The sequence below is a fragment of the Embiotoca jacksoni genome, unplaced genomic scaffold, assembly GCF_022577435.1.
Source record: "Embiotoca jacksoni isolate LCO1_2020_lvr unplaced genomic scaffold, fEmbJac1.0.p SCAF_17, whole genome shotgun sequence".
Lineage (NCBI taxonomy): Eukaryota > Metazoa > Chordata > Actinopteri > Embiotocidae > Embiotoca > Embiotoca jacksoni.
Window position 1 is genome coordinate 12,217,172 of NW_027185307.1, and position 144,179 is coordinate 12,361,350.

General features: G+C 42.3%; 3 protein-coding genes across 8 annotated transcripts in view; all 3 read left to right on the forward strand.

The window, feature by feature from the left end:
• The window catches only part of trpa1b (transient receptor potential cation channel, subfamily A, member 1b), a 16,887-nt gene extending 4,693 nt beyond the window's left edge, over positions 1-12,194 (forward strand). The window contains exons 8-27 of the mRNA XM_069151178.1: positions 791-839; positions 2,371-2,470; positions 2,576-2,676; positions 2,986-3,161; positions 4,189-4,353; positions 4,560-4,674; positions 4,898-5,064; positions 5,764-5,854; positions 6,003-6,062; positions 6,164-6,256; positions 8,015-8,085; positions 8,200-8,356; positions 8,542-8,631; positions 8,990-9,159; positions 9,251-9,380; positions 10,336-10,518; positions 10,719-10,787; positions 11,193-11,294; positions 11,401-11,519; positions 11,889-12,194. Of these exons, the coding sequence (XP_069007279.1) occupies positions 791-839; positions 2,371-2,470; positions 2,576-2,676; positions 2,986-3,161; positions 4,189-4,353; positions 4,560-4,674; positions 4,898-5,064; positions 5,764-5,854; positions 6,003-6,062; positions 6,164-6,256; positions 8,015-8,085; positions 8,200-8,356; positions 8,542-8,631; positions 8,990-9,159; positions 9,251-9,380; positions 10,336-10,518; positions 10,719-10,787; positions 11,193-11,294; positions 11,401-11,519; positions 11,889-12,102 (2,422 nt within the window). The 3' untranslated portion in view covers positions 12,103-12,194. The remainder of the gene's footprint in view (positions 1-790; positions 840-2,370; positions 2,471-2,575; positions 2,677-2,985; positions 3,162-4,188; positions 4,354-4,559; positions 4,675-4,897; positions 5,065-5,763; positions 5,855-6,002; positions 6,063-6,163; positions 6,257-8,014; positions 8,086-8,199; positions 8,357-8,541; positions 8,632-8,989; positions 9,160-9,250; positions 9,381-10,335; positions 10,519-10,718; positions 10,788-11,192; positions 11,295-11,400; positions 11,520-11,888) is intronic.
• Positions 12,195-15,760: 3,566 nt separating this feature from the next.
• LOC138199246 (musculin) lies at positions 15,761-16,189 on the forward strand. Its single transcript, XM_069151179.1, has one exon. The coding sequence runs from the start codon at positions 15,761-15,763 to the stop codon at positions 16,187-16,189; it is 429 nt and encodes a 142-aa protein (XP_069007280.1).
• A 27,043-nt stretch (positions 16,190-43,232) lies between these two features.
• eya1 (EYA transcriptional coactivator and phosphatase 1) lies at positions 43,233-107,804 on the forward strand. 6 transcript variants are annotated; one of them, XM_069151657.1, is made up of 19 exons: positions 43,233-43,448; positions 48,078-48,139; positions 74,404-74,531; positions 75,125-75,190; positions 76,670-76,747; positions 78,851-78,917; positions 79,299-79,444; positions 80,357-80,479; positions 85,029-85,111; positions 85,686-85,878; positions 86,551-86,693; positions 87,424-87,507; positions 91,048-91,137; positions 100,659-100,717; positions 100,833-100,993; positions 101,195-101,309; positions 101,646-101,767; positions 102,627-102,727; positions 105,232-107,804. In XM_069151657.1, the coding sequence occupies exons 3-19, from the start codon at positions 74,408-74,410 to the stop codon at positions 105,310-105,312; spliced, it is 1,836 nt and encodes a 611-aa protein (XP_069007758.1). In that variant the 5' UTR covers positions 43,233-43,448; positions 48,078-48,139; positions 74,404-74,407; the 3' UTR covers positions 105,313-107,804. The 6 variants fall into 6 exon arrangements, with proteins under 6 accessions (XP_069007758.1, XP_069007757.1, XP_069007759.1 ...); XM_069151656.1 differs by having other exon boundaries at positions 43,233-43,443; XM_069151658.1 differs by lacking the exons at positions 43,233-43,448; positions 48,078-48,139 and adding exons at positions 66,163-66,461; positions 68,119-68,386.
• The last annotated feature ends 36,375 nt before the right edge of the window (positions 107,805-144,179 follow it).

The following is a 144,179-nucleotide window of genomic DNA, read 5'->3' on the forward strand; positions in this document are numbered from 1 at the left end:
GAGACTTTGTATAGTTAACATTTCCCAACTATCATTTTATTCATAAATAGTATTTCAATTAAACTACATGACATAGTTTAAAATGTACCCCCACAGCATTTGTGTTTAGGTGTAATATCTGAAATTATCATCTGAATTGCTTGCTCAGACTGTGTAAACATCAATTTAACTGCATCATATCCACACTATAATGCTGTGGAAAACAAGAGGAAAGGATGTAACCTCCTTAGACATGGCTGGCAGAACAATGAGCTTCAATTGGGTACAATAATAACAATATAATTACATGATGAAGAGGCTTCCCACATAGATTCAATCTCAAAACTATTTGTATTGGCACAGACAGCAGCAGAGTAAAGGACAAAAGTCCTTACTCACATTTTCATTCTTATTCCGATATCGTACAAACAATTTGCTGTATAATACCCAGACTAATTTGAGTAATATCTGATATGACGTCTAACCCATGACTACCAAAACAACAGCTTTGTTCCCCTCTCACCCCAGACTTGGGGTTTGCACATTGCTGGATTATCAAGTATTTTCAGATCAGTCAGTTGCGGATATCATCCAGTCTAGTCTCTCACTTGATGCTGAATTTCATCAGAATACCAGGAATTAGTTATTCAACGTTATCAAAGAGAACCACTTAAATCCTGGAGAAAAAACATGTCGCCACGAAGGAAAGTCTGTCTGTTATATAATTCCCCGACAAATAAGAATGAGATTATCCTTATTGAACGTCATGTGTGGTGAGGCTGGTTTACAACAATTGTGTTTACATTTCCAGGGCTACAATATTTGACCACGCGGAGCTGGCAGAGTACCTCATTTCTTTGGTAAATAACACACACACACACACACACACACGCACACACACGCATACACACATACACACACGAACATGCCAGATAGCTGTTGAGCACAGGACATCCCTGGCTTGAATAGCAGGGATTGTGTTATTAATCTCCTGCTTTAAGAGCAGAGAAACTGCATTTTTTTTTTCCTGTATTAAATACGGATTATCAAAAATGAAATGACAACTTTTGCTGAGGCTTGCCTTTACTGCTCGTTTGATTTCATTCAGTAAAATCCACCACTTTAATATATGTGTTCCCCTTGCCACTATTAAACAATATCTACAATTTGAAATACGCTGCTCAGCATAATATTTGCCACCTATTGCTTATTGACCATCTGTCGCCATCTGTTGCACTTCGTAGATTGTTTTAACAGAAGTGTTGCTAGGAAAGAGGCGCAGGTCCAAAGCTGTCACACTGAAACAGGAAATAAACTTGAATGTGTTTATCATTACCAGCAGTTGATAAGATCAGGAATCAGCTCGACGACAGAGATTTGGGATCAGTGAATGACTTATTAATTTCACCATACAGGATGTATTCTGTATTAATGTGCATTTTTAAGTACAAGTTACTGAGCATTGGTCAAGGCCCATCCCCTTAGTTACAGTTGTTATGCCTGTCAAAACTTCTGCATGGCACATGCACAATTTCAGGACCTTTATAAAAGCAGCTTCTCACTTCTAGTCTGAGCAGGGTTTTTTTTTTAACCTTAATACCGGTCATTGCTGTCAGGTTTAATTAGGGTTTTTTCAGTTTTTAAGCTATAGTGTAACTCCATACTTAGGTTAAAGACCCTGTTTATGACTTGACTTTCTAATGTGCCCAGCGGACCCTTTTAAAAATGTCAATCCTGTGAGAGCGGCCTTAAATGTGCACTTAATGGCTACACACATAACAATGTGAAACAAGACTGAGGCTAATGGTGCATGTTGCGGGTAAAAAGTCGACATCCCCAGAGCTCATGATTCATGAAGAGGACATATAGAAGCAGCTAGTTAGTCCCATAGCAATCTATAACCCAACAAACTAATGTAGATAATTAATGATATGCTTCTTTGCCTTCGAGGTCCACTCAGTTACTACTGTAGGTCGTAGGGAGCACAGTTCGCTTTGGAGCATAAATACACTTTTGATGCTCTGTTTTTGGAAATCTCTGCAACTGTTGCTTCGTACATGCTTTCCATTTCAATTTGAATTCTGGGTAAAATGATCCTTTCCACTCATCCCATGCATGCTGCTTCAGCACGTGGAGAATTGCAAGGCTGAACAGATTGGCTACAACCAGTTAAATTGAGAAGCTACAACTGGACAATTGCTAGTAGGGGGGGAGAATTAGGGAACAGGAGTAAAACTGAAAATCTTAGAATTCAAGATATAAATGTATCTACTGGCCATTTAAAGTCCTTATCAGTACACTGCACATCTGACATAGAGACACTGTTAATTTCCCCCCACAATGCCGTCATCTGTCAGCCGTAATTTCAGCGCTGTGTAAATCTCTTCTCAGGGTGCAGACCTGAACAGCATTGATTGTAAGGGAAACTCTCCCTTGCTGCTGGCTACGAGCTGTGGAGCATGGAAAACTGTGGCTCTGATGCTGTCTAAAGGTGAGCTGCAGTACTGTACTCCACCACCAGCAGAGCTAATGTAGCGCGTAAGATGCCTGATAATGCAGACTGTGAACACACGTGCGCATGTTTATGTCTTTACAGGGGCAAATGTAAATATGACAGACGGATGCGGCTGTAACTTCCTTCACCTGGCCATTCTGCAGCCCAAGGGTCTGAAAAATCTCTCCGAGGAAGTGCTGCAGGTATCCTCAACGATCAGTGTAGTCTGTGGCTTGTCAAATGTATGCTGTCAGCAAGTGATTGGAATTTAATTACTATACTGTCCCTGATCAGTTTGCCTTGGGCCTTCAGTCGTTGCATTCAAGGCCACGATGAAGTTCATTACACTGCCACCAAGCTGACAAGTTCTTTACACACTGTATGCCTCACTTAAACCTACAGCAATGACCCGGCTTTCAAAATAAGCCATTAAGGATATGTTTATAGACAGCGTGTGAATGGGATCATTATTATGCATCAATACAATGTGTTTATCATTTGTCTGCCTTTAGCAAAACAGTGTGAAGGCATTACTGAGCTGCGAGGATAATGAGGGCTGCACGCCCCTCCACTACGCTTGCAGACTGGGCATCCATGACTCAGTGAAGAACATGCTGGGCCTGTCGGGGCAGCTCGGCCTCGCATGCAAGTCCAAGGACAAGAAGTCTGCCCTGCACTTTGCCGCTCAGTGAGTTCGATTTGTCCCTGAGGGCAGAACTTTCCATAATATTGATCTGAACAATACTGATTTGAGCTGATTTTCGCTCCAAGTTGCTTCAATTTTGCAAATTTGTTTAGAGAAGTTCTGGCAATGTCAGGGCTGATGACATTGCAATAATTTGAGTTTGAAGATAGCTTTATTATTAGGACTCCCTGTTGTGTAAATGCAGTCTCCACAGACAGCAGAAGATCGCCGACATTTTTATTCTAGTCTTCAGCAATTTTAACACATATTATAGAAAACAGTATTGATCCATGATAAAAACAAGAGTAAGATTAATAATAAAAAAAATGTCTCCTCAGAATACTTTTGATCTACCAATGTAAAGTCAATACTTCTTCTGTACCTCTGTAATTGAACAACAGTGAACAGATGAAAAATGAACAATCTCACTGTGTTTAAAAAAGTTACCTCCCTGTCCAGCTGTATTAAATTCTGAGAGAAATTTCTGCACACAAAAGCCTTTTGAAGATTAATTGCAGAGACATACCTATTACAGTGACCCAGAGGGGCAGTCACAAGAATAGACTTCATTTAGCGAGGCACACGTGAAGAAATGTTACTAATAGTGAGAAATGACTGAACATTCAACATTATTGGTATTAATTTTTCTGTCATGTACACCCATTTCATTAGAGCCAGAGGGTAAATGAAGGCCATGCTATGATATCACCTCTTGTAGAAACATCAGTCCTTTTCCCCACCCGGACCACTGCACAGACACAAAGTGCTGCTGACCTTCTGCTTACGTCATCTTCCAGCTGCCAGCTCTATGACTCATTGTTGGTACCCAACACGCTTCCCTTACACTATACTCTTGTACCTCTAGGTTCAAGCCCTGTAACAGCAGCCTTAAGCGTTTAAGAGTAAGAAAGTAGGAACTGGGCTCTGTGACTTCCACAAAAGGCTCTTCATTTCAGAGATCAGCAGGTCATAACAGTGAAACTAATTCTTCCAAAACCCAATGTTTCTCCCCACCCCTCTCTTCTTTAAGGTACGGGCGCGTCAATACATGTCATCGATTATTAGAGACCATCACAGACTCTCGTCTGCTAAATGAAGGGGATGAACGGGGCCTGACACCACTTCATTTGGCCTCAAGAGAGGGGCACACTAAGGTGGTGCAGGTGCTGCTGCGCAAAGGAGCTCTCTTTCACAGGTAAACCCAAACACGTATCAAAAGCACACGTACACACAAAAGCTCAGGATAGAAATCTTTTTTTTTTTTTTTTTTTACCGTATATACTCGTTAGTCAATAGCTATATTTATAAACCAGCAGTGAGTGCAATTTACAGTGTACATATCTCTGCACAATTTTTACCGCTTTCACCGATTACTATTTGTTGGGCTTGTGTTGTTTACAGCGATTACAAGGGCTGGACTTGTCTGCACCACGCTGCATCCCAAGGATACACACAAACGATGGACATCCTACTGTCAGCCAATCTCAAGTTACTGGATAAATCAGATGAGGATGGGGTATAAAAGGACGATTGTTTTCAAATTTTTCAATGTTAATCGATTCATAATTTGTGGTGACAGATGTTAGACAAAGCTATTCATGGATGGATAAAACGAGCTAAAGCATATGCCCTTTGCAAACATCTGCACGGTAATAACTACCATCACCATGGAATGAAAAAAAGCATCAGTGTACTATAATAAATGCATTACTGTCTACTGTTATACACTTATTTGCCAGAACACGGCATTACACATCGCAGCAAGAGAGGGACATGTGGCTGCGGTCCGGCTCATGCTGAGCAGGGGGGCAGAGATCACCTTAAACAAGAACGACACTTCCTTCCTCCATGAAGCTTTGCAAAATGGGAAAAAAGATGTGGTCAATGCCGTCGTTGACAGTGACAGGTATGTTTTAAAAATAACTTTAAAGTTTTTGTATTTTTCTTTTATTTATCCATATTTCATCTTTTCTCTCTGGACATTGCCGCTTTAAATGAAAAGGTTATTATTATTATTATTACTTTTTTTTTTTTTTCCTTTATGAAGTTTAGTTAAATCAAATCAATACGATTTTTATTTTATTTTTTTTCTTCTTAATCGAATACGAAGCGTCAGCGTATGTTCACTTATGAGGCTCCCGGCCGTGTTTTGCATCTTTGCTCGCTGAAAGTCCATGTCAAGTTCCGGTCCGCCGTAGCCTTGTCGACAACAAAATAGCAAAACACCACACCTCCCGTCTTGAATAACTTAAACATCCACTTTTATGTAGTAAACGACTTGTATCTTCTCACAGTAACTAGCTGTTACACCAGAATCTACTTGTCTTCATTTTACCGGTTTCTCTCCCTCCTTTTTCTTCACGTTGACCTCGTGTTGACTCTTTCTGCAGACGCGTAGCGCCTCCTAGAGGGTGTCTTGAAAACTGCAATATTAACCCCACAATTATTTGTTAAGAGTTATGGGAGTTAAATGAGCATCCCATTCAATTTCGGGATTAGTAGGGTCGATCACTGTCTGTCGCCGTTTATTTTTGTAAACCCTCTTTGGGAAGCACTGAAGTCTTTTCTTTAATGTGATGCATATTTGTGGTTTTTCTTCTTCCAGCTGTTCTAAGGCTCTGAAAACGTTCATTCCCGGCTCTAGCCAGCGATGTCCCATACTAGACATGATTGAGGTTCTGCCTGAGACTTACAAGGTTTGCTACATGGCAGAAAAAAAAAACATCCATGTCATAAATCTGTGTACACAGTCAGCATGACTCATCTCTTTGTGCAATTTTCTGTAATGAAACATTTTCTAACTGCACACTGAAAAAACATATAAAGCTGTGTCTCTAATTATAGCATCTCCTGGACCGAAGTGTGAGGGAGTCAGATGACGACCCCAACAGTCCTGAATACCATGTAATTTATCTAGTATCTTGTATAATCTAAACAACACAATACTCCTTATTGTATAAAGCAAGTGCCGAAGAAAAAACTAAACTATTCCCTATGTGGTTTAGATTGAGTATAATTTCAAATGGCTCCAGCCTCCCGTAGCAGTGAAGAAGTTAACTGACGAGGCCATGAAGTTTCAACCACTGATTGCACTCAATGTAAGTAATTTTTTATTTTTTTTTAGTCAAATATAATCTTGGTGCAGTAAAATGCAAATATTCTACTCCCTCGTGATTTATAAGTAGTAAGGTTCTATTTCTCTCACCTATTACCCTCTTTTAAGGCTACGTAGACTTAAGCATTCACCTTCAGGCTTATCCGATCACGATTTGCAGATTCATCTGAAGGGACACGGTGATAACACTTTTCTATATCCACACTCAGTGAGTGTTACCACAACATAGCTACAGTTTGTGATGCAATGCTTCGCTAAAGCAAAGTTCTGACATCTGTGCGTCCTTGGATCTTCGTTCCTCTGGCTGCCTTGAAAAGTTACAAAAAAGAAAAAAAAATTGTATTCCTGCTGTCATACTAGTGGCCTTCCATCTTTGCTGCCAGGGAGAGACTCATAGGAGCAGCAGTAATCTCTGAATGGAGTGGAGCCGCTAAAGTTAGTAACCAACCCTGTTGCTTTCTGTAGTTGGGTGGCAAACAGATAAACAGAGCTTGGACGCTTTGACTCAAACTTGAGGAGCTGTAGTCCTACTGCTTGGTGCAGACTGTGGATCAGTCCTCCCAATTGGCTTCCTTAACAACGATGAAGGGCTACATGGTAAAAGCCATGAGGTCAGACTTCTGCTCTCTTCCTGTTGAGTATACAGGTTTTCTCATTTCACCGTTACACACAGAAAGAGTTTGATCAGGAGAGACTTCAATCTCAACGAATGAAGATGGGATTTTATTGCCATGTGAACAAAACAAGAGGAGAAATGTGGGGAAGTCTTTGGTTATAAGACCCCATCGTAATGTCATCATGTTTAAAGGGTGTAAAGTAGTGCGAATGTGAGGACTGAGAGAGCTCTGAAGATCTGGATGTGATGATTTGATCCTGATGAGCTAAACCCGGGCACTGCATAAAGAGTGTTGGTGAATGGGGTGGAAGTGGGGAGAGGACGACAGATTTCAAGTTTGACAGCAACGGCATGATTGGCTGATTGAGAACATGGCGAATTTGGATTGGTTTACTGAAAACGCTTATAGTCAGGTGATTAGAAGAGGAGGAAGAGTGACAGCGAACGGAGAATAAATATGCATAAAGATAGTCTTCCTGACTGAACTTCCACTAAGCTTCATATGTTTCGGTTATGTAGCCTGGCCTCATTGATATGAATGTGGTGGATAAAATAATAGAAACACCTATCAGTATGTTGCAAAACAATTCAACAACATGATCCCCTACAGCTCCTAAAATGACTAGTTGAATTGCCATTGTAACCTTCATGGGTGTAGCATGTATTGCAAGACCGTTGTATTAGAGTGCATTATTTTCAGCTGGTTGTATTGAATAAATTGGCAAATGAGTGGAGTTCAGAATGGGTTTCATCTGCAAGCAAACATTCACAAATCTGGTGAGTGGCCCAGTCTATAATGGCTTACTAAAAGATTCTGCGAAATCATTGAACTACAGGTACATTGTGTAATCTTCGTTATGTAGTCACAGCAACCACATTTTAATTAAACATGGGCATTTTCCAAGTACTATTTGATATGTTGCAAAAACCCAATAACCTCTTTCAAATTAGAAACACTTCATGGCATATTTCTGCCTGCTGATGTCATCTGACATTATTCCAGTTGAGATCAATAATAATGCTCGCATATTAATATCTTTTAGAGTTTCAGCTGTCAGGCTGTTTTTACCTGCTTGTGGAAAATGTACTATTGACTGGACTGTTTATCTGCTGCACTTTCTGCAGGCGATGGTGCGGTACAACCGCATGGAGCTCCTCAACCATCCTGTTTGCAAAAAGTATCTGGCCATGAAGTGGTGTGTATTCAGGGTGACTCAGGGTGACCTTTCTGCTGATCTGATGATAAGACTTGTTCAGTATTTTCCAAAATGCCAAAGAATGATTTACTCTGTCTTTTCTTTTGTCCACAGGGTTGCTTATGGGAGCACAGCTCACATGCTCAACATGTTTTTGTACATGCTGGGGCTGCTGCCCTTAACTCACCTGATAGTGACTCTAAGACCATCTATGAACATGACTGAAACGGGCGAGCACAATATCACCATGGTACCCATATCTTTCATGGAGGTAGGAATGCCAGTAGTGAACAGTATTAAAGATATTGAAGCTGTGCAAACATATGTGGAATTAAAATCAAATTATTTAAGTGGCTACATTATATTGCACTGCTACAAACTTACCATAACAGCTGTGTGATTAAGATACTATCTCCCTTGATGGAATTAATTCCAACCTTGTTCTTGATTTCACAGCAAAGTCTCTTCTTGTCCATCTGCATCGTGATGGTTTTGACCATCAACATCTACTCAATAGGAAAGGAATTGGTGCAGATATCACAGCAGGTACTGTGCTGCTGCACAAAGTGTCATTACCTCATACAAAACATGTGGCCATAAATCTGTTCAGCACCGGGTCCGTGTGGACACACTAGCAACGAGGTGTGATGGATGAGTGGCCTCTGATTTAGATTTTCAGGGTCAGTGAATGGCCAGAGTCAGAATGTCACCTCTACACTTTAGACTCAGTCATTTGCTAATAAGAAATACTCCCACATCACCTCACAAGGCTCAGTAATATACAGTTAAAATGTTGATGTGCATGACTGTTTTTAAGTGAAATACCTTTCTGGCAAGAAACATTTTGAAAAACATCTGGAAGGTGGTTTGTTTGTCTAATGATTCTTTTCTTGTCACCTCTCAGCGCTGGATGTACTTCACGGATTTTTCCAACCAGTTTGACTGGGTCTCAGCCATCTGCTCTCTACTGTTCATCATCCCCATCATGCTCAATGCAGAGGGCTCTTTACACTGGCAAGCTGGGGCACTGGCAGTTATAAACTCCTGGTTTGGATTTCTCCTTTATCTCCAGAGGTACTATACAAAACTCAATTTCTGCATTTCAACGTAGTGTCTCATTCATGGCGCTGAGGTCAATAACTGATACGATTACCTGTTTCCTCAGGTTTGAGGGTGTGGGCATCTATGTTGTGATGTTTGGGGAGATCATGAAGACACTGTTTCGGGTTATAATGCTGTTCGTATACATGATGTTGGCTTTCAGTTTGGCGTTCCATGCCCTGATGCTCAACCAGGTAGGAGAATTTTTTTTTAATAAATATTTAAAGTCTCTTTGGTCATCCTTTGCGAGTGTGAAAGACCTTATCCTGTTTGGAGTGCAAATAGACTCATTTAATTTCATTCACTTTAAAAAAAAATAATCTCAGGAATATTTAAACCTGGTGTTAGAAGAAAAGTCACAGTCAAAAGTCATCCTATGGGCGTCGTCAATACCCAACTTGAACATCAAAATATAGCACAGTGCTCTGGATCAAATAAAGCCCACCCTAATGGCAGACATGTTTTGTCCCCGCTGCAAGCAAACTACTTTGCAATTTGCATTTACACTGCAAAAATGCCTGATCACATATCAGTGAAAGCATTTTGAATATGAGCCTTCTTTTGCAGGAAACAAGCTAATTCAGTATTTGTTGACCCCTGGCTTGGAGCTGACCTTTTTGGTTCTAAGTGAAATGTTTTGACAACTTTGAGATGAACTTGGTACACATACTCACAGTCCCCAGAGGGTGAATATCAGTGACTTGGAAGAGGTGACCCTAAGACTTCCTCCTCTGCTGCCACCTACAGGTCAAAGGTTTCACGTATCCACAGAAGTTCCTCAAAATCTACTGCACTGAAATGTATAAGATTCAGTTTCATAGCCCCCACAGGATGTAATCCAGTGACTGTAGTGATCCCCTGATTCCCCCCCCTAACATGAGGCTAGAATATCAGTACTTTAGTTTATATTTAAGTACTTGTAAAAGGTAATGACATTTACATCAGCCGTTGATGTGTTTAATATCAATGAACAGATGTTTCAATGTGAAGCAATCGTGACGTATATATTGACATCACGGACACTGAAAATGCTGATTAAGGACAGGACATGCTACAAAAATATCTTTAGGTTTTAATATTATGCCTGTGTATGCAATATTATAATTGATTGTTTTATACCTGTTTGGCGTTGTTTCTTTTTATCATTAGAAAGAGTTTGACACCGTGCCGCTCTCAGTGGTACAAACCTTTGTGATGATGGTTGGGGAACTGAACTACCAGAACAACTTCCTGGAGGCTTATCTGAAGAATGAGCTCCCTTTCAGTGCCCTGACATACTTCATCTTTGTGCAGTTTGTTCTTCTTATGCCAATCCTGCTGGTGAACCTGATGGTAAGCATCCTGACATTTAAAATAAGTTTATGTAGCTATACATTTTGTTTTTGTATTTATTATATATTTGGGAATTCTGTTGTACTACTTTGACATCATTTTCATTGGCTCCTCAGCATCTACTTGTTGTATAAAAACTATTATTTGGCATTATACAGTGCCAACCAAATGACATCGAAGGTTTTTATTCTGTGTTGTAGATTGGTTTGGCAGTTGGAGATATTGCTGAAGTTCAAAGAAATGCTGCCCTAAAACGGATAGCCATGCAGGTACGTATGAAACCAGATGGTCTGCGGCTACAACAATTTTTTGAAATGCTTGTCAACTTTTATCCTGCTTCCTCTGAGTCTGCTTTGTCTGCCATGGCTATATATGGGCCAAGCAACCACACAACAAAGACAATACTGTAGATAATGCTATCGTGTTTTGTTTTTGAGGCTCTTTTACCAATACAAGAAACATGGACATGTCAATATATCATAGGCATGTTATTTACTGGGGACATTAATTCAGGATACATTACCAAATTTATATAATGGGTCTATACAAATTGAGCAATAAGGCTCAATAAGATGTACTGAAGAATTTGATTTCAGATTTTGCAGAGCTTGTCATTGGAAGATTTGTTCCCCAAAGTTGCACCTCTGACTGAACATCTGACTATCTGACCCCAGATTGACCTCCACACCGCTCTGGAAGACAAGCTCCCCTACTGGTTTATGAAACGAGTCGACAAACCCTCCATCACCGTCTACCCCAATCGCAAGTGCTCGCAGGTTTGCTGAATTCTTGCTAAGAAACATACATTGTACACGATCCTGATTTATTTCTATGTCACTTAAGTGTTTCCCCTTTATTTATCCTGTGCACTTTTGTTTGCAGTTCCTCCTAAGGACATTAATAGTAGGTGAGGAGGAAACAAATGAAATGCGGAGTCATCTGCAGGCCAGATCACAGAGCTCCTCTTGGATAGAGAATGAGCTGAAAAAGCAGAAGTACAGGTAAAGCATGCAGGGCTAGATAGAATAATTACACAACTCAGTTTTCTATTTCTCTGAATCATCAAAGTGTGCAAAGTATTACTAAGATAATGGAAAGTAAACAATTTAAAATTCTTATCCCAAATACAATTAACTAAGATGAGCTATGCAATAACTAGCGGTTGTGATCTCATGTAGTAGAAAGTGCTTTCAGGCATTTTGTGATATTGTTTTTGATGCATGAGTGGCCCCTAGTGGTGACTCATTGTACCCCCTCCTATTATGAGCACAGTCAGCCACTCAGGAGCATGACCTTCCAAAAGTCTGACTATAAATCTACCAAAGATTGAATGAAGTCTGTCACTGAGCCACTGATGTTTTCTTCTGCAGAATGAAGGAGATGTCAAGCATGCTGGAGAAGCAGCACGGTCTCTTGAAGCTCATCATCCAGAAGATGGAGATCACCTCTGAGGCCGACGAGTACGACGGCCCTGTGAATGTCAGAGGCAGCGTGTGGCCCAACCTGAGTCAGACTAAACCAAGAGGACACAGTAGGTCCCGATGGGTCCCGCTGATGAAGGCCATCGAGTCCAAGAAAAAATGAAGAGGACGAAACAAACATAGCAACAATATATATGCACTGGGAATTGTCACGACATCATAACACTCACTATATATACTATATTATAAAGAAGGTAGAAAATAGGCATAAATATAATTCAACATATTAAGATGTCAAACTTGAATCCACTGTTTAAACAATGTACATTGTAACAGTTCATTTAAATAAGTGTTTGCTGACTAACCTGTTTAATTTATTCTTTTTAAATAAGGAATTAAACCTTAATATAATATGATTGCATATTGAGTTTAAAACTATAGGATTAGTGATAACATATACTTTTTTATTTTATTGTAGTCTGAAACTAACATTTCTTGTCCGGTACTGTTAAGTTACACCAGTCACCCGCTGATAAAAAAAAAAAAGTGCCTTTTGGTGTGTATGCAGTGTTGCCATACTTCTATTACTCAGTTGCTGCTACGTGCTCTTCATCTTACAGAAGATGTTTCACCTCCTCAGTTTTCTCAACCCATCATTAAACATGACATTAAACCTTAAACTAAAAGATGATTGGATGTGTAATTTGAGATGATTAAATCTGAGCTTTCATTAAATTTAAGTTTGTTGGTTATTGCTGCAATAAGAGCTGAGGGTAAATCTCCCATGTGTGCATGTCAATTCCAATTTGTATAAAAAACTAATAGCAATTTGGAGTTTTCCATAGTATTGCAATTCCTTCATCACCTACCTTAACAACACTTCTGCTGGATCAAACTCAGAATCCAGATTGATTCTGATCATGTTTAAAACCTTTTTACTGTCAGATGCCTTCTTACTTTCAAGATCTATAGTTTACTAAAGTTTAGTTTTTCGTATCTTATTGTATTTTATACTATTTTTCAGCATATTTATTGTCTGCATTTCATGTATATTGTCCTGTCTTTTATTTACTTTTTTGTCTTTATGTTGAAACACTTTGTAACTTATGCATTTTGCAGTTGACACGAATGTGTAAAAAAAAAAAAAATCTATCTGATAATGTGAGACAAATGAAATGTTGGGCATGGTTTAATGCATGACACGATAAAAACAACAGCAAGAAAAACAAAACTTCAACATGTTTGACGGATTCTTGCCTCTTATTTGCGTACCGGTTTTCATGCTTGTGTAACCCAGCAGCTTAATGTGCTGCAGTGGTAATCATGGGAATCACAAGAGGTTGAGTGGGACTCCATTTCCCACTCAAGGCCTCTGACATCACGAGCCTGCACCTGTCCCTCTGCTTCTCCAGCATAAGGCCCCGATTGAGGTCAAGCCCCTGAAAGACCCGCTGATAGACAAATGCTTGCTCTCCCTTCAAGTCAAGTTTCAAGTGATATTTATTACTGTTGGCCCTGCATTTAATTATTCCCAGGGCAAAGACAATAACCATATAGCCATCAATTACACTGATGTTTTGGACAACATTTGCTTCTTTTACTTGAGGAAGTACATGTCCAGAATGACTAATGAGTGCAGTGTTTTATCTCAACCTGTTTCTTGTTGGCAGTGGATGTAGCAGCAGGTTGAAATATGTGTCATATAGCTAACGCCCTCTAGAGTCGGGTAAAAAAAAAAAAAAAAAAAAGAGACAGTTTATCAGATGAGGAGTAAATCCAACAGCAGAATCCCTGAGCTAGCACCTTCAAATGTGTCAGTCAGGCTGTTCACCTCTTTGACGGATGTGGTGACAGAGGATGAGTTGGCAGCCGGCCTGAAGCTCTGACAGTCTCACCTGCACAAGTGGAACCCAATATATCAACATCGTGTCACATACAGAGATACGCTAAGAGCAGAGATCCCTCCAAGGTCCTCCAAAATCTCGGGTCTTGTGAAACCTGCATGGAAAAGCAAGATTATGGGAAGCATAGGAATGTGTCCTTGGATTAGGGAGCATTCTTGGCCTATGAAAGAGGGAAATCTGAGCAGCAGAATACCACAGAAGACTTCAAAATTGCTGTGACTTGCTTTTTGACACTGAAAAATTTTGTTGGAACATCAGTATAAACATTCGTAAACAATTATAACAAGCTTTGAGAAACTAAATAGTTTAGTGGTTTAAGAAGGTGAGATTTGAGCCAGCATGCTGTAATAAATTACACGCCATCCTGGGAACTGTAGTACAGTACAGCATTGAGCCCAGTGCAGTACAGTAAATTACCCTTTTTCTCTCTGTATAGTGACCTTGGCATGCCCATCTACCAAAATCAAGCATGCATCTCAGCTGCAGTTAGGTAATCCTTGGCAGAGTCTTGCTATTGTCATAAAAAAAAAAAAATATAAAAAAAAAAAAAAAAAAATCTAAATTTCACACATATTACGTGGTGTAATAGTAATAATAGCCTGGGATTGTCTGGGAATATATTGAGAAAGCATGAAAGTAGTAGGCTCCAATAACTTTCCACTTATCCAGAGAAATTGTGCTCCCACACCTCCAAGTTGTCTCCAAAACCTGACATGCATTTTTGGACTGTGTGCAGTATGCTTACAGTGTTTCGACAACAGCTATATTCTGTCTGAGTCAGGAATAAAAATACATCTTTCTCTGGAACCTTCCAGGCAGAATGGTAGCTCAGAAAAAGAAAAAAAAAAAAAAATTAAATTGCATTCTTCAAAGCCCTGAGGCCATCCAACTCTCTTCCTCTCTTCCCCCCTGGCTTTTGATTTCTGTCCACAGTGGGGTAACCTGTTTCATCTCTGTAGGTGTACGCTCTTTGAAAAGTTTGAAGGGATGCAAAAAAAAAATGCAAAAGTGGCCAAAATACACAGTAAAAAAAATAAATGTGTGATACTATGAGAATGAAGATGGTGCCTCCTCGCCTCTGCCACACCCTTGTCATGCCAACGCTCCAGATGTCATGGGAACCGATAACAGCTGGGGCTGGTACGCGCAGGCTGCGTGTGAAAGGCTGCTCCATCTGCAGAAACCCAATCCCTCTGTGAAACCAGCGAAGGATTAGACACTTTTGATAAGGTCCTCGAGACATTTCTATTACCAAAACACATCTGTGGGACCAACAAAACAGAAAAATGTTTACTGTATAAGTGCATTTCTAAATGTTCCAATCGGTGCACCATTATCAGGAAAAGTACGCCTTCCTATAATACAGCATATTAGGAAGATTATCTGTTTTTGATATAATCAACCCTCAAAGTAATTCAGCAACTTCATTACACTTTACACAGCATTACCAGTGAAAAGCCATTCATTTACAGGGCTTTACTTGATTACCAAGTTGAAGACGAGCAATTTAAGTAAAAAAAAAAAAAAAATTCACAGATTAATAGAGTTGTGGTCTCACTGAGGTCATGGTTTCTTGAGGAAAAAAGGGGGAGGAGAAATACTCCGAAAAAAAACCCTGTACAGATGCCAAGCCCAAGACACTTAAATTTGAGGGGTAGCAAAGCAAGGAAGGCATGTTTCACTTTTAGAGAGAGCTGACTTTACCTCATGCAGATGGTGTTGTAGTCCTGTGAAGTCGGTGACCTCATAGGCTTCTGTGTGAAAGACCTGCCAGGGTTACCAAATGGGAATTTAAAAGGGCCGATAGTCTGCTGATTTTGCAATCTTGTCGTTTACTAAAATCGTGTCAATCGGAGATTTGAAGTCGCTACTGTACCCGAAGTGTCCACCTCCAATTAAGGCACAGGTGGAACAGCCATGTCCACTGGCTCGGCTGCAAGTGACGCTGAGGACGATGAGACATGTCACAGAACAACTACCAACCCTCTGGAGAGCACTGGCCGGAAGACTACCTGCTATAATCCCGACCGGTACTCGGATGAGGAGTTTGAAGATAACGGTGTGGAAGGGAGGAACAAGCAGGAGCGCAGACTCTCCAAGGCGCACCAAAGGGAAGCGCGGCAGTCGCAGAGGAATGCGGCCAACGCCAGGGAGAGGGCGAGGATGAGGGTGCTGAGCAAAGCTTTCTCCAGACTAAAAACCAGCCTGCCCTGGGTCCCAGCGGACACCAAACTGTCCAAACTGGACACGCTTCGTCTTGCCTCTAGCTACATTACCCACCTTAGACAGCTCCTGCAGGATGACCGATTCGAGAGCAGCTTTGCGCACCCAGTCAATCTGGTATGAATGTCAAACTTTGCCAAAAAGCATGCTCAGAAAAGAAAACAACTTTTAAAGCAACACATTTCGCTGTATACTTAGACAACAAATGTAAAACCACTTTAAGTGTCCTTTTTTATTGACTTCATGTTGTCATTTTTGTCATTGACATAAGCACAGAATATAGTATTTTTCTTTTCATGGACCCAATTGTAATTCTGAAAATTTGTGTTGGATGTGTGTTTTTTATTTTTTGACTGATAAACCTGTTGTACAACTTGTATTTTGCTTTAACAGACCTGGCCCTTTATGATGACAGGACGGTCTGAGGAAGACATCTCATCAACTGTAAGACTTTGTGGAGCAACAGCATAGACAACCTCTCATCATGAACCAGCTCCAGAGCCTGAAGACACTATGACAAAAAAAAAAAACTGATACAAAAAAAATCCTCCTATCCAATCATCTTTGAAAAACTCAGTGTGAACCCTCTTACCCCCTTATGTCTTCAACAATGAAATTGGACTGTAAACTGTGTTGTTTTGTTGTGTGCATATATGCTGATGTGTCACATTTACACTGAGTGTCACTTCTTATCTTCATTTATATTTGATTTTAAAAGACTAGATTTGGGTTTTGCAAACTTTGATACTTGTCAACCTTGTAATGTGTGCACAGTCATTAAGCATTATGGCGATTGTTTTGATGCATAAAACTGTTGGGAGCTCAGCCTGTGTATTAAATTGAGTAGTTGTCTGATTAGTATGCTGGTCTTGGAGTGGATTCTACAAAACCACTTCATCATATCTGTTTTGCCACTATTGACAATATTACAATACCCAAGATAAGAATTCTTCTATTTTGTGGATGTATTTATTTTGTTTGTGCTTTAAAAAAAATTTCATGTCAGATAAACAAATGAACTAACAATGTCTTCTTCTCTCCTTGTGTCCAATCAAACCAACATTCATGATTCATTCTAAGTTATTTAGCAGTGTGTCATTGTGTATTAAGTTCTTCTGTTGAAACTAAAGCATAGATGGTATCTTATAATGCAGGGTGAACAGCTCCATCAATCTTGGTGGTTGACATGGGATGTCTGCTGCAGATGAACCTGCAGCTGCACCTTTCATTCGCTCTGAAAAGCAGATTACAAATGTGGGGATATTTGTGACAAGTGCCAGCCATTTAGGCAGGAGAACTGATGTTTGTATGGTTATCTTTGTGAGGACATTCCTTGACATAATGCATTGCATGGCCCTTTGCTTTCCTCCAAACATCACAACTAAGTCCCTAACCCCAAACTTACGCTAATTCTAACAGTAACCCTAAAACCAAGTTTTAATTCGCAAACAGCCCTTTGAAGGAGAGTGAGAAAGTGATCATCGAGGAGGTCCTCACATTGCCAAAATGTCACCATTTGGATGGTCTAAAACTGGCAATGGCCTTAACAATTATGGTTGTACAAGTAGGCTACACACACACACACACACACACACACACACACACACACACACACACACACACACACACACACACACACACACACACACACAGAAACATTTGCCTAAACGTCCTCACAAAGTATTTGTCCTCATGAATGTTTTTTTTTATGAAAATCCACACAACTATAGAAACACATGTAGACACACACACACACACACACACACACACACACACAATAATAATCTTTCAATGTAAGAAAAATCTGTCATAAAAGGTATAAATTAGTTGTTACCCAAAATATATAAAAATGTTGGTCTAGTTTCTGAGGTTGAATGAATTTATATGCTATTATAACTAAACCATTTTTCAAATCAGCTGCATCTACTTTGGGTTGTACCACATGACAACTCATATCTGCCAGCAGGAGTCTGGGGATATTGAGCCTCCAGAAAAAAAATGAAATTTTTCATATTTCAGTCAAAACAAAAAAAACCAAAAAAAAAAAACAACCTCTCATAAGATACTGGTCAAAAGTTCAGGGAAAAACTGAAGGTCACCGTCAAATGAACAAATGCAAACTTTCACATCCTACTTGCACAAATGCACACTCATAGACATCCACACTTAGTCGACAGAAAGGATAAGAGTGATCTCTTGATCCACAACTCCTTTTATCCCGTTAAACCCCCAAATGATGTGAGTACAGATGGATTGAGATTCAGGCCCAGGCAGTCTGGAGGGACACTGACAAAACTGTTCAAGTAGAGAAAAAGACAAAGAGAGGAGAGGACGAGTTTTCATCAGGTTCATCTAGACTTGCAGCTGTTGCTGTGTTGGTGAGTTTCCCAGAAGCCTGAACTGCTCTCCTGGGAGAAAACTGTCCACTCTGCAGGACCCGCACAGCTAATGAGCTGCCTTCTCACACTCCCTCTGCCGCTGTTCTCGTACCATCCACTTCAAACGCGGCACCGAGGGAAAGCAACTTGTAAATGTCCAATGTGCAACTTGACTGCACTGAAAATGAGGTGCCACTAATTAGAACAGGGCATGTCAACTAAATGATGTTATTTGGGACTGTCAGTGAGCTGGTCTCAGTTTTTTTGGGGACTGAAACTTTAGTTTTTCACAAATAATGACAATTTGGGGGGAAAAAAAACTGTGAGTGGTGGAATTAAAGACATGTTTACACCTTAAGGTGAAATTGTGTTGCTGTAGCAAGTTGTATTTAAGGTCATGCAGTTTCATATATTACATGAGTGGCATCTAGTGGTGAGGATTATGAACACAAACCAAACCTATGACAGACTACATACCGGGGTGAGCAGAACAAAAACCTAAGAGGAAATGTGTGTAAAATGTTTAGAAGAGAATTAATATTTCTGTTTTCTAATGTTGAAATATTCACTTTGTGTAAATTCTGATTTGGAGTACGTAAGAAACTTGTACAAAAATATTAAAGAATTCCACAATTTCTCAGTAAAACCAAAGTATCTTTGTTGTTAAATGTTGTTCCACAGCAGTAAACATCCATCACTGTTAAAAACACGACAGAGAGTTTAGCCAATAAAACACAAAAGATAAGTCCTTCAAACTTGGCTTACCAAACCTCCACTAAACTTTTTCTTTTAAAACACCAATGATTCAGAACAAGATTACATTGTTTCCAACACAAATTGCTGATTGTTGATATGAGTGCAGAAACCCAGTTGTTCTGACGTGTTTGAAGATAGATTGACAATCATTGCTAATTATTGAAAATATATAGCAACATTTATACTTTTTAAAAGAAAAGTAAGTGTTCACGTTTGAATGCAAGACACTGTGACAGGTATAGTATGAGATAATAAATAAATAATAAAGAAAATGGTGGTTCGATTTAGATACTTCAGTTTCAGGGGTTCTTGCTGTCACACTGTCACACTGTCAGGCCTCTCTGGGATACTTCAATATAACAAAGTCATTGTTATTGACATCTATTCTATAAGTCATTATGTCTGCTGTGAAATTAACAGATTTTTATATATCTTGTTTTGAAATTGCTCTGTGTAGAAAATAAAAGTGGCAAGACTAGCAGAAGACAGCGGAGAGATTTTTGTTTCTAAGATTTGTAAATTAAAGCCAAGTGTGTAGAAGGGACTGAAAGCCTGCCTGATTTCCAGCTGTCTTAAAGTAATAAAGCTTCTCTCGTCGTAATCTTAACCAGGTTTTAATATGTTCAAAGGTATAAATGTTATTATGTCTGCTGGACATGGAATTACAATTTATGGCCTCTAACATACAGACTGACATCTTGAATTTCAACAACAATGACTCTCTACGTCCAGCAGAGGTCAGCACATCTTCACAATGGTCACAGTTGGACACAATCTGAAAAATCTTGCTGCCCTATTTGATAGCAAGAGTCGAAAAGCCTCAAGATTATATTTCTACTCATCACAGTTTTCAGTTTTTAAATGAGTATGTAGCAAGTTTTCTTTAACACAAGAGTTTAAATGAGAATACAACACTACATCTGCCCTTTTGCTCCCTGTGTGGATTCCACGCTGAAACAATTTTTTTTTTCAGTATCATTATCATCCTTTTTTTAAACCTGAGTTTTAAATGAATTCAGGCTGAACACATTGTTCTGATATAAAATTGCATCGTCAGCCATCAAAGCTCAGCACAATCCAACTTTTTTTGTTGTTTTTTTGGTACAACTGAAAATTGTTTCATTTAAAGAAGAATTTCCATGAACAGGAAGGAACTATAGGTCCAAAGCCAACATCGGGGTTCAGTGAGGATGCCTTTGTAGCTGCCCCAAAAACACTAATTTTAGGCCGTACAGCCTGCAGGATTCCAACCTGGATGCTTTGAGCTTCCCAAACCCATTTTCAGCATGTTTGTTATTCAATATCCAGTCACTCAATATCACTAATGAGAAAAGGGATATGTAAATCCCAAACTATTTCAATCACGTTTGCCTAATGTATACACCCCTCCACAGGGAGATCAGTTCCTCTCCTGTGTCCAGGCTTTGTTTAGAAAATACATTCTTTCCAGGTATGAAAATGTTGACCCCTGAACCTACAACTGTCATCCGACAACGCAAATTTAAGGTAACAGTTGCTTTTCTACAAATTGCTGTAATCATGATTATTGCGGTGTGATTGCAGTGCAGCATGATTGTGTTTTTGTTTTTTTTAATAAATTCTTCCCACAATCACTTTGTGAACTGAGAGTTTGCATGCACTGAACATCTCCATGAATGTGCCCATGAACCCAACAGCCACAAGTTTAAGGACACTTGCAACAGATCCAAGAGTTGGGCTTAGATTGGAGCAAGCAGTCGAAGGAAGTGTTCATCTTTCTGATGGTCACGTTGAATGATGCTGACATATTTGTACGTGTACAAGTGGATGTTTGTGTGTCTTTTATACCAATTTTTCTTTTCACTCTTTTGAGTAGATACACAGAGTCTATGTGTACAACTGAACACTGTAGGCTGTAGGACATGTCATTTAAACAGGACTATGAAGTACATTTGTTTTGGGACTATTTTATGGTGTGGATTTGGTGTAGCAGTGAATTTTTCCAGCAGCACGATGATGTACCTGGGACTGACTACATTAATAAATAACGGTCTGGTTCTTCATCATTAAGGAACCTCGGGCAAGAGTGTGGCTCATTCATGTGTTTTAACAGATTATTTTCATCAGATATAATAAGCTGCTTTGTTTGCTGTTTTGGGTATTTTCACTTGTTTGGCTGTAAGAAAGAAAACTATACAATATCACCAGATGAAAATGCTCATTTCTAAGTTGACTATATAAAAAAAAAGAGACCAAAATAAAAATCGTACGCACGGTTGTCAATGTTGTGGGAGATTTGAGGGCATACATACGTACATACAGCAAATATACTCATGTCCTCTGGTGTGTAACTGTAAATGAAAGCGAGACAGACACAGAAAGAAGGAGATCTGTCTTGTGCACAAGACTTCCTGTTTCTCTGTGGAGATGACACACTCTTCTGTTAGATAGATGATTGGGTTACAGCACGGGACTGGTAGCCTCCTCTCAGGAGAGAATTGAGGCTCTTTGTGGCAGGATGAGCTGGACAATCTGAAAGAAAAGGTCGAGCCAGATGGAGAAAAAAAAGGAGTAGGAGAAGACAAGAGGGAAGATGGATAAAGGAGGAGGGGTGAGGAGTGCGCAAGGTGGGGAGGGTTGACGAAGCAACACCCACAGAAGCCTCACGGCCGTTTCTCGGCCTCAGCTACCATTGTTTCCCTAAACCGAGTGACAACACACAAAGCGAATATCAGTGCTGCTGTACTGCCTGCTGACTGAGACAGTTGCTGAGCTGCTTGGGTGGTGTCCTGGTTCCAGCGCTGTTGCCAATAGAAGCCAAGAAGAAACAGATATTTGTGTTTGCTCTCAGGGCATGTGGAGCAATCCAGGCCCTGTTTACAAGGACTGGGCGGTGCCCCCTGGCTTATTATCTTGTCCTCACCTTTCTGTCTCTCTCACAAAGAGATTTACAACACCAGCTTCTTTCACTGGGCTTATTTTACATACACACGGGCTGCATATTTTTCCCATTGTCTCTGAGTTTCTGGACATTCAAGGTGTGCTTACCAGGCATGCACATTTACAATAAAAACAAAGGTAAACATTTTTTCTCCCATAGATAGAAAAATTTAAATTCACAAAATGTTGGTTTTGCAACGAGGGAAATTTTAGCCCACAAAGTTTTTTGTGAATGTATCTTTTTTTCAGTCATTTCATAAAGTTTATGACAAAATAGAAAAAAGAAGGCAAATTAATTATTAATATTAGCTTTAAAATAGTGGATATTAGTACAAATCTAAATGGAAAACAGACAGATAAATAAAAATATGACCACAAACACAAGAACCAATTCATCGGTGTCACTGACTTTTATGTGTAATCTTAATGAGGCCAGGAGAATTTGTTTTGAGACAAGGTTTCACACTAAAACCTCTTCACCTGCCTAAATAGCTTTCACACAGTCTGAGCTGGTTCCACTGCTACTCCATTTCCCCTCCGGTAGCATATTCTCCCCGAGTTCATCTTCTGATATTACAAAGACGGCCACAACCTGACAATGGAGATGATATTTTCCTTTACAATGGCTCCCAGTCTCTGCTCTGGGCGAAGGCTCAGTAAGCAGCCCGGGTTTTCCCATCCCTGTCAGACAGCGGCCCAGCCCAGTGGAGAAATGAGTCCCCAGGTTGCTTAAAGGCCCAACCTGTCAGCGGTCCAGAGGGATTAGCCATTCACAGCCTCCATATTGTTCTCCAGGCCACAATGGGCTGCATGGGGCCCGACCCTTTGTCATCAACTCTGTTGTGAACTTCTGCTGGGGCAACAAAAGTGTAACACACCTGCAACCATGGATTAGAACTTTTTTTTCACATTCTCCTTCTCTTGTTCTCTCTTGTCTTTTGCCTTTTCTTCCCTGGCACGTTGCCCGTGGCTGTGTTGTCCACATCAAAAAGGCATCTTTCAGACTAAAACTAAACAGAAAGAGAAAAAAAAAATACTGAGACCGACAGTGGACAAGATGCTGAGCAGGTTGTTTTTTTTTTAAACCTATTTTTGTGACTCTACCTGTGGTTTAAAAAAGAAAATTTATTTTTGCTACATATCTGTTGAAATGTTGAAATCATTTCTAATGTTATACGGAGATCCTGCACTGTAATCAAACAAATTGCGTGTACTGAATTTTTGTAGAAGTCCAAATAAATATCAGGAAGTATATCTTTTCCAGGCATCAGTCTTATTTTGACATCCGCGCGTCACCTTTAACCTCGTTGAGAAAATGTTCTGTGAAGGGTCTTTGACTGCCACATCCCAGCAACTAAACCCCAAATCCAACCTTCTTTTTTCTAAGAGGCCTGAACTTTTCCTGACCACATCAGAAATCAAAGTGATTTCATGGTCATCACATAGAACGTGATGTCCTAAAAAATCTGAGTGGAAGGGAGAAATTTATTGGGATCTTTTCTTGTTTATTGCCTCTGAAGACAGCTTTGTTTGCACAGGTGCAACAGAAAATTTGGGGAAAAGAGAGACACATAACTGAATTTTGTGTAACTGATATTTGTATTTGTTGCTTTACAAAGTTTAGTGGAGGTCAATAAACTGTTACTCCTCTTTATGATTCATTTAAAATTTGTTGAATGTTTGTCTATAATTAAGGTAAAGTTTTATAGCACAGGTGAATCCTGCATTATCAGACACGTCTCATAAACAGCAGTCATATTCCACAATAAAAATCCCTGGTGAATACATTTGGAGGATGTTTATACAAAATATTTCTTAATTTAGATTTTTACTCCTTTTCATTTTTCTGATGTCTTTTTGAAAACTTTTTGATAAAGTTCTGTCTGAGGATGATATCGGTCTAACTTGGCCTCATAAAAGTTTTGAGTACAATTACAGCATTCTGTAATTTAATCGAACAAAGAAATTAGATAATCCCAAACTGCTTACTTAGAAGTAGTAGTTCCAAAAAAGGATGTAATTGTTTGTACTTTTTCATGTTGGTGAAAAGTTTTTAAAGAAAAAAATAATAATGAAAACTTATCAAACTATTCAAATTGTGTAATTGTTGGCCTTCGATCAGACTTCATATATTTAGGATTAGTTATGGTACATGTGCATCCAAATTGCTGGAGTGGGGATTGTCATTACAGCACATGATGGGATAACCTCAGGGTCACCATCATACATAAGACGCAGCTGACAGCGACACTTGGCCAGTTAACACTGTGTGATGGATTACCTGTGCATGTAAGCTTGAAAGTGTGCGTGCAGGCTTGCGTGTGTGTGTGTGTGTGTGTGCGTGTGTGTGTGTGTGTGTGTGTGTGTGTGTGTGTATGTGTGTGTGTGTGTATGTGTGAGATGTTGACTGTGTCTATGTGAACGCGTATGTGTCTCCCCCCCTAGAGAGCCTCTATGGCTGGATGGTGTATCAGATGGCACGATAATTACTCAGCCTTCAAAAGGGGGCTGTCCTGGGCAGAAGTGAGTAGAGGACTGATGGCTGTGTGGTGGTCAGAGAGGCTGCCCGTAGGGGGATAAGGCGTGGAGATGAGGGGGCACATGTGGATATACCTGCTCATCACACAGATATGAAAACCACTTATGCAGGTGAGCTGTCAGGTTAACATAAAATTTAAAAAAAAAAGGAGAGAGAAGCAGAAATTTCCTGGCTCTCCCCGTTTGTAACTGTTCTGTATTATTTCTTTTAAAATGGGACATATTAATGGCAATGTCAGCCATTAATAAACAATTTAAGTTCAGTTCAGCTCATTCCTAAACCCATCACTTAACCACATAAAGAAATGTTGCTAATATAACCCTGAGCAGATGGTAGAACAAGCTTTGGAAATTTTGGCAGTGGAAATATCACCATTAACTTTGAAGTTGATATGGGGAGTGCATTATAATACAGTTGGCGGTTTTCATATCCAGCAGATATGTAGCAACATTACTGTTTATTTTGAGTGATATTTATGGCCACCAGACAAGTGTAGGCCCAATAATCATCCTCCTTTCAGCTCTGTTTTGGTCTCCACACCCACTCCTCAGGCATACATTTAGGTCTTTAACTGCTCCTCCACTATAATAGCTCTGTCTTTGGTGGTGTGCAGGTAGCTTACAGCAGACAACTGCCTCTGCGGGAAGAACTGATGATAACAGAGTGGTCAAACATAGTGAAGGGCTGGAAAGCCAAAACAATAAGTTAAAATATGCTAAAAAATAAAATAAAAAGCACTGAAGACCTACAGGAAAGAGCAATCAGGTGACAATTGTCTTTGGGGTTTTTGCCACGAGTGACACCTTTTATTTTACATATTGTCATTTGATAATTTCTCAGGATATTGTAGATATTGATTTTATCAGCTTTAAACTCTCAGTTTTGTTTTATATATATTTGTATGAGTTTGTGTTTGTGTGTGTGCGGGAGCAGTTCTGTCGCCAACAACCAGGAGGATAGTCGAGATGGACACCGACCTTTGACCCCGCCTGATCCCAACCATCCCCCTGGCTTTCAGTCTGCTACCCCTTCACACACATACACAGAGCTTAGCGTTCCCAAAGCCCTCTCAGACCCCCTTCTTCTGTCGGTCAGATCAAAGCTCGCCGGGGGTTGAGAGGGACCTGACCCGTGGGAGAGGTGGAGGATCCTGCTGTTTGGCTAGTCGGCGGTGTGGAAAGAGACAAACAGGCAGCTTCAAGGACAGCCAGAGAGTCCCCCCCCCCCCCCAACCCTCCCTCCCTCCCTCCCAACCCCCAGGCTGATGGAGCCCTAAATCCACAGAGGGTTCCCAAGGCCATGCATGACAGAGGAGGTCGTTCGGTCTGTCGTCATAGAGAAACATGCTCACACACACACACACACACACACACACACACACACACACACACACACACACACACACACACACACACACACACACACACACACACACTTGAACAGACACACACACACACACACACACTTGAACAGACACACAAACTGCGCTTCTCTCACCGTCTCCTCCGTCCTCACTGCATCAGGAAGACTCACACACTCTCTCCTCCTCAACCACCACATCACAGATGCTCACACACACTCCCAGATTTTTCTCTTCCTCTTCCTGCGTCACGCAGACGTTTTTCATCCATCATTTCTCCCACTGTCTGGGCCTGTGACACTGATTCATTTGTGCTGAGTAATGGAGACACAACTAATATCAGGGAAAGTGTTTAGCAGTTGTGTACAGATTGTGATGCGGTGGAAGAACATTACAAGATGTGAACTTTTGTTATCTTCTAATTCTCTGATCGGTACAAACTCAAAAGATCTTGATGGAGTCCAGCAATATAAATGTGCACTTCCACTAACGTCTGTACATGTGGAAAACAGCAGTGTCCTGCAGTTTTTCTGACTAAACATTTTGTTAGGACATGCGCGTTCTTGTTTTTGACCCCATTATGGATCTTTCCTGCTCTGTGAATATTGCTGCCGCCTGCTACCTCAGCCTGTGGCGTTGATTAATCTGCGTGATAATGAAGACATGCCACAAACCCTGGTGGGTGTGTAATCACCATAATCATTTAATAATTATGTTGTATTCATAAGGAGCGGCTGTTTAATGAACTGTTTACTCACTTTAACTTCGCTTGATTAGATCTAATCACACCTCAGTGATATACAGTGTTGTTGTTTTTTTTTTATTTGTTTTTTTTTATAATAATTGCTTGTAGCTCCAGTGAATTTCTAATTAACCATTTCCTCTATACTGAAACTGTGATTGCTAATTTGCATCTATATTGCAAAAAAAAACCCAAACCTAAATAATATCTAATGTCAACAATCACAGGCTTCAATTTCACAGTCTCTCTTAGCTGAGTTAAAATACAGTTTTGCAGCATGAAATTTCCTTTGAAATCCCAGAGACACCTGATGCTTGTTTAAGCTACTTCATGCGTCTCATACTAGCCTCCTCCACATTTTTATTAAGCACCCCTGCAATTCCAGACCCTGTGTTCCCCTCTTTGCTCTCTCTGCCTCTGGTGCGCAACAAAAAGACACACTGCCGTACCACTCATTGACTCCCTCGCACGCCTCTGTCTCTCCTCTTTCGTTTACAAGGTGACAAAGCTCGCCGCAGTGTCTCAGTACAGCTGGCATCTCCAGTAAACGGGGGGCTCCCATGTGATCTATCTGCATGGCGCTCATGTTATCTCCGGTGAGGGCATTTAAAGCTCTATGTCTTTTCCACATGGCCCAGACTAGTTTAATTACCCAGCTCTGCCTCAGCTGTAGCTGTTGCACGCCCACCACTCGGTCTCACTATGTGGGAACAAGGACGGAGGAGGACAGGGTCTACAGCAAAACTGCATAACAGATTGGAATTAGTACATGTAATATGTCGATGTTGAGAGGGCTGCAAATTTAAGAGAAATAGCACGTTCATTTCCTCTTCTAATTGAATATACATTCACAGACACATACTGTATACACAAATATCAGCCTGGTGACACACCAAAGCATATAATATACTTGTTGGTAGGGGATGCTGTGTCAGGGTCACTTTTTCCCCACCTGAAAAGTAAGGTTCTTTAGGTTGAGGGAGCAAAAACTACGTGGTTTGGTTTAGGAAAAGGTCATGGTTGGGGTTAAAATAAGTAATTTTACATAAGTAACAATGCGTACATCACATAAGTTGTTTAGTATACGTTACATAAGTTAAACACAATAAGTTATGTAAACATGTTGCCACTAATGTGATTCTGATGGGAGGAATTCAAACCATCCTGGGTCTCCTGTAGAAATCTGTAAAAGAAATCCACGACTGTGCCAAACTGAATAATCATATCATGAATTCTTCCCAAATCTGTTTTTCCACAATTATGGTAGTCTGGATTTGGTCTGAAAGACCACAGTCCACTGTAATTAGGGAGTCACTGATGTATACAGTCTAGAAATCAAAATTATAACTGGAAAAGTTAGAAGGATTCTGCAGACTTACGTCCTTCTTCATATCTTGGACATTCCAACAACGTGTTATAGTTATTGTGTTCTTTGTTGTTTCTTCTGATTTCTTTATTCTATGTGTCCATTTTATGGCATCATTAATCTTCAATGAGATGCAGTGATATAAACAATAATATAAGGTTTCAAACCTTTTTGGCATGTGACGATTTAAAAACAATACGTCAGCTCATGACTCCAGGTCAAAGGTCACATAGTTCCAGGAGCTCTTCAAGCAAACAAAGCCTGATTTGACTGAGTTGAATTTGAATAACCTTGAGAGACCCAAATATGTTAAGTTATCCAGTACTCAGGACACAGTGAGACGAAAAACACAACAACAAACTTAAACAATGTCAGCCTAATACTGGAGTTTACTGCTTTATTTGCCATAAAATGTAATTTCGGTATGAGCCTGGAATGCACACCCAATGCTCATGTACCTGCAAAAGCAATACTAACATTTCAGGGGGAAAAAAAGTTGTTTGGCCTAACAAGAACCACCCAGTGTTGTGTTCATCTGATACTGCAGGCCTGTGTCAGGTCTTCCCTGGCTCTGAGCAGTGAGAGAAGGTGAGACTCTCTGATAGGATCAGTTCGAATGACCTTTTCACTCCTCTCTTCTCTTTCCTCTACTGCCCTCTCCTCACCTCCAGCCATCCCCTCCACCCCCTCCATTCCCTCTTGGCACTGTTGGCGCTGGGTGGCACCCAAGAGCCGCTTGGCCCGGGGGGTAGGGTTACAACAAACCAGGGCCTTGGCTCACATGTTTTAACAATTTCCTCTGTCCTCTGGTGAAATTATGCAAATATTTTAGTCCAGTTTCCTTGAGTCTGGAACACCAATTAAGAGTGTCTGTTTGGTTTTCATGACAGCTGTTGAGGAGACTTGCAGGCAGGCCTTGCGCTGGAAGTGAAGGGCTCCCACCAAGCTGGCCTGGACCCAGATGTAAGACATGCAGATACACAGGAGGCTGCACACAGGGAAGTGCTACTATTGAGACGAGACTGGGGCATAAAAAAGGAGAAAGTATCGGAATAAGGAGGTTGAAGTCTGTGAGGTGGGAGGGTAGAAAGGAGAACAAAGACAAAAACAGAGGAACATAAATAAAGGTGGAGTGGAAGAGGAATCATTATTTTCCCAAGCTAATTTAGATTATAGAAGACTTGTAAACATTTGACTGTGTTTATTACGAGAAAATCTCCGGTGTGTGGCTTTCAACACATCAACCAAATTAAAGCTTATCACTCTGCGGCGATGATGTTCCAACAGTCTCCTTCCGGCAGCAGGTAAGGTCATACCTGCGACTGCCAACATTTAAAAGCACCGACAATAGCAGGAGGTCAAACATTTAAAGTGGCCCGCTGCTGGGAGTTCACGCTTCTTCTATGTGTATAATCAGCCCTGGTCCAGAACTCCATCTGAATTATTTTTATGCTCTCTTTTCCTTTCGCCTTTCTCCATCTCTGTAAAGACTACCCATCATGCCCAGCATGTGAAAACTTGATCTAAGGTCTGAAAAGTCTATGAAGTCCACTCTACCTCTCTACAAGTCCATCTTTGCTTTAAAGTTCTGGTGGCTCCAGAATTTCTCCATCACGCTGAACAATTTGATCCAGGGGATTGTGCTGTCTGGATAAAAGTTCACTGCGCTCTCCGAAGGGAATGGATTGAGGTCATGGCACTAAAGAATCTCCCTCAGTTCAAAGGTGCGCATGAACGTGAGTCCTGAAGAGAGATTCATCTTGGTTAGCAGAAAACCTCTTGAAAGGAGGGCGTGTAATTGCAGTATGGGCCGTGACGGACCATATCGTTATTAAACGGTATTGTTAAGAGAAATAGGAGAAAGGGGTCAAATTTGATATAAGCCGCCTGATTGTGACATTTGAGATGAGTCCTTCACTGATGCTGGTGATAGATAGAGGATCGGCTTTGATGAGTTTATCCATCATTATAAGTAATAGCTTAGAGGCACATGACGAGTGGGGAAAATGGCAATTTTATATTGGCTATTTCTAATGGCTTTACTATCTAAAATTTTCCTTCATAAAATGGTCAAATAAACTCTAACAGCGGCACCTGAGTTACACACGTCTTTGTGAGCTTCTGGTCCAGCTCGTCTGAGATTTCATCATGCACCTGAAACCTAAGCAGAAAGCGCACATCAAAGTTTGTGTCAAATTTTAAGAGAAAAGAAGTTGTAGGTAGTCAAATTCGATGAATAGGGAGGGTGTGGAGCAAAGATCGTGTTTTAATGCGCTGTGAGCGGACGTATTGTCATGTCGGAGAACCCAAATGCCATCACGCCACAGTTTAGGTCATTTGCACCAAATGTTGACCCTCAAACGGCTCGGAGCAGTTCAGTGGAACTCGGTTGAGTCTGACCCTGCTGAATTTACATCGCACGACCCCCACGAATGTCAAAGAAAATCCACCTGGTTGAGCTCCTGACCTGATTCAGCGCCTTTATTAGATTTGGTCATGCCGTTCTGCCCCTCTTGAAACACAAATGTCACTCAAAACGCATTGCCTGGCTCATTGCTTCATCGCTGTAGACTTTGTGAAGAATTTCAAGGGTCTCCATTGTTGTTTTCCTGAGTTGGACACAAAATTTGATGTGTGACCTCTGCTGCTCATGTCCATTGCAAAACCAGCAATCACAAAAATGTGTGTAACTCAGGTGCTGATGATGATCGAACAATAAAACCTGGAATACATATTCACAAAGGTTATAGCTTCCTCCTGCTTTGTGCAGTTCAGGGTGCTGTGCAGGAAAAATCTCTACTTTTTAATAGCCCCTCGTATTGACTTTGTAAACATTGGCCCATCATTTAAAAAAAAAAAAATTGAACTCATAATGAGAAAGCAAAGAGTATTCATCAAAACAAATTATCCTTTCTTTCTAAAAAAAAAAAAAAGTGTTAGTTGCTAACTAAGAAAAGATAAATGTTGGATGCAACTAACTTTGTAGCACCCAATAATTCTTTCTAGTCCTTTTGCCTCATTCAGAAGCTTCCTTTGTTTGTCTGTTTCTTCGTCCTTCCTTCATCTTCTGTCCACCCCCTTCAGCCCCTTCATAATTTTCTCCCTCTTTTACCCCCACTTCCACACTCTCCTCTCTGCGCTGTCTCCCAGAGTTCTTAGTGGTGCTGGGCTTTTCTGCTCCAGGTGGTCTGCAGCCAGCCACCTGTGTTGTCTTTGTGGCGCTGTCATCTGTCTCCGGGCAGGCTTTGTGGGGTTGCCAGTGTGAGGACAGGCCTGGTGAGCATTGATGATGGAGATAGTGCTTTCTGCTGCTGCTTCTCCCAGACTCTCACAGGACTCCAGTGTTGCTGGACACAAGCAGCAATGTTTACAGTCCCAGAGAAAACTCCTGGGAAAATGTTTTACTCGTCTTCCTGCCTGATTGTTTGTACTGAAACAAGTTCAAAGTATGATGTTCTCTTCAAGCACAGATTCAAAAGTTTGTACTTTTAAAAATTAGATAAGAGTCCAGGAGGCTGCATAAAACAGTATATACATATAAACAAATACATAATGCCAATATGGTAAAAGGTACTTGTAATAATAGAAGATATGTCTTCATGGGAGAAATTACACTTGAAATCAGAGTCTGTATTGTATCATAAAATGCATTTCTGCCGTGCCTGTTTTTTTTTTTTTTATGTGCATGTGGGTTAGGATGAATGTTTAAAAAACAACAACAACCTAACGTTCCTCTCCTGGTTCTGAGCAGTACCATGTTGCTGACAGGTACTGCACAGCGATAGACCAGCCAGCAGAGATGCTCGTCCACTGACCTGTTCTGAGATGCAAGAATTTCAATTTGTCATGCTGGCACGCTGCCATACATACTGTCCATGTTTTTGTGTCATCATATCATGCATCATACACCTTAAAATACAGAATTTGAAATTTCAAGGATTACGTTCACATGCTCGTCTGACTTCTGCCAGAGTTAGTTCTCTGCAATGAAAATGAGAAAGAAAACATAAAATCTGACTCATAGTCCAAAGCTTTCTAAGTGATTTCCTGTCCAAACCTACCTGTACAGTTAGATAACTGTGGAATGAAGTAACACAGCATCAGAGACACATACTGGACTGTACTTTACCAGACTAATGCATTTTTCTTAATCTCCACTTGAGGGAAACATTATTCAGCTATGGCACCCGTTTATTTCACTACATCACATCATGGAATAAAAACCCATCTGATGAGAAACAGCTACAGTGAAGGTTTTACAAAGTTACCATATTTTCAGGACATACCTGGTTTATTTGCTGATCATTTTCTCAAATAGTTAATTATCTGAGTGACAAAATGCCAGAAAACTATAAAATATCTTCTTTTTTTTACAGTAGGCTGATACATAATTAAATAATTTGTGCCCAAAATAACCCAAAAGATATAAATTGTAAAAAAATATATAAAAAAAAGAATTCATGGTTTCATTGTCAATTATTTTTTTTATAAAATAATCATTTCAACTCTATTCCCTCATGAGTGTCATGAAGCTGGTTTAAAGAATGCTTTAGGAGCGTAATACTACCCGAGATGAAGAAAGGCATCCCAGAAAGTGATTAGTAGACTGTTAATTAATCCCTTTAATCAAAAATGATCACAGAATAAACATTTTGAAGTTCTATTTCTACTCTTTAAATGTATCAAAAACCACGTAAATTTACTGTACAGTCAACATGAAAGTAAGTTAGGAGCATGTGATTTAGAGAAAATGTTCAAATAAATAAACAAAATAAATTGACGACTGCTCGGAGGTCAGAGTTTAGGCACTTCTTTATTTACCATTACACCACTGGATATGCTCAACATCCCTGGATACACCCCCTCCCTTCCCCGTTACATATTCAGAGTTTTATTTACTCCTCATCCGGAGGGGAGAGTGTTGATAAATGACGGCGCTGCGCCCTGGGACTCCCCTGTTTAAGGAGCGCCGAGGCGATTTATGAGCGCGCTCTTGCAGGCTTCACTGTGATTAATCGACGCCGTCCACTGCGGCCACAGGCGGGGCAGGGGCAGCCGGCCCTCCACTGTTTGGATAGAGAGATAACATCAAAGCAGCCTGCTGCTTGTGTTAAGAAAATACTGCATTCTGGGTCAGCGCAAATGAATCCAGGAGGAGCTGGAAACTGTTTTTAATGGCATCCCCATCGATATATTATCACTGCGCAGAATTTGAGTCCAGAGGTCGTCAAATGATATTTGCAAATGTCTTTGTTCCTTCAACGTCAGAGCTTCCTCGAGGCTATGGTTGACTTTGATGATTCAGCTGTTTATGTTCGGCTATATTTATCAATGAAGGGGGAACGTGTTGTCAGTGAGAGTAAACATTAATAACTGCTGCAGCGCTAAAAACAGTGATTACCTTTAAAAAAGGTATTTATCCTAAACTGCACTCTATTGTTATAAAATTGGACGTCAGCCTCTGGTTTAAAGTTAAGTTTCTAGTAATCCCATCTGTTAAAACCCACATAGATGTGTTGAGTATTGTCAAAGGTGTTAGCCTCCTAGATATTTACCTGCCCTGCCGCTCTCCTCCACACCTGCACTATTGATCACAGGTCACACTGATGAGCTGGATGCTCCAGGGCCGACACTGCTGCTCTTTTGATCTCTCTTCACAATGACCTGCTCACCTCAAGGCCCAAAATCCCTTTTTTTCTTATGGCGGACTAAAAGAAAAAAAAGTTTGTCCTCAGGAAATGACCCCCCGTGTTAAAATGTTTATTTTTGTTCACCAAAATGTGCCCACACACATATCCTGTACAATTCATCAAGTGCAAATTCAAACATTAAAGAATGTTTGATTCCATTTTTTTCTTTTTTTTAATGCACTGGATACATTAGTTAGCCGGGTCTGCTCTATATGCAACAAAGTCGAGCAGTCCTGGCCAAATCCCCCTTTTTTTTCTTATCTCATTTACACATCAAAATCCTCTCTCTCCTTTCCCATTGTGAGAAAACCATACTCCTCAAGTCAACTGGGAATCGTTGGGCAAATTTCCGCTCTTTATTTTCTACTTCCAACTGCTTCCCGGAGTTCCTAAAAGGATGCCAATTTAGCTGAATTCAGGCTGAGTTGAAAGGCGCACTGTTACCTGTCCGCTGGGGTAGAACCTCTGCGGTGGCTGCCCTTTCCCATGCTTCCACTGCGGGACCTCGACCACAAGCAGACAGAGGGGACACCTGTTCCTTCAGAGAGGTTGGCCAGCATCTGAAATCTTAGCGTCGGCCCTGCCTATTGAGAGCGGGCAGCGCGATAAGGCCCCTGCACTGTGATGGGGTGGAGGAAACCTGAGGAGAGAGCAGGAAAGGGGATGACTATAGCCAGATGAATCTGGTGCAATTTGCCAAAACACAGTGGCTGCTTCCACAAGACGATTACCCACACTTGCAATAGAAAAGCTATTGTCTGGTAAGAGTCTCCACTTATCTATTCTTTATCGTAATGCAGAGATATAATAGCCTGCCTGTGTTGCAGTGAAAGGACAAAGTTTAGTGCAGAAGGGAGGGGGTGAAATTAAATGTTTCTGTTAACTGTGTAAATCAGCACGGTTATAGTCTAGTAGGAAAAAACATTGGCCTCTTCTGGAAATACTTTTGACTTAAAATCATAAATTGCTGGCACAAGAAGCCCATCAAACTTTACAGCCTTTGAAGTATTTGTGTTTTTGGCCCCTGCTCTGCCACCATTCAGCTCCTGCAGAAACAAAGGAGCAGAGAAGTTGATTTGAGACCCGAGAACTCGCGCACGCCCCATTGAGCATGATAACTTTTTAAACATGTGGTTAAAAGAGTGGAAGGCGGAGAGATGAACGTGGTCCTTGTCTAATATTTTTTATCCCTCATGGTTCCAGTATAAACAAAGCGCACTGCCATTTCCTGACCTTGTTCCGACAGCAGCTTCTGAGCATCTTTTGTGAAGAAAAAGCAACAATATTTCTCCTGTCTGGGTCGAACGCTGTCAGAAACACGGGTCACAAGGGCCAACGCGGTGCAGTGAGAGTTTGTCCAAGACGTTTCCGCAATGAGCCTCAAACTGCCTCTCTCCTCACACCATATATCAGCCTTCCCCACTGAGGGCGAGTCAACTTCCCCATTCCACCTTTGATGTCCCGAAGGTCCAGGAGTACATTTTGTGATCGCCGGGGCCAAACTGTAGCGCGGCTTCATGCGGGCCCCAGCTGACAGTGCTCCGTCTTAGTCCTTTCAACTTTTTATGGTTTTTTCTTCACCACTGTAATTGTAACATCTTACAAGTGCACCCTCGCTGATGCTCAACTTACATAAGTTATGGAATAAAAATGTCATGCGCCTCAGCGTTCAAATATGCCATAGATGTACACTGGAAAGCAGGATGGCCACCGAGGGGCTGTTGGAGGCCTAGAGGTCAATGTATTTCTGCTGCCCTCAGAAGCCACGAGAAAGTCAGTGAGCTCCGGTGGAAGGAGCGAACAGTCTGAGGAGCACAGATGCACATTCCTGGAATCATCACAGATTCCTTCATCTGCTCATCACTTTCAAACACGTGTAACAAGAAGGCTGTAAGCGAGGAAGGCAGCGAGATTTACTCAACGACAGCGCTACGTTTTAAACAACAGGTTGTTGTTTTCTTGAATATGTCTTTTAATATATCCCAGTGGTGATTTTAAAAGAGGTTTGTTGTCTCCCGTGGTGCAGTCTCACTGGCTGCTGTTGTTGATGTGACCACAGAACAATATACAAAAGGGCAACGACATGTTAAACTTAAACATGTTAACACGTTATTTTGTCCAAAAATGAAAAATGCCATTACTTTGAAAACCAAGAAAAAAAACAAAAAAAAAAACAACAGTGCTTCCATTAGTTTTAGACTTCATGCTCATGTTTATGGATTCAAGCAGGACTAGTTGCTCCATCCTCCCGCTGAAAAGCACAGTCACATGTGAAAAGCCAGTATGTGTTCAAAGTCCTGGGTGACAGCTTAATGTGGCTTCCTAATTTATCTCCCCACCCATCCATTGACTGCAGGACCGAAGGCAAAAGAAAATCTCTTTTGTAGAAGCAACAGAGGAGGGCATGTTATTGGGGACAGTCCGTTAAGCTGTCCTCACCTCTCCGCCTGACCTGAGCTTGCTTGAGATGTTTTCGAGCTGAGGCATCCTTCCTGCCGGAGGGGTGATTTATGGACCAACGTGCTGAGAGGGAAATGTAAGGGCACCGAGAAGTATTGATCCTGGGAATCAAGAGTGAGGAAGAAGCGGTGGAAGGAAAGAGACAGCCAGTCAGACAGGAGACAGATACAGAAAGGGAATAGAGGGCAGCGCTGTGTGCAGCAGAGGCCATTAGCCTCTTCCCCTTTGCTGAAGAGACCAGGCAATGATGGGCGCTCTCCTGTAAAGGGAGGGGGAGTGGAGCGCAGGAGGGGCTCTAATAGGATAACTCCCCCATTAGCCCAGGGGAGCTGCCTTTCAGAGATGCTATCACTCCATGCACACGTCTCCATCATGCCTGCCACACTGTCGCCACGCAACAGAAGAAAGGCAGCATCCGTTTATCATCCAATCTGACAATACGTAGTGTAAATCCAATCTGCTATAGAGAGAAAATTATGGAATCGAATTAGCTTTCATGTAAATCTTCAATATTGTAAATGAAAGAGCAAAGCAGAAGAGGTGGTAATTGGCTGCAGACCGCTGCTTCCTTTCTGGGTTGACGTCATTCTAATATTCACTATATGTTTACAGTACAAACATCTGCGCGGAGCTGCTGAGCACTTAAAGAGTTGTGCCTCTAACAGGCGAAACGTGCACTTGTTTTCTTAAAGTAAACATCATCTCCATGGTGAGTGTATTATTTAAAAGGTAACTGACAGTGTTCATAAAGCTTCATGCGATGCCATTGTAGCCCCCCCGATTCAAAATATGATGTCATCACTGTCTAATTTAGTGTGTTTACTCTTCGCTCGCTTACGGCACAGCTCCTTTTTTTTTTTTTTGCCAGACATACCAAACTGCTTTAATTGCACTCAGAGAGAAAATGAGGGACAGACTGAAATTGTTAAATCCAATTTACCATATCAGTATATCATGCGAAATGCACCCTCTTTACATGCCAGATTGTGAGCAAAATAATACTGCAATAACAATGCACTGTGTGTTTTAAAAGTTCGACCAAGCCAGACAGGTTCTTTGCTTCTTCAATGCAGCACCCGCTTTGATTGAATAAGCCCGGCACTTCATGTATGAAGAACGAGTGTCTCCGGACACCTTGAGTGGATAACCATATGCTGTCACAGTAGACCAGACGCGCCTCATATTGAGAGCTCTGTTGACCTGGGAATTGTGTGGGAGGTGGAGAGCGGGGGTGGAGGGGCACGGGGGACTTGTGAGAGTTTTGAGAGGTACAAATCAAGGATTTAACTACTCCAGCTCTCTCTCCTACTCACAACGTATATAGGCCAGTGTTCTGCTGGGTTTGTGGCTGTGGGTGCTGTTGGCGGACATTTACAGCACAGAAAAACGATCAGGTAATCGCAAAGTGCTGGATCATGCGGTGCAGATGATGCTCTTTTGAATCCTGTGTGAAAGAAAGAGTGAGAAAAAAAAAAAAAAAAGAGCAAGAGAGGGACAGATCTAGCAGATCAAGGCAGATTTTGCACCAGTGCCATGGGTCTTTATTGGGCCACACATAAAATCAAAGGCAGATGTTCATTCCCTTCGACCAAACCACATCAGCTGTCGCTCCCCTTTTTTCCTCCAGCCTCCCCAATTATTTCTCCAAAAGGGACAAACCAAAACCAACTATCAGTAAACATGCAGACTGCTCAAATTCCAGAAATGTCAAGCTGCACAGACAACAAGTCAGCCGGCCTCTGTTTGAGTAACTGGGAAACCCCATTTGGGTTCCGACACAGGGCTACGGCTAGCACGCTAGTTTGGGGGGGGTGGGGGGGGTGGGAGGGGTGGTGGTGGTGGTGTTATTATGGTTTAACATGCCAGAAGTTCTCCCTCATCATGAAACAACCCACCAGCCTGTCAAACAACTGCTGCCCTCTTATAGGGAAGCACATTATCATTTGCTCTGTTGAAGTCCTACTTGTGGTCAAATGTTGGTATTGTGGAGAAGAATCAGTTTGTGAATAAGAAATGCAACTGAACCAAATACAAACGTTCCTTTGTAATTTAAAGTGAGCCGAGAAGAGGCAGCAGTGATGGTCTGGGAGATTTTACATAATGTGCTCATGCCGTGGTCAAACATTTGCAACATGTCACTATAAACTACAGCCGATATGCACAGATAACGCTCACATGTAGTTGACAGCAGACTGAAGCTTAGATTAGAGGTGGACCTTAAAATTATACAGCAAAAACCTTCACAAATCCATCTCTACTTTAATTTTCATGGGAGATAGAATGTGTTCCCTTCCATTACTTTGACTGTGACTCAGTATGAAAACGTAACATTTTGGAGTGCTGCATATTCAGCTCTTGCTTGCCCTAATGGTGCCCAATCAGTTCCACCAGGTCTGTTCCAATGGGGTAGGAGGCCTCTACCCTGATTACACTGAATTGTGGGTATTTCCTGCCTCTAAGCCTCGCATATGGATTGAGTAAGGCAGTGGCTGTGGGACTACCGTTTCTCTCCACTACATCTTCCTTTCTTTCTCTCTCGCTTCTTTTTTTTTTTTTTTTCACGGAAAAGCAAAACACTTTTGTTTTTTCTGGCTCTGCTGTCAAAATACTGAGCTCGGCTTTGGCTCAGAGTCTGCTTGCGTGTAGCCAAGGAAAATCCCACGAGACAAGTGTGGCTAAATGCAGTTTAATGCGCATGATCACTATCCGTCTGCGGGACTCAACCACACCTATTGCTGACCTATTGCTATGAGGCACATGTATATTAAATATGTTTCCCCGCTTTAGGATGAAGATGTTTTTCAGCACATTCAAAACTTGGTAAAGGCATACGTGTTCTGCTTTAGTTCCACTATATGGGCTGTGGCCTGTTTTTATCTTCTTAAAGCAGGAGGGCTACATAAATGCTTTTACACCTAACATACCAGGACTTTTTTATTTTATTTTTTTAATCAACACTAACACTCTTCCTGTAATCTACCAGTTATTGTATTAAAACCACACATATGTAAGGCAAACCTGGAAGAAAGTGATGCTGGTATAAAAGAAAGGAGTGAGTGGTTGCGAATGGCACATCAGTGGAATCGCATTATATCCAAGAAAAGCCAATAAGGTAACCCCTCCCTGGTATTGCTTATGACATTTTTAACCTTCAGAAACATTACTTCTTCCAGAAGCTGCTTCTGCCAGAAGCCAAAAACAGACTTCGGTAAGACGATCATTTAAAAAGGCAACACTTCTCACTGAAGTGGTGAGAAAGCCCTATACGAGAGACGACTGCCAACTTTGGTCAAGTTTAGAAGATCCCTGTTTGATTCAAAAAGGATGTCCCGCAAACAATCACGAGTTAGTAAAAGGGGAAAACGAGCTCTTGCATTCAATGAGTTTTTCTTCATGTCATATTAAAAAAAAACTCCACACATTCAAGATAATTGTACCGAGCAGTTTTGAAGGACTTCTCCCGACTACAAATTTCCCATACTTTATGTTATCCCACTGGACCGGAGGCTTTGTGAGCACTTTTTGTGGAAGATTTTGGCATTTGATGTCAGCGTTTGTATGTTTGTATTAAACATTTTTTGGAATAGACAGCTCATTATTTAGCACTCCACTTTCAAACACTGGCTGAACTTCTTCTCAAATACCGCTGATAGAGGACAGATTGAACTGCATTTTTCAGCATTCTGCGTACCTGCAGGGGTATTTGATTTGGCAAATGGACAGCCTGTTCCTCGAGGCCGTATCACAGACCAGAGCAATGAATCAAAGTGTTTTGCTTGTTACTTTTATTTTTATATTTGGATGTCTAGCAAGTCAAACACATAAATGACCACCAATGGCAATTAATTACTATTTTTGGAATAGTTTTATGGGCCTGGCTGAAAGGCCTCTTCTTTAAACGCACAATTTGTGAGCACAAGCTAAAAAAGAAAACTTAATTTACAATCAATTACTTTTTGGATATTCAAGTGTAATAGTGACTGCCATGTGCAAAAACGTACAGCGCTCTGTTCTGTATATAAACAATGCATACAATTTCTGTTTAGTTTTAATGCATCAAATATTGTTACTACATTCTATATGAATTCAGAGATTTATACAAACTGCTTATAAAATGCTTCATGATCTGATTTTAGGAGGCATCCATACGCCTTTTTTTGTGTCTTTAAAAGTATTTTGTTGTCTCACTTCCCTTTTGTGACTCACTGCTGTCCTGCTGATAACAAAAGAGATAGTGTGACAGCTACTAAATAACTGGTGCACAGAACCGTGATTGATTGACTTGTTGTTGGCCTGCCATGACCACTGGAATGCACCTTGTGCAAAAGGTGCCTCCAACAAACACACCGGTGCATACCTCCTCGGGTTACCTGGGTGCCACGCCAGGTATTGTAAATTTCACTGTGCTTAAAAAAAAAAAAAAAGGGGCAAAGAAGACAAAAAAAAAAAAAAATGAATCATTGAGTGTCTCAATGTATCAAGAAAGTATGTGCTTTTACTTCAGGTGTAGGCTGTTTCACTTTGCTTGTAATGTGATAGGAGACTAATACAAAACACCTGAACTCAAAACGAAACGCAGCATATAATGCAATAAAGTGCATTGTCTGATTGGTTATGGTAATTCTTCATTTAGCCACAATAACCTTCAGCTCAGCCGCCTCAGATCCAGTAAAATCACTTAAAACAGATGTGGATGAGGTGAGGTCCAACGAAAAATGTGTCTCAGAAGAGGTACCACCAAAAACCCGGTCCTCAAACTTATAGGAGAATATTCCCGTGAAGACAAAGCATCGGTGCATTGTTATATTTTACTGTGTGGCATAAATCAAGAATTATAGAGGTGCTGAGAATAAAAGGCATCTGACATTTTTAGCGTGACAGTTCCGCCATTCCTGTGTTTAAGTGGCGGTGGGAGCTTTGTGGCGCGAGGCCGAGATCTCCTCCTGTTAAGCACACATCCTGCAGGCTTTGTCCCATGGCAGTGACCTGATCCAGCAGGAGGAAGCAACCAATCAAGAAAATATTAGATCAGCTCTGGGAAAAATTAATAAAAATTCTCTCAAGTCGGCCTCACCTACTGTACCGAGCCATGAGATTCATACGCAAGAGCAAAGGCGTGCACTTTATGTGCTTTCATCAGTGCGACTCCATTAAACTCCCCTCTTTCCAGGTTCAAATGATCTATGGGCTTCATGATACGCTTGTGGAAGGTGTTGTGTTCCTCACTGCTGATGTCCAGACAAGGGTGGTCTGTGCAACCGGATCCTTTGACATCACGGAGAACATGAAAACATGAAACATAGTTATTGATCACCGAGTCCACGCTAATCAAATAGCACCCTGGTTTGTTTGAAGTTAAAAATGGTTACAGTGGGTGTTTACCGTTGCACTTCAGGACCCTGCAGCCGCACCCCTCTTAAACATACACAGACAGAAGTGTTATTTGTATTGTTAAATTTACATTAAGTCCATTTTAATTGCATCAAGCCACTAAACAGATCTTACAATAATGGGCCTGACAGAGAAAATTGCAATCATCTGTGAAGAGCCTGTGGCGGTATAATGGACAAACCTGATTAATTTAATCTTGTTGCACTCCATTATGGCTGCACTTTATCATTTCAACAGATGGAGCACCAAGAAATTAAAAAATGCTCTCAAGGATATGTGGTACTGTCCATCCACTTGCATCTCTTTATCTGAAGGTGTGTTGGCTGCTGTGCTGAAATGAAGGCTCGGACTGGAACCTTTGGATGAGTGCATTTCCAAACACAAATGAGATTACGTGAACAGTCAATTGATGCAACAAATCATCAGAACTGTCTTGTGATGTATCGCTGAAGGCTGTTAAAGGCTGTCCATCCAATCATTCAAGTCCAATTAGTTGATATAATCAAAGGAGTAGAATGACAACTGATTTACTATATGGGGGGCTATTTAAGTATGTTGCATTCATTCAACTACACAGGGCTGTTTTCCCACAGAAACCATTTTCATAGTGCTGGAAGTACATTTTTACCGACATCTGTGTGCTTCAATTTACTGTTATTTTATAACCATTAATCGAAGGACAAAATTCCAGCAACACATGTCAACTAAAGAACAACTGTATTGTTATTAATTTATATTGCAAGCAAAGTTCAAATTTGCAACGATTTGGACTTTTTGGAAGTTGTGCCAGCAATCCCTACTTGCAACAGTCAATTTATATAATAACATATTTAACCTGTGACCCCTTAATATGAAGCAACATCTTGTGATGCCTAATCATACCGTGTACATTGTGGGAAGTTCAGTAGAAGATCAAATTCCCCCCTTATTGTTTAGTTTGAATAATTTTAGAGGCCCGAGAAGGAAAACCAAAATGTTGCCAGATAAACAAATATAATTTTGTGCAACAGAATTTTTTTCTTATTTCTCTTTTGTGAAATTATTTCATGTCAAGTAGAGAAACCACTAATTAAGGGCTTAAAATATCAGATAATTTGATAATTTATTGCAGGACTGAATATAAAAAAAAATAATTGAAAAATCATTCAACAATATTGATGGCAATATGGAACCCTAGGTGGCGCTCTAATTCATATCCAAAAAGAGGGGAAGACATGTAGTTTAGAAAAGCAGCACATCGTGAATCACCACCGCAAATGTAATTTATAATATTAGGCATCCCTCCATCATGCTCTAAATCAGCAGATTTTTTTTTTTTTTTTTTGTAACTAAATTATCACAACAGATGGTAGTTTAATGTATTAATTGAGTTAAAAAAAAAATCAAATAATATAACACTGACAAGTAAGTAACAACCTGTCGTTGACGACAAAAGCGAACTGTAACAGCCTATTTCTGCGTTAAGCTGTCCTCGTGCCTGCTCAAAGCCCACTTGGTACCAGTGGGCTGCGCGCGCGCGCGCACAGTCGCATACGGATCTATCTCGTCAATTGTCTGTAACCTTCCGACTCAGGTGCTATGAAAACTTTTAGCTTTCGTGACGGACAATGATCAGTTTTTTTTTCTCGCGGCTCTCCGCCTTTTTTCTCGTCCGTTTGTCCCGCACGCGTTCTCCAGCCAGCGGGGAGGAAAGCAGTCGCTGACGGCTCAAAAGAGCTGAAATGTTTGTGGACAGGGAGACTTGTTGCATGTGGTGACAGCGGTGAAATACTCACGGTAAGGTAGGCACCTCCGAAGAAGCCACTCGTTTTGCATTTTTTTTTTTTGTGTGTGTGTCTGTTTTCTGTGTTTCTTCACAGTTTGTTCGGTATATTTGTTTTGACTTCTGGGGCGAAGTGACAGCGTGTTATTGAGCCGTTTCCAATATGGGCGGGGACGGCTACAGCACTCCGTATTATATAGTTCCAATAGGCTGCGGAAGGATATGTGCGCAGTGATCAATTAAAGCTCGATAAACTTTTCACTCACTTAATTTGTAATTGAATTTATGTTAGTTTTATGTTTCATACAGGCTATTTTAATGGTCAATTAGTTTGTAAAGTTTTCTTTTTAATTTATTATTTTTTTTACTTTAACGTGCTTATCCTCTTCATTTAGGTGTTTTATTTTGTTGCATTCTGTGTGTTACTTTGCAATGATTGACTTTATCTGGAGCACTGTTTTTAAAAACTGCATATTTCAATGGCCTCCGTTTAGCATACATACTGCATGCCCACCCTCTCATTGTGCAGTATTTTATTACGCGTGTTGACTCACCTCAGTAGTACCCTATATTGTATAAATAATGTGTTTTCACCCCCAGAAAGAAGGTGCCACAGGTATGTTGCACAAGGCGCATTTGTCAAAATATCATTTACCTTAAGTTAACAGCAGTTGTATCTAGGTTTTGCTCTCATTCATTCTGCCCCAGACTGCAGTCATTTTTCTGTTTAATTATTTCCTTTTTCACTGTGCACCACTTTTGACAGTGATGGATAGCAGGTTAAAAATGGACATTTCCTCCTCAGTTAGTGCATGTTGTGTTGACTCAAACATGCATGGAGTTCTTCCCTCAGACCAACAGACCTTGGAAAGATTGTGTTCCCCTCTGCTTTTTCCATTCCAACGTGATACAGTTTGTCTTCATTTTCTTCTGACTTTGAGTTATTTTCATGATGTATAGCTGAAGCACATCGTCAAGACAGAAGTGTAGGTTATGTCAAAGTTATGCCATCGTGATTACAGTCTTCGCAGAGGCAGGCCCTCTGCTGTTCCCGCAGCACTGAATAAGCCTCTCAGCTGGATCAAGTGTGTAAAGATGGTGGTTCCCTGATTCAGTGTTTTTATAAAGCTGTCAAATATCAGTCGTGCTTCAGTGTCTAATGTCAAGTCAAGAAGCTGCCATATTTATACACCTGGTTAAATGTTATGATGAGGTTACTGCTGAGTATTGGCTCACTTCTGACCAGAGGTCATGCCAGAAGTACATGGGTCCGTGGTTACACTGCAATTACAATGAGAAAAGTGGAACAGGGCGCACAGATCATGTCGGTTTGGTCTGTCTCCATCGTTCTTTTTAAGAAGAAGAAGAAGAAGGAGAATCTTTTTTTTTTGCCAGTATGTTACACACACAGGAATTTATTTAACCCATTGCTGCACAGTGAAACAGTCAGAGCAGTGAGCGCGCGCACACACACACACACACACACACAAACACACATCCAGAGCAGTGAGCAGCCGTAGCTGCGGCACCTAGGGAGCAGTTGAGGTGCCTGGCTCAAAGGCACTTTGGCCGTGGATGTTAATATTACTCAACGCAAGCCGTTACTCCGCCTTGTTTTCTCCACGAGGTAAATCTAGCATGTCACGCTTCTCATCAGACTTGTCAAAGGCGAGGAGTTTGGAGTGTTTGTTGAGCCCAAGTTCAATGCATGAGTGAGTCTCTCCCTCTCTTTGTGTGCCTGCACACTATAAAATGTCTGGAAATAGTGAAAAATGCCCATCAAAATTCATTAAGGCTTTTAAAATGATTGTTTTAAGCAACAAAAAGTCAAACACTTAAACACATTCAATTAACAATCACACAAGACAAGGAAAAAGCAGCAACTCTTCACATTTGAAAGGAGCAGACGTGCTTTTGCTTTAAAATTACTTGAAACCATCAACTGATTATCAAAATAGTTGCAAATCATGTCCTGTTACATCCCTACTGTAATACTCCTCTCTTATTACGATTAAATCATCATTTGATCAGACCGTTGATCCCTTCCGTGCATCGCCTCACATAAAATCTCTATTTTATGAAAGTTCAGGAAGACGGTCACAATCCAAAACATTATAAATGACATATTTTTTTGTGACTTATGGTCGTTACATTTTCTAGCATTTTATCTTTCATTGGGTGATCTCACGTCCTCCGAATGCCGTATTTTATGGACATATTTACTGACATTGTGGAATATTTTGTTTCGCTTGGGCCCATTCATGAGTGACTGACCTGCGATGGAGCAGCTGTAACCCGAAGATCCGAGTTCAGGATTCAGTCCGTTTTTAAAAGTGTGGTTGCACAGCAGCAATACTGCAATGTATCATGTCTGCAGCAATGAATAGAACAATTTTCATTCACACATGTACCGGATTCCCTACTGTACTGTACATGTGCTTCACGTTTTCTTCAAGACTTGACTTCAGAGGAAAGTTCTCCAGTCTGTTCTCTTTACTTTTGAAGTTACATGCTCCTCCAATTACTGGGGCCATGCAGTCTCCCCTATGGTGTCCTTGGACAGCTCTCTGAGTGCCTGAAAATGTTGCGGACCATTAATTCTGGATTGTCTTCATCTGTTTGCATAATTTTCCCTCCGTAACCATTTCCTCCCCCATCTTCACAGCTTGTGTTCTCAGGTTTATATTTTTTTTCTCTTTTTTGCAAATGCTTGAATCTTCAGGAGATTTCAGTTTTATATCATTTTTTTCAATACCACTGACAGTTGTTAAACTTTTACATCAGCCTGTTTTATGGTATACAGCCTGTCCGCTGCACAGTGTACACAGACTGTTTTACAGCCTGTGTGCTGATGTTGCCTATTGAAACTCTTCACCTGCCAACAGATAGGTTTACAGGTGTATTCGGCGATATTTTTTCGTCTTTTATTAGAAATATATAAACTCATAAACACAGCAGAGCAGTCTGTAAACAGAAAACACTATTGTGGAGAAAAAAAAAGTGGGTGTTTTCTTTAACCTTATATATTTTCCAGTTTTTTTCAGTTAGAGTAATTTGCTGTCAGGCAGGAGGTTGTTTTTGCAACTCAGGCAGACTCCAGAAATTAATTTATCCAAATAACCAAGTCCTCCTGGGCCATGGAGGTTGGGACACTGAAATGGCCCTGGTAGGCAAAGCCGTCTTTTGAAGTCTGGAATGTTTTGGCTGACTTAGAGCAGGCGACTGGAGTGGAGGGATCATTTTCACTGACCCTTGGGATTTTTAACCATTTTCATATACGGAGAACAAAACAAAGTGAGGAAAAATGCCTGAGCTGATTTGCATCGACTCTGCTATCAAAAACCAAGAGAAAAAAAAATGAACTCAGACGGATTTCCTTTATTTTTTTGCTGATTTGTGGAATATATAGGTGATTGAATATAATAATGAAGTGCTTCCAAAGTTTGACATTGGGAGCTTTTTTTTAAAGACGAGGACATAAAGTGTTACCTGTTGTCGTGTCTCCATTCATGCAAAAAAAAAAATTCTCTACAAATTGTCGTTATTAAATCATTCTTTGGTTTATTTAAGAAAATAATCATGGTGTAAAATAAAAATCCCTCACATTAATGTACTCTGGGGGCTGTTAATTAGGTGATTTGGACTGCGGGCAAAACAAACACAGGACCCATCCTAATAATCCAAACACTTTAATTGTAGACTTTCATTGTGTTATTGCTCTCATTAGAAGCATGCACTGTTGGTCATTTGTTACAACCACAAAAATCACCACTGTATTTACATTAATAAATTGAATTTCTATTTATATCTAGGATCCTCTTAAAGACTTTAATTACAAGAACTAAATGGCGTGCTTTTATTAAACAAGCCCAAGGAAAGGGAAGTGCAGGAAACCAGGCGGTCTTGAGTAACGGGGCACTTGAGTTTCCAGCGTAATAAATAATTCACAGGTCCTGTGTGATGAGCTGCTGAGGACAGAAATCCCTAATGACAGCTTTTTATAACCTATGACTCAGCTGCCCATTATGCTTCTGACATCCCTACACAGACCACATCCCCTCTGCATGCTCAGTGCTCACTCTTCTCTCACCCTCCACTGCTTCGCCTGCTGCATTGACGAAAAGGAGTTCGATTACAAAGTGCCACATACAGTCACTTAATGAAAGAAACTGCAATGGAAAATAGGTTCAAAAAAATAAATGTTCAAAACAAAAACAAAAATATTACAGATTTCATTTCTTCTTTTTATACAGCACATCGCCGTTGTGAAATTGCTCACATTTAATCTTGTAAAAGTTGTTTTTATTTTAATTTGAATGTTTCTTTTTTCTTTTCTCTTTTTATCTCACTTTGTAAATTCTTCAAACTTCACGTAATAACAGAGTCGACTTACAAATGGCCCAAAAATATCTGCAGGCATGTTACACTGATCTATTTGACTTTTTTGCCTTTAACAGAATTCATTCATCAGTGTCCCTCTGTTTATATTTTGAAGTACTTTGTCAACTTAGATGTACTTAAAATGTGAAGACTGGAGTGAATTTTGGTTTGGAAGCATGTGAACGTTTCTCTCTCCAAACGTGTGTGCGCGCCCAATCGTAAGTTTATTTGTGGTTATTAATTTCTCTCTCGTCATTTCCTGCTTCAGGTGCTCACAGGAGGGACCGAGCTAACCCCAACGCCTGCTGCTGGCTGCTTTGTATGTGTGAGGTAAGAGCCTGAATAATTGAGTTTCTCCAGTCTGCTTTAGGCCTAAGTGTTACTGTGTTTGATTGGCATAATGGCACCATACCCCCCCAGGTAAGGTCATTCAGAGCAACATCTGGATCTATTGTGCATTATGTAACTCCCAGTATGAAAGGCAAGGCCTCATATGGTTTTGGTTGATATCATTATTGTTATCATTTCCCAACCCCACTAAGAATAGGTGGTTAATTTTAGATGCAAAAAAAAGCTCCAATTACTCCGGGCTGCTTGTGGTTGTCCCCAGAGTTAGTGCTTGGAAATAAATCTGGTGGCCCTGATTAAGTACCTGACAATAGAGTTAGCACAGCACTAGTAGTTTATAGTAACATGGCGGACATGGGCAATTAGGCCCACCAAGTAATTTACAGTGCTGCTTGCAGGTGGTGACCTGGTATGAGCTGGGGACCACCTCGGTAACAAATTAGACTGTATGGGCGAGGAGAGTAGCTGCTCTGTAGGACTTCCAAATAAAGCAAGGCAATCAAAGATTATAAAAAGCTTGACACGTATTTCAGATTTGTTATGATTTTGTTTTTGTGAAAGGAATAACATACGGCACAGGGTTTTTTGTCCGCAATTTTCCGGAGAATGAATGATCACTTTTATACGTTGTTGATCTTTTTACGTCAGCGCGGCCTGTTCTGCTCGCCCTGCTACCTATTAATTATGAAATACTGTAGGTCTTGCCCATTTGGTTTTATAGCTTCTTCCTGCTGAACTCGGTGTGAAAGGCTGCTGTTCTTAAATAGGTGTATAAAAGTAAGAGCGCAGAAAGTTCCCCAAGCACCAACTCTCTGCAGAATTATGTCATCAGAGTCAAAAAGGCACGGCCGGGAAAAAAAAAAAAAAAAAAAAAGGCTTGTTTCGCACATAATAGACACCTTAACACATGGAGCAGATGGAACGGGTTTGTTGCTACTTCTCTTTAGTGTTCCGGGATGGACAGTGGCTGCCTTGATAAGAAAAGCATACAGTTGGTGCTTTGTAACCCTTGAATGGATCAAATTTAACATCGCACAAAGAATAGATTTCTCTCTTATCCTAAAATGTTTCAACTGATAACTGGAGGATCCAAACGGTCCACAGTGTTCTCTCTTCATTTGGTAAGTTTTCGGGAACTTATGAGAAAATGTACAAGACCTTTATCGTTGCGCTGTACTCTGTAACAGTGATGAAAAACAGTGCCCTCTTCTGCGGCCCGCCTGTCTCCGTCTCCGTCTCCGTCTCCGTCTGTCGCCCACAGCCTGAAACATGACTTCAGGTTTTGCTGTAGTTTACAGTGTTGAGACTGGCGGTCCGTGTGCTGCTCTGTCTGTGGGTCATCAACCTTTTGTACAGGTCAACTACTGGGCTGTAGAGTGGCAGGACCCCTGGAATAACTCTGACTGCCTTGATCCCCACTGTCAGCACATTGACCTTAGTGTGGGGTGATTTCATCAAGGCCACCACAGTACGCTGGTTTCACCGCTCCCCGTGATGGGCCACTGCTGGGCCGGTTTCCTCAGCAAGCCCGTTTCATTTACCGGGAACATGTCCCGTGCTGCTTGATGCAGTTTCTTCTTGCCGCCCCGGACGGGTGTTCGATTCTGTCTCGCAGTCGTGTCTAAGTCAGACGCAGAATTTCTTTCAGGATGATGACAAATGTAAATCTTTCTCATCTCAAATTAGTCACAAAGCATTTATTGCCAGTTGGAGAGAGCGCGGTTCTGCATGGCTCTGGAGGATGGTCCATCTATTTTCATTCGTGACAAACACCCTGCAAATAGTCAGAGCGGCTAATTGGCATAAACTCCAATGATGTGAGCAGAACCACACCGCTAACAGCTGTGTGTGGTCCACGAATGCTTGCACAGCTATTTTAGAACCCTGGTCCAAGAGAAATATACACTGTGTTTATGCTGCACCTGCAATACCACTTGGCCTTGAAGACGGACAGCGTTAGCAGCAGAACATTTAGCTCTTTCTCCTTACGGAGAAAAGATTCGTTTTGTTGAGGTCAGCTATTATTTCTGTGAAGTTCTTTCAAGATTAAGACATGAGCCTGTATTAATATAAGAAGCCTGTCTTTCCTGAGAGGATTTCACTCTATTTTTTGATAGATCATGTAAGTGACCATCCGATTCCGGATTTTTTTTTAAATAAATTTGCTTTGTATAAGACAGAAAATTGTTGAATAAGCCTCTTATTATCATTATTATTATTGCTATTTCCATAGAAACAAGTGTGTACCTCCTGCTGGACTACTGAACAATATTTAGCATTTCTGCTGCTGATGTTTAATCTCTCATTAGCCTTTAGGTGACATGAAACAGCATCCGCCTCGTTCTTGCGTTTGCCAATCAGGGACAGGTTGAGTGACGGCCACAGAACAGCACATCTCTTATGTAAACCTTTGCTCCACCGCCACGAAATTAGAGTGCCTGTTGCTACACACTGCCGCCTCCTGCTTCTGCACAAATGAGAAAGTAAGCGCTCTGGTTCAGAAGTTCACATTTTGGATGCATGCCGGAACTACTTAAAGCCAGTGACGTTTTTCAGGGAACAGGTGGTCAGAGTGACATAATCCTGGCTCACTGTTATGATCCTCAGAAATTAGGCCCTGTTACTCTGCCAGAAGGGTTATTACTCTGTCAATATGTGTAAGTGCCAGTGTATCTGACTTGTTATTGATGTAAATAGATCAAAAATGGAAAGACCAAATTAAGATATTTCCACAAACACTTCCTCATAGCTGCTTAAGCATGTTAAATATGTCCACAAACAAACCAATTACACATGTTTACACCCATCTTTGACATGACTCAAAGCTTGGCTGAGAAAGCTATTTATTCTCATCCACTGTTAACTACTGGCATATATGTGTTAGAGAGGAATGCCATTCAGAATGCAGAAAATATATTTAGTTCTCGCCAACAGACAGCAAAAGGCACCAGTGGGTCTAGCCCCTGTGTGAGAACAGTTATTTCTGTCGCAGTATGGACTTTCAATTACTGTAATCTGCTGCTTCACTCCTTCAAGAACATCAGAGCTGATTAACTACTTAGATGCATCAAATATGACACCTACAGTGCATATCATAAATCGACGTCGCTTTATTTTCACTTTCTAGATATTTTTTGTCAAACAAGGGTGTTAGTTTGGGTTATACTATGGGTGTTAAAAATTAAGAATTTTCTCCTGCCTAATTTTCCGCCTTGTCCCCTTCAGCTACAATATCAGTTGTTGATACTTTTCACTGTGGAGGTTTGGAGGATATAGGATATGCTTGCTTTTGGTTTGATGTGAAATTAGTGCATTAAAGAGTCAATAACTGTTTGACAGATCTTGGTTATTATTTTTGAGTTTCTGTTAGTCCATTAGGAAGTAGGTGCTTATGGACAGTGGAAATACCCCACAGCTGCAGTCTGGCTGGTGCTCCATGTGTGACCCTCAAAAAAATACTCAAACTTAACACAGACCTGGTCTCACTTGCAGCTTTACAGATATGTGTCCAACAAACACACTAGGTGCATAATAAAGTGACAGACTCTCTGTTTATAATCAACATTAGATTAATATAAAACATCTTTGACAGACCCTTCGTGATTACAACACAGTTGTGATGCATGGTGTGGACAACGCATATCTTATTAAACTACTCAATTAGTATTTTTGACATTTAATGTCACATGTAACTTCCTGGTACCACTAATGATTCTGCCTGGTTTTATTTCAGGAAACCCTGTGAGGTCTGTGCTTATATTTGGAAAGGTTTTTTTTTTTTTTTTTTTTTTATCTAAAACTGGGGCAAATCTATCAACAAAGCCATGTGATTCAACAGGGATGAACTGAGAACAATGCCCAGATAAGTGAATTACCTACATGGTAGGAACACACGAGGCTTATGTCCTGAAGCTAGGCAACTGGCAGAACCTCTGTTTGTATTAGGAAACAGTTGAGCAGCTCCTGCAAACACCACTTATCTTGTTTAATTGCTGCATAGTTGCTGAGAAGTTGTCATACATGTCTGTTTTTCTTGCCTTGTACAAACAGCAAAGGGCAGTGTGAATGGTTACTGAGTAGTTAAGTGGCAGCTTCTCTGGAAGGGCAAATACTTAGTGGCAGGAACTGTGTAAACATTTCAGATCATTTGGTTAACAAAGTTGTATTGGAGCAATCGGAATGACAGAACGGTGTTTCCTTTAGGATTTTGTTTTTCAGCTGTGGTGCTGTCGTGCATGCAGCACCGGATGTTGTAGCTACTCGAAAATGGTTGGTAATGTGAGTCGGAGGGATGGACTTCTTTCAAATAGATCTAATTTATTCAGACCGGTCACAAAAACAACGACAAAACACACAACACTCCTCCCTCCTCCATTTTCTTAGAGAGTCAAGAAAAAAAAGCCAAAGACAGACCAACCAGTGCTGTCTGTGGCCAATCAGGGAGGGTCTCTGGAATTAGAGCCACTTTGACCCAGGTGGAATCAATCTCTTCTCATTTAGAGCTACATGGTACTCCGTTGTTCTGAAACAGAAATATTCATCAAGAGGCATAATCAAAAGACTGTTGGTGACATTTCTAAACAATTCAACATTCCCTTTTTTGGAACTGATTTACATTATAGCAGAAAAAAGAAGAAAAAAAAAATAAAAAGAAGAAAAACCTGCACAAAGATACTTAAACTGGAAAGTGTATTCCTTCTTAAAGGATCAGGCAGGTCAGGGAGATAAAGTCCTCCTACAGAACACCTGTGTGAGCAGAAAGTACCAGTGATCAAGCATTTCCAAAACATAATTCTTGGCTCATATAAATGTTGATCAAATGAGCAAGAGGAATGTGGATCTCCCTCTTAGCATGCATACCAGCACTGACTCAAGACAGTGTAGGCTCCATTATGCTGAACCTGTATTTACGTGTCAGTGGAGGAATAGCCTAAAACAACATAAATAGAAATGAATAATATAAACATATTTGACTGGACATAACATCCGTTATCAGCACCTACCGCACTTTACTGACCTCAGCTCCTCCATGGTCACCATCACTGATCCATCAGAGCACTCGACACTTATCCAAAACATCAAGAGGCATAATGCTGTAATTTACCACGTTAAGTGTACAGGGCGGTTGCACTGACAGGGGAAACATTTTGATTTGTTTACACATTGTTTGTTCATTGTTCGTGCGGGCAAAATAAAAGATGTGCACTCGCACAGTTTTTGAGAAATGAAACGACATTTTTAAACTCATTACCCCGTTCATGTCCAAATGACTCCAAAGTGGCGACTCATTGATTTGCTCATTCGTGCGAACAAAAGGAAAAATTGTGACTCTATTAATTCCTACTTTATGAACATTACACATGTCAGATTGATAAGTTGTGATAACTTGAAAAATAATGACGTACAAATGTGCACAAATGATGTAGAAACAAATGAGAGCACTTTGGAATCCTTTGGATGTTAATGAGGAACTACTTTCATGCTGCAAGTCACACAACTGACCTGTGCTGCACTGACACTTCATCAGCTGTCAATTTGTATCAGTTTTATGAGAACATAATTTATTTTGCTGACTGATATCCCATTAAACTAAGATTAGCTGATTTGTCATTAAGCATGTTATGATTAGATTATGCATTAGGTTCATTATGATTAAGGAAATAATCTTTCAAACCATCAAATGCAAATTATTTCACAGAAAAAAAAGTTAAAAGCTTAAAATAAAACTGAACTTAATGGTTAAAGTGACCGCCATAATGTATCAGACTTTCATTCATTTAATTAACTGTATTGAATAACACTGTATTGGTGTCTGTGGCTCTGCATTAATGAAGTGATTCACTGAAGATATTAGTGAGCATGCTGTTCGTGGATTTCAAATTAAATACAAATATGGATCATAGCAATGATATTTTACAAATACACCGTATTTGTTTCTCATACCAGCAGCAGCTATCTCTGCCCTTAGCGTTGGAACAAAATCCATTAGGCTTGACTGGAATAATGAAAAATAAATTCGGTAGTCTTGCCTCTGATTTGCTGCCTTTTGAGTGAACAATAGCTTCTCTCAGCGCTCAAACTTTTTAAATGTCCAGGAGGAGTTCTTGTTTGAGTCCCAAACCTACCGAGATCTCTAATGAAGGCTTTACCTTCCAGGCAGGCATATTTCTCCAAATGACAGTAATTTACATATGATGTATTTAGAGAAGAAGAGGGCAGGCTAATTCTATTTGGAGATTTTCCTTTGTTTTAGGAGTCATTAGCAGCTAGCTCAAATCTAATTTTTACAATTTCATCAGGCCATCTTGGAAAGCCTCTGTGAGCTCATCAGAGAGGAGCATTTATTGCTAAGTGTTCTCTATTGCATTAGCACGCAATAAAGCGGCCAGGGACTGCTACAGACGTTTATGTGGAATCCAGTTAACACTCTGCCAATTCGTTTTTTATTGGGACACAATCAATTTTTATTCATTTTAAAGCCAGAATGCTTTCTTTCATTGTGTGCCTACCCCAGCTTATTATGCCCTAAACTAATTACTCAGTTGTTTTCACAAAATGCTAATGTTTATGTTAAAGATTTCCTCTTTGAAATGCAGGCCTCATGTGCATATATACACACTTCCCTCTATGCTTTAAGCATCAAAATTGCATTCATTTGATTTGTATGAATCTGGCAATGATGACGAGCTCTGAGTAATAACACTGGTTTTGAAGAATTTGAATATTAGTCAATAATAATAAATCATTTTACCTCCGTTTTGAAATTTGAATTTTACCCTCATTGCGTGCTGTGGAAAGAGAATGAAAAAGTCCAATTAAGTGGCGAAGTAATTCTTTGGAAAGTCGAGCCTCGTGTGTTTTACTCAAGGTTATTGTAAAAAAGTGGCCAAACCAAAGTGTACACATGAAAATACGCATGCAAGTGCATCTACGTTTTATATATTTTATCGTACTCAGAGTGTAAAGTCACCATTTGTTGTGCTGCTTGTCTGAATATAGCTGGAAACTCTAAGCACGTGTGCTGGTGAAGCAGCTCAAGTCGTCTCGGTGTGAGCTAGATGAGTGCATCCTCACTGCGAGGTAATAATTAGAGTGCTTAAGTGCTCCTGGAGACAAGACAAACCTAGAGGAAGAGGGCATCTCTTCCTCCTCAGCCCCTCCTCTCGTTCACCAAGAAAGTCTTTAATGGCTCCCATTTGACTCTGATATCCTTTATTGTTTGGTATCAGATGTACACCTTGTACCCTTCACCGTTTGCACTGAAGCGCATTGGACCTGGACTGTAATGTAGGCAACAGACATCAGACGTCTTCCTCTTTTCCCTTCATCCTCCAACCTCCAGCCCTCCACTGCCTTCCCATCAGTGAAATGCACAGGCATCTTCTGTTTGGTATCGCATTTCAACATGCACAAACAAAGAATATTCATAGCTGCATCCTCCAGTGACAGCAAGTGACATTGCTTGGCATACAATGAATGTGTATGGGCTTGCAAGCGTGCGTGATTTCCACACGTGTGCGCAGATGTTTTTCTTTTCCAGTTTTGGGATTTGCGCTGCAGTCGGCTCTGGAATGCTTTCAGCGCATTGATGGGATGACAAGTTATCATTGATCTGTCCTTACTCAGTGGGATCCATTAAATAATGTATGGGCTCCTGTGCATTACCAGTGCACTCTCCTGTCCTCGACCCATTAAGAGGAGCAGGGCATGAGGCCCTAGTGGCTCGGGGCCCTCAGAGGTCCTTGGGCTTTCATTTAATTAAATTATCTTATAATGAAAACTCCCATAATGAGATTAATTTTTAATTATTTATCAGCGACCGATTTGAGGGAGAGTCTGCATTAATAATGCATGAAAGGGCTAAACATTTTTCAATTCATCACCTTTTCCTTTTGTTGAAGGTGCAATTTATTAAGTGCTCTGCAGCTGCTGGAGGGACTTGTGGTGGAGATGTGGACGGCCGGGCTCAGAGGTCAGTCAGAGGGGCTGTGAAGTCCTTGACTGTCATTTGATAATGTATTTTATATTGCTAAATTAATATCCCCATAATTCTTGTGTGGTATTATGCGTTCCCTTTGTGTGCTTGTATTCATGTTTTTTATCCACACTGTGAAAAACAAATTGTCATCATTTTTGTTTCCTCAGATATACAATAATGTTCTCTTCAGTTTCTTAAAGTTTGATGGATTTTATATTAATACCTAAGGCAGAGAAGTAATCAACATTATGCCAGCAATTCTCTGTTGATGTTTGTATACCGCCATCAGATTGTCATGTTGATTCCCCTTGTGTGAGCACATTAGAAGACTTTGGTGTCTGGCCAACAGAATAGGGGAAGATTGTCGACTGTCACACTGTGTGAAACTGTAATTAGCTGGCTTGGTAATGCGCTTATTCGAGTTCCCGGGCAGCAGAGATGGCAGCGCTGTTGAGATCTGTAAGATGATACACTGTTGAAAACAATTGCCTTTTGTGATTTAAATGAGCACATTTCACTTCATAAGTTTTGTATCAACTGACAGAAACGTGTAGCGGCAGACAGCGCGGCAGAAGTGACTCAGGGCAGGAGACAAGAAATGTCATTGGGATGGTGAGCTGGGTGCATTTATCGGGCCTTCATCAATAGTCGATTAATAATTCAGGCAGAGTCTGGGGCTTCTTTAGGGCAGGGTTTCAGCTAGCTTGTAATTTTGTAAATTGCATAGTCATCATGCAATGGATGGGTCGGGCTTCTGTGAGAGTCACAGCTGTGAATCTAGGTTGGCCTGTGGGATTAGTAACAGGTACAGTTCAACCCAGATGTGGTAGTTTTATAGACAGATATTCACAACAAATGCAGTGGGGGAAAAAGGGCAAACAAAGAAGGCTGTGTTGTATCGAAACATTTCAATTCCCCCCAAAAAACGAAATATTAAAGCCTTTGATGCACACATGTAATCTAAAGCAGTAACATAGGAAGGTGTGAACATACGTGGCTGTTTTGTAGTAGGAAGGTAACAGTTTCAAGCTCGGTACTCTGGGCCCAACTGTATCCAGTGCAGATCTATTGCTTTCGATTAAAGCTTGGCTACAGGATGAACAATATTACACAAGTCAAAATGAAAATCAATATTCAGAAAGTGGCTTTTTGTTGAACCACCAGTCCCATCCTTTGACACGTTTCCACCAGATCCCCTCCCCTGGCTTACTGAAAACAAACAGGTATTTCTTCCCATTGTGAGTTGTTCAAGGTGCCTTGGCCCAGGTGCAGCATTAGCAGATACAGTCCTTGGACCCATGAATGAGCAACCCTTCAATTACCCCAGGTCAGCTCTCTGATAACTCCCCATTCAACAAAATGGGCCCTCTAATTGCCCTGACCAGTATTACCTGTTGTTTCCTAGGCAACTGGAAGTTTTCGTGACCTATAAAAAGTTGCTACTCCTGTAACTGATCCGAGGCTGTGCGGTGGTTTGTTTCCATGGTAGACTGCTGAGCTATTTATAGGTCTATCTAGCCGGTGGTAGTAGGCACAGAAAGCATTACGAGCAAATTCATTCATTTATATAGACGGGACCAAGTTACTGCTGGTTTTGATCGATTGAAAGTCAACGAGAGAGGTGAGTGGAGGTCTTGAGAACAAAGAAACACCTGGGGCTTCGGCAACTGAGTCACTAAGTCAAGAGGAAGAAAGCTTCACACTCTCTTCCCTGTCTTCCCACTGTCTGCTTTTCCCCTCTGAACGCAGAAGCGGAACCTTGTAACAAACGCTGTGTTTATTTTGGAGTCAGAGGCAATGCCCCGGATGACCGGAATTTCTTTGTTGTGGTTTCGTTTGCGGTTTTAGCAAAGACATGCAGACCTGCTGGTATCGATGAATCATGTGTTCATCACCACGGGTCCCCGGCAGTTCATCACCTCTCCCTGTGCTGCGTGGGGCTATCAAAAGGTTAATCAGGGAACCCTCCATATTAAAGTGATAATTTATCTCCGAATCACAGGGTTGAAAAGGTGTATGAATTATCAAAGGTGTCAAGTACAGAGTTCAAGAAGAGATCTCCCTGAAGGCAATTGGCAGCAGTAGTGAGCTTGACTTCAGTTTCAAAATCGCTCTCTAACTTTTAGTAGACTCACTGTCTTTATCCGCAGCACACGGACTACTTTGTAATATCATTTATCCAATCATAGATGAGCACATTTCACATCTTTGTAGTTTTTAAAAAAATTTTTTTATCAACTGACAGAAACATACAGTATATTCCACGGCTGTCAGAATTAAATACATGTTTCCGAAATTGTTTTTAACATATTATAAAGCATGTAAGCAACCCATTACTTCTTTTCAGTAACCAAATATAGATACAGTGGGAGAGGTTTGAGTCCTCGAAGAAGAATTCAAGAGGCTACACGTTGGATAGAATGAGATGGACTTTAAAAGAGGTGAGATATCAATAGGAATTTATTTAGTTCATGGACTCGATACATTAACTCAACTAACAATCAACCATTCCCATCTTTAAAGCTTTTTAATGCACATGAATCTGACCTGTCAATACATCTTCAGCTTTCAGCTTGCCCACTCTTAACACCATTATTGTGGTCACTCGCCTGCTGTAGTTCGTTTGTTGCTTCCCCATGTAGATGCAGCTTGGACTGCACTTTACATTCTCCCTTATATATTTACAGGTCAAACTTGCCACTCTTAAAAACACAAGCAGAAAACATTTTCTTGCACTCAAAAATATTTTTTAAATGGACATAAACAGACTTCTAAGGATCCTTTTGAAAGACTTTTACCTTTCTTTGTTCAAAATCAGCTATGGCCTGCCACTATAAAAGTATAGTGTTACTAAAGCTGAAGGTCATATTGAAAACAGAGGAATACCGTACACTAATATGAGCGTTGCTGATAAAGAATATGAGATTGTTTTTCCCTAAATCAGTTCCAGCTAAATGAGATTGAACTTATTTTCACACAAGCACAAAGGGAGAGTGTTCTGCAAGGCCTGCATTGCAAATTCCATTTCCTCATAGGGGAAGTCACCTTTTCGCGGGGCCACCGCTGCTCCGAGCACATCAGGACGAAACAAACACGGCATGTCGTTGAGTTCTGTTGCTGTCTTTCACAATGTTATGCGTGTAAGAAATGAACTGCATCAGGAAGCCTGAGATCTCAACTCTCGGTGGACTAGAATTACAACTAATGTTTACAGTGCCGGTGAATTATGCATTTGTTGTTTCCTCCTGCTTTATAACCATTAACTCTGCTCTCATTGAAGATGACGCAGTCTTTGTTTTTGTTTTTTTCAACATGTAAAGTAACTTGGACAGCTCTTCCTGTCCACTGCATATGGATAGTGCAGCAGTAGTGCGCAAGAGAAAACAATAAATGAAAGGCTGTCTCCTTTACTCACGATGACTGCAGCAACAAGTACCAGACAAATGCACAGAAGTCACCAAGAAGTACTTTGAGGTATTAGTATACTGTATGTGTCAGCACTCCCCATGCGCAGTCTTAAAAGGCAGCTATCCCATTGGTTATTTTGGAACTTCACGTCACTCTTAAAATCCCTCAGACTCTTGCATGATTGGCCGGACGCTCCAGTTCAGCCAGCCGCTAATAGTTCACACTGTCTTCAAGGCTGTGAAAATTACGCTGCTCAGCATGTTTCCCGCTGTTGTATAAAATAAGTGACTGGTGCCTAGATAATCCATTCACATGTGCAAGGAGGCAGGGTAGACAGATAAGCCCAGCTGTTAAGTCTGTCCAGGAGTTAACTATTACTGAAAGCTGGTGTCCAATGGCAGTGTCCATCCATCACTGCAAACACTCTAGCTGTGTTCACTTGCACTTGCCTTCTTTGAGAGCAAATGTGGATGTAGGTTAAATACAAGTTATTTTGCATTCTGTGGTATTTCTGTTTTGTTTCCGTGTGATAGATAGCTGATTGATAATGCCCCTGGCTTAAATAGCCTTGCCTGTGCTCTTGTGATGTCCCTTGGCAAACAAGGCACCATGACTTGAATGTGGGAGCATATTCTGTCAGTGAGTCAAACCACTGGCTTGCACAGCTCTGTCTCTTTTGTAACTGTAACTGAATGGCACAGACCCAATCTAAGTGTCTTTCATCTGGCCAATTCAAACAGACGTTTGACCCCAGACATTTGCCTAATGTGTTTTTGTTATGTGGACTCCTGGCTTCACAAATGTCACAGTGGCTGGACTGGTGGGGGTTTGTGGAGTAAGTCGGGGAGGGAGACGGGGAGTCAGCCCGAGGGGGTGGAGTTGCGAGGCAGCAGTTATGTCCATAACCTCTGCATTTTGCACTCTAACCAATTGGGAGTTGGTGGTGTGGTGAACATAAGTTTCAGTGATGACCCCCACCCCCACCCCCACCCCTCTCTCCCCGCTCCTTGCGGGCCAGACCGACTGCAAGCCTGCTGATCAGCGGCGTGGCCCCCAGTGCTCTGCTGACCTGGGCAGCTGTGGAGGAGACGGGGAGTGCCACATTTCTGGCCGCCCGAGTTGCACAAGTCAGAAGCCAGTCCCAGACAGTTGGGGCAGCCCTGACAAATGCTGCCATTAGTGCGGTGCTGAAAATTTATTACCAAACATATTGGTATTTTAGGGTGCAGCTGATTTAGATTTAGTAGTTTTGCTGGTGAGGCTCTATTATTAAAACAAAATGTCAGATTACTGCTGGAACTAGTGCTACAGTATTTCTAAAGCCGCCCGGCCCACTTACTACAATTATATCGCTTACTTTTGTAACAGTCATTGATATCTGTTCAACTTGTGAACTTGGATTTCCCAGCAGTTGTATTTACACTCAAAGGAAGCATCAAGTTTGCAGCTATGAAATCAGGATGCACGGGAGTGTTTTCCTCAGTTACTGTTTTGTGAATCTTGTATTATTTGTTTAAAATTTTCAAAATGTGGGACAAACTCCAGAAGAACGGGAAAATGTATTTGTCGTATTTAGAGAACTTATACTCATGTTTGCGCTGTCAAAACTTTCTGTTAAATTGAAAGACAAAAATGCCACACTGTAGACGTTTTGTTTCTTTTTTTCTGACGGCTTTTTAGTGCATTTAGGCAGAAGGCCTATGAAAGTAGTTATTCACTGTGTGTTTGATGCAGAGTGGCAGGGAAATGATCATATAAAACATTATGTTGTTTTGGTAAAAACTGGTGGAAGCTGATGGCCATCCATTCAACTAGATTTATACTCTACGGAGTCGGAAATGTTCCCACTTTAATAATGAAGTAAATTTCAATGAGTACATTAAATATACAAAAGTGTTATTTTATTTAAAATACATAGTCGAGATTACATAGGTTATTTTTATATCACAAAGGCAATTGAAATTTGTACAAAGTCCTTATGGTCAAAAAGTGCTGTTATATCACTTTATGTATGACATTATTATGCTGTTTAATACGGTGGTGCTTGAAATAATGTATATAGCCCAATTTTGGCCTGTTTAGTGAATGACATAAGTTGAAATAAATTTGACATAAAGCCATGAGAGATCGATTTTCATCACACATTTTATTTCACATAAGCACAGCAGCTCATAGGCTGATCAGTCACAGAACTGTAGTGGTAATCTTTAAAATGTCCAAGTTTGTTTCGTCAGGTTGAAAAATGTCAAATATTAGTAGAGAATGTTCCTCCACTGAGATGTAAGAAGACTTTGTCTGATGTCGAAGCATCGGCCAAAACTGTCCTTGATCATTCTTAGAATTATGTTTTACCCTACAAAAACTCCTATCGAGCTTTGATTTACAAGTCAAGTTAAATCACATGTTGATACAAGTCGGATTTAAAAAAAAGAAGAAAGAATTTCCACATGTATCACACAAACCACATGGAAGTGATTTATAAAGCTGAATTTAGTCTTATTAATTTCTTTATCTTTCAACAACCCATGTGCGTATTCTGTGCTTAATGCCGGCAGTGATATTTCCAGTCATAGCGAGGTCTCATTCTGAGTAATAGGTCTCTGAAGTGTGCTTGTTTGGCTTTTTTGGGGCCATTGGAGACCAATAAAGAATCTGTCTGAGGATTTTCAGAGTCCTCATAGACTCTCCCCAGGTGTGCTTCACTGGTCGTAAAGCACACTTGTCTCCGACGGTATATTCATGGACAAATGTGTCCGCGGAGAGTTTTTAACTTCAGACCAGTTAGCATGCACTGTGACAACTACAACATATAGTAATTGCTTATGTAAATTTCCGTGCACATCTGGAAGGGACGGCTTAAAGTGTACCTGCTGTGTTTTACTGTTAAGAAAAATGGGTATTTGTCTGAATTTAAAACATGTTGTCCTTCTTTTGTCTGGACCCACGATGGCTGCAACAACAAGGTCACTCTGTTAATTTGAGTTTTTGACGTCCACCGAGGTTAACCATTTCCTTTGTTCCTTGCTCTCTGCGGAGGAGAGCTCCGATGTATTTTCATGTTGAGGTACGCTGTGTTTACTTTTATCGCTGCTCCGCAGCGAGGCAGGCCGACCTGATGTTTGTTTATAAGGGATTCGGGCTTCCCTCGCAACTTTCATTCACCACTTGAAAGCACTTGACTCGCTACTAATTTACCTTGAGGGACTTCAAAATGATCTGTCTGCACTGTCAAAATCTTTCTTGTGGGCACAACTTATCATCATCAAAGATTCTCTGTTGAGTTTAATGAAAGCCTGCTAGATGGGTAAATGGTATACTCTGTATACTTGAACGCTGCATGCAGAAAGACATGGTGACATCAAGGTTACATGTTGTTGTTCCTCAGGATGGAGGATGGCATCAGTTGTTTTCGCTTTGGTTGCTCCAGTTGTCATTGTTGCTTTCAAGTTAGTATTACAGAGTTCGCATGAAAACACAGGCAGCGAGGGTAAAGAGAGGATGAATGGAATAGTATGGAAAATGATCTTGAATTTCCCTTCGTCGTCAGTGCAGCTTTGCTTTACCAAGGTTGTTTTCAACAGGAAACCGCGCACAATGAATAACTCAGGAATATCCAGTACCTCGCACTTACCCAGCTCTTTGACAAATTGCCGTCCAGCAAACTTAATGTCCCACTTGGGGTCGGGGGCAAGGTTAGGGGTGGGACGTGTGTATAGTTAAGGTTTTTGGTATTTTCTCCGTAGTCAGTAGGTGAGCGCTTCACCCGGTAATGCCTGTAAAAATATATAAAACTGTTATTTTATCCAAAGTTATCCCGAGTTCACATTTCCCTTCTTGGGGGAAGGTTCTGAACGCAATGCTCTGCTCAGACGTATGTCAAAAAAGGAACTTGATCTCCCCCACCCCCCACCCCCCACCCCCAACCAATGTGTGAAATTGTATAAACACTGTAGTAGCTCTACCCAAACAAGTTTGCAGCATATGCATACGGAAATACTGCAACTGTGTCACCGGGGTGTTAGCGTTTAGTTTCATCCGTACCATTTGATCCCTCGTCACGCCGTTCCTGCTCCCTTCACGCTGTTCATCTATTCTTTGCGAAGATAAGTAAACTCACTTTACCGAGATGTTCTCCGTTGTGGAACAACAGAGGAAAAAACTCACCGCGAGTACTCCGAGTCCATTTAGGTTTACATTAACCCCCAATTCCTTATCTCAAAAACAGAATCAGCCATTTGGAAGTGAGTCTATTTCCGTGTGTGTGTGTGTGTGTGTGTGTGTGTGTGTGTGTGTGTGAAACTCGGTGGATAACCTATTGGCAGCAGAGGACAGTGCAGATCTCTCCTCACTCTAAATTGCAGGCAGGCATCCCTGCAACCCCACATGAAGACCATCGAGTCCCATCAAGATAATCCTTAATAAAGAACGGCTTCACATTTAATCTTAGCTTACTTCTCAAATTTCTTACTTGATATAGTATTTGGCAAGAGGCGTTTTCGCGCTGATGTCAGTCGAACACTATCAGTGCATCTTTTGTTAAGCTCCCATTTGGCAGGCAGACGGGGCTTTAAGCTTTTATAGCCGCACCAAAGATTATTTTATTGTTCTAATTTACCGAGTTTATTGAATGTGTTAGTGCTTTTTAAATTCTTATTCGTAGAACTTTATGATTCTCTTTCATGATGTATAAATGCTTCATTCCCTCCAATTCAAAATATTGACAATTTATAATTCAGTTAAACCCTTTTACATGAGATTGTTTTGCATTTAACGGCCTTTAATTTAATACTGCCGAACATGAAAATAGTAAAGTAATCACCAGTCATCCCCAGTAAAACTGCCAGGTTGATTGCAACCTTGATTCAAAACACACCGTACAGCACTGCATGACGGAGTATACGAGGAAAATCAGAGTTTAGTCGGAGACATAAACAACTGTGTATAATTACACTTTGCAATTTGAAAACAACTCACTTGCAAAATTACATCTCGGTCTAATTTTATACAGCTGCTTATTGAAACAGAGAGCCACTGAATAAATGCAGTAACTTAATTGGCACGTGCAACCCGCTGCTATTAAAAAATAGTTACTTGAGAGTCCCCGAGCATCTATTAGTCAATTGAGTTATCAAGAATCTGTTCAATGTGCAATATATTTCACGCTCAGAATTTGTAACGCGATCCGGTGGGTTTACCTGTGGGCAGTCGGTTTGGAAAAGGAGGCAGCGCTTGCATTTCAAGCACGTCCTCATTATTACTGCAGTGTGTTTAAATCAGGAGTAGTGCAGCTCGGATCTATTTCTGTCAGCTCCTCGTTGACTGCTGTTACACAGAGGCTGCTTGGTGGCAACCTGCTTTCAGTATGGGCTGTGAACTCCGCAGCTGATCCGGTACAAACGGACTAATTCGAGATTATTCAAATAAGTAATCCTAATTATGAAGATTTTAAGAGTGCTCTTTCAATGACGCATTTTTTCTTCTCTCTTCCCAACTGACTAGTAGGTGACAGAGATCTGTAAGTAGCACGATACGTTGCTCAACCACCAGCACAGCACACTGCTCTTCTAGCTGTGGGTGTTCTTTCTCTCTCACCACCTCTTTACCGTAGCAAATGTATGATTTCCTCTTCCTTGGTAATCATTTGTCAGAATTACTGTTGGTATTTCACCCACAGTTTTATGATGTGGAAATTAAACAAATTTGAAACGGCTCATTGATGTCTCAACCAGGATTGATATTCTTGAAAAGAACATCGGGACATATTGAGGTAAAATCTGTACAAGCCTCATCACCAGCTTGAGTAAATCACCAGTTCGAGCTCATCAGTAGCAGCATGGCCTTGTGTTGCAGCGTTGCCCAGTTGAAATAATAACCTGGAGCAGACAGAAGGCAGTCATTACCTCGCACACAGACGCTGTGTGTATGTGTTGACGGAGGACTTCCACTAGAGCGCTGTGGAGACGGACAGAGCCGAGCCAAGCCTCTCGGGCCGCTGTTAAACCTTTAGCTCCCCATCACCTAAGCTAATGACCTAACCCCTTGTTTACGCTCTGAAGTCCGTCCACGACGGAGAGAAATCCAGAAATGACCCGAGACTCGCAAGAGCACCCACCTAAAAGAAAACAACAAAATAAACCAGCGGTTTGTGGTGCAAAAAGAGGAGCGTAACAAAACCAAGAGAGAAGTGAGGGGGTGGAGGGTGGGGGGGGATAAGCGTGAGCCCTCGGGGTGTGTGAGCGGAGCCTGGTGTTCCAGTGGAGAGATCTACCATTTCATTGTCTTAGTCTCCGCTGATACAATCTGGAGAGGACTCTATTGCTTAAAGCTGCGAGTGAATGACATATGGGGAGCTGGTGTGAGGCACAACTCCCCGGTGCCTCCTCCAGACCCAAAGTCTTCCTGTGAGAGCACCGAGCAACTTTTCTGCTTTTTCAAAACGGCAGCAGCCTCCCTCTCCCTCTCCCTCCCTCATTCACTGCCTTTCTCCCTCCCTCCCTCCCTCCCCGCGCCCCCCCCCCCTCCCAACCGCCCCCCTCGCTCCCTCCTTCCTCCCTCTCTCCCTCCTCCCTCGCTCTCTCACTCTCTCTCTCTCTCTTTTTTTCCCCTCTTCCTCAGACACTCACTAGTCACTGCCTGAAGCAGTAATCGGACAACTCTCTTTCTCAATAGGACTGAGTCTCCTGAGATACCGCGCGGGGCTCCATGGGTTCCAACACCTAAAATGAAAAAGAAAAAAGTAGTCTTGTAGTTTACATCTATTGTGCTACAGATCCTACAACACCTGAGAGCCGTTTTAGAAAGTTTTGCTGTCCGTTCTGCTGGACTGAACGATCTTTCTCTAGAAGATTTAAAAAGAAAAACAACAAAAAAAGAAAATATAAGAAGGGATAAACACACAGGGATTCAACCATAATTGTAGTGAGTATGACTTTCGTTTCTACGTGATGTTTGACATACTAACTGTCTTCTCTTGATTTGTTGGATTTTTGAGTGTGTGTGTGTGTGTGTGTGTGTGTGTGTGTGTGTGTGTGTGTGTGTGTGTGTGGATTTATCTCTTATATTTCATGAACTTGTATCAGCATTTAATTTAGCACGTAATTCTCAATTACAGCATTTATGTCAACAGGATTAGGAGTAACAAATACATTTCTGGCCTAATCTTGTCATTAATTGTTGAGGTTTAAAACAGCACATTTACTGCATCTCTGTTATTTAAAAAAAAAGAATACTTTGGAACTATTCAAAAATTCACAATAAATTGTAAATAAACTCAAGAAGGAGGCTATAATCTTCACATGGCAGCTGCAAATCATTGATGATGATGAAGTAATTTTTATTTATAAATTAAGGTCAAGTAAAAGCAGCTCATATCCCAATAAAGAAGTCAATATAAAAATGTTATATGATGCGATTAAAAAAACAATCATATACGTGATGGGTGTTAAAACATCCTAAACTTTTGTTCTGTATTTATAGTAAATGCAGTGTAAATAGGTTTATTCATTTCCAGTCAACTCTGTTTACAAAAAATATTCATTTGTAAATATAAATATCGTGCAGTAAAATATTATCATATACTCATTGATAACAATTCGCAGTTTAAAAATAATTTCTCTGAAAATGTTAATGACTTGTAATTTAAAAAAAAAAAAAAAAAATTGTACCTGCAAAAGAACCCACATCTTTACTGCCATCACAAATAATCATAACCATTGTAAATATATCAAAATTTGCCTTTGAAAAATGGGATTGTTTTTTGCCCAGTTTACATTTTTGATCAGGGAAAGAAAACATGCCGGACTCTGCAGTAGTTCCTTTTCTACTGGCAGAACAAACAAAACCAACACAGTTAAAGCAGCTGACATCTAATGCCATCTGCTGAGGCCAGGAATGCCGCAAGGAGACCTGAGAGGCTCTGCAGCGTCTGACCAAGACGACAGGCCTCGACTCCCGGCCGTGCTGCGTCTCCGCTCGCCAGTATTTCACGTGTAGTGAAGATGACTCACCCGCTGTAATCATAGCCTCTCTAATTGAAGGATGTTCTGGTTTAATGTTCAGCGTCTGATCACAGGCTTACATCACAAGTCAGGGAATTATTGTGTGTGTGTGTGTGTGTGTGTGTGTGTGTGTGTGTGTGTGTGTGTGTGTGTGTGTGTGAAGGACATTTCATCTTTGTGAAATTGTCCTTTTTTTTTTTTTCTTCCCCCCCCCCCCCCCCCCCCCCCCTCTTTCCTTCTTCATCCTGTAATTCCTGTCATTTTCAAACGCCTGCCCTGTTTGGTGTTTAGAAAGGTGTGTGTTGATGAAAGAGAGGGAATAGACAGGTTATGATGCCAGACTGCCTGCAAAGTGGCCTCAGCTCTATGTGGACAAACATGACTCTGTGTGTGTGTGTGTGTGTGTGTGTGTGTGTGTGTGTGTGTGTGTGTGTGTGTGTGTGTGTGTGTGTGTGTGTGTGTGTGTGTGTTCGCCTGCTGCAGCCATTCACACACACACAATAACCTTATTTATTCAATTAACAGATCATGAGCAGGCTGATTTGGGGCTGTTTACACTGTGTATTTGCTTTACACAGGGAGAGATCAGGGTCTCTCTGCCTGGCTGCAGCGCTGCATGCGTGTGCAGCAGTGTGTACAAGCAGGAGTGGTCGGCGGTGACGGTGGCATTGTTTGCCCAAGGACTGATGTCTTCCGCATGGATGTGTCTAGCCGGGCCGAGCCCTTTCGGAGGCTTCGGAGATTGAAAACGGTGAAAGACACAGAGGGCTAATTGATCCAGCTTCACTCGGCTATTAGTGAGGAAGATGGAGAGGTGGAGAGAGAGAGCACTGGCGAAGGAAGAAGGTAATAGGGGACCTCCTATTAAGTAGCTCGTAGTGGGCGATTAGTGGGCAGGAGTTGTTTACTAAATACTGTGGGGTGTTGTTTTGTTAACACGCCACTGTTTGGATCTGAAATATGTGGCTGAAAGAGCAGGAAATGAGCTTTGTGAGCTTTTTCGGAGCTTTCTGATGATTGCCATTACAGGTCCTCAATCACTAATACCCATTTGTGTGTTTGTTTGTAAATGGCAAAAATGTTTACGTTGTGCACGATAATAAGGAAGCTGCTCACATGTAGGTCTAAACAGATAAATGCGTTTTAAAGAGATAATTGCTTTACAAATGCACCTCGAGAGGAATCTATCTCGGTACAGATCACATAAAATCGAATGATTTACATTTTTTTTAAACAGCAAAAAAAACAAAAACGATTTAAAACTATTTTGTAACCCTTTGCGGTGTTAATATGAAGAATGCAATTTTCGATTTTTGTCTACTTTGTCTCCTGCACAGATGATAATTTCATCAATGTAACAGATCAAATGTCAGATTCAAGCGAATTAAAATAACAAGTGGCAAGCATTAAAGTGATATAATCATTAAGATTTGTCCCTGAACTTCCTTTCATCTTTTTTCTTGTAAAGCTTCTCTCGCTCTGCAGTGGTCACGGTGGTAGACAGGTTGTGATAAAATGTCCACCTTAAATCTTGTTTGATGGCCCCTCAAAGGCAAAGTGGCCTTCTGGAAATAATTTTGAAGGTTGAAGAGCACAGTATTAACAGATTTAATGTAGCTATTGAGTGAATGGCTGGAGCACGATGTCAGATTGAACCAAATGAGAGAGACAAATTGCACATCAACAAACAGCCCATCTGTTAATAATTGTGCTTTCAATTACAGACAAGTACAAAATTTTAAATTGTGTGTGAAGCACCATGTGCTTCAATAAGTTGTCGCCACGAGTCCAATTTTTTGCACTGTGCTAAATGTGTTGAATATCCCACCGTAGGTTTTGTATACAAATAAATACAAAAGCAATAAAACAAAAAGTAATGTTTTATGTATTTATCAAAAAAAAAATAATTTTGTTCAGATGTGTGTTTTTATAAGTGCTCTAGTGTTAAAGTCCAAAAATAATTCAAACTAACAGATCAACTTTTTACTTGTGAAATAAAAAAAATAAAAAATCATAAAAGTAAATTGCACCACCATGTAATTTCAAATGTCAACTAATTTTATATATATATATATATATATATATATATATATATATATAAAATGCTACAGTTGTACAGGGTGCTGCAGTTGTACAGGGTGCTTAACTTTTGAGAAGACACCAGAAAAAGACACCAGTCTACTTAATGTTGCGTTTGTTGGCAGCCGTCATTTTTCTGGCCACGTATAGAGACACAAGTGAAGTGTAGCATTTTGTAAACTGTGCCTAATTCCACTCACATCTGTGTCCAATTGTTGTCTGCATCTACATTCTTTGCGAGTGGATTTATTTTTCCTGGGCCACCATGTGGATTCAGCTGACCAGCTTAAGTGGGGATTAGTTGTTTTAAAGTTTGATTAAAGCATTGTTTCTCAGAAGTTGTAACACACAACACATGGTTTATGTAGATTATACACTGTAAAATGAATATGCATTAAAGATTACAAATGGAGCAGAGAATGGAAATAAGTAAAACGAAAACAAAAAGATATCTTCTGCTTGATTTCTGTTTGCAAAATACTTTCCAGCAGATCACAACATTTAGAATTTTGAAACTACAGCGTCCATGTGAAATACAGGCGACCCAACACTCCTGTAGGAACACAGGTATGCGTAGCGGAGGAGAAGAAGCGGTTTTTTTTGTGGCAGGTCAGACACCCTGCATGCTGAGAGATCTATGCTAAAAGCTGGGCTGGGGCTATATTTACCTTTTGGAAATGCAGGTCTTGAAATAAGTGAAGTGAAACAAATAGGCCCGCAAACAGCCATGAACGGAGCGTGTTGTGGCACTTCTTCTACTTTTTTTGTTTTTGTTCTCTCTCTTGATGACACTTGCAGCACTTCATCTAGCCTGGCTTTGTTCTTGTTAGCTTCAAAGACCTGGCAGTTCAGGTTGAAGTAAGAAAGCACATCAAAGATGCTGGATGCACCCCCCCCCCCCCCACCCCCCATTTTTTTTTTTCTTTTTTTTTTTTAAACGATAAATATTTAGCGGTGAAGAAGAAAGGCTTGTTTTGGCTTTTAAATCCCGTCCCCTCCCTCCTGTCTCCTCCTATGTTCCTTGCTCACCCTCTCTGTCTTCACCTGGCTGCTTTCACCTGCTGGCAGAGACTGAGACACCAGCATGGTAATGGCTTTATTGGCCTGCACTGCTGAGCAGAGAAGCCAGCCAGCCACCACACACACACACACACACACACACACACACACACACACACACACACACACACACACACACCACATCAACATCAACGTACCACAACACACTCTCCCCACAACTCCCCCCCCCGCCCCCCTCCAACTCTGTGATTGCTGTTAATGCAATGTGGCAAAACTTGTGTCTCTTTTGTCCCCTCTGCATATTTCAGTGTGAGGAAATACCAGGAGGAGGAACTGCTGTTGTTCATGGCTTTTAAAGTGAGACGTATAATGGTTATTCTTTTTGCCAAGATGGCTGTACCATAAGCAGTGGGAGAGAAGGCAAATTGTAAAGCTAGAATGGTATTCATGAAGGCTTTGCCTTGGTGTGAAGAGTCTGTTGAGAAAAAAAGAAGAAAAAAAAAAAACCTTAAGACATGGAGCTCAGGTTACCCTGGCTCATGTAAACAGTCAGCCATTAAAAAATTATGCCAGGATTTTTTGAAAAAAAAAAAAAAAGAAAAGGACTTTATATGTCTTTTTTCCTGACCAAATGAATACCTTTGACCTTTTTTGGACCCTCTATTCCCATGGTGGGCTAGAGTCAGGTCTAATATAGTGTTATAGCCACGTAAGTATATGGCTTTGCTTGATGTTTGCAGAGAGACAAGCGGAGCGGGAGTGGACAGCAAAATGTAACTGTCAGCTAAAGGAGAGTAATAGAGGCATTCGTAGCGTCATAGGAAACATATGTGGCTCCATATGCTCTCCATGTTCTTGTTTCCAGTCTCCTTCATTGTCTGAGATGCACCACTGATCTGGGGGCCTCTAAAGTGCCCTGTGTGTGTGTGTGAGATGTGTGTGTCTGTGTGTCTGCATTTGCACCACTGATCTGGGGGCCTCTGAAGTGCCCTGTGCACGAGTGTGTGTGTGTGTGTGTGTGTGTGTGTGTGTGTGTGTGTGTGTGTGTGTGTGTGTGTGTGTGTGTGTGTGTGTGGACACATGTAGACATACAGCCATGAGTTATGTGTCTTTGTGTGCTAAAGAAAAAGACATAAGCATGAGCTTTTGTGTTGCCACGGAGAAGGAAAGGATTTATATCATGTGTGTGTGTGTGTGTGTGTGTGTGTGTGTGTGTGAGAGTGTATATATTGCTCTCCATTGTGAGTAGACCGTGAAGTTGGGGAGTTGCGTATTTTCGTACCGAGCAGTGGCCCCAGGCTGGGGCAGGCCTGCGGGAAGCAGCCCTGATGGTCATTAGGACCTGTCAGTATGCCTGGAGGAGGAGTGCTGATAAATTTCAGATAGTGTCAATTGCAGATGAAAGATCTGCTGAGGATGCTAGGGGTGTCACGCTCGACTTGCCTCCGCTCAACAAGTCCCATCTTCCGTCCAGGAGCAGGCTACCTCAAGCAGGAAAGTAGGCAGGCGCTCCCACCCCCTGCTGCCTCTCAGCCCCCTCCACCTCCACCCCCAACCCCGCACCCCTGTGCCTACCTTCACTCTCTCACCCCCCCCCCCCACACACACACACCCACACACACCCACCCCAACACCCCCCCCCCCACCCCCACCCCCACCCCTTCCTGCTTACCTTGGCTAAGCCGCTTTGCATGTTGATTGGGGGAGGGCTAATCCAGTTTGCAGCTGTCGTAGACCAATGATGAATCACCTTTCCGTCATTTGGCCGTGCTCCCCTTGCTCAGGGAGGAGGGAGGACCTGGAGGAGGAAACAACAGCGGAGCACGGCTGCGGCTCACAGAGGAGACAATGTGAGCCTCTGTTCCCCAGCTAGCCCTCTCTTCCCTTTCTGCTCCAGAATAACAATAATGTTTTCTCAGACAAGCCTTTTTGTGTCATGGATGGCTCCGGACTGTGACATCGAGCTGCAATAACAAGGAGTGACTTTGTTTCTGCTGGGGCAGGTGGAGGCAGAATATAGACAGGGAGTGTGGTTTGAGAGGACTCAAAGCACATCTAGGTCCAGGTAAGAGCACAGTTGTGCCAGTGCCAGCAACATCAGAGACGTCAAGCTCTCTGTGTGGCATCAGAGATCGCCTTAGAGACTCTGCTGAACAACTGTCAACATTTCTGACCTTATTGTTCTGTCTGATTGGAGATAGCGAAGGTCTTTTAGGCATTCAGTTTATGACAACAACAAAAAAGTTTTGGGCGAAAAAGGAGGAAACAGTTTTAAGTAGTGTGTGCAAGAAATACGGTTAGTTTATTCTGGATCACCCTCAAGTGTTGTATGCTCGCAGGGTGCGATATTTTTAGGGGAGGGGTAAATTAATATACCTTTGGGAAAAAGACAATGCAGCTTCCATTACTGGAGCACGCGTGAAGAAGATTGACTTGGCCTTCTGTAGTCCTTTTTTTTTTTTTTTTTCCCCTTGTCGCTCATTTTTCACTACTTGTCTCTTGCTCTTTTTGTTGTGTAATATAATGTATAAGAATATATTTGTTTTTCATCAATAACTTCGATTTGAACCACAAGAAAGGACTACATTTGCCAGGCTATAATACCAAGTATCATAATATCATAACAACATAATATCATCTTAAATTCAGTGAATGCATATCATAATTTAATCTTTTTAGCTCATAATTCAGTTTTTTTCGTGGCATCTGATATCACTCAGACTACTCAGAGTTACTTGAGCATTTATCTTTGTGGCCTTGTGTATAGGCCAATGTTTATCGATAGCAGAGATACCCAGAACCCTGAAATATAATTGAAAATGGCAGTTTAATGCACACAACATTTTATCCTAATTTCATTATCTCACTATTGCAATGAGAACGGTGGCAGAGACAAATGGGTGTGTAGAGTTTGTGGCCGTACTTTTCAAATCACTCGTGCCTTCTTTCTCCTCCATTGTCTACACTCGATTAAATCCTCCGAGCACACAAATGAGAAGATAGAATAATGTTTTTAGTGGCGTGGTCTTTTGTATAAACACCGAAACAATTAAGGAGCTTGCCAGAGCAAACACATGCCTCATGAGCTTCTCATCTGCCCATCACTGAGGCATAGCTTCTTATAATCAGCCAGAGTGCTGCACTTTTAACAGGCACATTAACTATTGCCTCAAACCGGCAAACATCTGTTAACAGTCTTCATTACCGCACAAAACAATATACACTTAAGGCCATTTTTGTTTCAAGACCCGTCAGACTAAATTGACAGTAAACATTTTGTGTTCACATCATGTAAAACTATGAGTAGCTGTGAGATTGTTGTGATAAGAGAAATCTGAAACTATCTCGTCAAAATGTTTACTATTCATTGTGCAGCTTGCAGTTCCACACTGTGAATGTGGGTCAATGTTTGTGTTTGCGTGTGTCACATATTTCTTTCGTTTTCATGTGTGAAATTCCTTCCGTGTCGTTTGGCATTGCATAAAAAATAAATACGTTCAGTAGGAAATAACACATGCAAGGTAGCATGAGAAAACCTGCCTCGTATATACATATTTTAAATTCATTTTGAAAGAATACTTTGTAATATATGCATATATATTTTTTTAGTTCCATGTGTCTTTGTCATTTTAGTACTATCCGTACTGTATTGTCCATTGTGTATCATAGCGCCGTGCCTTCCCTGAAACCAGAGTGATGTGTGTAATTTGATTTGTGCATGTGTGTGTGTGCGTGTGTGCGTGTGTGTGTGTGTGTTTCGTCAGGTCTATGGAAATGCAGGATCTAGCCAGTCCTCACAGCCGAGTAAGTGGAAGCAGTGAATCTCCTAATGGTCCCAACCTCGACAACTCGCACATCAGTAACAATTCCATGACACCCAATGGCACTGAAGGTATGTGTGCAGTGCTCTTTGGTTTCTTTGTCTTGTTTGCTATTCCAAAAGTATTTCAGCGAAGCAGTAAATCAAAAAAAAGCTAGTGCAAGTGTTGTTGCGTAGGATTATACAAAACATTTGGGTGAATAAGCAATACTTTGTTCCGTTATATGGTTTTAAACAGCAAAACAATCCGTTTTCTAGTTGCTGGTTTGCCGTGTAGATTATTTTAATAATTTACAGACTCTTAGCTGCCTTATCATTTGTATCTTATTCGGCAACTATTAGCTGTTTATTTAAGTAACCATGTAATTATTCAAAGCCCACAGCATGGAAATGATGGAGCTTTGCATGCGGCTTCTACTGTACATAGTTATTTACTCAGGTGATTCACCTGCGCTTTAAATCCGAGCCTTTGTTTAGTGAAGCAGTCATGCTCATGTCACAAACCAACAAGTTATTAAAAACACCCCTTTGTCACATCATCTTCAGGTTAATCTTTGCTTCGAGCTAGTTTTTTTTTTTTTTTTTTTTGGTATATTCATGACACTGGGCCCGTAGTCATGATGTAGACTGTCATGTGTCCCTTTGCCATTCTTTCTTTCCCATAGGTGATAACATCACAATGCTTACCACTGCAGACTGGTTGTTAGGTTCTAACTCACAGTCCGCTGCAGGTTTGTCTTCTCTTAGTGACACGATGAAAGGACAATATTTGGTGCTTTCCCCAACTCAACTGGAAGCACTCTTTTGTAGTTGACTTTTTATACTTCTACTCAAAAATACATTTGTATTCTTTAAAATCTCCCATAAATACAGTTTATCAGCTGCAAAATTACGAAACTGCCTCAACTATTGTGCCTTTCATTCAGAAACTCGTTGGTATTTATTTTTGTGGCGTTATGTTTCAAGCATGGTTTGACACCAACTGGACTTGAGTTCCTTGTTATTGATTTGTCAGATTGTGAACTTGCATACCGAGCATTTTGTTTTCATTTGGATGTTCCCTGTCGTTTCCTGAATACAGTAGTTATTGTGTGTTCTGTGACCCGAGTGTGTGTTAGTTTATGCATGCACTTTACCACTATATTTTCATCGGTGTGTTGTTCAAAAGAATTACTCCTCGTCAACATGTGTTTCTGCACCGAGAGAGCATAGCGGAAACATGTAAAACATGACAGCAAATGGCTTCTTCAACCATGAGGGATTCCACTGAGCATGACTCCCTTGCCCACATTGTCAATTTGTTTTGCCAAAGGAAAAAAAAAAAGAGAAAAAGAATCCTTCAGCCCGCCTGAAGTGAAATGGATTGATTTCAAAGTTTCCTGAGCTGTCAGATAGCTGTGAAATTGTCTTTGCAAATCTATCGCCGAGCTGTATAATGGAGTCAAGGTCAAACAGCGTTCGCTACACTCTTAAATAGATTTTATACACCATATATTTCCTTCGACATTTCTACTGTACCAAGCTTTTTTTTTTTATCAGTGACTTTAACACACATCTACTGGAATGATTTTTTTTTTATTTTATTTTATTTTTTATCTCATTATAAGTACTGATAATTTCTCATTTTATTGAAATAATAAAATGAGAAACTCAAGTTGTTTTTTTGATAATGCTCTGTCAAATTCAAGATTGATTTAATTGTGCTATTTCAAAGTAATTGAAGTGCAGTTTCGAGTGAAATTCCTCAGCTTTACATGGTATGTTTGTTAAGGACATTTCTAAATGCAATATGCTTTCTTCAAGTGTAAAGATAAAGTGATGAAGATAAATCTCTAACATTAGATATATCCTATCAAAAAGAAATAGATGATAAATAAATATATGAAAACTATTTGAACCAGCAAAAAATTGTATGTGCAATATTTATTATACATAAAAATGTTGCTGACCTTTTTTTTTAAATACTGTTGAAAAGTTGTTTGACTACTCGCTCCTGCCTCCTTTTTTTTATTTTATACTGAGTAACTTTTTGCTGTAATTTAAAAAAAAAAAAAAAAAAAAAAAAAAAATAGGTTTGCATTTTGAGACTGTAAAAATCTAGAAGTTTGATTCAGTTTGACATGTAATTGGTTTGATCTTTTTTTCCTTTGTATTTTTTCCTGACAGTGATTTTGGGCTTTTTGGTGACTGTGTCATTTCTTTGTTTGCAGTTAAAACAGAGCCAATGAGCAACAGTGAAATCGCCACCTCAGTAGCAGACACTTCTCTAGACAGCTTCTCAGGATCAGGTGAGAGGGGACGACTGGTGTGTGTGTGTGTGTGTGTGTGTGTGTGTGTGTGTGTGTGTGTGTGTGCTCTCTTCCTCGCTCGCTCTCGCTCTCTTTCACACACACACACACACACACACACACACACAGCTGCAGAACTGATTAGATGATGAGATGAGCCCAGAGATGGGTGACTGATAAGCCGGGCTCCAGGGAGTGTCCCTGCAGCTAAAACGGCAATATAGTGTGTGTGTGTGTGTGTGTGTGTGTGTGTGTGTGTGTGTGTGTGTGTGTGTGTGTGTGTGTGTGCGCGTGTGTGTGTGTGAAAACAAGAGACTCTACCTAAACTTTGTCAGCATATTTATATGCTGTGCTTGCTTACGTGTGTGTGTGTGTGTGTGTGTGTGTGTGTGTGTGTGTGTGTGTGTGTGTGTGTGTGTGTGTGTGTGTGTGTGTGTGTGTGTGTGCGCACTCCGCTGGTTCCCATGTCAATGAGGACTGAATTATGACCTGTAATGCACTGAGCCTGTCTGTCCAGTGGAGTGACACAGCGTCCCAGTGGCCCCCAGTCTCCACGGGCTGTTACCCTATCGCCCTGTTAGAGCCAGGGTTTTCACACCTTCCTTTCATCAAGGAAACATCACAGACACACACACACACACACAACACACACATAAACCCTTTGCTAAATAAAACCAAGGCCACAGAGTATAATGAGCATTGTAGGAATCGTAATAGAAATTGTCCCTAATGTGATAATTTTTTGCTTATTTCTTTTTTCCACCTTCAGCGGTGTCCATATCAACCTGCAGCACTATGTCACACTTCCCATAAACATGTATTAAAAGCACCACAGCCAACAGTGCATGGTATTAGCTTGCTGCTAATTTCCCTGTATTTCCTTAACTATTTAAACTAAGTACTTGATACTTGACACTAGAAGCGCATAAATCACGGTATGACTTTTGTCTCTGACAGTATTAATGAAATTTAGTAATCTCATACCCCATATCCTCCGTGGGGAAACCCAAAGCTCTGTTCAGAAGAGCAAGTTTTGTCCAGCGGCAGGTGCTGCTGATGTGGGAAAAGTGTTCAATATTAATAACGTGTGTGAGGGGTTACGGCATACAGTTACATACAGTTAGCGCTCCCCCCGCAACCAAATCCCTTATTTTACATGTCACGACCAATTAGACAGATGTTTCTAAACTGTGCCACTCTGCCGCTGTTAAATATAAAAACTGAAATTGTTCTTTTCAGAATTGTTGTGTGAAGTTTATAAATTATAGCCTGTTTTATCAAACTCAAAATATTAAAAAAAAAAAAAAATGATTTGCTATTTTTTTATATAATTTAAATAAATTATGCATACTCTTCATGCAAATTAAAAATAATAATGGTATTTCTTTTGAAATGCAGCTGTAAATACTTTAGCTGACATTTTGCATACTGGCTCGCTTGTGTGTTTGGTATTTAGGATTTTGTTCAGATTATATTTATTTGACTTTTTTTTTCTAAAATTGGTGTTTTTAATTATTGAACTGAAGCCTGCAAGTAACATTATTAAAACATCAAAATGAATCCATATTTTTCTGCCAGCAAGATTATATTTAATTGAAACAATGTTGTGTGTTATACAATTCTTACTGCGGATTTAAAACAAGTGTACTTGTTTGAGTTCTCTGTGGCTGAACCAGCAGCGCCGTGGAACCACAGTCATACTCTTAATGAGGGAATTATTATGCAGTAGCGCTCATTACCTGCAATCAGTGATGTCACTTCCAATGTGGTTGTGGCTCGAAAGGCCCAAAGCAGCTGAAGCCACAGGCCGAGACTGATTCAGACCATCGTGTCTGTGTTTACACCAGCGGTTGTCATGGCAGCCCACAAGTATCTCAGAGATACGTGGGTCAGCAGAAGAACCTGATGTTCTTACCTGATTATTTGACTTCATTATTGCTCTCCGGTTTTCAACCTTAAATAAGGTTAGCAAAATAAACAGAGTAATGCAATGTAATTACTGTTTCCTTGGAATCCAGAAGTTCTGTTGGCAAAAGATAATATTTACCTTATTTCTTCATGTTTAAATATGTGCTTGCCTCTTTTCTTTTTAACTCTCCTCAGCTATTGGAACCAGTGGCTTCAGCCCAAGACAAACTCACCAGTTCTCTCCACAGATTTACCCTTCCAAGTAAGGTTTCTTTTATTTTTCTATAAAAAATAAGCAGCATCCGACTTCTTTAATTAGATCCTTCTGCTAGATTGGGCTTTTCTGACTGGCTTTGTTTGCCTGGATGTCTGCAGCTTGCGCTCTCTGAAATGTGTTGTAATTATTATCTTGCAAAAATGTCCTTTGCCATTTATTGTTCTTTCGCGATGTATATGGGCCGTGCGATGCTATCCGTCTTACGGCTCCTGTGAGTGTTTAGAATGAAGTAGCACAAGGACATAAGGAATCACAAGGAATTTGTCAGTTTGCAAAGTTGGTGTTATGGTTTTGGGGGTAAAACGTGGTCCTCTTTCTTCCTGCCTTCCTTTCTCACTTTTGTTTTGTGTTTCTTCTCTCAAATAGCAGAACATATCCGCATATTCTTCCTACCCCTTCATCCCAAAATATGGCTGCGTATGGACAGACACAGTACACCACAGGAATGCAGCAGGCCGCAGCTTATGCTAGCTACCCTCAGCCTGGCCAGTCTTATGGCATCCAAGCTTACGGTAAGATTCACACAAATCATAACCTCCCCTTCCTGAAAAGGGTCGGTTGATAATATTCTTGAACTTGTATCCATGCAGAGAATGAGAAATGTACAACGAAATATTTTTTCCCATCCTGAAGGTCAGGACCAAGACCTTGCTCAGACCAAACCGTGTTCCCACAATTCCTCCAGTACACCAAGAGCAGCAGAGATGCTGAGTTGTTGTTTAGTGCCTGCATATTCTTCCTCAGTGCAATAAAAGAGAATTTGCTTGTCAAGCTGTTCAGATAGATCAGAAAGATTAGTGATATAAATCTGAAAACAAAAACTGGTTTCCTCTGGCGTTGCAAGAGAAAGCACGGAGTACATGGCTCACTGTAGGCTTTATTTGTCCAAAGTCTTTGGAGTGTTTTGACCCCAGAAGACTGTCCAATATGTGGAGGAATTTACACTGTTTATTTGAATGGAGTCCTGCAACTTACCGTTGCATAGAAACTACATTGTGACTGATTCAGCCAAGTCAGTGGTCAGTGCAGCTCACAATCACAAGCAGAATGTTTTACTAGTTGTGCATCTTTTCACACATATGACCTATATTAGATGATAATGATCGTAATACTTACTATTATTATTATTATTATCATAACATCAAACAATCATAGTCCAAACATGTCTTTTGGTTTTACAGCCAAGTAGTCAACTCCTTTGCAGTGTCATAGAACCCAGTGAAGGATTATATTTCTAAACAATGATGGTAGTGAAAATCAGTCATCAGATAATCACTGCTCATCCATTGTGATTAGTGTGTTATGCTAACAGACAGAGGCGGTGTCCCTCTGCTGTGTCCAGTGTAATTTAAACCTGTGTTGACTGTTGTCTGTGCATCAAACCGATCTGGTGTCACTAACTGATTTAGGTCCATTGTGGGCAGGCATAAAGACGGAGGGGGGTCTGAGCCAGTCCCAGTCCCCGGGACAGACGGGCTTCCTAAGCTACAGCTCCGGCTTCACCACGCCACAGACAGGACAGGCCCCCTACAGTTACCAGATGCAGGGTGAGGACATCTTTATCTTTCTCTCTGTGCCTTCTCAGAAGTATGTCGGGACGTCTGCATGGTGTTAAACTGCAGTGTGAGATGCAATTCATTACTGGCAGCATACAAAATAGGGGAAATGTCTTACATTATGACGAGTTTATAAAGAGCAGATCTTGTTTCAACCGGCAATCTAAAAACACAGTTGCAGTTTTTTCCTGTTTAGTTTAGTTTGTCTTCTTTGCGTATCTGTAACAGTTCTTTGCCAAAATACTCATTCACTATTAAGCCCATCCAAATAAGGTTTATTGTGCTGTTTTGAAAAAAAGATGAGAGAAATTGGCCTCCGTCCCTAAAGTCATAGCATGCAGAGCCAGACTGATTCACTACGCAGACCTCGCCCTCACCCCAGACGATGGTTGCATCCCGGCAGTGTTGTGTGCAGCCACAACGACTGCCTCCCTCTCGTCTCCTCTTAAAAGAATCAACACAGATGGAAAAATGGCAGGCACTTAAGAGGCACCAGCAACGACGCTCCCCAGCCTTTGTGTTTTTTTTCTCTCCCTGTGATCATATTTGTAGTTGTTTAAGAGCTGAGACCATCGAGATTTACGGCCTTGAAACCGATAAAGATGAGTTGTTGCGCCCTGCACTCCCCCTTCTATGCTCTTTCGGTCTAGTTATACAGTCAGTATACATGTAGATCAGGCCTTATGCCCAGTGTGGTGCTTGTATTACTCTCTCGCTGTACCACCTGCACCAGAAAAGGACACTTAGCCAGCAGCTAGCGCCGTCTCTGAGCTCTCCCCTGTAATATCTGAAGTGTGACAGTTGAAATATCTCCACATGTTGCTGAAAAGCCTCCAGAGCGTCTCACAATAAATAACGCCAGCTCAGCAGCAGATGTGGCTCGGGGAAGCCTCATTTCCACGCCTCTTAACCAAATACAGTTGGCCACAGTCAGAGTTTTGCAGCATGCAGGCGAGCACCTGAAAAAGGAGAGGCAGAGAAAGAGAGAGAGAGACAGAGAGAGAGAGAAAGGGAACAAGAGCCAGAGCATTTGCGGCAGAATGCACGAGCTGCTATCCTGCCCTCAGTGGTTTAACTCACGATGACAGTATTATGTGCCCATTCATCTTCTAAGTATTATGCTCTTACTCTGCCTTTCTTTTTCCCTACGTCTCTCTCTGTCTCTCCTCTCTCTCTCTCTCTCTCTCTCTCTCTCTCTCCTGATATCTCCGGCTATCGGATGCTCCATGTTAGCATTAAGTGCATTGGTAATTGACAGCCACGATAGATGACAGATTGACCACTATTCTTGCCCTGTGCTCTGTAACTGTGGCTCTGGCCCCCCGCCACACCATCATCATTACTGTTTCTGGCCTATTGATCTGCCTGGGCGATGTGCCTCGGGCCTGGGTGTCCCAACCAAAGGCTCTTTTTTTTTTTTTTTTTTTTTTTTTCCACATCTGATACTCCCCTCCTTGTCGGCGTCCCTGCCACCAGCCTGTGGCCAGCTGTCAAGGCAGAGGACGATTGAATTAATGTTTTTGCTGCTTGCTTTCATGTCCGTGGACATGGAGCTTTGTGTGGGCGCTAAAGTCATGGCACCAAATCATAAAGGGGACAAAGGCGGTTTTCTGTTTTGCGATCCCTCGTGGCACTTTATGTAGGGAGCCTGGTGGATTGTCAAGAAAAGGCTAAAACACAAGAGGTGTGTGAAGAGATGGAGACATTGCTCTTCTGATGGTTGGACTGAGCAGATGCTAATTAGGTGAATAATTGGATTCCAGCATTCTGTCCCAATGGCAGTGCAAGCTGAAGAAGCTGAAGCCTTGGCTGCTTTTTTTTAAAAGGAGAGCCCCATCTGGACTTGATAGCCTATTCCCAAGTGGGGCATACAAACTTCTGCTACAAATATTGTGCACTGATGATAGACATAGCCCATGGCAAGGGGACTGATCAAGCAAAGCAAATGGACTTCCAATTGTGGAGCAGGAGGGAGGGAGGAGAGGAGGGAGGGATGATGTCTGATCTTGAGTGAGTGAACTAACTGGAGCAGGACAGGGGGAGGGAGAGAAAACATGCCCCCCGGGGAACCGAGACCCCCTCTTTCTCCCCCTACTTTAACCAGCCCCACCACTCCCAACAGCATGGGCTCGTTCTCACCGGGCTAGCAAGGGTCCCCTCAGCTTTTATGTGGCTCCTTGTTCTCCACAGAGCAACCCTCAAACCCTGCCAGGGAGAGCTTTTATGACTGTTTGAACTGTGCATTAGGCTAATTTGTTGTCCTTTCCAGCCTCGCTCCTTCTTGCGTCTGCCTCATTGTTCTGTTGGACTTTCACTTGATGTTGAACTTTCTGCAGGGTACACAAAAAGTTGTACAACCCCCCCTCCCTCCCCCGTTGGCCTTGAAATATGAAACAAAACACCAGTGGCAACATTTGTGATGAAAATTATTGGTAAAAGGCAGGATGAAAAACTTGATGGAAATGCTGGAGGTAAAGAGAAAAGGCACAAACAATTAGTGGATCCTGGTCCTTTATGGAGCTTGTGAAGTGTTTGTTTCTCTCGTTTAGCCACAGTGCAGACTAACTAACGGACAAGGCCAAACACTTCACTTCTCTTTTTCTACCTTTCATGACCCCCTTCCCTACCCCCCCCCCCCCCCCACACACACACACACACACAAACACACACATGTGCACTACCCCCTTACCCACACCCACAAACTCCCCCAATCATTCACCCTTTTCTGAAAGCTGCTTCACGTTTGTCACGGTGTGGGAGGGCCCTCCTGATGGGGCCAATGACCAGAGGATGAAAGGAGCTCGCTCTGTTTGTCTTTGACAACAAAGGTGTAATTACGCCCTCATTTAGGAACAGTAAATTTATCTCCGACCTCGTTTTCACTGAAGCTGTGGGATACTTTTTTTTTTTTTTTTTTTTTGACTATCAGAGGATCGTGGTGGTGATAAGTGAGGAAGCTGTTTAGAGAATGCAACAGTAGGACCCATTAATGTCCCCTGTGGCTGTATGGACAACCAATCTGTCTGTGTATGAGTAATATAGCCCCGGGGTCATATTTGTAAAAGTTCTATGAACCGCGGGGACACCTTGGTTCAGAGTGTTTTCATACTATTTGTAATTAAATCATTCAAATGTAATGTACGAGAATGTGATCAAAACTCTATTACTCTTATTCTATTATATATGTGGTTACATGCAGTGTTATAGCACTGGCATTCTGAATAATGTGCATAGTAACCTGTATAAATAATCATATAATTCAATCATTTTTTGGACTCGCTCAGTGAATTGAGTGGATTCAATGTTTATACTTTGCATTCCAAGTGTCCACATCAGGTCAGGCGCTCCCTGTATACGCGCTCCTAAACTCATGAGCGTTTGCAGGCAGCACTCTGTGATCAAATGTTCTCCTCTTTATATAAACATGGTCGCTGCTGCAGGCAGGAGAAAAATGGGAACCTGCTGAACTACATATGCTTTTAACGGATAACTCAGTTTTATTGAATGAATGTACATTCATGTGTGTCCACTTAAAAACTGTTCAGCTTTTTGGGCAAAGAGATACATGGAATTGTTTGGTCATTTAAAGAGTTGCAAATTTGAAGTAACCTTTATCCATATTGGTAGATGCAAAATGCCAAATTAAAATGTTTTAGTTTTTGCAATTTTGATCTCAAAGATCATCGAACAATATGATAACTGTAATAAGAATGAGTCTCTCTGCCAGTCTGTGATCCCCTTTAAGCTGCTCTGCCTGTTGCTCTCTGGCTTGACATGACAGTGCAGGTGGATAGTCACTGAGGAGAGAAGTTGTTCCCCAGAGGGCTGCTGCTGCTTACCATGGCATGGCATGTATATTATTAAGCCATTAGATGCTATCGACCCTTTTGAATGATTTAATTACTCAGGAGGACCATCCTTTGAGCAAGTGAAAAGAGGAGCATACATATTCATTGAGGCAAACCCTCCCACTGCTACTGACTTCAACCTCAGCCCTCCGTTCATTTCCATCTGTGTCACTACAATGCTTCCAGCGCGCGCGCACACACACACACACACACACACACACACACACACACACACACACACACACACACACACACACACACACACACACACACACACACGCACACACACATACACACTCCCCCAGCAATCCTCATGCTTCCACCCACGCCATCCTTCGGTAGCTCACACACAACAGTCTCTTGTGTTCCTCACATTGTGCGGGCATGGAAGCAGGTTCTGCCCCCCCCCCCCCCCCTCCTCCCCTACACCCTCACCCCATCATTCATCAGCCCTGATCCAATCACTGATAAGGAAGGAAGGGGATAAAGATAAGGCCACTGTTAGGAGCCCTCCCTGAGGCCTCCCTCTGTTCACCACCTCAAATAGTTGTTTCAAAAGAGACTAATCTTTTTTTCCCCCCCAATGTGTCATTTTATTTGTGTCATTGCACTGCTTTCCACCACTTGAACTTGTATTTTGATATAACGCGGTTTATACATAACCCAAAGTTCTTTTATTTCTGTTCCTAAAGGTGGTACTTTCACAACAACGTCGGGATTGTACGCAGGAAACAACTCCCTGACAAACTCAACTGGCTTTAACAGCACACAACAGGTAGCTGTGCACTTCTTCCTTATCACTCTACTTCCTAATCTGGTATCAATATGCAGCTATCAGTTTATAGTTCATGTTTGATTTGCTGTCTCAGAACCCTTGGGAATCTTTATGATGCATGAATACTCAATATGTTACATTTCATCCATGGCACGCTTAAACATAAATCTCTCACGATGTCGAGAGCTTTGTACACGGGATTATCTTTTGTATCTCCTACAACACATATGTATTATGCCACAGAGGAGAGGGAGAGGAAGAAAAAAAAAAACAAGACAGATCGTTGTCCAGATGTAGGATAGAACAGACATGTGTTTGCATTTATTTTTTTGGAATCTGCGCTGTAGAGTAGCAACACCGGTGCATGGCATATCTCAGATTACTCTGCCAAACCTTCTGCTTATTTTCTCCGACTCTGCTACCTTTTGTCTCGCTTAGCCTCTGTTGTTTTGATCAGTATCTGCCCTCTAACATCCCATTTTACTTACTGTTCCTTTATCTCCTGTTTTTTCTCTGTTTGCTTTATCTTTATCTAAATGTTACCTACCTTTTTCCCATTTGTCTCTCTCCACAGGACTACCCCAGTTATCCAGCCTTTGGCCAGAGCCAGTACGCTCAGTATTACAACAGCTCACCCTACACTTCACCCTACATGACAAGTAACAACACCAGCCCCAGCACGCCCTCCACCACCACCACCACCACCTACACCCTCCAGGAGCCCCCCACTGGTATCACCAGCCAACCCCTCACAGAAAACCCCGCAGGTAGGAATCAAACCACAGGCAGCCGGGCTTCCTTGTGTAACCTGAATATCAGGAGTTGGATCCTGTTAAGAGCCATGTTTCTCTTGAACCCCCCCTCATTCACACAGGCTGGACGTTTCTCTCAGAGCACGAGCTTAATGCCAAAAATCTTTGCTTGCACAATATACTGCAAGTAGCAAGCAATTTCAACCAGTACATTTAGAGCACTGCAGAGAGGTGAGCAAGAAAAAAAGTTCTAACTGAAATCAGATGTAGAATTTCCCATAATTTAATGTGACATTAATGCATCATCTGGCAATTGAGATTGCATCTTTATAAGTCTCTCAAAGTTTTATGACCGAATTTGAAATTGTCATTGATCAACACCAAAGACAGCTTTAACAGTCGTCCAAAATAGATAAATGACATCTTTGTTATTTAGTTGACATGCGCTCTGTTCCATCTTGTTTATTGAATCAATATGGAGCACAGCAGCTTTTATTTGTTCTGTAACTGTTTTACGACGTTTGTTACCTGCAGGCTTGAATAATCCGCTTCTGAATAAAGTCTCATGCAGGGTGATGTCTGTCCAGCATCAAGATGAATGGTCGCTCAAATATCTTTTCTCATAGTGAATAATACACTAAAACACTCCTTTTATCCTCCCCTTCCTCCGTCTTTCCTTCCTTTCAGGAGAGTACAGTACCATCCACAGTCCATCAACCCCCATTAAAGATTCAGATTCGGATCGATTGCGCCGGGCCTCGGATGGAAAGTCACGTGGCCGTGGAAGAAGGAACAACAACCCATCACCGCCGCCCGACTCTGACCTTGAGGTAGGGTGAGCCCGCTACCTTGGCGACAGACAGCCTCGCCCTGTCTGAGGCACATGGACACTAATCCGTTTACTATATGGCTGCCTCACCAACTTTAGCACTCGGTGGGCATTAATTCTTAAAGACTTGATTCCTTAACTATGAATGCATTATTAATGCATTGTGGAATATATGACTCATCTCTAAACACATATCTTATATATACCTCTCGTGTACACCTTATAAATAAACGATAAGGCGTGCGGTTAAACGAGTCATCACTGAAGTGAATAATATATACATTCTCGTCATTGAAGGCTGCTCACCGGCTGTGACTAACAATGGTACTAATGCCCGCTATGATAGTGACCATATGTCAAAATATACCCCTCATAATTCCGAGGGCTCTTCATTAATATGTTATTAATTTGAACCAGGATAATAGCCGCCATTATAGCTCTGACATCATGGCATGTTAACATATCTACTTAATTAGTTTGTCACTATTGATTACTTTAATGTAAAGGGCAAGGGCTGGAAAGTGTGTGGCGGGGTGACGAGAGAAGTGTTGCGGTGACCAACTCAAGCAAATGGATGCTGGTCCCTGTGGCCCACAAATACACGCTCCTGGCCTATTGACCAGGAGGATCACCTTGCAGCCCTACAGAGTGCACCATTGATTTTGCGTCTTTTTTTTCTTCTCTGTTTTCCTGTGTTTCTTCCTTCCCTCGTCCGTCCCCCATCTCTCCAGCGAGTTTTCATCTGGGACCTGGATGAAACAATCATCGTTTTCCATTCCTTGCTCACAGGTTCTTATGCCAACAGATATGGACGGGTGAGTGACATCAGACTGTGGCAGTAGCAGCGCACTTTATCAGCAAAACACATAAATATTAAAAGGAGAGGAGAAAAAAAAAAGAAAAAGGAATCAGAGTGGGGTAATAGCCATTGAGCAGAGGATATATTTCACTTCACTTTAAGTGCATAATGAAAAGATAGAGCAGAACTCAATGTACAGATAATTGTTTCTTTTTTTTAATAGGTCCAATGAGGCCTGGCAAGTATTTGACTGCTCTTTGCAGCTGTTGGAGCTATGCAGGGCTGGTTGGGGCTCGGCTGTAGGGGCTCACAACAGTTGCACTCTGGATGTCTATTGACACATCTTGAGTGTTCCTTTCTCCCTCAGAAATGCCACATTGTTAGTTTAATTAAGTGCTTCTCAATCCATCCTTTTCAGGCAGGGATCTCCCCGGAGACCCTGACAGGAGACCGAGTCCACTGCATGTAACTCAGTCAAAACCCAAACTAGAACACAGAGATTCTCTTGAACATGCCGTAATTAGGACATTCAAAATTAAATATAATACATATGTATATATAAATCCTAACAAACATATGTTATTATTGTAGTGGAAGGTCATTTTTTATCCCATGTCACTGTGTGTGCTCATAAGATGAAGAGTTTACTTTTCCAGGCTTTGCTATTTGTTGTTTCATTTAAATTGCTTCTCTAAATTTAAACGTTCAAAACAAACAATTTGGGAAATAACGCAGCATTTTATTCTCAGGGTTTTGTTGAGGTCATAGGTTTTATATAGCCTTCAAAAGGCATCATCCACTCTGCCTTTTCCATTTAGATGTCCTGCACATGAACAAAAATGACAAAACCTTGATGTCAGTTCTTTGCAAATTCATAAAGTAATCTTCATTTTCTTTGACTTTGTCTGAGTGCAGCATTTCTAATCACCAGTTGTTTTGGCTGCAGATGTGTCTGGTTTTGAAGTCGAAAATGACATATTGCTCCTCATGTGTCAGAGAGCTTAGCGTCTGCGGCCCATGCTCTGTGCCTTTGTTCTGGTATGAGGTGGTGTTTGATGGGGGCAGTGTTTTGTTTTTGGGGTGAAAGAGGGCTGCCCCACGACCCTCCACTGTTTATTTACTTTATTCTCAGCCCTGCATGCTGGGTAAAGAGAGAGCCGAGGCTTAGGGAGCCGCGGCTCCGTGGTGAGGGTTTCTCACACCGCGCACACACACACACACACACACACACACACACACACACACACACACACACAGGGTCTCCAGTGAGCTCCTCTGAAACAGGAAACACTCCTGACTCCATAAGGGCCCGTTTCATCAGAGCTCATATAGGATGCGACAGCCACTACATTCCCTCTCACTCTCCGTTCTCTCTTTTGTTCCCTGTTTTTCCTCCTCCTCCGCCTATTTTACTCAGCTTTTTTTTTCTTTTTTTTTTTTAACCAACGTTTCTTCTTCCGTTGTGCTCCAACCTGCCATCACAAGAAAGCAATATTGTAAGAAAGAGACATGCCCCCTCAAAGCAACCACAAAGCACACTACATCAAAACCTATCAGAAATGCAGATCTGTAAACGACCTCAGAAAAGAAAGTGAAGCAGACCAACATCCACCACAGCCACCCCCCCCCCCCACACCCACACACACCCACCCACACACACACACATCCCCCCCTCCTCCCTCCTCTCTGTGATTCATGTCATCGCTGTCTTAGTGGCACAAACAAAAAGTTACAAAACAGTTTTCCCTCTTCGCTGCTCTGAGCCTACTATAAATAGATGTGTAACTGAGTTAACACACATCCACACTTTCTCTCGCTCACTGTGACCTCCCACCCACTCTCCCTGACTCTTTTTTTTTTCTCCCCCTCTCCCTCATACACACATAAACACACTGCTGTTCTTATCAGCTCTTTTAATTGGCATCAAGGCAGCTCACCCCCATAAAGCTGATGGCTGAGGCCAGCTGTGCTGCTATTGGGTTGGCCAGAGCTAGAGCTTAAAGTGGGTGGGGATGGGAGGGTGGGGGTGAGGGGGAGGGTGTTATTGGTAAGGGGCTCAGGGGAAGGAGAAGGGGGGGGTGACTTGGCGCCCCCCCCTGGAGGCACTGACATCTCAGGACAGGTGGTGCTGGAGCAATGACAGCAGCAGCACTTTGGCCTTCTGGCCTGCTTGTATTCTTAACTCCCTCACTGACTGATTGTTTAGATTTAATTGGAAAGGATTCACTTGCCTCCAGAGAACGCAGCATTTTTCCCACCGAACCAGTCCATAACGCTAAATCACCCAACAGCGCCAGAGGTTTGGAAGAGCGAGCTGGTTGCCTGCTGATGTAGGAGACTAATTATTTTTGATGAATTCTTACTGAAAGATTGATTCAAACTGGGAGGTTAAGAGGAAGGAGAAAGCCTTGAGAAGTGGGGATTGAGTTCTACTTGTGTGGTTTGTACTCTGTCATTTCAGTGAAAACATAAGCATTGTGGGATGTGACAGCTAATCAGCTGAAAGCTCAGGTGTGTCTTTAGGTGGTTTAACTCTGTAATCCCTGCTCCTGGTGCTGCCCGGTCTGTCTTTAATACAGGTCTCACCCAGCTGCAGAAAAAACCTCCTCCACAGCCAGCTATTGTCTTTCTTCATCCTCAAGACAATTTTGCTGATTAGAGATTTAAAGATATAAAAGGAATTCAAATTGTGCGTAAACAAAAAAGACTGAAAGCACATATCACCAATTAGAATCATAACCTTAATAATGATATGGGCAAGTGGAGTTTCTAAAGACTAAAGAAAATTAGTTTAAACTAATTTAGAAATATGGGAATTATAATTACACAAGGTTCAAATGTGTATGGGAAAATGCGCTGAAGACTTTTTGCCGAGTCATTATCTTTTTAAAGGGAAAATCGCACACATTGGCACAGGCTCATTAACTATTTACAGTGTCGTTCATTCCTCTCAAGGTATTATCTTACAGACAGTGCGACCATATCACCATCACAGCACGTGTCACATTACTGACAGAGATCATGATTTAAGAATAAATGTGCAGTTGTTCCTGATGCATGGATCTTCAAGTGTACATTTTTTTATATTTGCAATTATTTTGCAATGACTCGCAGAGTGGCTGTCAATTATCTGAACAAACTTGAGGGAGAATAGTGTTATATCACCTAGAGAGCAATCAGATGATGCGTCAGCACAAGTATGTGGAGAATGGACCATTTACGATGAGACGGTGACCCCAGATCTTCTAAATCGACCATCCCTCCTGAGAAGAGACATGCTTTTACTGCATTCATTCAAGTCTGTAGCATTTCTGATGACTATTCTGGTCCCTTTCAGAGGGTCGTAAACAGAGGCTGAAACTTTCAAGTCCGCCTAATGCCTTTTTTTATGGGAGCAGCTTGCTGCGGAATTTAAAGGGATTCTGCATTAATTGAGTGACTTACAAGGAACATCACTACTGACTTTATTAGTGTCTGCTTCGTCAAGCATACAATATAACACCAACAATTCAGAAGAATGATTTTTGTTTGATTTCATTTTTTGGTTTATTTTCAGGACCCGCCAACATCTGTATCATTAGGCCTGAGGATGGAAGAAATGATCTTCAACTTGGCCGACACACACTTATTCTTTAACGACTTAGAGGTGAGTCCAACTGTGCGTGTTTCACTTTGCTATGTTCTGATTCAGCACAAATGCCTTCTGTTTGCCTTGTGATGATTATGGGGACCAGAGCAGTGTATATATTCTAAGAGGAGCCCAAGAACAGTCCATTAGGATTATTATTATTATTTTTTTTTAAGTAGCAACAACTGTTTCATAGCATGGAGCCCGTTTCTCAGCTAACGGTCCCGTAGGGGTGAAGTATTACCTCAGAGCCCAAGGGATACCATGAATTTTACATTTGCTGTCAGTCTCCTGGGTCACCAGCCCTGCCCCCACCTCCATCTCCTTCCCACTCCCATCGCGGCTAGTGTAATTTGTCAGGCTCTAGTGTTTCTGTGGCCGCTCTGTCTGACTGTGTCATGCTGTGTGCTTGGTGTCGCTGTCCGCCTTCACCACAGACCCTTCCGACACAGCATGAAATCCCCCGCCGTGTCCCCTCCCGTGCTCACTCCCCCCCCTCCCCCCTGATTCATGTACGGCTAGTGTAAAATCTTCCCCTGGGGGCGCAGGAATAGACGGATCAGGCATAGCGAGAGGTGTGTGTGTGTGTGTGTGTGTGTGTGTGTGTGTGTGTGTGTGTGTGTGTGTGTGGCTGAGAGGGAGAGGGAGAGGTGAAGCAAAGACCAGAGGGTCAGGAACGCATATATGCTCAGACTGCATGGGCAGAAAAATATTTGTCACATCTGTTCATACATAAACACACATGCACTGGCATGAAGTACACCCTCTGTCCAGATCCAGATGTCAAACCCATTTAACTATCCATGCACGTCACGTTTAGGAATAAACAAACCAATTTATTTTCCATGTTATTTCCCTCAACACCTGCTCTACCCAATCCTCTGTCTATCATTGTATTGAGCTTTTATTTCCTCAATTTTTGTCCTTGCCTCCTCCTCTCTGCCTCTTTCCCCCGGTGAATCTGATCCCACTGACCCAGCGCTTTTCCTCAGTGTCCTGCTTTATGCTGACCTCACAGAAGAGGAAATGTTTTGTTTGATACTTAAGTGTGAAGAGATCTGTGGCCAGTCTGCCAAGTCTCATTACTCACCACCATGTTCGGCTGTGTTACATGAAGCAAACCCAAGAGGGAGGATAAAACGGGAGACGGAGATACAGAGAAAGAAAATGTTCATACTCTTCCAGACAGACGCAGTCATCGTGATCAAAGTTAATTGACTGCAATTGGCTGGTTAAATATTTCCTTATGCCGTGGCCGTGTAGAATCCATTCCTGCTGCACTTTATTTAATAGATGTGCCCCAATCATTTGAAAAAAATGTCAGTTTGTGACAACGCTTAAATGTGGTTTCGCTCAACATCTGTCCTGTGTTTTGATTTCTTTTCATGTGTGATGAAACTGTTCACAGATGAATTGGCAGCTCAGACTATTTACAAAATTATTTAAAAGTCCACGGCATGTATTTCTTCTGCTCTATCTCAGTAACAAAATTATTAGATTTTGCTTTGACACTTAAAAAGATTCAGATTTTTTTTTCCAGCTTGACTTTGAGTAATCATTTGATTTAAAATAACTGTCTGGGGGCTGCTGGAAAAACGCTTCTTAGAACGTCCAATGTAAAGACTTCTGCAGCGTCGGCAATGATTGTCATTAACCATCATACCAGAGAAGGAGTGACATTCTCTTGAAGGCATATTGATCTCTCCTCTTAAACTGAGCCGGGACAGTCGGAGTGTTAAGTGCCAGTTCTCAGCAATGCCTAACCAGTTGTGTTTCCTCTCTGCTGATTTACAGTCCTCCATCTCAGATAGAGCTAAATAGAGTCCAACTATAAATACCGCAGCCAGCAGCAGTTATGTATTTAAGCATGTGCAGAAATGCATATGGTCCATCTAATTTGGTCTAAGCCATAAAGGGAGACCCCAGTGGCTGTGCAGAAACACAGGTGCAGAGTAAGAGGCCTAACGGTGTGCGAGTGCTCCATCGAAGTCTTAACACTATCGTCCTGCCAGCCCCTGCACAAGGACATTAAATAGACGCTCCGCTCCCTTAAAATTTTGCAACGCATACACGTATTAATTATAATAATTAATTATTATTATTATATTTTTGGGGGGAGATAAATTAAACTGATCTAAAATGAGTGTTCTTCATAGGGCCTCGAAACATCCCAATTCAACATAATGTTGTACGCAGTCTGCCGAGGCTACAGCAGAGGTGCTCGTCTTAGCTGGTGTATTATGTGCGCTCAAGTGTGGGTGTGTGTGAATAGAGGTCGGACCGCGTTGATAGAGCTGATGAGTGACGATTCAGGGGAAAGTCATAAAAAGAAAGAGGGCATGCCGAAGGGGTCAACAGGGATCAGTTTCACCCTTATGTCTCTCTCTCTCTCTCGCTCCCTCTTTTTCCTCTAACCTTTTTTCTGGATCAGCGCTTCCTTTTTTTTGGGGGGGGCTTCACTGCTTTTTAAGGTGGATGCCAGAATATACTGCGGATTCACCAAAAGACTTCCCACCCCAACCCTACTTGAGCAAATCTCTCTTATCGATTGTCCCGCATAAACCATTTGCTGCTCAGTCCTTTAAAGGAATGTAGTATTGTATGAACAGCACAATCTGTTTTTATCACCAAAAAATGCTCTTTGTGAAGGAAGTATTAGGAAAGTAATTCAAGGCAATGTGATCCCTATTGATGTGATCTACACTGGTTTCATTTTGTTGTATTTCAATAGCTACTGAGATAAAAAAAAAAAAAAAAAAAAAATACAGTCCTAGATTAATCCAATTCAAAACATGAAACAAAAGCAATATTTGCACTAATTTGTTAATTGATAGCAACATCATAATTGTAAGGTGTTATAAATGAGGTAATTCATAATTTCATTGTGTTGCTCTAGTACTTTTTAAATGATACACTCTCGTGAGTAAATTATCAAGAAGACTTTTGGTTCACATATCTCATTTTTGAAATATTGTAAATTTCCTCTTTCCTGAATGCCATGTTCATGGATGCACTGAGGCAGGGGATTTCATCTGGCGTTAACTGATGGTCTAAAGTGATGTGTATAATGAAGCCCACTGAGGTTGAGTTCACCGGGAAGACTGACAGCTCTGCTGTGAGTCGGGGTGTGAGTTTACTGTAGGTGCGCTGCTGTGGCCCGAACGCTAATGCCGAGCAGTATGTGGGAACGCAGGGGCCTCTCTCTCGCTGGCCGAGCCCCCTGCGCTCCCCTCACAGTGGGGTACGGGGGGCTGCCGTCTCCCGCCTCCCTGGGTGAGAAAACAACCCTCCGTGTCTGGAGAATAAAGGCCATGGGGGCAAACCACTCACAGCGAGAGAGAGAGAGGGGGGGGGGGGGGGAGGGGGTTCGCTAAAGGTGGGAACATTTTAAATTAGTCCGCTGATGCCTCTGTGCTGCGTGCACACAGACTTTTTGCACATGCACTCTACACACGTGGCGCTACAAAGTCTTAACACACACATACAAACACATGCATGTACAACACACACACACACACACACACACACACGCACATACCTGTCCTGTAACACTGTAAGCTGGCTAACTTTTATAGCTCCCAGCCTGCAGTCGCAGGGTTGAAACCTCCTCTGTCACTCTCACCCAGGGGTTGCCTGTTAATGAGAGATGCTGTGAAACGCACGGTTACCTTTTCCTCGCGGCTGAAATGGTCCTCCAGAGCCTCTTAGTGTGGAGCCGTTCTGTTGGTTTTATGTCCCACTGTAGAGAGTCAGATCCTGGACTTACCATTACATATGACTGGTAGCTTTATTGCGTTTCACCTGATGGTTTATTTTTTTGGGTGATTTTATTCCCAGTAAGGAGGAACATGATGCAATTTTCATTGAATCATGAAATTAAGTCATTCATGGTAATTTAACAATTAACACTGTAGCTGTGTGGTGTTGATGATTTATATTTGAAATAGGGACCATAACAGCACATAAAAACCATGAAGATTTGCACCAGTAAAAAGCTTTGAAACCCAAAATTAGAAGTTCCTTTTTCCTTTTTTTTCAAATATTCAACGTGCAGCATGCTACTGAAACCAAACTAGGCCATATTCATAAATGGTATATTTTGTCAGATGGGCTTCTTTGGGTTTGCACACACTGATGTGGGTATTTCATCATTTGCTTGGCCTCTGATGCAGCAGTTCTGTCATGTTCCTCGACGTAACTCCATCAAGTCTCAAGGCGGGGCCACAGATGTGTTTTGGAAAGACTACAGAAAGAAAGTGGAGGTTTCAAAGCCACCCTGTCAATCTTCGCCCCACAGAGCCACCTCACCCCATCCCTCCTCCCTCCCTCCCCTCTCCCTCCTTTCCCCATCTACCCACCATCCCAATACAGTAGTTTCATACACCAATATGGGTTGAGGGTGCATGGAAAATACAAGAAAATATAACATCTCTCCCCAGTGACAATTGATGTTATTTAGGAATATAATTATTGTCCTGCATTAAAAAAGGGAGACACAGCACCTGCCCAACGTGGTCCGTACGGCAAGAGAATGGAAACTTGCACAGTTTTGTCCAAACAACAGTCCACTTGGCAGCAATAAACCGCTTCACTATGGATACATTTATTGCTGGGGGGAAAATGCTGAAATGACTGAGATTTGATAGGCTCCAGCGTTGCTCTCCTTGAGGTGCGGTTTGGATGTAAAATGCCACGAAGTAGGAAATAACGAGGAGCAGCTCATCAATCACGCATAGCTAATTCGTACTTTTTACTGCCTACCTGTGGGGTGTGTCCCTCTTTTCCCACTTCTCAGACGCAGAGATTTAAAGACAACTTTGTTAAACTGTAGTTTGTTTCCGAGAAAAGCTCCCTCTGTATCCCTTCTCCTGATTGTGGGATTTCTTTTTTTTTTTTGTAAAAGCAGCATTGACTTCTCTATACCTGTGCTTTGTTTGGCACCGCTGTTTGAATTCCGTGACTGTTCAAGCACAGATTGGGGATTGGAATGAAGTGGGTTTGAAGAACTCTCCCTTTGTTACCCACATCCTGTGTTTGACCCCCAGATAATCACGCACCCCCCCCCCCCTCACCCCCGCACACACACCCCCAGACAGGGGTGCCTGTGGTGGGAACGGAGAAGGAAGTTGCTGGGGGTCACAGACCACGGGGGCGGGGGGGTGGGGGGGGGGGGATGACAGCCTCTGCCGGTAGAGTGACGGTATTGAGAACCTGCGAACCATGGATGAGCCTTTTTCACATGGCATTAGCCTGTGGGGTCACAAGGAATTTTTGTGATGACGGCTGTTATCGCTCGCACTGTGGTTTTGACCACCCACCCCCCACCCCCCAGCACACACAGCTCACCTGAGAGACAAGATGAGAGAGGAGGAGAAAGGGGACGGCTTGTATCCAAAAAGTGGACACTATTGTATGGCAGTGACCTAGACCTTCATGGAGGGGAAAAAAAAAAAAAAAAAAAAAAGGCCGGTCCAAGAGGAAGTTAACGTTGTCCTTTCTGTGTTTTGGTAACATGCATCGCAGAGTTTCCCCGTCTTTCTTCTCCCTGCCTCTGACTGTTGCAGTCACCACTCTGAGCTCTTTCCAGGGCTACAGGAAGACTCAGGCCGTCATTGCTGATTGCTTAATGACAGATGCCAAGGGAACAAAGAGGGCTCTGATAACTTCCTCCCCAGTGAAAGGTTTTCAGCAGGCTGGTGGAAAGACAGAGACAGAAAAAGGAAGAGAGAGTGAATGATGCAGAGATGGAAGCATCCCGAGGCAGAAGCATCCTGTCTTCAATCCTTGGGCAATTTTTGTATTTTTTTTTTTTTTGGTCTTCAGTGTACAGATAAAAACTGTTTGGTAGCTGAAGGAACTCGGATAAAGGAGAAGAATGTTGCTGATGAATTTAACAGAAAGACACGGTGTTTGCGTAAGGAGTAATTGCAATGACTTCTGGTGGAGGGTCTTCACTCCTTCGTACAGTAGGACCATCTGGTGTGAGTTAGTGGTGATTGTAGGTTTTAGAGAAACCGCTGTTTGCTTGGTGAGGGGAGAATGGGGCGATTCGATGGAAAAGAGATGTTCAAAAGGTTCTAGGAAATTCTCAGACTGCTCCTCAATGTGCCACCATAATGAAGGCCTGTCAGTTTATTGTTAGCCTTATACAAACAAAATAACACCCACTTGTTATTTTTTTTTCTTTTAAGCCTTCACGTGAGTCGGTGACAGTAACTTCAAGTGCTTATGAATTATTTTGGTGAAGTCCTGCATGACTGTAAATGAACTACACCGTCGTAAGGTGGCACTGAATAAACCACAAATTATCTCATGTGTTTCCACCAACAAAATATGTTTTATCCACAGTGCATCTTCCGGGTGTTTATTTGTCAAATTCAAAATGTTCGCCTGGATGGGAAAATTCGCCACCCAATTGTGTTTCTTTCCATTTGTTCCACTTCTACCTGCACCGTTCACGGCTCCGTGGTGTTTACGAGGCCTTCAGAAGTGGCTCCTAATGAGTATGTGTAAGGGTTACTGTACGACATTACCCACAGCCACCTCCTCTATTAGCTCTCCCGGTCCTCCCAGGGAGCCAGTGCAGAGGTTTATGCCTGCCCCAGCTGGGAACAGTAATTGTTGGAGTCTGCTCGGTCTTCCAACAACCCTTCCCTCCCCCCTCCTTTTATTTTTTATTCCCAGCACACACACCACACACACACACACACACACACACACACACACACACACACACTGACAAACGTATATCTGGAAGTCCCAAACCCCGTTCTTCTATTAATTAGGCATCGTAACATGTATGGAAAACTAAGCATGCGTAAACAATGAAGTGGAAGCGATACAGGCATTTAAACTGTAAAACCCAAACCTTTGCATTTTCCTTGGCCATTTGTCGAGGTTTGATGTGTTTATTAGCTTTGAGGATTTGGACTAGTCAATGAAAAATCATTCATAATCAAGCTGCAGTTATAGTGGCTACAGTTAGACCTAATTAAGGAGACATATGCATGTGTTTTGGGTCACGGTGGAGTTTTGGCTGTACAACCTAAAATAGCTCCGTAATTAACGGGCTGAATAATCTTGTTCTCAGATATCTGTTTTGTACACGCTGGCTGTCACACAACGAATGAAACACTTTGCAAACAAACATGAGGAGCTGTTGCCACGAAGGTACAAGGAGACAGCATGCAATTTGGCATGATGTACCAAATGAGTGGAAGCGAATGGTCTTGCGCCGAAGCAGTGAAAGAGGTGGCTGCAGCTGATTGTCGGCAGATTGCGTCCGATTCATCAGCAGGTAATTACTGGATAATAGAAGCATTCCAGTCACTTGCACCAGAATGGGAGGTCTTTGAAAGGAGGCTTTATGAGGTGCTTAACCCGGGGGTGCTGTTTTTGTTTTCCTAAACAAACAGACATGCCTCCACTACTCAAGAAATTAAGCACAACAGTACGCCTCGCTCGAGCTCTGTTCTGAGGGGAATTTGTGGCTTATTGGCGAACATAAATTATCTGCAAGACTTTTGGCATCACATCCTCAGGCCGGGACAAATTGCTGCTTTCTTCAACTGTTAAATATCTGCCGGTGAGTGTCTGGGAACAGATTAGGCCAAACAGAGCGACGAGCCCCCGCCTGCACCTCGTGTCAGATGGCAGTCCATCTTCTGGAACGCGGTGCTCCGAGCTCGCTCCATGTGAGGTCACGTTGGACCCTATCCCCCAGCCTTCACCCGTTACTCTCCTCCATCTCCACCTCTCCGCCCTCCCACCCCCTTATCGAGGTGCCGGAGCCCCGGAGTGGAGGGAAGAGGGGTCACGGGGTCAAAGTCTTTTCCTCTTTGGATCTCGGGGCTTGCTGGGAGAGGCTTGGCGAGAGAATGGCTGCATTAGAGCTGGGGTTGGGGGTCAAGATTTTAATTCTGTTAAAGAACAGCTGGTTTGAGTTTCTCCTCACGTCGCTCTTCCCTCCCTCTCTCCACAAATCCAGGGAGATGAAAAATTTGTTCAGAGGGGAACCAGTAAAATAAAAAAGGTTTACGGTCCAAAGCCCTTACCCTTACCCTGCTCTAGCATTAGAGAGGAATGTAATAACGTCAGCATTTGGCCTCAGTTAGATTGACTTAAAACAAGGAAGTCCTTTCTGTGTTTTGGTGTCTTAACAACCGGATGAAACTTAATTAAAAAGCTCAAAAAATTGGGAGGGATTTTTCATACTTGAGACCAGAGGAATTCTTTTCCTCGAGTTTCAATTTCCATGAGAAATTATTATTTCTCACATAACTTTAAACAGGTGAAACTAACCAATTTAAAACCTGCAGCTTTACAGAGAAATTAGTTTGCGACTGCATCATAGAAATACCAAATGCCTCCTCTGTTATTCACACTAGATTAGAACTGACTGAAACAAATTCAGAGGTTAATGTCTCGTGAATTGCAAAGCCTTTTGCTCTTACGATGGCTATTTCTCAACCACCTCAAGTTTGAGCAAAAAGCAGCGTAGCTCCCCTGTCTCTCCTCGGCACCATGTGAAATGTGTTGATCTGAATGCCAAGGCAGGACTCCCTCACGTTTCGAGCTGGCCGATGGGGCGGGGTGAGAGGGGAGGAAGGGGGAGGCACTCGAGCGCTCCTATAAATGGAAAACTAATAACAGATTTTTTTTTTTTTTTGTCTGCTTTCTCCTGCGCTCTTTTGCCGGCTGGCTGGCTGAGTGGCCCCGGGGCTGTGTTGGTGTGTGGCGCAGCAGCAATCAGAGGTCATAATTTCATTGGCGGTTAGCATCAGGTTCAATTTTTCTAGTAGGTTACATTTACCAGAAAGTCTGGATTGTGTTACTGTGTACCGGTGGAATCAGTGCAGAGCTGCAGAATCCCTCTACCTTTCCAAGAGCTGCCAGGCACCGCCAAAGGGGAAGACCAGTGTGTGCATATGCACACACGCACGCGCGCGCGCATGCACGCACACACACACACACACACACACACACACACACACACGCAAGCGAGCAGACACCTACACACGCACATACCTTTAGAGCAAAGACTGGAGACCAGGCTCGATATCAGCTGGCATCTCTTTTGGGTGCTCAAATGCCAACGTGAGCAATATTTATTGTTTCTGGTTAAATTATCGAGGCTTCATTGGTTATGTCTGTGGGTGTTCATACCTTTTGACCCCTCTAGTGGTATTGAGGTTAGTGTTAGGAATGATGATGGTCATTTTCCTTTGCACACAGCTGGTAAAGGTCTGGTTAAAAAAAAAAAAAAATTAAAGGGGAGCTGATTCAAAAGAATATGAAGAAAGAATCAAAGCAAAAGAAAAGACTGTGAGGTGTCCAGCCAGAGAACACATTCCTGCATCAGTATGTTGTTTCTGAAGAATTACCTGCAACATGTGGTCTCCTTTCCAAGGAAGAAAAATAATGTGTTATTTTCTTTTAAGTGTGTGTGTGTGTGTGTGTGTGTGTGTGTGTGTGTGTGTGTGTGTGTGTGTGTGTGAACCCCACATCACTCAAAGTGAATGTTTTGTGTTTTGTTTCAGGAATGTGACCAGGTACATATCGACGACGTGTCCTCTGACGACAACGGCCAGGATCTAAGGTACGGCACGGCAACGCTTTGACCTTGTGGTTCATTAGAGGAACGTCTCGTGTGCTTACACCTCCAGCGGTGAAGCGGCGCGCGCTAACAGATTCTTTCTCCGTCTTTATTTTAGTACGTATAACTTCAGCGCTGACGGTTTCCATGCAGCAGCTACCAGTGCCAACCTGTGTCTGGCCACAGGCGTGCGGGGAGGCGTGGACTGGATGAGAAAACTGGCCTTCCGCTACAGACGAGTAAAAGAAATCTACACCACCTACAAAAATAACGTCGGAGGTAATCCCCAGCAAGCTGCTCTGCACAGAACCGTTGAGTAGAAATGAGTTTGCGGGTCTTTGTGTGGGTGTTGCTGCGCGTGTTCACGTGTGCGTTCTGAAAGCGCACACGCCGCACCACTCGGTCAGGGTACATTTTGAAAAATTTCATTGGTATTTCGGAGGGCTGGTCCAACCCAAACAATGTTACCCTGCGTTTCAGGTCTGCTGGGCCCGGCCAAAAGGGAAGCCTGGTTGCAATTGCGAGCAGAAATTGAAGCCTTGACGGACTCCTGGTTAACACTGGCACTGAAAGCACTAACATTAATCCACTCAAGGTAGGACTCCAGTGAGGAAAATTGTACCCAGTCCCACACCGCACATGTATAAACTTGTATGTAGTGTAAATAAGTCAACGCCATGCTGCCCAGCTACGACAGAAAACACCAGTGCTCTGGATTTGTCTTATGGACAGACTTCGTCTTCTGATTTTGAAAAAAAAATAAGTGCGCTAAGAGATGTGACTTGAAAAAGGAGCCGACATCCAATCCTTCACTTCAGCTCGTGTTTTTAAAGAATTTATTTTCTGCACACTGTGTTTTCTTTTGTCCTCCCTCAGAGTGATTTAGAATGATGTCATCCCTTTGCTCTTCTCCTCTGTCTCTCTGCCGCAGGTCAAACTGTGTGAATATCCTGGTGACCACCACACAGCTCATCCCTGCGCTGGCTAAGGTCCTGCTCTACGGCCTGGGAATCGTCTTTCCTATTGAGAATATTTATAGTGCAACCAAAATAGGTAAAAAAAAAACCTAAAAAAACTGGCGTTTTACGTGAAATGTGTGCTTTGTTTCGCTTTTTGTTTTGCACAGTCCGTCACTGTGGGACGTTAAATGCTTGTTATTTTAGCTCGGCGAGTGCAAACAGTTAAGACACACATGCTACCTAAGTGACAGGACTGAGGCGTGGATGTTGTGGGAGATTCGGTCACCGGAGAGGGTTGATGTTCGTCTGTGAAGAAATAGTCCTAATCAGCCTGGGATTATTTTCTTGGAGCTGGGCCTGTGCTGGGCCTCTCCAGGCCTCTTCTGCTCTGTCTCTGCATATGAAACCACTTCTGCACATTTATGTCATTCCAAAGCAACAGAACCCCCCCCCCCACACACACACACACACACACACACACACACACTCCCCCTTCCCCTCCCCCTTCCCCTAACATCTCCCCACTTTTCCTCCCACCTTCCCCTTTTTCACAAAATAAACGTGAAGGCTCCCTCTTGTAGCGTTTTCAGGCCCATCAGTGCCGAGCTGCAGCAGAGCACCCTCGTCTTCCTCACTGCACCCTGCAACACGCGAGAATGATTTGTCCATTTGTCCTCGGTTTGAGGAGGAGACAGGCACTTAATGCTTTTAAGATAGTCTTTATCTGAGGGCTGATCTTATCACGTCTCTTCTCTGAACTCGGCGTTTACACTGAGGCCTTTTTGGTACGTGCGGCGTTTTAAAGGGGCTCTTGTCACCCTGTGCCTCTGATGAATCAACTTGGTGTTCAGTACGAGTCTTTGAGAGCGTGTAGGTGTGTGTGTGCGCGCCCTCTATATCTGTTTGCGTCCACGCAACGCTCCGCTAACATCCTGCCCTCGACTCCTCCACAGGGAAGGAGAGCTGCTTCGAGAGAGTAATTCAAAGGTTCGGGAGGAAAGTTGTTTACATTGTTGTTGGGGACGGAGTGGAAGAGGAGCAAGGCTCGAAAAAGGTAAGAATACCAGATACCATATACTATATACACACACTGGTTTCATCGGGTGAAAACATTCACGAGAAATCCACGGAGCGAGGAGGAAAGATAATGTTTGAACTGCTGATTGCTTTCCATGAGGTCAGGAGTTCATTATGAATGCTCGCTGAACACAAAAACATAGCTGCCATACCTTTCCAAAGAAAGGAATCGGCGTTCCAGCTCTCCTCCTCACCAGTCCTGCGTTACTCTCATCCGTTTATCCTCTTAACGGGCATCCAAGTACAAGAGAGCAAGTCTGTAGTGTGTAATCAGCACTCTTCCTCCGCCATCTCAGGTTTACAGAGCAGGGGAGGGGAGAGATGGCATAATTATATATTCCTGCTTGGTGCCCTGAGCACCGTGAATGCTGGATGTGTAACGCTAGACAGGCCCCTTTCAGGCATGTTGAAGGCACATCGTAAATAGAGCGCACATAAAGGGGACTTAAATCATTGTTGATGAAATTAGAATATTTACTGCAATGACAAGCCTGTTAGCACGAGATCAAGAGCCAAAGCCGACACCCTTCCCCACACTCTCACACGCACACGCACACGCACACGCACCTCAACCCGCCCCACCGTTCTCTTTTTGGAAACATGACGGTATCTGTTCAGATGAGTCCCACACCTCACTTTCCCTTTTTATGTTACCTGTTGGCTCTTGCTCCGCATCTGGTGCACTCAGCGTTTCTGTGAAGTTTGGATGTAAACCCAACGCTGCACGCAAAGCCACACGCAGCAAACATATTCATCAGCGGATTAATCAGCGGCCCAGGAGCATATTTCCCTGACGGCTACGGTGAGCCGCGGCGTCAGGCAGATGACGCGCAGTTTCCTTTGAAAAGCCTCCAGCTCCTTTTTCACCTGTTTCCCAGTAAACAACAAGAAGAAGCGCGAGGATAAATGAAGAGCGATTAGGGAAGAAGGAACAACCTTTAGCCTGGATAAAAGTGTAAAGCAATAGCTCTGTATTATGAAAAGGGAACACGCCCTGGGAATGTGGTCTTCAGGGTGATTGTGGAAAAAGATGCAAATATTTTCGCTCAGTCTCGAGTTGTTGGAGTGTGACATTGATGGAAGGATAAGGTGTTTTTTCTCCCATCGGAGTGGTGCAAGTCCCACGACACGCCATGTGGTAAAAGGTTTCTGTGTCAACATCAGAGAAGACGTGAAATAACACAACAATTTCACCCGTCAGGAGGCGCATATCAGACGTGACACTGTGTGGAACTACAAAAGCAAATGTCTCAAAGTTCTCTCGGCCCTTCATTCCTTCACCTTAAAAAAAAAAAAAAAAAAAAAGAAGAAGAAAAAAAATCCACAATCCCTGAAACAATTCTGTCTTCAGTTATTACCATCGCCTGGGAGAGAAAGCAGAGATAACATCTCCAGCTTTTAAACTTAAAAGCAAAGGGCGATTTACAAAACAAAAAGCAAAGAGCTTTTTAAGGGTCAGTGCAGGCTCTCCTAAGCGGAACATACGCCTGGGAGAGGCCATACCTTTGATAAGGGGAGGGTAATGGGCTCCCCACACTGAGTCGCTGAGGACTCTACCTGACAAGCTCCTTTCATTCTCGGCGACTCGGGTTTCTCCCCCCATCCTTTGCTCGCGAACAACAGCTCATTTGCACTGTCCTAAACACACACTGGCAGCCAGGACGTTCATTCAAAAGACACTGTGGGGAGTTCATTTCTGCTCGTGTTGAAGACATGCTGCTGGAGTGGTTTGGTGGTATAAAGCTTCACGTTGATGCGGAGGAGAAATCAGAGGTACAGATGTACGAGTTGGCTGTACGTATGCACAGGAGAGCGGCAGCAGCGGTTGGGGAGGGTTATTGATGTGATTGATTTTCCTGGCGAGTGGGCCGGGCTTCCTTCATCCACTAAATGTTTTAGCTGCAGTGTAAAGAATAACACATTGTTAGAACTTCCTGCCTGCAGAAAGCCTGCAAGAATCAGTATTTTCAATACTAATGAATATGCCCATGATTATTATTATTATATTTTTGTATGTTAAAAGGGTCAACCACAAAAATCGAATCTACGAATTGCTTATTTTGTCCAACCCACAGTCCAAAACCATCAAATGTTGTACTTTAGAATTACATAAAACAAAGAAAAGTAACAAATCCGTTGTTAATTGTATTTTTTCTCATAAATAACTGAAAGGATTAATACAAAGTTTATAGCGTATCTTTGCGGAGTAATGACAAATCTGTTCAGTTAATTCTGAAAGTTAAATTTGTCCTTTTTTTATGCTGCGTGTTGGGAGCGTATTTCATGGAACATTTTTTTCTGAAAATATAAAAGTAAAAGAATGACTAAAAACTATTTCGACTACCATCATTTTCTGCGATCTCCCTGATCTGTCGATTGACTATTTTGGGTCCTTGAGCTCGGTCGAAGTCTGAATTTGATGTTCAAGTGAAACTAAAAAGATGCTTTTTTTTTTTTTTTTTTTTTTTATTCCTCCCACAGCACAACATGCCCTTCTGGAGGATCTCCAGCCATTCAGACCTCATGGCCCTCCACCATGCTCTCGACCTGGAGTACTTGTAGCACTGACACCACCGTCGTACACCCTGCTCCGCCTCAGCACACCGCGCAACCTTTCACCTTCGCCCTCCAGTCACGCCCCCCACCCCCCACCCCCGCCCGCCCACCCGCCCCTCCCACCGCTTGTTGCCGCAGACTACAGCTCAGAAAAAAAAAAAAAAAAAAAAGACCCCCCACCCCCTCCTCCGTGCTGCCTGGCGTCTGTCTTTCACTACGTAGGAGGAAAAGAAGAGGAGAATGGAGGAAGAAGAAAAAAAAAAAAAAAAAAAAAGAGAGAGGCCGAGCACACGGTTAATGTGCTGACATACAGTCACACATCGTCTTAACCCGAAAGTTTTTTTTTTTTTTCTTTTTCTTTTTCTTTGCCTCCGCGACGCGAAGGAGGGAGAGGTGAATTTACGGCGCTGCAGCTGCTTGCCCTGGTTACTGTGAATTGGCCGCTTTCTGAAGCTGTCAAAAGTGTTTTACGGCCCCCCTGTTTGTGCCGGGACTCTTGTCAGGGTTCACACCTGTGAGGAGAGCAGAGCTACTGATGGCCTCGCCTCGCCTCGCCTCGCCTCGCCACACAGCTCGGCTCCAGTAAACCGCAGGCCCACGACTACTGGTGGTGACATTTCTCCGTCCCGTCCCCCCTCCACCGTCCCCCCTCTCTCTGCTCTTCAACCTCCCTTTTTATTTCCGCTCCTTATCCGTTTACCTACTTTGTGGTCTCCCCCCCACCCCACCCCACCCACCCCCACTCCATCACGGGACAAGACAGACAAAGCGACTGCTCCTCTGTCAAGCGTCGGCCCGGGGAGTCCTGCGCTTCTTATTTATGAACGGAGACTTTGTGAGCGGCACCGTGCCGCTGAGAATGGCACCTCGACTACAAAAGACTCGTGCCTTTTACAAAGTACTATTGATTTCCAACCGCAGCGAGAGGAAGACATTTATGGAAGAAACACAACAACAACAACAACAACAACAACAACAAAACAAAAAAAAGGGGCGGGATTTTCTAGTAATTTAAAGAAAATTAACAAAAAACTTTATTTACAATGCTGAGACAATCGTGTACAGAGGAAATCTTTTTTTTTTTTTTTTTTTTTTTTTTTTTTTTTGTGTGTAAGTTTGTAATCACTGGACTATTCCTTCCTATATTCATTTAGGTACATGCTCTTGAAAGGTGGCAATGCTTTTTCATTGAAGTATAAAAAAAAAAAAATGAAAAAAAAAAAAAAAAAAAAAAAAAAAGGCATCCCTTCGCACATAAGCTTGTGCGACGCCTGAAAAGTGTTGATGTGTTAAGTTCGGTAAACAAATGTGTAGATAATGGGATTTTGTGATTCATTGTTTTGTCAAGACCAAAAGCATGGATGTCAAGTGTCAAGGACCTTTCTTTTGATTCTGTGATGTTTCTCCTCCTTACAGGAAACTTCATCTTTATATAGAATTACAGGTCTCCTCTTCTGTAAGTCCTTTTTAGACACATATTTCAAAGGGAAAGCGTTTTTTTTTTTTTTTTGTTTTGTTTTTTTTTTTGTTTTTTTTTAGTTATTCAGACAGGTGGCTCACAACTCGTGTCCTGATGGCATTTCACCAGCTTGCAGCCCTGACCCCATACGTTTAAAAGCAAACTTACTTCTGATAAGGATTTCAATTAGATGGCAAATGGCAATTTCCTCCCCCCCTCCCCCCCCTCCCTCCTCCAACCCCCTCCCCCTCCCGCCCCTCTGAGAGCCATTTTAATGACAAATTTGAGTGAATCTGATATTTAAAAAAAAAAAAAAAAAAAAAAGCAAAAAAAAAAAAAAAAAAGCAGGCTTGAATAGGTTTTATTATCTTTTATACAAGCACTATAACAACTCTTGTACAGCAAGCGTAATTTTGTATGATGTAGTGTTTTTATTTCGACTTTGGAAATACATGTGTCCCTGTTTGAAGTAGCTGAAATCCACAGAGCCCTTTTCGTAGCGCTTCTACGTCTGTGGATGAGGAAACCATAATTAACAGTGAGTGAAAAGCCACTAACTTCGAGGGGTTCGTGAACATACAGGACATGTGCTATCGACTGTGAATTTCTTAAATGGAAACCGGCTTTGTCGTGTTTCTAATTTTTCCCTCCTTTGCACATGATCACTGTTGGCCTTTTACATTTCAATTCAGATACCCCCCCTCCCCCCCCACCCCCCGACACACCCCTCCGGTCTTCTAGAAACAACTTCTCCCCGCCACCCTCCGGGGTATCTACGTATTGCTGCTAGATCAAGGTAATGGTAGGTAAATAGAGGAAATGTTTTATAGATTCATACAGCACGCTTTTTTTTTTTTTTTTTTTTTTTTTTTTTTTTATTATGTTGCAATCATAAATGCAAACTGGAAATACTTTACACTACATGGGCCTCATTGTGAAAACGCAAAAGATTGTTGTGTCTGCAAAATATGTGTACAGATGTTTTTGACATTATTATTTGATTGTGTTTAAATTAATAAAACTGATTTGTGAACTGTTACATGTCGCTCTCAGTTTTTTTAAATTTAAAACTACAACATAAAACAAACAAAAAATTTTAAAGGCCTTAATATTTGAAAAAAAAACGTTGAATTATCAATATCGCCACGGTAGCGTCGCTGTCTCCCTCCGAGGCCACAGATGACTGATGACGCTGCAGCCAGAAACTGGAGCTGGCGCAGACTAAACAACATCATATATCCATGTGCTTTATAATAATCACGTCCTTTAAAATGCGCACAATAGCTCCTATAAAATATATATATTTTTTTTAGATCCAGGTCACGTCTGCATCATAATCATGGGGTTTGTGACTGTTTTGCTGTAATTAATCAGACTTTTTCAAAGGACGTTGTTTGTATTTTTTGCGGCCGCGTGTGGGTTCATTAGACATTTTTCACAATTCACGTGAGACGGAAACTACATGTGCTCGATAGCCTCAACAGTGGCGAACATGCATCGTGCAGTCTTTAGGCTCCTGAACTCGAGCCAATACCTAACCCAATATTTAGAGTCGTTCCATAGTACCAGCGTTCACAGGGGGGGGGGGCCCTTCCCCCTCCCCATGCATAATTTACATATATCGTACCCGCTCCGATCCATCGAGAGCCGAGTTAGTTTAAATAACACACGAAAAAAATACTTATGAGCCTGATTTTACGAGGTGGTCGCAGCTGAGAGAGTCCGGCGTGTAACACAACGCCCCGGACAGGGGAGGAAAGAGGTCCGGCCTCCAAAACCACGCTGGGGAATTAAGCATGCGTGGAATTTTATTTGGGAGCCGCTCGGCCCGCTTAATATCCAGATCAATTATGTTTTCAGATGGAATGGGAGTGACGGCCGGCTTGAGGTGCGTGTGCGTGCGAGTGTGTGTGTGTGTGTGTGCGAGTGTGCGTGTGCGTGTGTGCGTGTGTGTGTGTGTGTGTGTGTGTGTGTGTGTGTGCCAGGCTGGACAAAGCAAGTCGGCCTGCTACCATTGGAATGCACCGGCACAATGACCCCTAATGTGCTTTTCCCACTTCTGAACAGCTGAAAGACTAAGTAGTGTCTGAGGTTCTGACTGGCTTGCTTCTCTCTCTCTCTCTGTGGAGGAGAGCGGTGCTGCTCTCTCACAGAATAGAGGTCTGTTCTCTTTGATAAGTTTTCCCGATGCTCGGAGAGACCTGGCAGGAATAGTCAGACGCGACCAGACCAGACATTTTGCAAAAGAAGAAGTGGGTGTTGATGCACGCCGGCCAGCCGCTCTTGGCTGCTCGTACGAAGCAGAAAGGAATTAAACTCGAACCTAGATTGTGTCTGTTTTTTCTGTCTCCTGTACCTGACTCGCAACCCGCCCGTCGGAGCTTTGGCTTCTGCCGAGATTTATCATCCCTCGACGTGATATGTATGATCTGGTGGCAGCCCGGTGAATATGTCATGCGTGTTCCTGGGCTTTAATCAGGCTCAACAGTAACCATGTAATTCTCAAGAGGCCTGATCTTCACTGAACTCCTGCCAACCCCCTCGTGGAAATAAAGGGGCCATTACCTTGCAGGTCCTGTGTTGGGCATTCCTCTCCGGGACGTCCCAGCAAACTGCCCGCCCTCCATAAAACTGTACTGCAATAATAAACAACGCCATTGGTGATTTACGACCTTGCCCAGACAGTGATTTCATGCAGATTTCCATAGAGGGGGGGCCTCTGACGGTGCATCACAATTGAACTAATATTGTATTACATGCATATCAAACTCCCCCCCCCCAAAAAAAAAACCTGATCCACATCCACAGCTCTTTTACGAGCAGGAAGCCTATTAATAGGCCTGTGTTCTCTTGGTGGCTAGTGTGTCTCAAGTTAGGGGAATTTGTCTCTGTAGCGAGCAGATGTCCACAGATTGAGACAATAAGAAAGAGAGGGAATGGGGGAGAAGTAGAAACAAAGCCTCAGCGGAGCTGCAGAGAGTTCCTGTTCAATCTGAGAACCAGAACCACATGCTGATGGGTTATTTCACTCCGTATTTCTTTATTCTTGGGTTCGGCCGACGCAGCGCGTCTTGAGGCAGCACGGACAAGCTCCCCGTCACTGATTGCAATCCCTCATCAAGTGGTTCGAAGATGGAAGAAAGGCTTTTTAACAGCTCTTCCCGGGCAGCGAGAGTGGCAAACCTGTTGTCGTGCTGTGGCGAGCGGCGGTGCTAAACTAGGCCCTTTGTTTACTGTTTGTTTATTTCTCAGTTACCGGGATTTGACAGACAGAGCTGGGCAGAGACAGCTGGTAATCAGGAAGCTGCGGATGCCAGGGATCCCGGCCAGGATTGTCAGCTCCTGAGGGGCTGGGTGTCCACAACTATGCCCGTCCAATACGGGCGAGGCATTCTCAAGTGAATCAAGACTGTGACATGCTATTACTGTGTGTTGGTGGAGGCCCTGATTGGTCAAAAGAAAAAAAGAAAAAAAATTGGTCATGGGTGTTAATGGGCTTGCAAAGTGAGTTGTGTCGCGTAGAGGTCGGCGATGGCTAGTTACACGCTCGCATTCAGGCCCCCACAAGAAGAGGTGAAAATGACCTTTAGCGTGGCCCGTCATGTTCGAATAGTTTATTGTTTTTCACGTTTCTTAATTTAATAATCATTTTCTGAAATCTGTTAACGGCTAATCTTGTTACTTTTATTGTGAAGTTTGATTGTCGAGCTTTTGTTTTGAAAGAGTGATCCCGGTAGTAGAAATAAAGACGAAGTCACGCACAAAAAAATAAAAAAAAAATGTGGTAGTTGTTGTTAGTTTAGCAGCTGGCCAGTATGAGCACAAAGTTGGTAAGTATTTAGTTTCATGTTGTGAGCAGTATTTGGCGACGTTATTGCACCTTTTTCGTCAATGTTTTGTGGTTTTAAATGGGAACGTGTAAGCTGGCAAAACTAACCAGTTAGAAACCAAAAGCTCTGTCGTAAACAGCTGGTTAACTCCGTGGGGAAACTAAGCTCGCTAGTGAGAGTAAGGACAGTTGTTTTTGCAGTGTTTCTGTGTTCAGCAGTAACCGACATACATAAAGTAAAGCATGCTTCACTTAAAACTGCATTTTGTGTACGATTCGATTCCATTATTGAGACTATTGTGTCATGCACAATGTTTGTGACATCTTTATTAAGGGGAAAAAAGAAAAAAAGAAAATAAAGAAACCAGAACCAGAGTAACAACCTAAACTTCAAACGGTTTTAAACAAATACATCCCGACATTGTTTTCCAAACTTTAGCAGCAAAGTCCGACAGGAAGTATTATAAGCGTTTCTATCTGTCTCACTCAGCGCCCCCGAAGCATTTTGTGATTTCCTTTCACAGATATTTTTAAGTCGTTGTAACAATGACAAAAACAGAAGAACAAGTAATTCATTCTCAACTTCTCCTAAATCACATAAGTCACACAGTCTGTTGTCCTCCTTGATGTTTTTAAAATCTGCCAATTTCAATGGCCGGAGGAAGGATTCCTGTTCCCAACTGTGCAACTGAGAATCTTTGATTTCTTGATATCTTTGCTTTTTACTTGAGGTCCGGGGTCACAACCAGGCTCCATTTGAAAACGTGTTTGTAATTTCGTCTTAACAAGATATCCTTGGGCCATTTTTCTTCAAATCTATCAAGTAACTTTCTCGTAATTGTGTTATCGCTGCACGGTAAATTATTACCGCACATGTTTTGCAATTCAGCTGCTTCTTCAAAAAACAAACCAGCGGGATAAGGGCGAGTGCGCGTTAACACACGGGAAGTCGAACAGACGCGCAAGCACTCCATCAGATTGTCATTAATAAAGTGAAGTGAAGGAGTGCTGCTAAAAATGGAATTTCATTATGAGGATATAAATAGGAATTAATTTTCAGAGGTCCACGACAAAAATCTTTGAATATACGTCACTGCTGGAAGGCAGTGCAGTGCCGTGCAATGTTGAAGTATGGCAATATTTTTGTTTTGTTTTGTTTTGTTTCCCTTCGTAGCACTCTGTGTGTTCGTGGTGCGGTTATGCGGCCACAGCATCACGCGTTTCCTCATCATTAAAGCTTGTGAGCCACCAGCTGAAGAAAAGACCATCATTTACCCCGGGGGATGCTGCATGAGGTAAATATTGTATTAGGATTTCCCAGCATTTACTGTTGCAAGCTATGTGTAATTTTACCAGAAGTAGTAGTTGTTTTGGCACAGCCCGTACTGTTTAAATACAGCAGTGAGGTACAGTTGTGGATGGAGTCATCGTGCATCTGTCCTACCCTGGCCTCAGCTGGAGTTGCTGAAATCCAGTCATAAGTATATATTAAAAGCCGAGATGTGTTTGAATTTCACTCGCGTGCGTTCTTCTGATTGCGGAGTTGTTTGCGAGGACGCGGCGTTGGAGTCGTCAGGATTGGCGTTGCGTTGCCAGGGCCGGAGCTGGAACGACGAACACCGCAGCTCCACCTGCGCCTGTGGTCAAACACACACACACACACACACACACACACACACACACACACACTCCCTCGTATTTACTGGGCCCACCGCACCGTTCCATTTGAAGGTGAGTGGCAGGGATTTATATGGCAAGCTAAGGCCGCCCCACAACTGAGAGTGTGTGTGTGTGTGTGTGTGTGTGTAAGTGTGTGTAAGTGTGCACGTGCATGACTTCTTAGCTAACTCGTGAGCTGTGAGCTACCGGGTCCCTGAGGGTTTATTTTGCAGCCCCTTCAGACCTCCCTGTGTGGTGTGTGTGCGCGCGCGCGTGTGTGTGCGTGTGCGTGTGCGTGTGCGTGTGCGTGCGTGCGTGCGTGCGCGTGTGCGTGCGTTTGCAAGGACCTCCCTCTCGGGTGTTAATTGGGCCAGCTCTCCCCGGTTAGGTCTCGGACCCGGGCCAAGCTCCCTCTCGTCTGGCACGAGAAAGAGCCTACGAGCCATTTTTTAATAAACTCGATGTCATCCGTTCATAAAACAGCCTCGCGTCCCACCTCGGCTTGTTTTTGCTCGATAAGTCATGGGTGATGTTTCCGTTCTCCGCTCATATATTTTTTTTTTTCTACGAGTAGAAATGAAGTTTAGGTGAAGCCTGGTTCTTAGGTGGGCTGTATGTTCTTGCTCATTAGATTCTTTCTTTTTTTTTCTCATAACCCTGAAGCTGTCATGCTGCTGTTTTATGTCCTGAAATGCTACTGCAGCAGCGATGATTAAGTGTTCAGTGTGTGAGATTTAGGGGGGGGGATCTATTGACACAAATGCAATATAATATTTATAATTATGTTTTCATTTGGGTATAATCACCTGAAAGTAAGAATCATTGTGTTTTCATTACCTCAGAATGAGCTCTTAATAGCTACGTAAGGAGAAGGTCCATTTCCATGGAGTCATGTTTCTACAGTAGCCCAGAATGGACAAACTGGCTCCATAGAGGGCCTTTCACGTTGTTTGCCAGTTTTTTTGTTTTTTTTTTTGGGGGGGGGGAATCCTATATGTCACTACAGCCATCATACTGCTCATTAAACTTACTTAGTTTTTCTCTGTGCCCTGTTTTCCCAAAGTGATTAAAGGGTCAGTTTATGTGATTAGAGTATTTCAGTGGACAAACCAGACTGAGATGTGTTCCTCTGGGTGCAACTGTATTTAGTCGAGATCAGAGAAATACTCCAGAGGTCTGTTGTTTGGTCACACGAACTGAGCCCCGTTGAAATATGCATTGTGACCTTAAAGCTCTGAGCAGCAAAAATATATTACCACTATTGTAGTATAACCTCAAATAAGGATCACCGAAAACCATTCATCGTTAGATTCTACTTGAACTAAATGGAAAAAAAAAAAAAAAAAAAGGTTAGTTTACAATTTGGGTGACCAACATTTAAACATGCGAACAGTAACAGAGAAGGACAGTGTGTTTTGAAAAGAGCCACACAATAGTAGTTTTAGGCCACTCGGTATCTTTTCTTTGGTCTGGCTCCATATTTTCTTGAGCCCACAGAGCCTCAGTAGGAATGTTAATGTCCCGTTCCAGTTGGCTGAAATGGGTCTCTTTGCCCTGCCTCTGTCTGAGCCGGGGACACGGAGGGGGATGTTTGGGCAGCACGGTGTGAGGAGCCACTGGGACAGGAGAAAATATTCTATATCCTGGGTGACTCTGCTCTTCTGGGGGATTACAAAGGGTTTAACTGGCGGATGAAGGGGAGTAAAGTGGTAAGTGACATTTCTGGTCTGGGAATATGGCAATCAGCAGCATGGAGGCCCGCCAAGTCCATCGGCCCCGGCCAGAAAATGCTAAAAAGGCTTGGGAGAGTGTAAACAAACGCAGCAGTGGCTAGCGGTGTGGGAGGGGAAAGGAGGGAAGGAAGGTGGTGGGGTGGGTGGTGGGGTGGGTGGTGGTGGTGGTGGTGGTGGGGAGTCCAGGGGGACAGATCTGTTAACCATCAGGGGCTGTGTTTCATCCCGCCGCCCGTCTCCAAAACCTTCAAGGGAGGCTTTGTGTACCTGCTCTGCAGACAGGAGCTGGGAATTTGGGGAACAGGAAACCAACCCCCCCCCCTTCCCCTCCCAACCCCCCTACCACTCCAACCCCCCCCCCCCCCCCCCCCCCCGCCCCCGCCCTCCCACACCTCACCCGTCCCCCCTTCCCCTGTGCCCCCAGCTGCCCTGCAACACACACCCCACATTCACCACGCGGGATGCCCTCCTTCCATCGCCAACCCCCGCCGACCCTCTTCCCTCACCGTTTATATCTCCGCCCCGAACGAGCACGCCAGCAGCAGGTACAGTCGATGATGGGGACGCCGGCTTGTCCCGCCGCGCCTCCCCGTATCGAAGGACAAACATGTTCACTCACGATTTTACTGTCAAATCCGACGGAGCGCTCTGAGCGGCGTTTCCAGCCACCGGCAGTCGCAGCTCTCACAGCCCGCATAATCTGAAGGCCGGCATCCTGCGGGGCTGAATAAAACAGAGGCCGAGAGGTATTTAAACCCCAATCCATAATTCATGACTCTTCCTCTGAATCACCAGCTGAGCGAATCAGAGCATTGACAGAGTTCACTATGTTAATTGTTTCAGGTGGTTCATGCGGTGCTCGGGACCACCTGGCCCGCACAGCCAACGCCAGTTCACGTCAACACTTTGCCTACTGGAAGGATATTGATGGTGACAAAAAGCCGCTAGGCCTATTACTGTTACACTGTAAAGGTTAGCGAGGTAAAAAAAAAAAAAAAAAGTAATGCATGTATGGATGACCAACAGTGATTTTCTAAACATAGCGCAGCAACCGTTACCAGGCACTGCAGGTCAGTCAATCTTCAGATTTCTCCACGTGTCAGTGCACCGCAAACATTACCATGCTGCAGATAAACAGATAACTACAGCGGTAAAGCTCATATGTGTGCTAGGTTAAAATAGAAAAATGGTCAGGGAAAGAAAACCTGTTACTTCAGAGAGCATAATCTCAGCAAAACACGCTGATTGTCTTCAACTGTCTTCAAACTATTAATAATATATGATATTTTACACCATTTTACAGATTCTGTTCCCACAAAGCGGGGAAGATAAAAAAAACCAAAAAAAACCACAAAAAAAACAGGCAGCTTGTATTTACCAAATGCAACAATAAATTAGGTAACGAGGAGAAACCTGCTTTTGTTTCTGTGTGAAATCAAAAGACTGCTTCGCTTTAAGAAGCGCTTCAAATTCCACATCGAAACATGCCTCTTTTGTTACTGAAAGCTCGTGCTGTGTGGAGAGCGAATAGTGAAGGAGAAAAAAAAAATATGTTTTGTTTGTCCTGGAATATCAAGAAATCGAAATACGTTCGAATCAAAACCTCATCAAAAATGTAACATTGTGAGCCTCCTGAATAAAAAAAAAAAAATGTTTTTACTGTGTGATGTCAAAGCTTAAGTAGCGGGATCTCTGTTCGTCTGTTAATACACGCACGAGTGATGGGGAGAAATACTCGTCCCTGGCACCGGGTTGACGCAGATCATAAAGGCTTCATTGTGAATGCTGACTTGTCTCCCAGTATGCTAAATTAAAAAAATGGATGTAACTCAATACGGGATGGCAGCGGCGATAAGATCTGGAGTCGGCCCGTGTCCCCGCAGGCCCTTCTCCTCCTCGCTGCACCGCACGGGAAGGCAGCGCAGTGACAAGAGGTGTTCAGGAAGCAGCGAACACCCCGCAGATCAGCAGATAATATTTTTTTGGCGAATAAATTCATTCCTGAACCTTGAATTACATTCACCCCTCGAGAAATGTCTGTTCTCGTAGCCACTGGCAGTGTTCGTCTGGGTCAGGAGGGGAGGGGGGGGGGGGGGGGGGGGGGGGGCGAAAAGAGGAAGTGCAAGGTGTTAGCTGACGGCAATAGAAGGCTGTGAGATGTATCTGTGTGTGTGTGTGTGTGTGTGTGTGTACGCACGCACAAATGTTTACAGCATTGCTCGCCATACTTGGGTTTTGCATGCGATCAAAGAGTATTCGAGGCACTGCACATGGTTGAATAGCTGCGTGTGTTTCATATAGATTATCGCTGTGAACTTAGCGGGCGCACATGTGTGTGCGTGTGCGCGGAGCTGCAGAGTCACTACGCAGCACCATGACAACAGTGGAGCTGTCTGATCCTCTCTCTCTAATTGTCTGTGACCTCGTAACTGGAGACGCGCTCTCAAGGCAGGAGGAGGGCCTTTCACACGGCAATCACTTTTGGATTTGTCCTCTATGCAACTCCTGAATACCACTGCCAAAAAGAGGTGTGTGTGTATGTCTTTGTGTGTGTGTGTGTGTGTGTGTGTGTGTGTGCGCGCAGGTGCGAGCGTTTCTTTAAATCCAACCTGATGTATGCTGTACTTTGCTGATTGGCGGCAGGGTGCAGCATGTTGTGAGGTGAGCAGGTATGGGCAGATTCGACGTGCAGGTCGATGAGCTTTTTTTTTGACGCTCTGAAGAAAAGACTGAATAAAATCGATTCATCTGACAAGTACAGAATAATATGTGCGCATGCATTTATCACTGCGATGTGAAAAAAAAAAAGATGTAAAACTTCAGAGCTAAATCACGAGCCTGCGGAAAGGGAGGGAAATAGTCGAAGAAAAGAAACGCTTTCGCATTTCTAGATTCTTGAAAAATATCCACCCAGCCAACTTCTCTGACGGTTTTCTGAGGGCCTGAGACAAGAAAGAAGACTCGTTCGATTGGTTTATTGATAATGAAGTTCTTTGTTAAGCTTTTAGAAGGAAATAAATCATTTGCTCCGACCTTGAAATGGCATTAGCAGGTGAATGCAGGTCAACGCTGCCACGTGCTTTAATAAGTTCACCTAATAAACTGGCTCCGTCCGGTTCGGTTCTTCAGCAACTTCTCGGTTGTGAATGAAGCTTTAATTTGCTTATAGGAGAATTACTCTTTGCAATTTATTCTAAATTTACAAAATGTCTACTAAACGCCTAATTCTCTTCTTATTTGGAGGCAGATACCGGCCAGCCATTCTCAAGGCTCCAGTTTTCGGTACAAAGTGACGGTGAAAGCAATTGATTCCTACGTTGTACTTTACAAGCTTTCCAGAGAATGCACTCCTCTCTGTCTCTCCACTGTCTGTCTGTCCCTCCATCTGTCTGCAGGGATCGGCCTGTTCTGATGTCTCTGTTGTGTTCCACCATAAAGGGGCCTCAGTAATGGCCCCTGTCACACACAAAGGTATTAAGGCCTAAAGCCTCTCTCTCCCTCCGACGCCACTGGCAGCTGGACCCGGGAAATAATTTGATTTGGTATTTTATGCTGGAAAAGAGCCTTTCTTCCCAAGCCACATTTGCGCTTGGCTTCTCCTCAGCTCCGCAGCCCTCTGAAAGACTTTACATGACATTAACACATTTCAGAGAGCATTACGGCTTGAAAAGAGATTTGTCTAGACAAAGACATGGTTTATTTGTAGTTAAAGCTTCATTTCCTGCCTGTTCCTTCTCCTGCACTCTTTCTCTGCACCTTTACCCCCCCCCCCCCCCACCCCCACCCGCCCTCCCTCCCCTCCCTACCCCCTCCCCCCCCCTCTGCGATTCCTGCCGGGCGCACAATGGTTGGCGCCCTGACAGGTAAGAGGATTTCAATTAGTTTACCTCGGAATAGGCCCGGCAAAACGTGATTAATGAAAGCAATTAGTCTCTGTCATGTCTTCAGCACACTCCTGCTAAATCACCGGACTGCTCCTCACTGACGCTAAGAGCAAATTACATCACCCAGATCCTTTCTGCCTCTTTATGAGCTCCCCACGTCTCAATGAAGAGAGGAACTGAAAGGAGGAAGAAAAGAAAAGAAAAAAGAAAAAGAGAGAGGAATGAAACCCAGCTGATACCCATGTGTGAGTTTTTTTCTTTTTACACTTTAAGAGTGTACCCAATAAAAATTTACAGTTTCTAAGAAGCTGCAATAAAAAAAAAAGAATAATACTCATCTTTTTTTTTTACGAATACGATTTATTTAGGGCACCGCTGCTTAAAAATTAACAGTTGTGATGCAGTGAGAAAAACATGTACAAATCATCATAAATGTTCTTTGTGTATCTGTATATGTCACAGACTGATTTATAATTTTTTTTTTTTAGCCAATGAGCACTCTTGTGTGTGTTTCTCAAACTGGCCCGGAGTTTCGCTTCCCTGATTATGGCACGGATGATCTACCGCATTACGTGTGTTTACACTTCCTAAATGTACTTTTCCTTCCATAACATCATATAATACGCGCAGTCTTGTAAACTACGGTGGGATTTATGACGACGTGTTTCAAACTTTTAAGTCTTCAAAGTGTGCATGCGTTATGGGGTTTCTGTCACGGAACCACGGCAACTCTCAGACCTGGAAGAAAAGAGATCAAATCAAATAAAAGGGAACTCACTGAGCCATAGATAATGTTTTGCTAGCTGCGGGGCTGAGTGGATCAGAGCCAACAGTAATCACTGCGCGCTAAGAGGGAAACAGCCCCACCTGCTACAAAACCATCGCATGCACGCTTCCTCTTCTCACAGTTGTTTGCTCGTGTTATATATTTATGGCCGTCCCCCTGCTCCCGCCCATCCGCCATCCATCTATTCTTTCCCTCGATACTTTCTACACTTCTCTCTGCACACACACCAACCCCCCCCCCCGCCCCCCTTTCGATCCCATCGACGACGTGAATCTTTCCAAACATGTCACAGGTAAATCGTTTTTATTTGACTCAAATTCACTTTTGATTGATTTATTAAAGACTCGACGACTCAGTAAAGACTTCATAAAATAAACGGACGCGCTTGTTTTATGCGCGTTTGCATTCGCTTATGTTGGTCTGAGGGCCAGACTGGAAACTCCAATGAGCCGCTGTCACCTGTTGAGGAGCGGGGCGGTGTCGGCGGACGGGACGGGGCGGGGTCATTTTCTGGCAATTTTGCTTCATTTTGAAAGATTTTGAAATGGAAAATCAAGCGTATTTCACCTCTAAAGCAGTGATATAATTAGGTGTTGCGAGCTGAAGACTCTTTCGCTTCAGCTGAAGTAAAAAAAAATACGGCTTTGAATGCCTCGTTCTCTTCCCCTCATCGGTGCCTGTGACGCACATTGCTGAAACCATCGAAAACAGTGATTAGTGTTTGTTCTTCTTTGGTGCGATTGTTTGATTATCGTTTCATAATCTCCTTTTAGGGACGTTTTGTGTTGGTTGGCAAGTCCCGCCGACTGACTGCGAGACGTTTGGTTTATTTTGCTGTCGTCATCAGTGCTTTTTTTTTTGCTCATCGTTAAAACACATTTCTTAATCAACTCCATAAAATTGTTTCATCTGGCAAAAGGTTAATCTCCTAAATCCTATGTTGGCTTGTCTGTGGCCTTTGGAAAGGTGTGCTCAGGATGATAGGGCTTGCATATTTTGATGTGATCCAATTTCTTCATTTCCTGCATTGGCTGGGAACAGCAGAGCAGCGCAGGCTTTAGCTTGACCGGACACTCCTCTTTTCTCGCTCTCTTCCGCTGCCATTCTTTCTCTTCCTCTCTTGCTCGGCCTGTCAGATAGCGGATGCCAATTTGACAGGGCCCGATTCTATATTGGAAATGGGATGATTGGAGGTCTTTGGCATCCACCCTGGCCTGTCTTGCTCTCTCCGAGTCCCTTTTGTAACGCTGTGTTGCAGACTGACACGCATTCCTGAGCATGTCTATATGCGTTTGGGTGTGTGTCCATATTGCTGCGCGTTTGCATGTCTACCTGTAGCAGTTCACCCATGTGCCAGGGCTTGTGAGCGCCTTGCTCCTTCCTGTAAAGCTTCAAATGGAGACTGCCTTGTCAAGCTGTCATGCTCTGGGACAGTAATATCTGAGTTGCTTCCACCCCCCCCCCCACCACCACCCCCCACCACCCCCAACCCCCCTTCCCAACACACACACACACACACACACACACACACACACACACACACACACACACCCTTCCGTGAGCCTCGCCCCATCAGTCAGAAATTTGGAAAAGCCAAAATCACTGCACATGCTCACTGGTCCTTCTCTCTCCGTCTGTCAGTCCCTCTCCTGTTGTCTAAGGTTTTCCTGTCACCGAGCCAAAATCTAATTGTTCAAAGCTCTGTCAGCCTCCAACACTTTGATATTTTTCCCAGGCTTCAAAAGAGCATGACAACAATAGGCTTGTGACTGCGGGGCACGCCGAGGTAGCCAAGACTATATTAGCTATCACGTCTTTATGTCACTGGCATGGCTCGGAGACTTTTACTGGGTGGAGGAGGGTGTTTCGGAAGGAAGCAGGCTTGTTAGTGGTTTCTCAGGCAGCTTGTTCGATGCCCCGGGATATTTTTTTGGTTTGCGACTGACTTTCCAATACCAGCTCAGGTAAATGTCAGGGCGTGTACCGTGTCAAAGATGAAAATGTGGCTGACTATTATATGCTAATAGAAATGTTGAGGTTTCTGTAATTGACGCCGCCTTAATGTGTGACATTTTTACACATTGTTACTCAACTAACCGCAAGTCCCAGGCTGTATTTAAGGGTCTGGAATGGTTAAGCCTGTAAAAGGATGGTTGAGATCAGATAATTTGTTACAGATTTAACCGTGGAAACACTTAAAAAAAACTGTGGGATACTATCAGAGAGATATTTACCTTTAACTTTATTTTAACGAACCTCCGGCCAAACCCCCAATCTTTAAAGCCAGACTATGTAACTTTTGGCAGAACCAATAATAAATTCTTCCTCTTAAAAATAACAAGTTGAATTACGTAATGAAAAACGACTGCTCAATTCACTATACTCAACAAGCTTTGCTGCAACATGGCCTGGTTGGACCAGCAGCTTATGGTGCAAATACTGCCTTTCTAGAGCCCGCTTTCATCGCATACATACTCACAAGGCTCCTTGGCTTCAGGCATCAAAAACCATGTCGTTAGGTTGAGAAACAGATGATGGTTTGGGTTAAATGTGACATGGGGCAATTTGGTAGGTGTAAGGTTGGTTAGGTTAGGGAACCTAAACTACTTGGTGGGTCAGGGTTAGAAAAAAAAATTAAAAAATCGGGGCTGTAATTCCACATTAGTAACATTACGTATTTCACGTAAATTACTTTAGATTATGTAAATTAATTTTGTTGTGTTATGTAAGAAACTTACTTCTGTTACTTAAAAATGACTTAAAACCTAAAACATCAGTTTCCCGGGTGGTAGTCCTGTTTGTTCCATCCAGCCACCTCGGACTTCCTCCCTTTGGGACCCCGTGTACCCCGTCACATGACTTCTTTTTTTAGACACGGTGGTGACAGTGCCGATGTCAAAATGCACACTATTTGTATCTCCGTGATGCCAACATGACAAACGACACATTTGTGATTTGGTTCCAAGATATGAATCTTCTCGACTTGCGCAACTATTAGCTGAGCATTTTAGCAAAAACGTTGTTTAATTCTCGACTAAGTGCTATTGCAGCATTTAAAACAGTTTAACATGAAGCAGTGGCTGTTTTTTTTTTGTTTTGTTAAAGTTACACTGTGTAGCTGACAGCATTGTCACTGCACAGCTGTAACAAAGACAGTGTCGAATTGTACCTAATTTGAACTGTGTTGTATTTACATATTTTCACCACTAACTGAATCTGAATTTCCCTTTATGTCTGGGTCACTCTCCAATACAGATGAAAATGAAAACAGAAAATACTCAAAATAATCTCTTAGTTCAGTTAATGGTTGTTGTTTTTTTTATTTAGAGAGGGAAACATTTTTGATTTTATAATTTTTTTTATTCAGGCAGAGAATTTTCCCCAATTTTTAATCAGACTTATCACACCATGCAAACCCAAAGACGTCCTTGTTGTTATTCAATTACTTGTAATATCATTCTGTCAAGGGAACCAGCACTTGACAACAATAAGCATTCGATTGGGTTACACTTTCTTGTGTTTTACTCCACATAACATTAGTTCACTTTTCACACAACAGTGATCCAATTTCTGTGTTTTTCTGTAACAAGTATTGTTTAGTGTGGAGGTTGCCAGCAGCAGGTTAGCACCTACTCAGCCCTGCTAACATGATATGCATTCACCTCCATTGGGATATGCACTGCACGTTCTATTTATGGATGCTGAGTAAAATGACACTTCACCCTCAAACCCTTCTGTCTGAATAAGGAGAAGAAAAAAAAAAAAAAAAAAAAAGAAAAGACAGAGACCAGTCTCATATGTTACATGCAGGACAGATAGGGACAAGAGATGGACCGGCGGGAGTCTGGCACACAGAGAGCATGCCTGAGGTAACAACGCTGCTGTTCCTGCATCGACCAGGAAAGTCAACACTGTGTGGATTCAAATTCAAAGCATATTTTTGGAAGGCATAATCTAAAACATGTTGTTCATGTTGTTTTTAGATTAATGGCATTAGTTCAGTTGTAGTTTCATACTTCATCAGACAGGAGAATATTTTGAATCAGCCAGTTTTCCTTGACATGAGGTTAACTTCCTCCCCAGCCATCCATTTAATACGTACAGTGATTGCAACAACCTTTACCAGGTAGAACTGTGTGTGAAAATGGTTGTGGGTTCTGTTTTGACTGAGTCTCTTTTCAACTCTTTGGGATTTCCTCCAGTATCCCAGCGCTCCTGTTCAACAAGGAGTGGGTGAAGAAAGAGCCGCCTAATAAGCCGCCTTCTCCGTCTGAAACCAGACTTTCACTCACTCTTGCAGAAAATGGCACTTTCCGCTGGGACAGGCGAGGTTTGGCCGGCGCTTCAGACGCAGATCGCGGCGAGCCTTCTGGCAGTAGCAGCCACTCAGTCCCCAGCTCCTCTTCCAACCAGCACCTGGGAACAGTGGGAGTTACAGGCTGTGATTACTGGCCGGCGCAGAGTCGAGGTGAGCTCTGACTCGCTGCTTTTCACTCACTCACTCAACAGGAGCTCTGTTTTTACAAGTCTCTAAATGTGACAGGAAATGGGTAGCAAATGAGCAACGATGTCCTTCATCAAAACACACTACATTAGACTGAGCTTTTGCCAGGCTAAATATATCATACAATTATATCCTTAAATTCCTAGCTGTACAAAGCAGACTTAGAATAAAGATCTATAAATCAACATACAAGAGAAACTTTTGGTGTACATCCGACAGGAAACGTCTAAATCTTTAGATCTCTTCTTTCCTCGTGGACAACAACTCTCTCCCTCCCCTTTACAGTCTATCTTTGTCTTTTTCCTTTTGTCCTTCATTTGGCAGTTTAGCAAACTGTGTGTGGGTTTTTGTGTTTGTGTTATCAAACTTAATACATTTCTGCATTTTCCGCCCTCCTCTCTGACTCACTGCCCATAGAGCATCTCTGCTTCTTATGACGCACTCATTATTTCAAGCAAGCAAAAACAATACACAAAAACATGCGAAATTTTTTACATTTTGGGCAATTTCCTTTGATAAGCAATCGGTGTCTGGTATTTAAATTATGAAGTCAGACATGGCTTCGGAGCAGTTTCACTCCCAAATGCAAAATGATGGTTTCATCATGTCAGTGAAAACACAAAAGGAAAACAGAGAGCAATAAGAGACGCTCTACTTCCCCCTTACATGTATCTCACAGCACTAAAGTTCATCCCAGTTCCCCAAAACTGAGAACAGTATGTCTATGAGCTGTGTTGAGACAGATGCATACCATTCAATGTTTAACAAAGTCTGCAAATTAATTGCAATTCCAGAAGCTTTACTTTTTTTTCCCCTAGTTGCAGTAGATATGACACGGGTTAATTCACAGGCTATCGTGGTGCTTTCGCATGCATGACACTGCATAGTAAAGTGGACGTATCTTGTTTAACAAAAGTGTATAAAAATGTATGCAACACGTGAAACCTTCATCAACTTAAAAAAAAAAAAATCTTTTGTTATCACTGTTAAAGCTGTTCTCCTTACAGATGTGATCCTCCAAATGCACGTGGTTTGGCCAGGTCCTCATGCCACGCTCTCACTGTGCCATTTCCTCACATCCTCTTCCTCCGGTGACAGCCGGTGGATTTATGTGTATGTGGTTGCCCAGAAGACCCTCTACTGTACCCTCCCTGCAGAGCCTGTCACACAGGCTGATGTATTCCCCTCCACCCTCCTCTCCCTCGCCAAGCTTTATGATGGAAACTGATACAAACACCGTGATAGGGTTTCGGGATAAATTATTCACGCTTCCAATGCTCTCTGCTGCTGTTTCACTTCTTAGAGGACGTCCATTTTACAAATGGTCCTTTTTTTAGACCTCATCCTTTTAATTGATCCGTGGCAAAGAAGACAATACATGTGTGATCGAGAGCGTGGACGATCGCGCAGAAAAAGTTGGCGTAACACTCCGGCCGGGCTGGTGTGTGTTGTCGGCGCGCTGGCTGCCTGTGCAGCGGGGCATTAGGTGCCTTAAGATTTACTGCCTGGTAAATGAAATGGCTGTCCATCGGTTGCAGGGGCGGCACATCAACAGAGCACCGGCCTAATGTCTCTACCATCTGGTAGGATAGGGCTTTAATTGAAAAGAATTTCTGGACTGAAAGGGAAGAGCTGGACCAAGTCTCCCAGTCCCCCAAGAGAGAGAAGTAATGAAAAGAAAATAACTTCTCTCCTCTTTAGTGCCTATGGAACCCATAAAGAATAACAGGACATGGTGATATAACAGACGTACTGCCGTAGTGAGTGGGTGAATAACTTTCATATTACGGCCTACCATCTGCTAAGACGGTTTTGGAGTGAGGAAGCCAATTGGATTAAACGTTATGGCCACTTTGCTCACCGCGGCTTTTTAGGACTACCTTCAGGTGGCAGTTCATAAAGCATTTCTTTGTCAGATTTATTTAGACATGAAAGATGTGTTTTTACTTTTGTGTCAGACGCACCCACTCCATACTCCCACTTTGAGAGAGGGATTTTTCTTAAAACAAACAGGAGGGAGGGGAGGGGATGGCAGACATCCTGGAGGCCATAGAGGATAACTGATGAGTCTAGCAGGACTGAAGGCAGAATAACAACACTCACCTTTAATGTGGCTTTTACCGTCGGGATTCACGGAGTCCCAGACACAGCCGCTGTGTGAGTCTGCGTGTGTTTGTATGCGAATAACACCTCGATTAGAATCATACAGAATTATTTCGTGCATCGCACAAATCGCGACTCTGATCGTCTGATGTGTGGACTGTTGTCAGTTTTGGAGGAGAGTATGGGTGCAGCGTACGTCACGGCTTTGGTATGCTCATGTGGCACACAGGCACCCTTCCACTTGACAACATTACCTTCTGTGATGAGCACGCTGCCAGTGTCTCTGAGCTGAGCTGTGCTGGCCAACTCGGTGACAAGCCTCCAGACTCCCAGACTATTCAACTATGTGAGAAAATATATCATTTACAGCCACCTGAGAAAAAAAAAGACCTCTCCACCAAAATGGGCGGCATGAACCGATTCCACGCTTTCTTCAGTTGACAAGTGTGTATACTGGATGAGGTCATCGACTAAATCATTTTAAGCACCCAAAGGAATCACCCACACCCAAGGTAAATAGACATAGATACTAAAGGTAAACAACAAAGAGAGTTTAAAGTACGCAACATCAATGGCCGATGCTGTACTGCAGCAGATGAAATAAAAACAGGCGGTAATTATGACGATAATAATGATCTATTTTTTCACTTCCACGTCTTCGTAAACATCGGCAGTGTTGAAATTAGGCAGACAGGCCCTCTTTGCATGCACGTCCAATGTCTCGTGTGTTTTTTGGCATTTGTTGCTTCATGCAGGCATCAAAGTGGTGTCCGCACACACACACACACACACACACACACACACACACACACACACACACACACACACACACACACACACACACACACACACACACACACACAGACAGACAGCTTTACAGGGCGTGAGAGATTTAGATTTTGGAAGCAGTGTTTCCAAATTTGTCCAGAGATGGTGCGCTCCAAGAAGTCTCATTGTATGACATGTCGCTCACGAGACAGGCGAGGGACTGACTGCGATACATTTCACTCTCTGGACTTTGATTTTGAGCCCACAGAATAAAAACGCTGCCGAATCGGCAAATATGAAGGAAAATGCTCCTGTCAACAGAGCGCGAGTGCTCCAAGTAAGCCACGGTCTTATGGCAGGAAAATTGTAATCAGATATATCTCCAGTCACAAATGCAGCATTGAACAAATTGCACACGGGTAAACTATTTTGTTAAAACAATAGCCAGGGTGACACAGACTCTGTCCCTGTGCGTGCGTGCGTGCGTGCGTGCGTGCGTGCGTGCGTGCGTGCGTGCGTGCGTGCGTGCGTGCGTGTGTGTGTGTGTGTGTGTGTGTGTGTGTGTGTGTGTGTGTGTGTTCGCGCGCAGGCATGGGTCACAGCTTGTCCACTGACACGGACCCCATTAGATCAGATGACAGCACTTCATAATATTGACACATTCACAGCATGAGGTGTGCTATTCAGGAGGCCACAGCACTGATGATATACTGTGCGCACCTGACGTGTCACTGGCTAATTTTGAATCAGTAAGCCACCTCAGTCGTGAGACAAAATGAGAGAAAGCTCAGCCTTATGGAAATATATTATTCTAATGTAACTCTTAAGAGATAACACAGACATGCACACATACATAGTACACATTCATAATGGTGCCCATTACATATCTATAGTTGTATAAAAGCACGTGTTAAACATGTACATATAATTATAGATTTTAAAATGTATTTATTGAATCATGTGATACTTTGTGAGAATTTATGTTTAAATGTATTCTGGGGGGCCTATTTGAACACGTATAGCTAAGTGTGTGTTTATGCACATGTGTGTGCAGTAGAGCCCAAATGATACTGGATTTTTGTGGCTGATGTCGACACCCGTGTCAGTAGGTTAAAAGAAAACCCGTATTGAACAAAATGTGGTTATCAAATTTTTGTAACAAAGTAAAGGAGGCAGGATATTTTACAGTTTAATGATAAACTATTGTCCAAAATGACATTAGTGTACTGAAACAGTAAACTTCACTGGGACTGTGATAATTATAATTAACGATAAATTACAACAACAAAAAATAGAACAATTACCCTCAGCAGCGTTTTCTGCATTATGTGCTGTTGAAAAAAAGTTTTTATATGGATATCATATATGCCGATACCAATATATCTGTGATAGGCCAATATCGGCTGATAGAATCTGCCAAACAATAAATTGGTGTGCCTCTCGTGTGCTGTAATACAGATGTATATATATTGCATTTTGTATCTCATCAGATACATGAGATTTTTCTTTCGAGATTAGAAATGTTTGTCGTTTGAAAAGAGAAAAAAGGCAAAATAAAAATCACGCGGTTACAAATCGATTCGATTTTTTTTTATCCAAAACACGTGTTTTTAGGGTAAACCATGTAAACAGATGTTTTGTTTTGTTTTTAACCTCTGGTGATGTTGTTTTGCAATTCAGGCATTAAGCTCACTGTCACATCCAAAGAAACTAACTGTAACAAAATAATCTTTCTTAACTGAGAGTGAAATTATGTAAATAAGAGAGACTGTTAGCGGTTCTAAACTTTTCACAGGTTTCAAGCAAATTTCCAGCACTACAATTATAATTTTTTTCTCTGTCAGTATTTGAAATCAACGAATCAGCCCTGTTTGCACTTGCAGAGAAGGTCAGATTACCTCAATAATTTGTCAGTGTTTGGATGGCAAATGGGATAATTATGATGTTGACGGCGGAGAGATGATTCAAACCCTTGCTGAAGCCTCCCCAATTATGTGTGTGAGGTAAAGTGGCCTCAGCCAAAGCCAATGAGAGCCAGCGTGACTCTCCTCGCCTCCTTGCTCTTAAACAAACACACTAGTCAGACATCAATAGGAAACGTCTCTGTTTTAGCACGCCTGACCTTTAGCCGCTGTCCAAGTCTGTGCCCACCAAGACCAGACCTGCACGTCCCAGACATTTAGCAGTAATCACTAATACCCACATAGCTCACCCACATGAATAACATCATAAACCTGGTGTGACCCTCCCCCGCCACTGGTGACTGCACCCAGCTGATCTGCAAAGCACCATAGACAGATGCATTGCTTGAGAGACCGGCAGAAGACTAAAATACATAAAATGGTGCTGCTAGATGTCAGCGAGGGGCTTTAAATGGTGGGTGATGGAGGGAGGGAAAGGGGAGGAGAGGAAAAAGAGCGAGAAGGCTTGATTGAGAGTGTGTGTGTGTGTGTGTGTGTGTGTGTGTGTGTGTGTGTGTGTGTGTGTGTGTGTGTGTGTGTGTGTCAGAGAGAGAGAGAGAGAGAGAGAGAGAGAGAGAGGATTGCAAAGGCGGGGCCCCTTGTGGGGCTAGCATAGTCTGTTATGCCCTGCCACGGGGCCAGCTGGCAGGGCCCAAAGCTGGCATGACAGAATGTGACAGAGGATCCGGAGAGCAGGGACTCGGGGAATCCCGACACAATAATGCGGATGGCAGAGGCTAAAGCCCAGATTTAATCACAGCCATCACCCACCTGCCAATAGAAAATTACACAACGGATATCAATGGCAAGCCTCCCCATAGTGTTGAGCCCCCAGCAGTGTTTGCAGGCCGGGCCCAGCTGTCAATCACTGGGCTTTAATGGTGAAGCTCCGAGACAAAGCAAAAAAAAAAATCACAGCCTCTCCAAAAAGTAAAGGAATTGGCCTGATAACTTTTGGCAATCTGAGGAGAAATCATGATCTAAAAACCTTTCTGGAGTCCCAGTAATAGCATTTGATCATTAGTACGCCGTTGTGTGTACACATTTGCATATATATTATGTTGCTTTATGACAGAGTAAGACAATCAAACTGTAGGTAAATTAATCAACCAATAATTTATATCTTAATTTTATTGTTGTTTAAATGTTTCAGTGGTTGATGAGTGTATACATTTTATAAACAAGTTTTTGTATCACTCCTCATATTTTACGGGTGTACTCATTTAGAAAATATAGATTAACATTTCAATGTATTTCTTATCAATAAATAAATATTTTGAAACGTATTTATATGACCATTATGTGATAATAATAATAATAATTTAAAAAAAAGCATTTGTCTGGTTCATTAAGGCTCACTTTCTCTGCAAATTAACTTTTTTCAATCAAATGACAGAGAATTTAGATTATATAATGACGTTGTCAGTCCAGAGCGGAGCAGACTCTGATTCTAACCAGAGCTTTTTTAGTGTCCCACGCAGGCCTCAGTTTCAATCATATATAATCATGTACATACATACTAATTTACACATACACACACATATACATTCATCAAGTTAGTGTGCGCTGCTCGGACTTGACAGGTAACGGTCCTGTGGTTTGGATACTAATCAGTCTCCGAAAATGTTTACATTTTTCAACTGTGCTGCATGCTTTGACTCTCAGGTGCCCCCATCTAGAGATCGCTGTACCATAATTAAGATGTACCAAAATTAGAGCAATTTTACATGGAGAACATACACACACACACACACACACACACACACACACACACACACACACACACACACACACACACACACGTGTTCCCTTTGTGTTCCCTTTTGTCTCTGGTTTTCGTTTGGATCGAGTTTTTATGCTGCAGTTTTACGTAAAAAGAAAAAACATCCTGTTAAGCATGATTAATTTTATTTTATGTATGTTTGAAGTATTCAATCCCATAGTTCTGCTTTGCTCTCGACTTTGCGTCGTTCATCAGATTAGATCGACCAACATCTGACTCGCCTGAGTCGTTCACATGCGCTCGATTTCAGCTTTTATTTAATGTCGCCGTGGTTGGACTGCGTGTGTTTACGTGTGTGTGTTTGTTTATGCTTCTGTGTGTTGGATCCTGACAGCTATCACTTCTGACACAAAGTGGTTGTTTTCTGAAGGCTTTGCTCCGTTTCATGTTCTAATCGCTTCCCTGTGATGGCAGAGAGAACCTCTGGTCCACACTGCTCTCAGCCATGACTCCTGCAATATTTACATGTTTACGCTCACAATTTCCATCTGTTGTTTCTGGAACAATCAGCGGCAGGGGCCTGCAGAGAAGCACGGGGAACGGCTGTAAGTCGCGCTCAACTTGGGTTTCATGATTGGGAGGCTGGGCCTGATTATGCTCGACTCGGGTGGGGGAGCGGAGGGGGTTCACTTTCTTCTCTTCAAGGCCCTCTCAAGGTTTCTGATGGAGGGCTGGAAGAAAGCGAGGGCTCAGGGGATCTGCGCGAGCTCGCCCTCGGAGAGGAGCTGCACCAGGGTGAGATCAGTCATTGCGGGCCGGTAACCCCGCTCATGATCCGACTGCAGGGCCAAATTCACTAATGGATTTCAGATACATTACAAAATCAATTGCAAGGTTCAGAATGTGGCTGATTATGAGAGAAACTGGTATGTTTATCTGCCATGAAGTTACAACAACCATTTCAAAAGGAGTGGAAAGAATTCAGTCATGGTTAATCAGAGGTTTGAGTTTCAAGATGTAGTTATTTCCTTTTAACTTAATTTGTAAAATAAAATAAAAGTTGTGGTTTTTTTTATCAGTTTTAGAGTGACGACTTTCAAAAAACAAATTTCAGGGATTTAGAAAGAAGACTGACACGACGTACTTTGAAAAATGGTGTAGTAGAAGAGTAAACGTAAATCATCATATCTCGACTGAAAGACAAAATTGTTCCTAGAGATTAGCTAGATATGATCAAAGTATCAACACCACTGTTATGTGCTACAAATGGAATTCTAAATAATCATTTAGAAGTCAAAAGAAAACTATTACTACCGAGAAGTAAAGTTAAACCCCCTGAGGACAAGAGGGAGCTCTAAAAGAAAGGGTGATACTGATGACTGTGTGGATAGAGGGCGAAAGAAAGCAAAGAAACACAGGCAGGATGAAAGGGTGTGTTGGTCCCTGGTGATGTGGCTGCAGACGTAGCGGGTCCCAGCGTCAGCTTGGCCCAGCGTCGGGTTTCCCCATGCCGGAAGTGGCGCGTTTCCCCTGGCGACAAGCTCTTCCTGCAAAATAAAGAAATCATTATAAAGATGACAGCTGGGCCAGCCAAACAGAAGGCCCAGGGGGCTCGGCCTCAGAGAGCTGCCACCCAGCATTAGCTGGCCGCGTTGGGCTTCATCATCGTCTCCTTCAGAAGGTAAACAATGCCGCTGCAACACGGCTCTCGTCAAGATCACGGTTCCCCGTGTCACACTCCATCGCATTCCTAATTTTTCTTCTTTTTTTAAATTTTTTTTTTATCTCTGATCTGAATGCGCTTATCTGACACTCGGCCCCTCTCTCGCACACATCCTTCGACTTCTTACGATCCCCGAGGATGACGAGACGAAGAACAATGTGGGGGTCGGCCGGCTACCAGGGAAATATTCTGACATATTAACCCCACATCATGCGTGGTGAGCATAGGGCAGAAGGGTCCAGGCTCGGGCAGTGACCCCTGGCAATCATGGCGTGTGGCAGCCACACTGGGGCCTCTGTTGCATGGCCTTCTGGGAGCACACCGCGCCGCATTCCAGCCCCGAGTCCTCCCGAAGCATTTCCTTCACAAAACCATCGCTTACTTCTGTCTGCCAGACGAACGTTGCCAAAGAGCCAGAGGATTTAAGGACGCATTAAAAGAGCTCTCCCGTAAACCATCAGTACTTGACCTCAGCTGAAATGATTACACTGTAAGGAAGATATTTGAAGTTGATCCCAAAAGATAGTCTCATCTTGAGCTTAAAAGCCTAAAGAGGATGAGAGGATGCTGCGCAGAGAGAAAATGATGCAGTACTTGCATTTAGTTGCTTATTATTTCGGGAGATGCCCGAATCGTCCAGAGAACTGTCTTACTTTTTTTTACCTTACACATAAAATTGTGAAAATTTTGCCAGTAAATGTTAAATCAAAACAGATTTGGGGGAAACAAGTTATTCCCTTTCTTGCAGAGAAGGTTGATGCCACTCTCATCAGTTAGCTTAGCGTAGCATTAATATTGGAATCAAGGCCTGACTCTTAACGGCCAAAACACAAATCACACCTCTGACACCCACGAACTAACATGCTATATCTTGTTTCTTTTAATTGATACAAAAGCAAGGGGAAGTCACTGGTCTCCGCTAAAGCATAATGTGGTATAATGGCTTGTTAGGACACAAATCTTTGTTGTTATACTTTGGACTTTTATACGGATTAAGCTGCAATACAGATAGGATGTATTCATTATGAGGTACGAGCAAGCCGTTTTGGTTACCTTTGGCCAAACTAACTGTTTCCCTATTTCTCTCTTTAAGCTAAGCTAACCCAGCATCTTGCTGTTGTAACCTCTGGATCATCACACCTCACTCCTCGAATTAGCTCACCTTCCTAAAATGTGGCACTATTCCTTTAATCAGCACTTGCATGCAAACGCATTTACAAGTTACTTGAATCTTCCTGTTGTCAGAAACATGCACGTGCGTGCGCCTGTATGTCGGGGTTGATGGCGAAAACATGACACAGCCTCACCGACACCTCCAGGTGCCACGACTCTGTTGCCATGGCGATTAGGAGTGACATAGGTTAACACCTGCTGGCGCTCACTCATGGAGATTAATGTGGCTGCTCAAGCAAGACACACATACAAAGGCACACTCACACTGAACTCCTGTCCCCTCTAATGGGGACTGATAAAAGACAGGCTCCATCTCTCACAAACAGGACTGACTGGGCTGCTAGAGGTCAGCCCCACTGCAACCATTTCCATGTGCTGCTGCATTTAGACATGCAGGCCCATGACTAGGAAGCAGGGCAGAGTTTCTCTGGACTCACTTGGTTTCGCTACACTCCCTGCAACACTGTGACAGAAGGCTGTTGGCTGAGTGAGGTCAATACATTTTCTCTGTGATAAGTTGCAAAAGCTCATGTCAGCAAACTAGTGTGGTTGACAAGTAGACAGATGTTGGCTGCTTTTTACTGTCTGTCCCAAGACGTGCTTTAAGTATCCAAAATAAACTGCACACAGAAAAATAAAATCAAGGTTCACAAACAAATAAATGTTTCAACTGCAGCCACTGAGTTATACGTTCGGTATTGCCACCGTATCCTGAATCCATAATCTTGAAAATGAAGCGGTATGAGCAAGTAGATATAAACTGCTTTGAGACTGTTGACACATTGCGGCTCATTTCCATTGCTGATGTCTGAGCCAGAGGCCGGTGTGGCCGAGGCTCAGGCTTATTTACACACACAAATGAGGCCGACAGACGAGGCAGACGTTGCCCTGATCGGAAGATTGCCAGGATCTCCATTTGACAGAACCCGCCTTCTCTGAACTTTTAAGTCTGCTCATTCAAACTTAGCGATACCTGCATTGATATCCAAACACGCAGATCGTAAGGGTTTTATTGGTCTTAGATTTCATATATATCTTAGTCAAATGCCTGTAGAATTTATGACTTTATTTCTAAATAATTACATGTTTGCACGGATAATTTCTCACTCACCCATGCAGATAGTTTGCTTCTTTTATTCTTCTGAATTTATCCCACCGGGGGTTTACTACGTCAACCCTGATGCAAGGGAAGTGGTTGGAATTTCTCTTTTACAAAAACTGAGAAATAACAGGTGAAAGTGTATCTTTTTCCAGATAAACTCAGCATGTCTGTAAGAAGTAGAAATGTCAGCCCAGTGGTTAATCAGTGCTCCACTTAGAGCCAAGCTGTCTTATCTCAACAAGTATTAGACTGATTGGTATGAAATTTGGTACGGATGTTCATGTTCCCCAGAGGATAATCCGAGCGGAATTTGGTAATCTTCTGTCTTTTCTTCTACTACCACAATGAGGTTGACTTTTGTGGTTTTAAATGAAATGTCTTAACAACTGTTGGACGGATTGGTATAAAATTTTGTATGAATATTTGTGGTCCCCAGAAGATGATCCCTGTGAAATTCTGTGAATTGGGAAGGTTTTCATAAAAGTTTATAAATGTGAAAATAAACACCTTTCTATATGGAAAGGCACTAACAGGAGAAAGTGGAAAAACATATTTTTCTAATCTAGGTGAACCTTTTGAAGTGGTGTTACCCACCTTTTTAAATACCAACGATGTAATACTCTGCGGTCACTGTTGTCCTGAAATTAAAAAGTTTCCTTCATTCAAAAGTGTACCGCTGACTCCACAAGTGTTTTTCATTGCACTAAGCAGCCTAGAGCGTCTTCTAGCCTTCATGTCGGTGTATGTCCCAGAGCAGTGACTGTAAAATCCATTTGGGACACTAAGCCCTTAATGATGAGGGGATGCTGAGGTAAGGCAGGTACACTGACTTACCCTCTAAACTCTGATGGTTTTTGGACAACTCTAACTCCCCTGGACTTGGGTGTCCATCTGGGCCAAATCACTCACATGGTACTGTTTATTTGGCCTGTTAGAGACTCGGGGATAATCGGAGACCCCTTTCAGTTTTCTTCCTTTTTTTTTTCCCCTGGTTCTAATAGCAATTGATATGCGCTATTAGAGGGAATTCACTGTGTAGTTTTTGCTCACATGAAAGCGGTGGTCTGTTTACAGAATTTTAAATGATTGGGATTTGGAGAGCATTGTCATCACGGTAAAGACCACCACAAGGATACGAGGCACTTAATAACAACCAAGAAAGAGATCCACAGCCGGCACGCTTCACGGAGAGGGCAGAATGTTAGAGAGAATGAGCGGCAAATTCAGACACTGACGCATAACCGGTAAACTGTGGATTGGCATGTTTTTCTGCGGCATATATCCACTGGAGAATTTAAGGAAGTGCATTATTTTCTAATGACTTGATAGTCAAACAAAGTCCATCAGCCAGAGGATTCTTGAAAATGTATATTGTTTTAGGAAACTGATTGTAAAAGACCTTCCAAAACCGCCCCTACCATACAGTATTTACGAAATCGAGCTCATTCTGGTCAAACTGGACAGCAATACTTCAGTTTTTAGGACGGTGCTTCCCATCAACCATATCAAACACTGCGGAACAACAGTCATAATAACAGTGTATTTTCCATGTAGTGTATGCCAACTGCAGCACTCTCTACTACGCGCATCATTTCAATCTGTTCATGATTATCAACAATGCGTCACTTAGCATTAAATCTGAAAGGAGCTGTTGTCACAGTCCTTGTCACGCTATGGTTGCCACCATAATGGCACACAACAACAATAAGGCCCTCAGTCTTTTGTGGAACAACCCTGTGGCCCACATGCACTTATTCCAGAGTTTCCAAAATATTTTTTGCAGTTGACTGGCCCTGTCATTTTGCTCATTTCACAAGAAGAGGGGGCGAGGGAGGACGACAAAAGCTCGGAGGTGTAAAAATAGCCTTGAGGCTTTGGGATGCATTGTTTAGTGTCTCAATACAAAAGGGAGGAGTGAGAAAAGCTGAGGCTGGGAATCACCCCGAGGGGCGAGGGTGGAGAGGTGGAGGCACGCTAAGAAACAAAGTCCAGGTGACATCCCAGTGTCAGTGTCACCCATTTAGGGCACAGCGCTGCCATATCGGTGACAAAAAGCGCTGCAGGCTCTGGGCCTCTGTTAATGCTGGCGTGATCCTGACAGGGAGGAGAGGAGTCAAAGTTTTCAACACAGACCTTAAGGAGACAAAGTGCATCTAATATAAGGCCCCACTTATTGTCCATGTTAAATGCTGCCCTCTTTCACTCTGTGATTGATGTGACTTAAAAACAGATGTGTACATGGAAGTTATTCTTGACTATCTCCTCAATACCGTGGAAGGAACCCATCACATTTTATGAATGGACAATGCCAGAGTTATGTGGCGTTTACGGCCGAGCTTGACCAAATATGATACTTTTGATCTATATTAAGAGTTTATGACCGTTAGTGTGGATGAGGTGTACGCAGGCAGAGAAACTGAGGTTTTCATCTTTAAGCTTAGCGTTCTCTTTACAATGACATTGAGCTGTAAAGAGCACATCACTGGATGCCACCATCATTAATGAACAAATTCAGAATTGGAGGTGATGACCCTCTTCCTAAAGGCGTAAAAGGCCAATTGAGGTGGTTCAAGCATCTGATCAAGATGTGTACTGTACATGCAGCAACCAACCATGTTGTCACCTGTTGGTTTGTAAACTGCCGTTCTGAAACCTCAAGTTTGGCATTTCAGCCGTCGCCATCCTGCTATTTTGGACCGCTTGTTTTGTGACCATATTTGGACAAGCTGGGGAGGAGGAAGCGGTGAATCTGACTCGACCTGATTGTGAACCCAAAGACACTAGGCCCCACCCACCAATAGCAGAAACATGACTTTACCAAAGGTAATTTCTAATTGATGATGGGATTATTTTCAGATGGACCACCAGAAAACCAATAAGAAGGATTGACTTTAGCGAATAACACCGAACTGTCAACTGTACAGTTTGGTGTAGACCCTAGAGAAGTTGAATGGAAGTCTGCGGAGCCAGAACCTCTTTGGAGCCAACCCCTAGTGGCCATGGTGGTACTGCACTTCAACATTGGCCTCACTTGTCACAGCCAGAAGCTAAATCCACTTTTATACACAGTCCATGGTACTGTAACTACAAGGATGTCCTGAAACTTGGAGGAGACCACAGTCCAAAACATACAGGAGGGTTGGCCAAGTAATGTCTCGGAAGGATGGACATCACTGCTACTTTGTCTGGACCTGGATAAGCAGCAGAAAATTGATTCAGATTACAATATGGAACTCCAGTTTTGCCTCTGTCTCTGTCAGGTGTGAGTCTTTTCTGTTTTGAGATCCTGCCTGGGCTTTCTTCCAATCACAGTGGTGGTCGAGCATTTTCCTATGACGAAGTAGGGTCTAGAGTAATGGATCCATTTAGCAGTAATATTCCTTAATGGAAACAGCCTAATTACAACCGCAAATAACTACAAGCCTTCACAAAGGATTAAATATACAATCGAAGAAAATAAGCAGATATACATTTTCCAAACGATGAAAAAGTGAAACATCTGCAGTTCTTAGCAGGTTAAAAAAAAAAAAAAAGTCTGGCCGAGGGCTTCGAGGGAGAGAGAAAAATGCTTTGTCACTTTAGATTTCACAGCACCGGTTTGAGTTCCAATGCAGACGGTTTGGATTTCAAAGCCCTCTAGTTGCAGGGAGAAAACAAAAACAAATATTTGTTTTGTGGTTTATTGTGTTTTAATATGGCAGCAAGACGAGACACAAATTGAATGCTGGAAAAAGAAAGAGGCAGCTGCTGAAATCAACGAAAAGGATCAGGCTCTACAACAATCACGAACAGGCCATGACTTAATCTTCCTTTGAGGAAGATTTGTGATTTTGATTACTGACCAGTTTGATTATTTAAGTTTTAATCTCTTGATGATGTTACTTGGATACAACTTACATAGGAAATAGGAGCTTTTTTTTCATTTTCTCAAAGGATTTGCTTGACTTAATTTGTTCTGTCCTTTCAGCTATGGTCTAATCCATTGTTAGTGGTGAGATGATCTCAGATATAGCCGGGTCAAACTTCTTCAGAACCTCAAAGACTAAGAGGATTTAAAACAGAAACTTGCCTCTCCTAAACAAATTTCTTCAAGTCTTGTAGATAATTTCCAGTAAGGCCTGAATAGAAAACCAAATCCAAACATCCAGGGTTATTAATAGTGTGCATGGTTGATCGCAGGCTACAGTAAGTGGCAGGTATAGTGAAATGAGGTCACCAGGGACTGCTGATTGTGAGTGAAGGCCTGTGATCATCACTCATCGCCAGTCGTTACACCCCTGCCGCTGCTGTCGGTTAGCCCCACTGGCTGCTAAAATTGAATCTCAAGTTGTGTCCTATTTTGGTGTCAGGAACAGGTGATGTGCTTGGCCCAGCATGTTCCCCTGCCTCCACACCACCCCCTTGGGGCTGTTAGCGAATGCAGTGACAACATAGTTTTCCAAGAAATGGAGCGGAGGCAAAGTGGGTCCTCTCTTCCTACAACACAGATCAATACCTGATTAGCACCGCCAAAATGTCGGTCCGCATGGTCGTGTTTAACATGGGAAAAAGACATTTTTTTCTCATGAGCGTCTTGATAAAAGACATCCGTCTCTGATTTTGTTTGGTAAAATAAATCCATGTTGGACAGCTTGTGGTAATCAATCCAGCGCTGTTTAATCTGCTGTCAGCTGGCGTATCACAGAACTGTCTGTCTCGCTTTGTTGGCTTTTGTTGACAAATGCTTGACTGACTTGAAAATATCCACTCAAATTAGGCAAATCCTTCGTCCCTGCTGGGCTCTGATTAGAATTGCACCGCATAAAAAGTTAGCAGAGGAAATTAATATTTAATCAAGTCATTTTCCATCACAGTAAACTGTCTATCGCTCTGGTTTCTAGATAGAAAACAAACAGCAACACAGAGCGGATTTGTGTCATTGTCAGCACACCTGCACGTCCCTGTGCTCTGCACCTGCTTGCCTGCTCTCAGTGTAAACTCCCAACCCTCCATTTACATGCAGGTCGAATCCTATTCAAATGCCTCCATCTAAACAGAGGAGCATTTCAAAACAGGCACCCTCAGTTGACTTGTGCTCGTGCATCAATTTGTATAAGGTCCCTGCAGACGCAAAGATTAGAATAATCAAATCGATGCTGCCAACAATAATCTCTTCTTGTTAATAACGTAAAGCTAGACCTTTAAATATAAAATCTCTTGTTTTAAATATGTTTCTGGCAACTGTAAACATAAATATATTTCCTGTTGCTCACAGTAGGGGTGGGATTGAGGGAAATGATGCTGTACTTCTGTGACTGAATAGTTGTTATTTGCCTGGCACTCTACTTAAAACTTTCCTACAGTTATTTCTACCATGTGGATGACTACAGGGAAAGCAATAGATATGCACAGGCAAATTATACTCCAATCTGGGATGCTTAGATTTGAATACCAACATGCTTACCTACAAAGACCGTGCTGGAGAAGTCCATGAATCATATGAGAGGGAGAAATAAGAGGAAGATAGCAAGCAGCCAAAAGTTCCACATCTCTGGTTTCAGGGGTACAGAGTGGTTCATGAGTGGAATATTAATGCAGTCATATATTATGTGTAATTATGAGAGTGAATTCAAGTTGCTAGGTAAAAGCTCTGCAGGATGCCAAGAAATTACATCCTTGAGGAACATGCCCCGATGCTGTAACTTCATTTAAAGAAATGAACCGCTTATATTAACCACAATGAAGATAAACTAGTACAGTGGCTGCTCTTTCCTGTGAAAGTGATCACATCTTTATGGCTCCCGTCACTGCTCTTTACAGATCTGTTTCCCAGAGGTATTTGATGGGGAGAGCCAAAGCAGGAGGAAGTGTGGGTCTGCAGCCCGCTCGTTAACAATGGCTCTCCTCAGACCCCCCGGCCCAGGCCCAGCCAGTCATGAAACACCATGGAGATGTTATTGACCTCAAGGTTAACTCTCCTCAGGTAAGCCTGGGAGATAATGGACAAAGAGCAGTTCTTTTACAGGTGGAGTGACACGGCATATCCGCGCTGCACAACTCCTCTCGCATTGACAGATTTTCTAATTCACTGCAGATTCCCATAAAACTGGGTGGCCAAGGCCAGCTCTGCCCAACAGAGGGTCCATTCATGCTGGGTGGGATAAGGGGCCTGGCCAAATTAACCTGGATTAATTTAAAAGAGCAAAGGGCCCTTACATGTGAATAAAATGAAGATCAATAAATTAAATGTCCAGGTCAGGATGTCAAGTTGCAGCGATGATCGACTTGCATGTAGAAAGTACGGTTCTTTGGCTCAGACCAGGCTCCGACAAAAAAAAAAAAAAAAAAAAAAAAACTAGGAGAGATCCTTAATTACTTTATTCCAAGGAAGAGAAGTGCTTCCATGCGTCTCTCTTTACATGCTAGAATTGCGCTCCTATAAACACACTCATGTCAGAAAAGAATGCTCATTACTTCTCTCATTTGGCCCTGGGATTAGTTACTGCAACACAAAAGTCATCAAAGAAACCACAGAGGTTTTTTTTTTTTAAACATGTTTGTATTCCTCAGTAAGAATTATTATGTAAATGTGGGATTCATGTCGCTCAAGATTTTCCACTCTTTGGAACCTGAAAAGAATGTAAATTTGTCACCACGAAGGAAAGAAAGAATAAAAAGCTGATCATGGCTCTGTGGTGAAGCAGATAGACTTAAACCTGAACCACATCATGTCATTCACTACATGATCAATTATCCAGTAAGGGCAGCCTTGTAAGGAGGCCATCTCATCATGCAGCCATTAATATCTAAACAGTGTCTGCCTGGAGATGACATATAGGACAATGGAAAGAGGGCCGAAGAAATGACCAAGTGGCCCAAGCCCAAGCTGTTAGCAGATTAAAGTGACTTAAAGACGCAGGTACCCGATTTCTCCATGACAAAAGGAGAGCCAGGCGATACAGAGATTTCTTTAAGGTCATTTGAAGAGTTGTCTGTATTTTCAAGTCAAAGGCCATGAATATAATACAAACCCATGTTGATGTTAGCTTAAATCTATCATATTCATGCACTAATTCTATTGAAATGTGTCTTCATTGTGTGGAAACCTGAATTCAAAGCTTATTTTTTGGTTTTAGGTTTTCCTTTTCATATTTGTTTTCAGGACCTTGTCAGACATAACCTGAAAGATTTCAGTTCGGGTGTAAAGTTTTATATTTTTTTTTTCAAATTTCTTGTGTTTTTATCTGCCATCATAAATTTGTGTAGAAAGTGAAGTTTACATGCAACAAGATAATTCAGCCCAGTATCACGGAAAAGCATGTAATACACCCGTCGGTCCAACACAGGATACCGTGTCAGTGTCACGTTTTAACTCGCTTAGGCGTGACAAGGAAACGCAGGAGGTCATGTGATGAAGTAGTGACGTTATTTTGCCCTAAAATAAGATTAGAGACGGTTGAGTAAAAATTCACCTGAATTTATATGAATTCACTCAAGTTATACACATAAAGCATTATTTTTTAACTTATGTAATATACGCTAAGTAACTTAAGTAATAATATACATACTGATTAATTAATGTGGGAAATTAAATGAAATGTCACACATGATAATTGGTCCTAAAACAAAATAGGCCTGTTTTAGGTTGTAAGTAGGAATTTTTGTAATGTGATGTTTTTGTTTCTGAAGTGACAAATCTTTAATGAAATAAAATTAAAAATAAAAGTACTTTTGTTGGTTTTCCCCTGGAGTATTGATTCGTTGATGCCCACAGTGGCTTTCCAAATGAAATACCATTAGCTGTTGCTGAGGCAGGCTTCACAAATATGCCAGTAGGATACTTCCTCAGATTAGCAGGGCTGTTTACACAGTCCCGTGGTAATCTGGGCCACAGGGGACATACCTGTACTGTGTCAAAGACTGAGCTAGAGTTACACAGTGGGACCAACCAGCCACAACGGCCCACACCAGAATAAGATCCAGAGGGTCCAGTGGGACTGGCCAGGCTCCAAAGGGGTTGGCACTGGGTACAACTGGCCTTGTCTCCCCCTGCCAGAGCTGGAGAGGAGTGCTGTGTGTCTGTGTGTCTGTGTGCTGTTGTGTAAGGTGGTGGCTGGAGGGGGTATACCGGCTGCCACCTCTACATCCTTCCTTCCTGTTCTTGTTTTTGGAGACATACTTTGGTAATTAGCTTGTCTACAGGTCCATAAGCTAATACTGGCAGATACACACACACAGGCACACAAAGAGGAAGCTTTCCATCAGGTAAAAAAAAAAAAAAAAAAATTGTAACCATGCCTTATGGGCCTGGACAATGACAGCACACAGATAGGAGAATACTGGTGTTATTGTGTACTGAAGGGGAGGGCAGTTTTAATGGAGCCTAAAGCTGATGGAAAGATAATAGGAGAGAGTTGCCCTGTTTGAACTGCATGTATTATAATCAGGCATGCACACACACAAATACAAACACACAGTTGTGTTCACATGCATCCACGTATGTGTGTGAGAGTTTATTCTTTGGGTAGTGACCTTTCTTCCTGGTGCTCCTCTCTCCTCGTCATTCAGCTGCTTCTCTCCACAAGCAGATGTCTGGGGACAAAAGACAGGGATGTTCACCACCTGTTCACACGCAAACAAACACACAAGACACCAGTTTTACTCCGGCGCACTTATAACACACTGATTTGTATAAAACCCTCGAGGAAAGCACTAACATATCTCTCCTCTTAAATCCCAACAGCGCCCGAGATGATGCATGCCACCCTGATACGCTGCCACGTGCATACAGAGCCGGTAAGCTGGACTGCTTCTACCATATTTTACATGTGTTCATCTGCCTTTAAGTCCATCCGTCCATCTCAAACGCAGAGGGAGAGCGTACCAGCAGGCAGCACACAAAGACTTTCTTTATCACATAAGGGCTTCAAACTCAGAGTTCAGTTTTCACAGGCCTATCAAGATCTTCTGCAAGTGTGCTGAAAAGACACTCATGCGATGTAAAAAAAGACCCCTGGGATTTCACTAACCAGCCCCACGCAGATATGTGGAGGATTGTATGTGTTCCTGACAGACTGGAAAGTCATTTTCGAACAAAGATTGTATAAGTTCATGATTATTTCATGCATAGTTGTATGCAAAAGTCTGAGCACAAGTGCTGATACAATACCGGCAGCAAACAGAGGTAAAAATGTTTGTTTTTTAATGCACTGTTATTTCTTAAATCTTGGAAATGAAACGGTAATTGTGTCATGTGCAAAAGTGTGGGCACCCATCTTCTTGTAGGACACTTAAAGCTTCATTAACTCATTAGGCTTTAATTTACTTGTTAGAACTTGTAAGGAAGGTCAAGACTTCTCATTAGGAATTCTCTACTATAGTTCAAGAACTTGACAACTGACTGAGGAGCTGAAAATGAAGCTGACTGAGTCCTACTAAATAGGGGAAGACTTTAAAGAGATACCAAGAAGCTTGTAGTGTCATCTGTTTGAAATATCATTAAGTAATGGCAGCGAAGGGGAGTTGTGGAAGTCAAGATCTGGAAGAGCAAAAAAAACTTTTAGACAAAACGACAGGTCTGCTGGGCAGAAATCCCTAGACGGAGCTGACTGAAGGATTTAGCTGACACTGTTGCGCGGAATTGTTCGACTGTGCAACATCGATGCACAAACAGGGTCTACAAAAAATAATCATCGGAAGGAAACCTTACTGTGACCTCATAACAAAAGTCAACGTCTGAAATATACGAAGCAACATCTGAATGTAAACAAGTGCTGCAGACAGATTCGTTTAAAATTGAGCATGATGAAAAGAACAACTGTTAAGCATGGCGGTGGAAAAATGTTGCTTTGAGCTGTGTCAGCCAGTGACACAGAGACACACTGCACAGTGGATTTCATAAAATGTCAGCAAATTATGGACGCAAATGTCACGCAGTCAGTCAAGGACATAAAACTGCAAAGAGGACATTACTAAATATTGACCCATGATTTTGCACAATCGCTGCTTAATTAAAAAAAATTTTATTTTAAATTAATGAAATAGAAAGAAACATAGTGTTTGAAAGATTATTCACTCTTTAATGTGTGTATCCAGCAGGTTCGGTATTTACCTTCTTTTACCCCAAAAATCAATAAACGCTGATTTTTTTTTTTTCCTAAACTTTGGTGTATGACTTTAAAAGTTTAGGCTGCAAATGAACATATCTTGAGTCATTTGGCACACTGTTGCCATTAAACAGTGGTAAATGGAGAGATGAGAGATGTATAACAATACTGCTAATGACAATGACAATGACAACGACAACGACAACGACAATGATAATGACAATGATAATGATAATGACAGTGATAATGATAATGACAATGACAATGACAATGACAATGACAGTGACAATGATAATGGTAATGATTCCATCATGCACCGAGCCCTCCCTTCCTCCCACCCTCCTCCTAATGGGACAGCAGCTACAGGGTGTGTTCAACAA

Bases quoted from the DNA above. Each gene is read 5' to 3' on its own strand.
- LOC138199246 (XM_069151179.1), top strand. From the start codon at position 15,761: ATGTCCACTGGCTCGGCTGCAAGTGACGCTGAGGACGATGAGACATGT.
- eya1 (XM_069151654.1), top strand. The intron at 78,918-79,298 runs GTAAGGTTTCTT...TCTCTCAAATAG, and splicing joins CCACAGATTTACCCTTCCAA to CAGAACATATCCGCATATTC. The intron at 91,138-100,658 runs GTGAGTCCAACT...GTTTTGTTTCAG, and splicing joins TATTCTTTAACGACTTAGAG to GAATGTGACCAGGTACATAT.